This window comes from Copadichromis virginalis, linkage group LG7 (genome assembly GCF_057382275.1).
Source record: "Copadichromis virginalis isolate Kocher_CV1m ecotype Utaka linkage group LG7, C_Virginalis_male_GT1.1, whole genome shotgun sequence".
In the NCBI taxonomy this organism is placed as follows: domain Eukaryota; kingdom Metazoa; phylum Chordata; class Actinopteri; order Cichliformes; family Cichlidae; genus Copadichromis; species Copadichromis virginalis.
The window spans coordinates 53,991,214-54,135,392 of NC_140624.1; the positions used below are offsets into that span (position 1 = coordinate 53,991,214).

Consider the following 144,179-nt stretch of genomic DNA (forward strand, 5'->3'; position numbering starts at 1 on the left):
TGCAGGGCACACACAGATAACATGTTTCCCTGTGCTGGATAACAGCCGTCTGCTTGCTGTTTTTCTTAACAATCACAATCACAAAAACAGAAACACGTGATGTGTGCTAGGTGTGTTTTTGGAACCCTCAGAGGCACAGAGGCTGGATTGGATTTCCATACCTTGTTTTGGTATAATGCAGATCCTCTTTGTGCCCCAGAAAAGATAGCTTCCCTAGCATTCAGCTGCAGGATTATCACATACAGCATGATGTTCGTGCATAACTGAGTTGTCTCAGCCGAGACAGCCGAACAACATTTGACACAAATTATAAGTAGCGGGACACAAGTGACATATTTGTGGCTCTGAAGAAAGACATTTTCATGTTATTTTTTTCAGTCTGTCAGCGTAGATCAGGGGTGGGCAATTAAATTTCCCAAGGGGCAACATGAGAAACTGGGACTGTTGCGAAGTGCCAATAACACTATAAAGCATTACAGTTAATACTGAGCTGAATTGAGTTCAGCTCATTGGTGTGGCCCACCACAACAGACCCAGTTTTTCATTAGGGCCCCTTGGAAAAATTAATTGCGCACCCCTGGTCTACCTGGTCACATATGTGAAACATGAAGTACTCTGAGATCACTCTCTGGGCAGTATTTATTTCTAAGGAAATAGTATTTTATTTTATATAGATTCTTTTTTTTTCTTTGCTCTTTTTAAACACCCCTTAAGAAGTCAGATAAGGGTAGCATGAAAGATGTTTACTTTGACTACACTAACATTATGTTATGAAGGTAATTAAAGCTAACTATAATGTGAGATTTAGAATCCCCAATATACCAGCAGCATTTCCTAAATCCTGACAATACAAACAGAGGCAGTAGAATTTGAGCCATGATTTACGGACGATCGTGGCTCAAGAGTTGGGAGTTCGCCTTGTAATTGGAAGGTTGCCGGTTCGAGCCCCGGCTTGGACAGTCTCGTCGTTGTGTCCTTGGGCAAGACACTTCACCCGTTGCCTACTGGTGGTGGTCAGAGGGCCCGGTGGCGCCAGTGTCTGGCAGCCTCGCCTCTGTCAGTGCGCCCCAGGGTGGCTGTGGCTACAATGTAGCTCGCCATCACCAGTGTCTGAATGGGTGGATGACTGGATATGTAAAGAGCTTTGGGGTCCTTAGGGACTAGTAAAGTGCTATATAAATACAGGCCATTTACCATTTTAAAGATAAGAGACAGTTTATTAAAGTTTGAACTTATTTATCCATGAAGATAAGGTCGGAGGTCAAAGTAACATGATATTTTGAATCCCCATACAACATTCCCTATATGCCCATATGTTGACAATCAAAGGAATGCTTGAAGGAAACTTAGTTTAGCCCTATACATGCATTATTATCACTTTAACATTCAGATCAATCAATTGACCTTCAAGGTGGGGTCAGAGATCATGTGATGTGGTATTTTAAAGCTTATACAGTACTTTCTATATGTTGACAATACACCCCACACTTGTAATGATCATAGTTTCTAAGTTATAAGTTTTGTTTTTCACCAATAAATCATTAAGCTGACCTTTAAGGCCTTGGTGGATGTAAGCCACATTTTAATGGATCGCTAACATGAGCCCATCTAACCCTAACCTGATAAACCTAAAGGTTTAATCAGAATTCATTCAAAGCTTTTTGAGCTATTGGATTTACACACAGAATGACATGCACATAAACACTACCAAAGAACATAAGTTCCTTGGTTATTACATCCAGTACATTAACATACATTTTTCTACTTACTGTAACTGCTCGGGCTAAATAGCCTCACTTTCTTTCTTTCCTGCTTTTATTCTTGGGTGACAAGTAGCTAAATTGCCCTTTTAAAAAGTAGTACAGCCACTAACACCAATTCATCCATGACCAACTGGGTGGCCACTTGTTATTTAATGAGGATTTCCTTATATTAAGGAAACTTTAACAGGCTACAACTTTGCACATCAAAGTTTCCTCCATAGCCATTTAAGAGGATCCAGTAAGTGTAAAATCCTTTTCCCTCATTAAATGTCACTAAGTTAAGAACACACAAGTCATGCTTGGAGGGTTTCCATCACGTGTGCGTCAAGTGTGTGTCAGGCCTCCTCGTGGCAAACGTGTATTTATATAAATAGACTCTTAACTCATTGCTTATAAAAATTCATATTAAGTCCTGACTTCACTTTTATGAGACAAATGGAGCAGCAGAGCAAACATTTTTTTCTGTATCACATCATTTTAAAATGTCAGATTAATTATCCAAATAGGGTCTATTGCAAGCTTTCACCTTTGTCACACGCTACTTGTTAGCATAGAGAAAGCCAAAAAGGATATTCTTCTCCTGGTCTTTCCGCTACTAATTGGGCCCCTGAAACTGCTGCTGGTAATTGTGGCATTGTATCTTATTCACTTCACCACTTTAAGCTTTTGGAATGAAAATTCATACAGGGCTCAGGGGTTTGTGGTTGTGCCATGTGTTCATATGAGTGTGGATAAATATGGGAGAGGTGTGGTGAACCAGTGGAGTTGATGAGAAAACCCTCCTTCTTTTTGCTTTTAAAATTTAATTGACAGTTGTTGTCTGGGTTCTGGATTAATGCTTCCATGGGAAGGCTTCCTTTGGGCATTTGAAAGGAGCCATGTGTAAGGCATTTTTTTTAACATTAGGAAAAATTAAAAACAAACTTTTAAGAGAATTTGATGAGTGTTGACATTATGGCTGGCACTTTGATATATTGTGTTGCAGAGATTTTTACTGAAGTATGGGTGCTAACCAGCTTGCCCAAAGGCTCTGCCATCTCCTATTGCCACTTTGTACCCCAAGAGTGAGTCACCATGGTGTCAACTTCAGTTCAACATATGAGGAAAAAGAAATGGAGCTGCCAGAGTGTATTTTTACTCTGTAAAGACTGTCTTGTCAAGCAAACTGTGAGGATAGGTGGATGATAAACAAAACAATATATCCAAAGGAGAAGACAAGGGGAATTAATAATAAATAATAAACTAATAAAATGTATTAGACAGTAGGTGCACTATTTTCAGAATTACAGCCAGATGTGTCAACTAGCAGACCTGGGGAATAGAACTGGGCAGGCACTGCTCCAAATTGGCTCTCAGGATGACATGAATTTTATGGCCTTCCTTCCTGATGAAGACCACTCACATTCATACTACAACAAAGTCATTAAATAATAGAAACAACTACATGACAGGAAAGAGGACTGCCTGGGCAATAAGCTATCAATTTTAAACATTTCTTTCCTGCAAGTTAAGGCCATAGAGTAGTGGTGACCAGTGTTGGGCAAGTTACTTTGAAAAATTAATTAATTATAGTTAGTTATAGAACCCCCATGCTAAAAACCAAGCCCTTGAATGGTGCAGCTATTTCTGCCAGCTGTCTGCAGACATGATACAATACAATGTACTGTGTATATGACAAATAAAGCTTGTTTGTTTGAAGGTATCTCAGGGATTAACTGTGTTAAACTTCTTTACAATGACAGAAGGGTAAGTTTCACAAGTATGGCCCACTGGGCTGCATGATGATCCATAATGTAAAATGAGTTTAACATTCCAAAAGCAACCTCTTCTGAATAGCAAACACCAGCTGTAGGCAAAAGTGATATTGCTTACTTTCTGTTAACCAGGTGTTAAGAAAGAGATTGGACACAAAAGTCTCTGTAACAGTAATTTTCGATAATGGTTTTATCTCTTTAACTTTGGATGCTTTGTCTCAGAAGCACAAGGTCCAGATGAACAAAATGCCCATGCAGAGGTAGCAATGATTCATTCAGCGTATGTTCTGATATATCAGGGTGAAATTTAGCAGGCTTGTTCATAAAAGCTAAGAGAACCCAAGATGTCCAGGGGCTATCTTCACAAAGATCCAACCAAACATCCATGACACTGTGAAAAAGGAACTCTTTACAAACTAGTAAAATGATGAACTTATATGTATGAACTAACTAGCAACTTTGGTGTAGAGATGAATATTTAAACATGTTCTTAATCTACCTTTTAAAATTTTGCTTTTGCTTTTCAAATTCCATAGTTCGGGGTGCTATTGATCTAACCTCAGTTCATGCTTTCCAACTTTCAGCTTGCTATCTCTGTACTTTTTAGCAACACTACAACAGTATCGGCCACTGAATAAATTCCCTCAGCCACAGTAAACTGAAGGTGAATTCTCACAGTCCTTGGGTCGTTTTAATATCACGCATATCCTGTTTGTTCTTTGGCAATCAAGTTGTTAAGCCAAAGCTCAGGTTGACTGTTTATCTGGCATCCCCACTCGCTGGGAAACAAAGCCAAGCATTGTAAAAAATTCTACTTCCTCTTTTCACCTTCTTTTCTGTTCCAAGGCAGATTTGGGAGAGGCTGATTTACAGGGCTGTAACGCAGCATTTAGGAAACATTTTGTTTTGATTAAAGACAAAGTTTTCAGTTAAACTGTTGCAGGCATTTATAGCACTGGTCCTGTGCGTTCACTGGAAAATGCATTTCCATTCCTTGCAAGAGGGAAAACACTGTAATCACTTGGAAAGAAATATTGCTTTTTTCCCCCTAAAACTTCTAAAGTTGATAAACATTATTTATCTTTTTTACTTTTTAAGAAATGAGCTGTGTCATAATGTCTCACATGGATATCGTGTCTTTTTTTCTTAGTTATTACTACCACACACAGTATTTACTGTTATGGAAGTATTAACTTGGCATGATGTATCAGCTAAATGACTTCACACAGCAGACACCAGACATCTGTTGCAATTTTCTTGGCAAAGTTTCTACACCGGGTTACAGGACCATCTTTCACTCTCACCTAAACCACTGTCAGAATAAGATGTTCCATGTGTTTTTTGTACAAATAAAATCCAGCTGAAAATGAACTGCGGTCTGTCCGACAGCCTTGAGACACTCCATTTTTTTCAGTGTAATTTTACCTTAAATGGGCTTGATTTGGGTTTCTGACTGCTATCCACCGATGAAGCTCTAACAGCTGCTTCTCTAAGCACTAACTGCAAACATTTAAAATAGTGCTAAAACTCATTTGTCCTGAATTAATAATCATTAAAAGACTTGTGCCCAGTGTTTCCTGAGTTGCTGTTCATGCCCGTTTATGAGAAATTACCTTTTTACATACCGTCTAATGTATTTAGCCCTGTGAGACCAGAGAGCACAAAATATAAACACAGAGAAATGTCAAACATGATCATCTGACAGCTTCTTCATTAATGGGGCTTTGCTAAGGATTTGAATATTTCAGGGTTGTTGCTATACCAATAGCAGCACCATTTGTCTGGGTGTTCATCAGTAATTTGGTAGTCTGGGACTGGAAGTACAAATATTAACCACTTGGGCAATGCAGGCAAAAGTCAAAGACAGCCTAAAATCGGACATTGTGTACCCAGAAAGGTGACCCTCACGTCTGTAGGTTCGATGCTATACATTTGATGTGTTAGACACATGATTAAGTGAATTTATAAATATAGCACACATCATCTGCATCACAATGTGAGGTCATTTTTGACCCACTCTTCCAACAACCTGTGTCCCTAAAAATGCAACGAAACAATTAAATATAGTTATTAGATTTATTTCAATCGCCTAGTGCAAATAATCAAAATAATTACAATATCAGTGTGAATCCAAACAACTGCTGCTCTCTGACAGATAAAGAAATGAAACAAAAATTGATTCAGAGCTATAAAGCTTTGAAATGTGCTTTAAATTTCTGTGAAATAACATTTGATTATGGCTTCACAGTGCAACACACCAACATCAATCATAAATAGCAGTGTGAACAACAAACACGCAGAGTGCCTCAGTAATTCAGCTGAGAGCAGAGGGAAACCAAACACAGAAAGAGGCTGTGATTTTAAAGCAATTGTTCTGTGATTGAAGTACTCTGCTCCCCAGCCCCAGGCTCTCAAATAAAGCCTGATCCCTCTTCCCCCATATCCTCCAAAATGTTTTAATGAGACCAAATCCTTTTAACTCATGCCCGAACTGCCAGAGTTATGGATATAACTGTGTTTGGTTGTGTGCGCGTGTGTGTGTGCGTTTGTATATGAGAGTTCTGAACACTTTCTCCTTCTCCTGGAGTGAAAAGGGAAGAGCAGCAGTTTCCTCTGGAGGGGAAATCACATCAAAGACATCAAAAGATCCAAAAAGGTGATCCAAAGATCCAATTTCAGATCAAATGAGCATTATCTCGCACGACCAACCGTCCGTGACCACCGCCTAGCTTAACCCAAATACACCGAAATGTGTCCGAACTCTGAATAAAATGTTACCAAAATATTACTTCCTGACAGACTTTAAGCTTATCCTGAGCAGCAGTCCTGATCTGAGTGCAAAACTATCACCAAACTGTGGTCGGGATAGAAAAAATCTGAATGACTCTTAGATGTCATATAGTCAGCAGGCGTTTATCATCAACAGGAAATTTAATTTCAGTGTAGCAACTAAGTATTAAAATAATAATAATTAGCCTCAGCACAAACAAACACATACGGGTGGTACTAGTCTGTGCTCGGCTGTATAAGGAGGAAACGTTTTCTTTTTCTACACTTTCAGAGTAATGTGGAATTTTCTGAGGAACTGTTGCTTAGCACTGATGGTTATCATTCACAACAAAGAAACAACACACTGAAAGGGGATGTTCTAGAGGCTAGAAGTGAAGTAATGTTGATAATACATAGCTTAGCTATTTGCAATGATAGCGCCACAAATATATAAACCTCCATAGTTATTATTATAATAATAACTATAATTATAGTAATTATAATATAATTATTATAATTATAATAATAGCTTGATCGAAATAGCACATTAGCTGAATTATTCTGGAAAAAATAGGTTGTGTGTGTTTTTTTCTTTTCTTATTTAAATATATATTTAGATATATATTTTCCACGGGGAGGGGCGAGGAACACAGGCGCAACGACAGTCTTTGTCTTTTTCCCGCCGAGTGTGGTGCATTGTCCTCCTGCGCTTCTGTTCTATGACTATTGAGAAGCTGGCCACGCTAACAGTGGGACATTTAGCTTCAGCTAAAGCAGCAGGTAAAAATACACATTTAATGAGAATAAAGTAAGACAACTTTTTTTTTTGGAAATTTAGAGACTGCTAAAACAATCTTATCCAGTTTTGAGCTTGCTCATGTAGGTTAGCCTGCTTTATTTAATTTTGTGTGAGCTGCAGTACACAACAACAAAAAGTTAATATAACGTTAGGTTGGTGGCGCGAGGAACTCCAACCTAAGTTTAATATTTATTATTTTTTTAAGTGGGAAGGGGAGCATGTTTTTTTTCCTTTAATACAACGTCATCCAGGGTCTTTTTCATATGAAAACCATGTAACGTCTGTGTTAGGTTGGTCAAAAGGGAATTAGTTGAATTATTCTGGAAAAGATGGGTTGTGTGTTTTTTTTCTTTTATTTACTTATGTAAATATATTTTTCAAGGGTTAAATAAATGCAACGTTAAATTAACAGTTTTCTCTCTGTCTTTTCCCGCCCAGTGTGGTGCATTGCTGTCCTCCTGCCCTTGCTGGCCGCGCTGACAGTGGGATGTAGCCTCAGTTCTTTGACAGACAAGACAAAACAGCAGGTAAAAAGACATATTTAGTGAGAATAAAGGTAGACAACATTTTTTTGGAAATTCAAATTCAGACACATGCAGCCATGTACAGGTGTAAATTTTGTGGTGTTTTTTGTTCAGAATTAAGACAATTTTGTTATCATACGAAGAAACATCAGCACACAGCTAATTATCGATTCACATGTGGAATAGAGCAATGTCCTTCTTCCTATCGAACATTTTCTGCATTCAGATCCCATATGCACAGGAACCACCGCTATCGCAGGGCTCAGACTAAACACACCCATTTTAAAGGAAATCTTGCTTGTGGAGTTGAGGCATGTTTCTATGTGGCAGAGAATTTTTCAGCATTATGCACTCATTTGAGATTTCATATTAAAGATGGCAAGAAAGTTGTCTGTCCTTATGATGACTGCCACAAACATTTCAGAGTGCGCTCATCTTTTGCCACACATTTATCCAGGAAACATAAGCCGGTGATAACAACTCAGGTGTCAACTCTCCCCGAAAATATAGACTGTACTCAGCCTTCTGAGGAGAATCTGACTCCAACTCCATGTGATCATCTAGAGGAGTGTGATAATCAACAAGAGACATTTTTACATAATTTGGCTCTTTTCTACCTGAAAATGCAAGTCAAGATGCTGTTGCCAGCGAGCACAATACAATGTATTCTTGATGGATTTCTGCATGTCCATAGCACTTCTATGGCAGATGTTTTTGACAAGTTGAAGGGCAAGCTTTCTGAGCTAGACATACCACAAACTGAGATAGAAATGATTATTCAAAATCTCTCTAAAGAGGATGTCTTCACAATATACAACAAAGGAATACTCAGATCTGACAAAACAATGGGAAAATTTTACAAGCAGTATTTTGACTATGTTGAACCCACCCAGATTTATCTGGGAAGTGATGCTGCTGGAAAGGAATGCTTTTGCCAGTACATTTCCATCAAAGAGACATTAAAATCACTCCTTAGACAGTCAAGTGTTAAAGAGCAATATCACCAATCCAAAACTCATACCTCTTCCAACATGGTTGTAGAGGATGTGGCAGATGGAAGAAATGTAAAAGAAAATGCTCTGTTAAAAGACAATCCTTCTTCATTGTCCATCATCCTTTACCAGGATGGATTTGAGGTTGTGAATCCTCTTGGGTCAGGGAAGAAAAAACATAAAGTTTTGGGGGTTTACATGAGTCTAGGTGAGGTCCAGCCACACAATCGCTCTTCAGTTGATCCCATGCAGTTGGTGATGCTGTGCAGAGAAAGGGACTTCAAGACATTTGGTCAGGAGAAAGTTTTCTCAAGTATTATCACAGACCTTAAAGATCTAGAAGATACAGGGATTGAGACAGATGATGGAAATACCCTCAAAGCGGCCTTGATTTCCATTTGTGGAGATAATCTTGGTTCACACTGCTTAGGTGGTTTCACTGAAAACTTCAGTTGTAGTACGCATTTTTGTAGATACTGCTTGATTGAAAGGACAGACTTTGAAAAGACACCACTAAAGCTTGGTCCAAAAAGAACCATCACTGGTCACAAGGAGAGTGTACAACAGCTATCCACCACTGACCAAGACATGGTACAGGGGGTAAAGTTTGACTCACCTTTCAATTCTCTGAAATGTTTTCATGTCTGTACTGGGCTTCCCCCATGTTTGGGTCATGATTTATTTGAAGGTGTAGTCTCTAATGACATTTCAGCACAGGCCAAAATGCAAAGACATAAGGCAGTTTTTTCCTGTAATTGATCATAATTTTCATTAGATAATAAATAATAAGAGAAATAGCAGCAAACCGTGTGGATTCTATTTTTGTACAGTGTGAGGCCTGCTATCCAGCATTCTTGTGGAAACCTTATTTGTAAGGGTGAGCACATTGTCTTATTGGACTCTTGTCTGTTTTTAGGGAATAATTTCATGTCTGCAAGCCGCTGGATGATCAGTTTGGGGGGCAAGGTATTTTATGAGCCTGAGCAGATGCATGACTTTGCCAGCACCCTTGCTGTCTTCTTTGCGTCATACTACGTTTTCAACCTTGAGTATCAGGAGTCAGCGTCCATCACACTGGAGATGATACAGAGGTAAATACTTTACACCATTTAAGAATGAAATATATGTGATAGCTTGACTACAGTTGCAGAAACATATAGGTGATTGCTGTAACGTATGTTTTAATTTTGAAATTAAAGCAGCCTTTTTTCCGTTAAAAGGTTCTTTGTGAGGATCAATCCAGACATGGGAACAAAATGCCCTGCAAAACTTGGTACAAGCCGCAAGACAGGTCGTGTCGTAAAGAGGAAGGTTACAAGCATCAGCCCTCGGATCACCACCTTCCTCCAGCGGCTCTCTGAGTTTGAATGGAGGACTTCCAACTAGGTAAGAACAGAGATGATAATATCTTTTACATAGCTGATAATTATATACATACTGTACACACATCCATACAACAGTATGAATGATCTCAGACAGATGTGAACAAGTGAATAACCTGAGCAAACATGAATATTGATGATGTGTCTTTGACAGGTGGTGATGAAGACTACGCTGAACCCGACCATCCTGGTAACGGAAATCTAAATCCCATGTCACATTCTATTTCCTGGGACCCACTGATAATTATTACATTTTGTAAATGATTTTTGTTTTACAATTGTAATAGTTTATTTAATGTTCATGCTGGTGGGTTTGTCCTGTTTTTAGTGGAATGAAAAACTGTTTTCCTTAAAAAAAATCAGACACAGAAAGGTGAAGGACTGTGTAGTTTTCATGTACGCTTCTATTTATTTTGGTTATTGGCATTGTTTTTATTCAGTTGAAAAATGTTTTTCTTGTTAAAAAAATATCAACAATAAATGTTGGTTTAATTCACTATTCTGAGACTACTTTATTGAATTATATTGTTTTTTGTAAATGTTCTAATATTGAATATGAATGTTAATATTATTTTATATGCTGTAAAACACAATTACAGTCTAAACAAATTATACTGTACACAATTACAGTGTTATACCATAAACCACATTTGCAGTACAGTGATACTATAAAACTTAATCACGGTAAGTCTTTCTAACTGTAAACCACGTTTACAGTAAAGCTGTTATACTGTAATATATGTTTACAGTAAAGTGGTTGAACTGTAAAACATCACAACAGTAAAGATACTGTAGATCAGTAATTACAGTAACTTACTGGCAATAGTGTTGCCAGTAAGTTAATGTAAAAATACAATAAAATGTCTAACAGTGTAGCCATACCATTAATATGTGAGTTGGACAGTCCAGTATTTCAGTCTGTATTAAATATTTCAAATAGTATTGAACAGCCTGCCACAAAACTTTCCTCCAGCACCACTTTGAGGTTGACATGTGGTTCAGAGTACAAAATACTTAAAAGTTTGAAATAGTTTAAATCATGAGGTGTATTTAAAACTATTTTTACATAACTAAACCTCTCAACGTCCTTTAGAATACCACAAAGTTGTGTTTAAATACTCATTTATCCAAGAGTTGTGTGACCTCCATAAATTCATCATCTTGTTTTAATGAAATATCTTGCTGAATCGTACAGATAGTGTCAAATCAGACTCCTACATGCAATAACAAGTTCTTATAAGTTATCATTCAGTCTTCAAGCATTCCTTCACAATCATATGATTTGTGAATGAGTATTTCATGGGAGAGTGAGAGAGAGGTGAGATAAAATGCCATTTCCTAAGAGAATAACATAATAACATATTCCAATTGCTCTGTAACACAAACAATATGCAAGCTGTGTACCATTGTAATTAAGAATATAGCTTTTAATTCAACTAGGATTGTTTTGAATACCATTTTTTGGGCTCCAGAGATTCACTGGTAATTAGCAGCGAATGTTCAAATGTTCATCCAGCAGAGCCAATGGGGTTTGTTCATGTTAATGGAGAGTCCTCTTCACGCACTAAGGTTAATTATGGAGTTCCACAGGATTCCCTGCTAGGACCAATTCTGTTTACATTATGGATGCCTTACCTTGGCAGTATAATTAAAAGCATAGCATGCAGTTTCTCTGCTAAGCAGATTATGCCCAACTTTATCTATCCATCAAGCTAGATTACACACACCAATTAGTTAAACTGCAGGAATGTCTTAAAGATATAAAAATGTGGATGACCTCTAATGACCTCCTGCTTCTACATATTACAGTGAATATGTAGATCTGCTACCCTCCATTTGCGCAATATCTCTAAAATGAGAAACATCCTGTCTCAGAGTGATGCTGAAAACTAGTTCATTAGTTTACCTTACAATATAAAGCACCTTGAGGCAACTGTTGTATGATTTGGCGCTATATAAATAAAAATCAATTGAAATGAATTAAATTAAAAATTGAAACAATCAGTTTGCAAAATTTGTACCCATGTTAATGACCACAAAATCACTGCAATTTTTAATTTTACAATTAGTTAAAACAACAAAATGGACCTTTCAGCTTTTCATATACTTTGAAAGTGTTTTTTTTGGAGACCCTTTGAATGTGCCTGTCTCTAAATCACTTTGGGTCAACTTTTTTTTTTTTTTTCATTTTTAATGTGCTATAGCTATAAAATGAAGACGTTATAGTCAACGCCAGGAGGTTCAGACATTTTTTATAGATTATGTTTGAGCTATATTTTTTTTTATTTCCCAAAAAATAAATTCTTTGTGATGACCGACAGCCACCAGTGATGGATGACCCAAACATTTGACCAACAAATTCAGCCTTCTCTCAGGCAGCTGTGTCTGCAACTAGTGGTAAATGACCCCTCATAGCTATAATTGCCAGTTCCCCATAGTGAACAGGCAGAAGTGACTGACCTTTTTTTCACCTAGTTTAATGACCAAGGAGGGCCAACTCACTATCTGTTACCTGCTGCCTCTGCTAATGCCAAGGAGAATGTTATCAAAGGAATGAGCCTGTCAGACTGTGGCAGGAAGTTCATGGTCCAGTGGAAAAAAGGGATAGATGAAACTGAAAATATGCATGTGAATTCAAATTAACCATGTTAAAGGATAGAAGATGGAGAACCAGCTTCAACAAAACAACGTTGGTGAAGTCTGGAGAGGCCTCAGAACCATCTCGGGCCACAAACAGCAGAACTCTCTGCCTGGGAGGGATGTGAGATGGGCAAATGAACTGAATCATTTCTTCAACAGATTTGACTCAGCCATGAGGCAGTCTGCAACATCGGCTGCAGACTCACCCACCCCCACTGCTGCTGTTCCACCTCAGACACTTCACACCTCCTCTATTCACCGTGCTCACTCCTCACCACCCCCAACAACAGCATCCAATACACACTCAACACAAGGCTCCAGCCTGTCTCTCTCAACCACCCAGGTTAGGAGGGAACTGAGGAGGATTAATGGCAAGAAGGCAGCGGGTCCAGATGGCATCAGCTCGAGGGTCGTCAGGTCCTGCGCGGACCAACTGTGTGGGGTGATGGAGCACCTCTTCAACCTGAGCCTGAGGTTGGGAAGAGTCCCACAGCTCTGGAAAACCTCCTGTGTTGTACCAGTGCCAAAGACTTCACGCCCCAAGGACCTCAACAGCTACAGGCCGGTGGCTCTGACATCCCACCTGATGAAGACCCTGGAGCGGTTGGTCCTGGCTCAGCTTCGGCGCCTAATAAGCTCATCACTGGACCCACTTCAGTTTGCCTACCAGCCTGGCATTGGAGCGGATGATGCCGTCATTCACCTCCTACATCGTTCCCTCGCTCACCTGGAGACCGCTGGAAGCACTGTGAGAATCATGTTCTTTGATTTCTCCAGTGCCTTCAACACCATTCTTCCCTCGGTTCTAAAGGACAAGCTGGTGAACTCTGGAGTGGACCATCACCTCACTACCTGGATCCTGGACTACCTCACCGACCGACCACAGTATGTGAGGACTCAGGGCTGTGTGTCGGACAGGGTCGTCTGCAGTACGGGGGCCCCACAGGGAACGGTTCTGGCTCCGTTCCTCTTCACCATCTACACTGCAGACTTCTCCCACAATTCCACCCAGTGCTTCCTGCAGAAGTTCTCTGATGACTCTGCAATAGTCGGCCTCATCACTGATGGGAACGACAAGGAGTACAGAGGTCTGACCCAAGACTTTGTGGACTGGTGCCAGCTGAACTACCTCCAGATCAATGCCAGTAAAACCAAGGAGCTGGTGGTAGACTTCCGCAGGCACAAGCATTCTCCACTGCAACCACTGAACATCCAAGGTATGGACATTGAGGCTGTGGACAGCTACAGGTACCTTGGTGTTCATCTGAACAACAGACTGGACTGGACTCATAACTCAGACGCCCTCTACAGGAAAGGGCAGAGCAGGCTGTACCTGCTGCGGAGACTCAGGTCGTTTGGAGTGGAGGGCCCACTCCTGAAGACCTTCTATGACTCTGTTGTGGCTTCTGCTATCTTTTATGGCGTGGTCTGCTGGGGCGGCAGCATCTCTGCTGAGGACAGGAAGAGACTGAACAGGGTGATCCGAAGGGCCAGCTCTGTTCTAGGATGCCCTCTGGACCCAGTGGAGGTGGTGAGTGACAGGAGAACGGCGGCTAAGCTGTCATCCCTGTTGGACAACGTCTCCCACCCCATGCAGCAGACTGTGACAGCACTGAGCAGCTCCTTCAGTGGGAGACTGCGGCACCCACGGTGTGGGACGGAGAGATTTCGCAGGTCTTTCCTCCCCACTGCTGTCAGACTCCATAATAAAGACTTTAACTGATCAAGCACACACATCCATACATATGCAATAATACTAAGTGCAATAATCCTTTCTGTCATCGTTGTATTTTTACTCAGTTGTATATAGTATTTGTATTTGTATTCTATTTTTATCTTATTGTATATTTATTTTATTTTATTCTACTGTATATAGTATTTTATTTTATTCTATTCTGTACAGTTGTGTACTGTATTTATTCTTATTGTATTCTAATTTTTGCCTCATAACTTTTGCACTGTCCACTTCCTGCTGTGACAAAACAAATTTCCCACGTGTGGGACTAATAAAGGTTATCTTATCTTATCTTATCTTATTTCCAGTTAGTTTTAACTTGGGTCTAATTTTGTCATTTGGCTATCATTCTTCCTACTTATAAAGATGTTGCACCAGTATGGTTGATCGCATTTGCAAATGATTAAAACAAGATTCCCCATTTGGTTTTATAATATTTTTCCTGTAAGACTACAGCAAACCAATAGCACCCGTATGCCATCGTGAAATTGTTATTTAACAGTATACTGATGGTAAATTTCATACTATGAGAACTTTTGCCATAATGTGCTGTACAGAATATAAACATGACACTGTTATAGACTGGTTCTTGTATTTTCTACTGTACTTAAGCACTCAAAGTACTTCATACCACATGTCTCATTCATACAAAAATTCATACAGCTATTTTTTCCTACTAATATTCTAGCTAATATTCACATGATTGACACATTGGGAGCAGCTTTTGCCCTTATCTGATTGCCATTACATCATTATTTTAGTTTTTCTATTGTAATGTCTTTGAAGCATTTATCAGTGTCAAATATATTAAAGTGTTCTAGAGTTATAGCAATAAAATGATTTATACTGCTCAGTTCTCAACTTGCATATCCTCTTTCATATAACTCAAATTGATGTTCTGTTATGTTTTGTTCTTTTCTGGACTATGGAAAGATATCAATCAGTCGCCCCCTACAAAAAAGCACTAGGCATCAGTGGGAAGAAAAAAACTCCCCTTTAACAGGAAGAAACATACTTATTATCTGCTACTACTACTGTAATATGAAAATGTTTGCTTGCTGTTAATATTTGGTCCTTAAGGACATCAGCATATAGTAAGCAATATTCCAGGGGGTCTTATCTTTAGCTGGGATAGGCTCCAACCACTGGATGGATGGATGACAACTTGTTATGTTTTTATGTTTCTGTTAAGTCAACACTTTATAATAACTACACACTATCAAGCATTAGTTAATCATCTGTTAAGCATTAGTTAATGGTTACTTAATTATCTCTACAGCATCTACAAAGTATTTCACATCATCAATTAATAGTTTACAAGCACTGCTTTAAACTCTTTGTTCATGATGAATAAGCTAATGTATAACACTTTTTATTAATCATGTTGTCATGTTTTAATGTCATGATTAATCATTTATAAACACTACTCTGCATCAGTTACAAACCAGTCATTTCAGGATGTTCAGTGGTATACAAAATCATTGGTAAAAGGTAAGTAGATGGTTAACATACCCTATATAATACTATAAACTCTGCATGTACTACACATACTAGTTTCATACGTTTTATAAACACTGAATATCAGGGTTACACGAGCCACTCAATAACTATAAGGTGTTCTGACAGTAGTATATCATTTCTGTTACCCCCGAGTCTCCAGATTTGCTCCTTGTAAGACCTCCAGGCTCTCTCCAGATGTTGGGTATGGGCACCTGTATGAGGGTCAACATACCACCTGGTGTGGTTAACAGTATGGTGTTCATACCCTAAATTTGGGAGTACACGATAGGCCCGCCATTCATCACTTATCACTGAGGAACCAATCCAGACATGAAGGGTAATCACAGGAACAAGATGTCTTCGAGATCTTTTCTCCACAAGTCGCAAGATAGGCCTTGTGTCTGACGGAGGTTTGTTTGACTTGTCCACCATGTGCTGCTCCACGACAGATCCTATTTTCAAAATAGTAACATGAAACATGTATGTTTAAATATATGTAATAAGTATTTGTTTAAACTAAACTTAATGTGCACTTGCATACAAATTTTGTCATTCCTTGTTTTGTTATAAATTTATCCTTCAATTTACCATTGAGTCTTTTTATCAAATAAGAAAATATTTGTTATGTTAGATAATAAGAAAATAAGAAATATAAAAATAATAGGAAAATGTGATAAAAGGGACTCTGTGTAGTTGTAATGTTAATGACAAGTCTTTAAGGTGATAATCTAACTGACTTCACTTACTTTAATTTGCCAGACAATTACATGTTATGTTAATTGACTTTAATATACTTAAAATGGGCTACTGATTTTTCTTTATTTTATGACAGAAGTATGTATGTACAAGTCATTGTAAATGAGACCACACACAGGGGCTTAGTGCCCTGTTACTGCTGCTTTTATCCCCCTTGTCCAAGGTGCTCCATGCACCTCTGCATGGACAGAGGAGCGAAGACACGCACTAACATGACAGGAGGGTAAGGTCAGGTTTAGCAGGGATAGAACATGTTAAAGAGGTTCCCTGTTAGCTCGTTTTAAGGAGAATTTTTGTGTGAAAACAAATAATAATAATAATAATAATAATAATAATAATAATGAATTTTACACGAAGTGTGTCACTTTGTATGGAGTTGAGTCTAAAAACATAATATGAAAATTAAAATAGATATCTTACCAAGCATATTGGTCTCCGTTGTTCATCCTTTTCTTCAGTTCCATTCCATCCAGTCTGCTAGCAGACTTTGCATTTTATTTTTCTTTTAAGTAGCTTTTTTCTTTGAAGATATTTTATAAGATTCAGTGCGCCTCTTTTCGACATCTCCTCGTTAATTAGATTTTTCAGTTGCGTGAGATTTCGTATTTTTTAGCCAGTTTGTTGTTAAGCCCACAGAGGAAGCCGCGCTTTTGCTACTTCCTGCTTCCTACATGACCAATAGGAGACCGCGATGCTGTGCCCTCTCACCTCTAGGTCATAATCAAGCTGGATTAATGGCTTCTCTATGAATACGAAATAAATAATAATGATTATTTATTAACGAAGGAAATACAAACAACAAAGGCACTGGGAACATGAACTGGAACCTAAACTGGGTAAAACTAACAAAACAAACCAGAAACGAAGATGCAGGGAGGTCCGGGGAAATACACATGGAGAAATGCAGGGAGACCGAGGGGAAACAACACAGACGAACCAGCAACTACTAGGACAGAAGACACAACTTAAATACACTCAGAGAACACAGGGAGATTACACACAGGTGGGGAACACAGCTGGGAGTGATTAACGTGACGAGACTAGGGAGGCAAACTGAAAACACATAAGACGCAGACCTTCACAATAAAACAGGAACTCACACATGAAAGGACACAAACTAAGAAACGCGGACTAGATACAGGAACACACGAGCAGAACAGAGTAAACACTAAACAGAAGAACAGAACCAAAATCGCAAGAAGAGAAAACACAAAACGCTGGGTCAAAAGGACCCAGGATCATGACACTGTTCAGTTTATTTTATTAGTCGTTTCTTGTGGCTTGGCTCAAGGATTAAATGAGGATTATCGCCTTTGGTGTTACTCTGGGCTGTAACTTATAATTGTGCTTTTTGTAATTTAGTTTGTCAGTCCTTCTCTAGCTATTTTGCTGCATGCAATATGAATTCACAATAAATGCTCTACATTGTACAATTCTAATGCACTATGTTTGAAATACGTTAATATATAATTATAGTCAAATTGGCCAGTTTTTAAATACATAACTAAATATAGTTTGTAATGTTACCATTGTAGGCTATTTATCAATCACTGTAATGCTTTTACTGTTATTTAAAGTCTACAAAGTGTACATTATTATTATTATTATTGTATTTGTTTTATTAATTTTATTTGTAGCCAAGTCTCATTTTGTTTTTAATTTTCTCTAGGTGTGACTGTTGCCCCAACTGCACAGCTAGCAGACAGAAGAAAATCACAAGAGTTGTCTGTGTTGTCTTTTTAACTGTTATACTAGCTCTCTCAAAGGAACCCACAAGTTCTGTCCAGGATTCCAGTAAGGTATTGAGCATATCTTCACTTTCCTCTGATGGGTCTTTTAGTGAGAGTTCTGACTCCTCCATGAGCACAACTTTATCAGATAAAGACAGGAAGAAGAGGAAGAAGGGCAAAGAAACATGACCAAAAACAAAGAACAAGAGGTAAAGTGATTAACTCAACAGTTTGATTTTTCATGCGGTGTGGTACGTTACTACACTATTACATTACATTAATGATTATGTTCTCTCAATTGCAGTCCACAATCCTAAGCAAGTGGTCACCCAGTATAACAAGATTTTGAGGCTGTTCAAACAAGGAGGCACCATGTCTGCTGCCTTTAAACATCCGGGAGTGGACTGGAACACGATTGTGGCAACTGCTCCAATTGCTGAGCTATTCTTTGTTGCACCTGAGAGGTATAAAGAAACAGAAAAAAACAAGCAGGGACAGAAACTTTCATTGTTTGCTACACAGTGTGCTACAGCAATCAGTGCAGATCCAGAAATAGGGGAAAAATTCAAAGCGCATAAAACATTAAAACAAAGAAGGATTAGATTTTTGGGGGTTTTTTTTACATGGTGAAATGTGGTGAGAGTCCACCATTGTTAACAGCTTAAAAAAACTTTTAAAAAAAAGTTATATATTCCAGTTGATTGGTCAGTTGTTTGTAAAAAAAAAAAAAAAAAATGACACACTTGATTTTTGGTTTGTATGTTTTTTATTATTATTTTACTGTTATAAATTCTGTAGTTTTATTTTGAAGGCTATGGGAGTTTGAATTAGAGGAATCTGAAGAAGAGGAAGCCAAACCTCTTCTAAGGCTGGTAAGACTAGAAAACTCACAAGACTTGTATTCATTTGGAAATTTCTTTTTTTCATTATGTTCACATAACCTTTAAACATAACTGCACTGTAAATGTGTTTTCTGTTTCAGGTATGGGCGGTGAACGTCATCAATAAAATGAGGGACGTTGAATTTCAAGCTAGAATGCTTCTTCAGTTCCCAGAGGCCATAAATTTCAGTAATATACAGTTATTAACCCATCAAAAAAATAACCAGAAAATTCTGATTTTTTGGAACTGAGATGTTTATTAACCCTTTAAACAAAATCCACAAATTTGTTTTTTTGCTATGTCATGTTGTGTATGATATACTTTTATTATGTATTTATTATATTTTTTTATATAGCATTTGATACATTGGGTGTTTTTGGCAACTTCCTGTTAACAACAATGTTAACTTTAGACAAAAAAAAGAGTTTTGTCCCTAACATTTTGAAATTATGGCAAGTATTGATCATGTTGATGAGATTGAGGTCTCAGAAACTCATGTATATATGATACAAAGTATGATACAAGTGATGTAAGTATGATACAAAGGGCATTATAGGGTTAACAGTCCAGCTACAGTGTTTCAATATTTAAGTGATGCTTTGACTATGTTTAAAAGATCATTCTTATAATGTTTTTCTACAGAACACCTAAACTCCTCAGCATGGTGAAGGACTACATTAAAGTCCTGAAAAAGACGCAGCAAGAACAGCGTAACACCAAAATGCTCACCGTGCAGGAGGTAGTGATCGAGGTAGTTCTCCAGGGCTTCTGGGAGCTTCCTCCTCGTCCGCTCCTAAACATGGCCTCCCAGACTCTAAGCATCCTATCCACAAGTGTCATCAAGGCCACTTTGGATCATGTCTCCAAGAGCCTCACGGCGATTGAAACACAGGCCATCTTCACCCGCTCCATCCGAGACAATATGGTCGACAGCATCCTGACGGAGATCAGACACAAATTTCCTCAAGAAATTCTGTCGATCAAAATTGCAAACTTTGCACCAGTGTTGCTTAAGACCATTGCTGATGTAGCAATGATCCGGATATCTGAAATGTTTGAGCCCCCTTCAACTCTTCCTGATGTGAAGAACACAAATGAAGAACGCTCCTCTGACGGTCTTTCAATGGCAGATGTTCCACTAGCCGAAGGATCTTTTTCAGAAAGTGTTCCAGCGCCTGACGTTCTCTGTGACGAAGTTCTTGCTGAAAGGGCATCCAGTCGGAGTTATCAAGACCTTAAGAGCGAAGGACCTCTTTCAGAAAGTGTGCCAGAGCCTGATGTTCCCGGTAAGGAACTTCTTGCTGAAAGTTTATCTAGTCTGAGGGCTGAAGACCTTACGATCAAAGGGCCTATTTCAGAAAGTGTTGCAGTGGCTGACGTTCCCTGTGAGGAACCCTTTGCAGAGTCCAAATCCAGTCTTAACGGCGAAGATCTTGAGATCAAAGGATCTCTTTCGGAAATTGGGTCAGTTCCTGATGTTCCCTGTGAGGAACCTTTTCCTGAACCCAGTATGAAGTCCAAAGACCTTCAGCTCAATAAGAAGAAGAAAAATGGCTTCTTCAAAAGACTTAAAACTCTGTTCTGCTGTTGTTGCAGACCAAAAGACACTGACTTACACTGAAACTGTCACTGTACTGGGTCTGCGACTCAGTATTGGTGTCCCAGTAACTGTAAATATGTAAATATAAATGGTAAATGGCCTGTATTTGTATAGCGCTTTACTAGTCCCTAAGAACCCCAAAGCGCTTTACACATCCAGTCATCCACCCATTCACACACACATTCACACACTGTTGATGGCAAGCTACATTGTAGCCACAGCCACCCTGGGGCGCACTGACAGAGGCGAGGCTGCCGGACACTGGCACTAGGGCTAAGTATCGTCACTGATTTCTAGAATCGATTCAATTCCGATTCGATTTAATTCGATTCTATTCAATTTGAATCTGGGAAATTTTGACAGAAATATTATAATTCAGATCAGTACATTTACATATTTTTGTATCTATAAAAAGGAAGCTGACACACGCAAGACTTTATCAAAGGTGTGAGCATCACAGCAGATGCCTTTGTGTCAAAGTAGCTGAAGATAAAACACAGAAAAACATGAAGGTGATTTTCCTGGCCTGGGATTTTATAAAAATATTCTGCAGTACATCAAAAACGAAAGAAAACCATTAATCAACACATGATTGTAATCTGAAGTTACAGCGGTTTTATTAGAGACACAGCTAAGCATTTTGCATAATTTTAAAAAGTTTAAATTTGGTCAGTATTGAACGGCAGAAATTAGGTTTTCTTTTCGGAAGTATATAAAACGAAAAGAAAAAAAAAAAAGTCGGCCGACAGCGCTGTAAACAACGGTAGACTTGTGCATAACAAGTAAGCGAATAATGAAGAAAACAGATTTTTAGACGGGAAACTGTTCTTGAAGTACAGAGAGAGAGAGAGAGAGAGCTGTGCATCGTGGTCGAAGCAAAACAGTAAAAGTCAGAGTGAATACATGACAATGTTTATGTGAAGCAGTTTGGATCTTCTTTTGCTGCTGGTTCGGTCAATATTGTTTGGAGAGACATCAAACTAACAGCTTTAGAATCAGCGCATAAAGGGCGTAAACACAAAGCGCGGACCCGCCGACAGATCAGAATCAGCAAGCTGTCGGCTTTCAGCCCCGACCGTGAGAAAGCCGACAGCTAACTGATTCTAATCCGCGGGTCGCACTGTGTGTTTAAGTCTTTGTGCAGAATCCGTGTTCCTGCTCTCATTTACTGTCTTAGCTGTTTGGTGGTGGTTGAAATTTTGTGAGATTTCACCTGAGATTCTGGCATTTCGGGCAAAATAAATTTATATTAAAAAATCAATTCAGGATTTTAATGAATCGATTTTACGTTATCCAAGCCAGAATTGATTTTAATCGATAAATCGATTATAAAAACCCACCCCTAACTGGCACCACCGGGCCCTCTGGCCACCACCAGTAGGCAACGGGTGAAGTATCTTGTCCAAGGACACAACAACCGAGACTGTCCAAATATGTTGCTTGATGATTGTTGTTCATGTTTTTAGGGTTTCTTTAGTTTTCAGTGGGCTGGGTGTGTTTTTTTCCCCTTAGTGTTCTTTACTTAATTCTTGTTCATAGTTCCTGATTTGTTTTCCTAGTTCTTGTTTCTTAGTTTTTAGTTTCTTGAGTCTTGAGGTTTTGGTTTGTTTTTTGTGACGTTTATCTCTAATGAAAATGTTTTCCAGCAATAAAAGCTGCCGATTTAAGTTTCATTCCACGTAAGAGTCCTGTGTTTGGGTCCTACAACCTGCCTGTCACAGCACACCATGACAGAAATCAAATTTTATAAACTCATTCATATTTCTACACGAGTCTCCCATCTATATTAAATAATTTTTTTTCTTTCAAACATTTGTAAGAGTCTTATGGTTCTCAAAATGCTTCCACAAGTCCAGTAAGTGTAGTGCAGTAACATAACATATTGATTGTATTATTTTTTAATACAGTTTGAACTTATTCTGTTAACATATGAACAACAGTAACTGAAACTGGTATATAAAATGCATTTCCTGTAGAAAATGCAGTGTGAAAGCTAATAGCTGAATAGTTTGAGTTGAATTTTTATAATTGCTGAAATCTCTGGTGAAAAACATGTTTAATGGGCTGAAATACAACGAAATATTCACCTGACAGCCAATGCGCAGAACTGAAATTCACACAGAAGAACTTGGAAACTAGCTGAACAGCTTGAAAATGTACATAAGAAAAAGTGTCTAATGGCAAAAGAAAATTTAGAGCTAAAACACATCTGAATGAATATTAGTAGCTCATATTCTTTAAACCACTGGGAGAGAGGAATTATGTATTTTAAATGTCTAAACTCAAGAATCTCAAATGAAAAAAAATGGAACATTTTCTTAATATCTGCTGTTTTTTTCCTTACCCTTGTGCAGTGGTTCCCAAACTTTTTTTGCTAGGCCCCCCTTTGTTTTACAAGAAAAATGTTCGCGCCCCCCCTTCTCACGCGTGCACGTTCAAAACAACACTAAAAGCCTATTAAGAGAGATATGAATTTATTTAGAACTCACCGGAAAGAAAATGCCGCGAGCAAACCAACAAAAAATTGGGGATGGCAGGGAACTTGATATCCGCTCATCTGACCGCTGCAATCCAAGGTCTTCGTTTAGTAATATCGGATACATCCCTCCCGTTGCCTCCAGGAGGGGAAACAATGAAAAGAGAGCCCATTTTCCAGCTTCTTGCCTTCTCTATCGTGTGATCTAACGTTGCAACCGACGTACAACCATAGCTGATGCTTCTGCGTGCTTTGTTTGGCCTACTGTCATGGTGGGAGGGGTCGTGCCCCTCCAAAGCCCTATATGTGGAGGGATAGTAATTGTGCGTGTATATGTAAGCATTTAAACACTGCAGAGAGTAGTAACCGTATTTTGTCCCCCATTGCAGAAATCCATTTCACCGAAACAATAATGTGGCGCACAGTGTGACGTCAAAAAAGGCGCACACCTTTCACGCTGCGTTTTCCCCGTTTTCCTCGTCCACACGTAAATGCAAAAACTGAGTTTTTGAAAATATCCACCCTGGCAGGCGTTTTTAAAAATCAATTCAGTGACCGAAAACGTTGTTTATGTGTGGACGAAAGGTGCAAACATATAGAAAAATCTCATTTTTCAAAAATACCCAGGTACGTGTGGATGTAGCCTTTGTCTGTGTGAGTGTAACGGCTGCTGCAGGTGCAGCTGTTTGGGCGGGAAAAAGTACACAGCCTCTCTGATTGGTGGATTCAAATTGAGTTCAGACTCATTGACTGGCATAGATCCACACAGGCCCCTCCGTGCTCCATGTCTGTGTGTTTGTGTGAGTCTCTGTGTGCATGTGTGTGTTCATATGTGTCCATATTTGTAATTTTGTGTATCTGCTGGCTGTTCTTCCTTTTCTAAGGTTTCTGCCAATTTTTCACAGTTGAAAAGCAAGTAGTTTTGAGAAAACTTCAGCTTTTTTCAGATGGCCATTTTGCTTTTCCAATATTCTGCTTAAGTTATTACTTTTCTACTAAATTATACTATTTCTGCTACTATTATACTACTGTATATTAAGTTATACTGTTACACCACTTCTTTCAAACTGTTATGTTTGTGCTAAATATTAACATTTATGCTGAATTACAATACTTATGCTGTGTTTTACCATTTCTGCCAAGTTATTACATTTTTGCCAAGTTGAGCAAAATGATTACAAGTTCAACTACTTTTAAAATACTGACTTCAGCTTCTTCAGCTATTTTCAGCAGACAGCTTCAGCTTTACAGCATTCACACAGCATTTTTGCAGGAAATGCTAATTTTTCTAGTATTATGTTAATAACAGATTTGAGAAAAATCATATCTACATTATATCTTACTGTTATTATATTATTATGATCTGCTGCAAGCTGGTTAGAATCATATATGAAAACTAAAAAAAAGTAATTCCAAAATTTTGTCCTAACATTCAAACATTGAAACTACAAAAAGTGATGGCAAGAAGAAGAAGGTAATGTGATATCAATATAGTACCTGATAAAAGAAAAAAAAAAGTTCTTTTCTGATTTGTTCATTGTAAGTTTGATCATATATCACTCGTACATCAGTTTTACAATTCCAAAAGAAAAATAAAGGTCAGACGATACAAAGTTGGGAATGCTTTGTGGTAAATGCTTTAGGATTACACTACATCTGTTAGCATTCCGTGACAGTAACCTATCCTATAGGTTGCACAACACCCTAGTAATACATTATTATCTAGTAATTACGCCACCTCTTGTTAAACGTCATGACACATGGCTACCTGACAGTCCTCTATAATTTAAAAGGACAAAGAAGCAAAATGAGGGTCCCATTGAAAACCTGGTGGTTGGGTTGATCAAATGAGTGAACCTATTGTGAGGGATTACCTCAGTGTCACGGTGCAGGATCACAGTGAACAGCTCATCCACACGGTCTCACGAACAGCATCACATGAGTGTCCGACACTCCTCAAGTGCTGACAGATATGAACCTTTGATGTGTATTAGTATGCCTAAGAGATGATTCACCTCCACCCTGTGCATAAACACCAAGACTGCAATTAAAAGGAGCACTAACAATATGGGCCGTAGATCGCCGACGACCGCAGCACGTACACATCCAGTTAAAACGATTTTCATCCCTTGCATACAAACACATGCGTGCATGCACACGCCTTACTAATACTGTTGTGCCAACAATATTGCAGGAACGACTGATGACACTGATGACAGAAAGATGAGAGCGCTGACAGGGCGACAGGCGGTGAATACACTTTCATGGAAATAGCTCACGATGAAAAATGATACACTATTCATAGCAGAAAAGTACCCAATTGGTGGCAGATGTTAGATGCAGTATTTTTATGTTATTCCTCTCCTCTCAATTTGAAAAAAGCAATATACAGTATAGCTGGAAACTATTATACAAGTGGACATTTTACCAAATCAATGTAGAAAAAAACTGCCATGAAATGCACATAGACGCACGTAGATCATACTTGTATTGATTTGTGCTCGCCCTCTGGCAGTGTGAGGTATTTGAACACTACTAGAAGGCCATGGTTATCAATTCAGATGCTTTTTTGATACATGATAGCCATTAATAGAAAGTATTTCTTTGCCTTTAGCAAATAAGAAAATCATTTAGTCGTGCCTTTTCTGCTATGAGGACATATGAGTTTCTGTTTTGTCCCTCTCCTCTGTTTTAATTTATTTTAACTTTATCTGTTGTGATGCCTTCAACCATAAGTCTGGGAAACTAGATTCAGATGTACTGTACAGGGATGGGCTTGGATAGACACGAAAAAGAATAGAAACTGATTTTAAAAAATAATAAAAAACAAAAGAGGTTTCAGTTACCCTTATTGAATTCCCTTCCTGTCCTCTCCCAATATTCTGATAAAATATAAATGTCTTTTAAAACAGTTTTTGTCGCCCAGAATGCAGGAATGAGCACAGACTTCTGTCAAATGAGGTAACGCGTGCTCATTTTCTCTACTGTGCACAGCATTTATGTTTCCAGCTGCGGATATTCGACCCCCCCAAAGGCCTTTTCCGAGCCAGGAAAAACTCTGATGTAGGCCCCAAAGCACTTTGCAAAGCAGTCCCGTGATAACAGTCCTGGAGAGCCTGTTAATGCTGCATTTACGTCAAAGGGAAACAACATATTTGTATTTTTTCCAGCTTATAAAACAAACATAGAAGTCCTGGAAGGTAACTCTTACGAGCTGTTTGATGTTTTTTTTCCCCCCTAAACCTCTGATTTATCCACCTGTGTTTCACACAAAATTGAAAGGACTGAAAAGCAGCTCAATGCAGTCATGCACATATCCCTACTTAAGTTCAAACTGAGCATCAAAATGGGGAAGAAAGGTGATGTACGTGACTTTGAATATGAAATGGTTGCTCATGCCAGAAGGGTATGGCGTTATTTTTGTGCCACTATTCTGAGCGCACGTTAAAAAAAATTTGCTCTCAAGGTTCTTTCTGTGAAGTTCTAGCTGTTTAGCAGTGAACAGGACTCCTGCATGACTAAGAAGTCCTTCACAAGCTCCAGATGCAGGAAGAGCTGTACTGATTTTGATCGACAGCTTCCTGATGTGAGAAACGCTATGCAATGGTAAGTTTTCTCTAAATCTCTTTTTAGTTGTGATGGGATTTCCGGCTCTTTTTAGAGAACCGGCTCTTTCGGTTCAGCTCACTAAAAAGAGCTGGCTCTTTCGGCTCCGAACTGGCTCTTCAGGTTGTTTTGTTGCTTTAATTAATTTATTATTAACAATAATACAAAATTATGCACAAAAGGAATTACTAATGTAAAAAAAAGTGGTTTTATTTATATATTTATATATGTTTATATATAAATATATGCGGTGGCCCCTAGAGACATGTGTTGCTTGGGATGAATTGGTTTCTTCTAAACCCAATTCATCCCTCCCACCTACTTCCCTCTCAAACTGTCTTATTGAGATTAGATCCTGGTTCTCCTCCAATTTTCTCAAACTTAACAAAGTTTTACTTGTTGGTACACCATCTATCTTAACCAAATCCCACAGTTTTTCCATTAACATTGAAAATTCTCCCACCCTTCCCTCCCCTCAGGTTAAGAGTTTGGGTGTCATGCTTGATAATACTCTTTCATTCCAGTCTCACATTAATTACATAACCCGGTCTGCTTACTTCCACTTACGTAATATTAACCGACTCCGTCCCTTCCTTACCCCCCATGCTGCTGCCATCTTTGTCCATAGTCTTATTACTGCAATTCCCTCCTATTTGGTCTCCCTAAAAGGTCCCTTCATAAACTCCAACTTCTTCAAAATTCTGCAGCTCGGGTCATAACTTGCACTCCGTCAAGAGCTCATATTACCCCAGTTCTTCAGCAGCTTCACTGGTTGCCCGTAGAAGACAGGATAAATTTTAAAATCGTACTTCTTACATACAAGTGTATCCATAAATCTGCTCCTTCATATTTGTGTGACCTGCTCCATATCACCACTGTTTCCCGCCTTTTCAGATCATCATCTGCTATTCATCTTACTGTTCCATCCTCACACCTTATCACTATGGGGAACAGAGCTTTCAGTCGCTCTGCTCCTCGGCTCTGGAACTCTCTTCCTCCTGCACTAAGAAATATTGACTCCCTTTCCGTATTTAAGACACAGCTCAAAACACATCTGTTTAAACTGGCTCATTCGCTTTAATGCCGATTTTATCTGTTGTCAAGCTCTGTTTTGTAATTTTAACTTATTTTATGTATTTTATGACTACTGTTTCTTTTATTAATTTAATTTTTTGTAAGGTGACCTTGGGTTTCTGAAAGGCACTCTCAAATAAAATGCATTATTATTATTATTATTATTCATTATTATTATTATTTCCTCAGGCTGAGTTTTTTCACGCTGAAAAGTTGATTTGTTTTGGGTCACACTGAAGACACCGACGCTGAAGACATAGCTGTTCTTTTGTACTGCTTTTAAGCGAAACATTCTTTGTTTGATGAACACCCTTGGCCTCATATGGCCAAGGGTGTTCATCCTCTTCAGCTCTAGCGTAGACAATTGGCTCTGCCATGTTTTCATGTGTTTCTTCTTTCCGTGTGTCCGCCACTTTGAAATGCTTGGGCGGCTCTGCCCGCCACAGTTTCAGACTGGTCATGTGACTGCATGGTCACATCTGATTGCTAAAAAAGTTACCGGAAACCCCACTGGCGGCATGTTATGTAATGTGTTAAACTAATTATTTTTTTAAAAAAAGTAACGAGTAGAATTTTGCAAATGTAACGGAGTAAAAGTACCGTTTCTTCTTCACAAATGTACTCAAGTAAAAGTAAAAAGTACATTTTTTTCAAAAACGTACTTAAATAAATGTAACGGAGTAAATGTAACTTGTTACTACCCACCTCTGTTATCCACACACACACACAATAGCAGCCCCTCCTGCTCAGTTTTTGCATTTGCGCTCGCTCGCAATGTGTTGCTCGTGCTCTCAACATTTCTGCCCGTGCGTGTTCAACTCTTTCTGTACACCGTTATATTTGTACCTCAAAATCACACATTGCGAGCGAGCACAAATGCAAAAACTGAGCGAGAGGGGCTATTGTGTGTGTGTGTGGATAATAGCAAACACTGAAATACATTTTTTGCACGCAGCAATGAATTTTGTTCACTCAAATTGAGCTTTTCTTCGCTCAAAATAAATTTTTCCTCAAAATGCAACACTTGCACCTGCAAACCTTTTTTACGTGCGCTCAGAATAGTGGCACAAAAATATCGCCATAGAAGGGCTGGTCTGAGTATTTAAGAAACTGTTGATCTGCTAGGATTTTGCCACACAATCATCCCCACAGTTTACAGAACATGTCCAGTGAGCATCAGTTCTCTCTCTCTTTGCTGATGTCAAAGGTCAGATGATAATGGACAGACTAACAACGAAAGATTAACAGGCATTTAAGTAATCACTTGTTATAACTGAGGTATCCTGAAGAGCGCAAATCACTGAACACCGAACCGAGTGCCACTCCTGTCAGCTAAGAACAGAAAACGGTGGTTAAAACTTGCACAGGCTTATCAAAGTTGGTCAACCGAAAACTGGAAAAACATCTGGCCTGATGACTCTCGATCGCTGCTACAGCATTCAAATGGTAGGGTCAGAATTGGTGTAAACATGAAAGCATGGATCCTTCCTGCCTGGTATCAATGGTTCACGCTTGTGTTACCGATGTAATATTGCAGAGAATCATTTCTTAGCATGAAATGAGCATCTTTTAACTGCCGCAGCCTACCTGAATACTGACGCTGACCATGTCTATCTTTTTATGGCCACGGTGTGCCCATCTGCTGATGGCTGCCTCCATGAGGATAGTGCTCTATTTTACAAAGCTTAGATCATCTCACATTGGTTTCTTTAACATTACAATGAGTTCACCTTACTCCATATGATTGTGCAGCTGACAAATCTGCAGCAACTGTGTGATCATGTCTGTATGAACCAAACTCTCTGAGGAATGTTTCTGGCAGGCTTTTGAAAACATGTCAAAAAGAATTAAGTTAAAGAGTGGTTCAACCCAGCACTAGAAAGTGTCTGATAATTGTACTGTATGTTATTAACAGTGATAATCTTAGCTAGAAAAGAACATTTTGTAAAAGAGTGCCGTACCTGACCTGCCTTTGCTTTGAAGCTCAGACCCGTGGCAATGACACTGAAGCTGCACAGTGTGTAAGTGTTGTAATTAGCACTTATTTTGGATTAAACAGCATCACACTTGGCTTTGACACAGCTGGAGGAGATGATCATGACGTGATGAGTGAGACCAATTAAAACGGGGGTCAGACATAAAGATCAGAGGATGTGTCAGTTAAAAATGTCTCTTCAAAAGAAGCAACTTTTTGCAAATGCTGCAAAGGCGTGTCATAAGCAAATCTGAACGGAAATGTTTGCTTGCACCAAATACAGTAAAAAAGAGGGAGCAGAAAACACTGAAAAGTACTGAAAGTCAAACAAACATGAATCACGTTGTTATGGTCATTATAGCTGTAGATTTCCCTCTCTGGGTATGGTTTTGAACAGTCTGTATATATACTGAGTCTATCCTGTAACTATAATTCACCCCTAAGAGAAATCTAATAACCTGTATATGTGTTGTATATTGTGCAGGTTTCTCATAAAAGCATCACTCACTGGGATAAGCTTTAATAGCTGTTATTTATATTTGGACTGAGCAGGTTTATTCTGTGTGCCTACAGAAATCATTACACCTCCTCTTGGGAGAGCCTGTAGCAACGTGTGGTTCGACCTGCCAGATGACTCAGCGATAATATGTTTCCCCTTTATCGGTTTTTCCGTCGGTGTTATTGGTCACCTTCCACAGAGGTCATTAAAAAACAACTAGGGAAGAAGGGACAGAAGCCTCGTGCCGTAATAAGGAACAAGCTTTAATTATTGATCCCAGACAAAGAAAAGCTAAACGGATGAAATGCTAAAGAGCTATTACTTTCAGCTCGAGTGTGTTTATGCTTTAAATTATGACACTTTTTGCTCCACTCCTCAGGTAGCCGCAAATGAAAAGTGTTTGTGATGATATCGGGGAACTTTCAGCTGAACTGGAAAAATCTAGATGGTTGATTGACATCCTACTGCTATAGCTCGAGTTAGAGCGTATTTCTCTGTCAAGCGCCTCCCGATTCCGCAGTTCCAAACATGCACCACACCGTAGATCCTCTGCATGGCCACATCACAGCAAGAACATTCCAGTTTTTGACCTCGCTGAGCCGGGAATTTCTGTGGCAAGTTTAAGGGCGAAAACACAACTTTACACTCAGTTACTTTTCTAATAGTTCAGAACCGTTTAACTCTTTGTGATGTACATTGAACAACGTGCTGGAAACATTCCGAATTCCTGATCCATGTTGAAATCTACAACAGTGCAGATGATTTCAGTTTATTCATAGTTTTCACAGGACTTCAAATCATTATGGAAAGGACCACCTGAAGAGCTTGACAATTATTTATAAGCATGTAAAAAATTGGGCAGTCTGCCTCACACCTTAGTGGAGCTTAGAAGAAGATAAATGATACCACCCTTCACTTGCATCTAGTTTAAAGGAGCCAAAAGTTCAAACGGAACAGGAGAAAAATAAAGCAGAAGAGCAGGAGGAAAATTAACATCAAGAAGAATGAAAGAGAAGAGGTAAAACAATAAAAAGGTGGAGTTCACACAAGGCGTTAACGGGAAGAAATGAAGGAGAATATGAGTTAGCTCCACAAGGCCATCATTTCTCTTAAAACTTACAACGCCACCCCCGAACTTATTCACTGCCTCTTACTTCAAACCTTTACACCAACACACCCCCTAACTCATGCACCTGCCTATTTAACCCTTATAACATACACATTTACCCCAACCCATGTTTCCCAAATGTAGATAGACAGATATAGCCCAATAAAATCAAAGGAAATAGCTCAGAACAACAGCACAAAAATTGCTCAGAATGTGTAACAAAGAACAAAGACGACCAACAAACCAGGTCTGTTGAAGTGAACTGACCCTGTCTGTAAGGTCCTTTTTAACTAAAGCTCTTAAGCACTGTATTCTAGTGCTTGTTTATATAACATGTGGCTGTGCGAACAATGACACCTGTCACATATACACGCACACACACAGGCACCTCTATGACATGCATACAAAAGCTTGCAATATCATAAAAGGCTGTTTCTTTCTCTTCCCACACCTTTGTCCTAGACAAAAACACAAAAGATTCCTTTTCAAACAGCTGTTTGGTTTTCCTTCAAAACTGATGAGGTAAGGTACACCCTATTCCACTGAAAGCTCCAGAAGGCCTGAGGGAAATGGGCGTAATCTCAATTTTAAAGCAAAGGTAATACATACAATGGATCCTTGATAAGGTCTGACTAAAATGAATTCTTTTTAAATGATTTTTAAAAAAAATGCTAATAGTGTTTTACCCAAAAGGCACAAAGTTATCGTACAGTCTCAGTGTCAAAGTAGCCCCTAATTTAATAAAGCAGTGGTAAATAGAAAACCATCAATTTTGCAGCAGTTAACATTTGAAAAAGCTCAGATCTCTCAGCAGCTTGTTTCAGATCTGTACCACAGAGAAGCTAAAGGCGTCATCACTATATTTTATTTCAAAAGTTGAAGGAGAAGCAGTTCCCAGATGACCTGAAAGGCCTCGAGGGTTTATAAGAGCGCAGATCAGAGTATTCAGAATGTCAGAACTGTTTTGGTCTTAAAACATTTAGTGTTTTATAGGACTGAAGTATATATATATTCACACACAAAGGAAAAAATAAACAATCAAGCTCTATGATCAATGACATTACTAGCAGAAAAATTACTTTCTGCTAAATATACTTAAATATATATATATATAGACTCTATATATCATTGCCATAATGATTGTGAAGTATGTGCAGTATGCATGTTTGCTCCTTAACTCCTTTCTGTGCATTTACACATAAAAACTGCACGATCGAGGAAAGGGTCATGAATGTACGCCATATTTATGCACATAAATCCAACGTCACATTTGCACATTCATATACACGCATTTATATTTAACACTCACTGCAGGGGTTCAATTTTAAGAATTTTAATAATGGTTCTACACCATTAATAGAGGGTTAAAGATAATCATAGAAGATGGCAGACAGAGGGGAATCTTTGCTAGCTATGTCCAAAACACCATGATCAGCGTACAGGCCACAGGTAATGGCTGTTTATTCCTTTAAGGTCAAGTACTGATTTCCAAATTTCTACATTTCCAATTAAAAGCTCTTATTATTAATATAATGTGACAGCTAAAGTGTCTGTCCTGCAGCAATATGTTGAAAAGGTGACACTTTATAATACTTTTATGCTATTAAGCATTAATAAAGTATTAGTGGGCGCTTAATTCATCATTTGTATATCATTACTCCTCCTTTGTCATTTTTAAATACAGATATTTTTATACAGCTGTTACTTTTTACACCATGTACAGCTACCACTGTGCAGTCACAGCTATCACTGCTAATACAGCACTGCTAGTAATAATCATAATAGTTGTAAAAATCTTAATAATATTAATCATAATATTAATAATTCTTTTACTAAGCCCAGTTTGATCACCTAGGCTACCACATGCAACCCTAACTCTGAGTCCAAAAAGTGATGAATTACACTGCAGGTCTTTAAACAAACAAACAAAAAATCATACTTATTAAATGCAAAATGTACTAAGCCAGAAAAAAGACCGGGGCGTGCAGCTGACATGGAATGAAGTGGGCGTTTACAAAATATGCAATAGTCTGTGAAATAATAAGATGCAAATTGGGGGCAGAGCTGGGACCCTGTTGCTATCACAGACATCTGCTCTTCTTAAACCGCGACAGACGCAGAGACACAGGTGGAGCACATGAAATACATTACTTTTATTGTCAGGAAAAAAACCTGGAAGCTCTGTTTTTGTTTTTGGCCTCTCGTGAAAAGATCGATTTTGGTTCGCAGGAATCCGTATTTGAAAATAGCAAATAATGAAATGCCCAAGAAACGTATGGTTTGTTGCAAAACAACATATTGCATTCATCTGATACTGGAGCGGATTTTATGATTGCAATTCAGCAGTGCGCTCACATAGGAAATCATTGACTTTCACGCACCTGGTCTGCCACCTGTCACTGCTGGCAGCTGAACGGGAAGCTCAATCACACATCTGTTTACACTGTTGGAGACACTGCACAAGGAGACCAAGGACATAAAAACTGAAGTGTTATTGTCACCTATGCTGAGCTCTCTGTTTATGATTCAGCTATTTTGCTGTTTCAGTGTAATAAACCCCATCATGTAGCCCCATCAAACAGACCTCAAGAAAAACAAAGCACCGCGGGAAATTCTTTTTAAATGCAATTTTATCAGTAAAGTCAAGAATGTACAAAACATGAGCTCAAAACAAGAAAATAGACCTGGTTACACACTTTCACGTCTTTGTGCAATAGAACCCTTCACACCGCACAGTAAAACATGACTTTTTTTTAATAAATAAATAAAAGCACATAAGTTATGTACATGGTATTAAGTCAAAACTTCAAAATACTCCACTGCCTTGTGGTCTGATTACACTACAACAGAAACCAAACAAGATTCATGTTATAGTGCCTGTACAAACACTAGGAGACACCTAAAGCATTGGCACATTTGATACAAAAAAAAATAAAAAATCGTCAGGAGAAGCAATATGTAAATGCTAGCTGCATTGTAATAGTTCAGCACAGAGCACAAGAGCATCAATAAGGCAACTTCTTATTGTTCTGGGCACTTGGGAGGATATTTATATTAGGACATTTTTCACCCTATGAAGCAAGCAAAGAAAGACAGCTAAACTGAGCAAACATATTTATGATGCTGAGCTTTAAGCACTGTAGTTCAATGGTTCCTCAGTCTTAGTTTAGGGTCTTAGCACACTAATATTACTAAATCAGCACTAAGTACAAAGAGAGACCCGTTAGGTCATTTTGTTTACAGGAACTGTTCAAAACTGTAGCATTTGCAAAATTAAAGGGACATTTGGTTTTATGAAAGAAGCACATTGTAATGGCTATGAAATGACAGTGTTTAGGCTTGCTGCCAAAAAATATCACTGTAACTATGCAGTTCTTCCTGCCACTGGTACTAAATCTGGACTAAAAAGCAGTAAGCACTTTCCCCATTACAATGCACTAATCAGGCAAGGAATAACTGTGGTCGGACATAGTTGCGTGACTGAAATTATTCGAATATGTGCAATGAACATTAGCTACTTACATTCAGAGTGCAGCCATAGATTTAAAACAGGAATGTAGTAGTTACTACATGACAGCAATTTCACTGAAAAGGACACAGGCACTTAAAATCAACCTTGCTTTTATGTAGACATATAACTAGACTACAACCAGTTGGCAACCAGTTCGAGTACATATTGCAAAAGACAAGACGAATTTCACTTATTGGCACAGACTGACTCGGACTGATTCCAATTTGTTGGCAACTTGTCTGTGTTTATAAATTAGGTGCCAGTTATTTGCAACCCTTGACAAACCCTTGATTTCAATCCAAGCTTGTGACTGTTTGGAGACAGGTATGCCTTACCAGGTGACATGTGCAATCTTCTTGCAATAAAAAGTCGTCACCCAGAGGTTGAAGGTGTTGCACCAGTTGGTCAAGCTAACTACTTCCAATTAGTCGCTGAATGCACACAAAAAAAAGGAAAGAAATCAATCCAATTATCACTTTAGTCACAAGTAGGATGCAATTTTATTTTTACTAGAGCAGTTTCTTTACTCTAGTGTGACTGAGCCATTAGTGAGTGGTTCCTCTCCCCAGTTAGATGATGTGATGGGTGTGACAGCGGGTGCTGAAGTCTGTTGCCACTTTTAAATGTTTGACCTGAACATGACACTAGACGAAATGCTAAAGGCTCAATTACGGTGACATTTTTTCCTGTGGAGATCATTAACGTTTGTACCAAAGGTCATGACAATCCCATCAATATATGTCAAGACGTTCCAGCCAAGTGTCAAGCAGGATCACAAATGTCTTTAGAAAATGTTATGGAAATATATCCAACAGCTTTTAGGACATTTCATTTCATTTCTGATGGACAGTTGGACAATCCAAAGAGCCAGGCTAAATTTTGACTTCAGGACTTAAGGCGGTTTGAGCGAGTGTGCTTTTGTGTATTGCAGGAAATAATACTCAAGTGCTCGAAAGCTTATTTCTCATTTCTACTCCCTGATAAAACTGACAGATTAGCCCAGCTGCAACATCCCCACTAAGACCATAACTGGGCTTATTTTTTAAACAAGAAAAACATGCTTCAGATAAAAGGAAATAAATGAGACGGCAAGACTGCAAAACGTGGGACTGATGTTGTCGGCTCTCATCTCTCATTTCTAATGATCTGTGCTCCCCATTGCTCTTTAGCTGGTAAATAAACAGGACCTGTCTGATGAATGAAACAGGGACAGTTTACTCCAAGGGAAAACAATCGCCCACCTGAGAGATCCAGGCTGATGTTTCACTGATATGGAGTATATGCTTTTCTCTCACTCAGTGGGAACAATAATAAATATAGCGCTGGAGGGGTGAGATATGCAGGACCTGAGAAAAGGGAGAGACGGTAAAAAGCAGAGAAGGGGAAAAAGGCTGCAGGGGATTTGACAGTCAATATATGGCCAGATATATACACAGACACACAGACACAGAAGAAGAAGACAGAAAACAAGGAACACTGAACACTCAGTGGTGTTTTGAGCTAAGGTGCATGACAAGTGAGACAGAGTCTGTTTCTCTCTCAATGTTGCCAGAAACTGTTTACAAAAAAAGACCAAAATAACCTTTCAATGGTAGAAAACAAGCATGCCGAAAAACAAATGTAAAAAAACAGAAATGCTTTCTTAAGGCGGCACAGTCCAGTACTGATGCTGATCGTGAATGTCTTTCACCGGGTGTTTTTTTAGAGTTTGAAATGCACCAACGTTCATAGGTACACAATAGTTTCCTCCCTGCCCTCCTCCCCTCCACTGTCGGTCTCCAGGGAAACCAGCTGAGGGTCACCGGGATGCCGGCGCACCGGATACGGGTCAGTTCCACTTGCTGTTAGTGACCAGGTCTCCCCATTGTAGCTGTGATCTGAGTGGGCACAAAAAAAACACACCATTTGTAGGAGAAATACAATTACTGAAATTGAACAATGAGACATTATTTATTCACCACTGATCAAGTATCCGACAGTATGGGACACGTAGCCACGTGTTTAATGAGCTCGGTCTAATTGCTTAGCCCCCTTATGTAATCACTAACAGCATACAGACTAGGCGCTGCTGAGCCTGCTGCTCCCTCCTGCACCGTGTCTGAAAATGGGGAAAGAAGAGAATTTCAAGCTATGCATCACACCCCCTCAGCTCAGGCGTGTCACTTTTATCAGCAGCTTTCTCAACACGATCAATTGTCAGGCTTCGATGACATCAGCCTCCTCGCAAGCGATGGCGGACAAAAAGAGAGGAGGAGACAAGGGACCAGAAATGACAAATGAAACTGCTAACACCTACGAGTTGGCAAGCATATGGTTATGCTGAAGTACTCTCACAGCAAAATACTATAACCCTGACCAGCCTGTAGTTGCTGTTCTCATAATCTTTTTCAAGGATTAGTATCATTATTATTCAGATGCAATTAGCTCTTAAAGAGGCTATGCTTTTGTAGGTGGTAACTATCACTTGTCTCTGCTACGCTTGCATTCTTTTTTCCCTCCATGTGCTGTCTAGCATTAGGGCAGGTGTGCTGTCATGGTAACAGATGGCGTGAACTATAAATTGCCTCATTGTGTCCCTGTAGGAAAGTGTCTGTTTGATTAATTATATAAGAGTCTGTCAGAGTAGCTCTGTTAGCCAACACACAGGCCAGGCCTCCACTAGATGAGATGTAAAGATAAAAATACCAAATCTCTTTCTTTGAGTTTCATCCATGAAATATTAAGATTGAGTGATAATGTGACATGCATGCTGTTAAATATTTAAATTGCAATAAACACAAGGCTGTTAAAGCGTGGCACAGGGTTGTTTTATTTTCTGTCTACAGCAGTGAAAGGTAAATACTACACTACTGCTGTGTGTCATACTTAAACTCACTATTTTGAGTGCAGAAGTGTGTACTTTAAGAGTTGGTGTACTCGTAATGGTCAGAAAGCCCAAAATTCCTGATGTTTGACTCGTCAAAAATCAAACACTACAGAAACAAGTGCTCGCTCTGCAGAAAGTAGTGTACAAAAGAGAAGTATCCACTTTAACAACTTAGCATCGCATTTTAGTTCACAGCATGAAATAAAATGCAGCACAACAAGAGATGAATCTATTTTTGAAGTGTATGTATTTTTTTGATTTGCATACATAAACCAAATGCAAAATTGGTGCTGACAGTTTAACCAGATGATTTACAATCAGGGAAGAGCTCGCACTCTCCCAAGTTCCTGATCAAATTCAAATCAGCAATGATTTTCTAACACCAGCCACCCGGTGATTGTCACCGTTTTATTTTTAATTTAACGATGCTCCCAGTGTCTGGCATAATTATTGTTTGGAAGCAGCCACGACCAAGAGAGTATGTGCTGTAATAAATCCTTTATTGACCAATTATGGCTCAGTCACACTAGAGTAAAAACAGCACGCTGACCTCCTTGTGTCTACGAAAAGTCGATGGTTGACTGAGAATTGCAACGAACTTTGTTGCTTTCAGAAACTGATTGCGGGTACTTGCATCCCAAACAATCACCATCCAACTCAGACTGACTGCAGACAGGTTGCTGAAGGTTGCCGTTCAAATCATAAATGCAGGCAGACTGCCAACACAATAGTGGACTTGACTTGATTACTAACAGGTTGTATTCTGGTTACATTCGTATATAAAATCAAGTATGTCTGATTTTACAGTTTAATCAATGTCCTGCAGCAAATACGTCGTTATTGGTGGAGGCAATTCTGAATTCCTGATTGAAATCTACGAGGTTCTGGTTGGACTCTGAATTTTGCTGAATGCTTTTCGGTTGTCTGTTGTATTAAGAGTGTGCATGTGAGGATGGATGACTGACGTCTGCAGATCAAATCTACCTACAAATACAAATAAAGTAACCTCAAAGTGACCAGTTGTTAATATGATTTTTTGTGCAGAAGACAACAGATAAACTGCAGTTTTCAAGAAATTGTTCACACATAATCGACATATTATCACAAAGAGATTTCATTTAATTGCCAACCTGACCCAATTCGGTTGCACACTCATAGCAGACTAACTGCAGACTGACTCCATCAAGCATAGCTTGTTGTTCTATTGCCGTATTGTTGCAGTTGCTTTAAATATATGTCTCCAACTACTGTTTTCCCCGTGTGACTGAAGCATTTACAGATTTCTAGCTTTCTGTAGGGGATATCATGTTCTATGTATAAAAAACGAGCAAAAAAACAAAAACAATAGAATGTTACTTTTTCATTTAAATTCTGACAATAAATAAAAGCAAACTTAAACAGAATTAGGGCTCAGATTAACTTTAGCTGGCTTCAGCACAATGAAATAAAAGGAAGTGAACGGGCTCTCTGTAGATGGGCTCGATGGGTTTGATTGAAGAAGTGGCTGCGTTAAGCTAGTTAAATCTAACCAGCCTGGAGCTGCTGGCCTTAAGCAGAGACAACTCAATTCATTCTTTTTATTTCAGTCTTTTAGTTTTGTGAGCACTTGGACTGACAACAACACGCTGGTGTCAAAAAAACGATACCGTTTATTAGGGAACTAATGATGAATGAATAATGTGCCGTGATCGTTGTGTTATATAGGCTCACAGTGTACAAAGAAGCTTTTTTATTGAATGCCAAGGAATTTTTAATGATACACAACACTTGGACACCTTTCCACAAATAAATTGTACACAACCAGTGTTATAAAGGAAGCAGTAAAATGTCTTGATGAAGGGAGGTTTTATTAAGTTTGCACCTTTGCAAGAAAAAAAAACATTCCTAAGTTATGTGTTGCATTATTATTTGTATTGTGTTATGTCCACTGTTTTCTAAGTGTGTGGCAGATTCACAGAAAAATGATCTATTCAAAAGCTACTGTCCACTGCGATGCTTGAGCACAAAGTCACAAAGCAGGTTTTTTGCCTCCTGCAGCACTTTGCGCAGGGTTTGAATTCGTCAGCGTGCCGTAAAGTGAAGCGGCTTCACCTTTCTTTTCTTCCTCAACCTCCTCACAGAGCTCTCGTCTTTTGTGTAAAAAGGTGAACAACAAAAACCTGATACGACTCATCAGATGAAGCGTCAGCGTAAAAAATTCCATCCAACTGGTTCTCCAAGATTACACTGAACCAGAACGAATTATTGAAATCCACTGAATTAAAAAAGGGGTGTGTGTGTGTGTGTGTGTGTGTGTGTGTCGTATGCACAAGAAGAAATAGTCACATGCACAGGTGAGGATGAGAAGAGAGATCATATTTTGATCCCTGTGACTGACAGCACAATGGATCATTTGCATCTGAAAGAGATTCCTTTTCTTTTCACACGAAAAAAAGAAGAATGGAGATACCAGGTTCCTCCACATACCAGGCAGCTTGTGACCCGGAATGAGATCGAGCTCTTAAAATATAAGACTGCACCTAAGACACAAAAACATGTGTGGCGATTTGGTCTTTTATTAACTGTTGAGAAGACCCTCAAGGGACCCACTGAAGAGCCTTGTGGTTACACATCAGCTGGAGCACACCCTGCACTGTAGACTGCAGGCAGACATCCACCCCGGGCTTGTTAACAAGTGACTCAGGTTTCACTGGGGCATTGCGTGTGCTCAATAATGAGGAAAGGTTAATAAGCTGATCAATGGCAAAGAGATTGTGCTGCCTGCTGTAAGCTGGTAAACAATAGCGGGAACACCACATTAGGCTGCGCTGACCCGGTTTTTACGAGGGCTCAGGGAGACAGGCCGAATGTAAACTGTAATTTTCCCCGCCTGCTGAGAGCATCGGGGCGAGCACGCTGATGAATGGATTAGAAATGGAGACGGGCAAACATGGGATTGTAGCCGACACCTCCAGAGCGCAACCTGATTAATCTGTGACTGCATCTCTCATTCCTCCCCACCCCCCGCACGCTCACGCCGCCCCCTTTTCACCTGATGCGATGACAAGCCATGCTGTAATGAGTTTTGCAAAGATTTCTTTCAGATCGATGCCCCAATCAGTCAGCCATCGCCTGCAGACTGTGATTCACACGCTGTTGTCTCCCCGGCCACTCGATAGATAGAGAAAGCATTGATTTTCTTTTTCCTTTGGCAGGCTCGAGCATTGTGGGGTGGGGTGGAGTTTGGGGGACTCAATACTGCTGCAGGTGGAGGTGGTGGGAGGTCAGGCAAGGCCTCACCGTGGATACGGCCTTGAGAGCGCGGCGTGTTTGTGTGTACAGTAGGCTCTCGCATGCATGGGTGAAACCAGTGCAAGCAGAAGGTTTGTTGACATTCTCACAGGGCGCAGATTTCTAATTTATGTTGACAGGGTGATAACACAGTACGCTACTGTTCAAATACATGAGGTAAATGCAATGTGTAGCACTGTGCTAAAATGCATGTTCTTATTACATGTAGTAGAAATGGAAATAAGAAATTGAGCTATTTGGTGCTATAAAAAATACGATCCTCTTTTGAGAGAATTGTCAAAATATATCCCAGCCTCAACTTTGAGAGGTCTGTTTGAGCAAAACAAAAGCTCTGAAACCAGCACTGTTACAAGTGTACCAGAGACTCAGATGGAGGCCAGCTGAGGGCTCAGTATCATTAGGTCTTCCTCAAAGAGGAAGGTCCCATCTTATCTTAAAGGCTTCATAGTACCATATCCCCTTTGCTCTCAGACTAAAGGCTTACTTGTGGTTCCTAGGATATTTAAGAAGTAGAATGGGAGGGAGAGCCTTCAGCTTTCAGGCCCTTTTTCTGTGGAAGCAGCTCCCAGTTTGGATTCAGGTGATAGGCAACCTGTCTAATTTTAAGACAAGCCTTTAAACTTTCCTTTCTAAAAAGCTTATAGCTAAGGTTGGTTGACCCTGCACTTTCCATTTGTTGTGCTGCAATAGGTCTAGGCTGCTGGGGGCTTCCTGTGAGGCACCGAGTGTTTTTCCTTCCCACTGTTGCAAACTATTTGCTCATAGAAGGTTGTCTGAATCGTGTGGTTTTCTCCCCACTATTGTAGTATCTTTAGCTTTGAATATAACAGTGACTGTTGTGATTTTTTTTGCTAAATAAATGAAATTGAATTGAACGGACAGAGGAGAGTAAGTACACCAGTGTACAGAAAAGAGACGCAATCCCATGAAACTAAAACCAAATCGAGACCATCAGTATATCTCAATTAGAACCACTGAAAGCCAAAATGTGAATGCAAATAACATTCAGTGTATCATACAGTCCAATTACTTCATTAGTTTTTGATCTGTTTGGAAATTAATATAGTAGCAAGTAAGTGACTGGAAAAGTTTAAAAAACATATGAGGCCCAAGCTGGATTTGCATTTGTGTCTTCTCTTTCTAACTTTGAAACTGAACTTTGTGGTAATTCCTACCATGCCTTCCTGCAGGGCTGTAGAGGTATCCAGTCCCCATCATCCATCCCTGGGAGTCTGAGTGTTGGCCGTGGGGAGTCTTAGCTCCAGAAGGCTGTCTGCCGTTGGATTGGGCCAGCAGGGAGTTGAGACAATTGTGTGTGCTAGCATCATTTCTTCTGTGGTGCACATGGCGGTTGTTGACGCTGGTACTGGCTAACGCGGCCTCGTTCACAAACACAGAGCCATTACCGGTATGGGCTCTGGACGGACTTGATGCCGAGTCCTGAGGGAGAGGGAGGAAATGTCAGGGCTCGATCCAGACTAGCAAGATCATCTTCGAGAACCGTGAGAACAGAAAGAGGAAACCCATTTTCGTTCCAGGATAAGGTCATTAACAAATCATGAATGCTGACAGCTGGATGGCATTCACACCTGTGAAATCTGTCAACAATCCACCTTTGAAATACCCTCACGCATTTACATAAAAAGACCAGGAAACACATTTGACATACCTGCCAACAACTAGAAAAGCCTCCATTTCAAGATCTCTACTTTCCTCAAGCTTTAATTACAAAAAGACAAAAAGTGAGTCACTCGAAATGACATTTTCTCACTTCATGCAATAAACGGATCTCTTTCTCTGTCTCTCTCTCCAATACAAAGAAAGCGAATGAAATTTTATTTTTTGATGCTCGCAGTACTGAAACATTTCTTTCTGTGGATAATATAAAGACTTCACTGTGAAGTTTCTGCAGAGGCAATTTCTTCCAGAGAAAGCCATTTCCAAGAAAAGTGCTCACAGTATGTTCTGTGGATTTATGTGAATAATGGAGAAGCTGTTTCTGGAAAGACACTCTCGCTGACATTTTTTTCTCCCTCACAAATGATTCACTTATTGTTGCAAAGGCAAAAACTCTTAAGAGAAAATGAAAATAAAAGTATATCAACTAAAGGTAAGTGAGGGAACATGTTGTCATTTGGGTGAAGCGACCCTTTAATGTTTGGCTAAGGGCAGATTAGGACTCATCTTCACATAAACATGGCCTTTCCCTCTGCTGAGTGCAGGCAGCACAGCTAATTAGATGCAACCAGAGAGTCAAAGTGTGTGTGTGTCATTTGATCTGTCTCTGACCCTATGAACCATTGCCTCTGGCTGAAGCATTAGTGTGTGTGGGGGGGAAACATTAGGACCTGCACTGTCTCGGCACGCTTTTGTTGGACCGACTAAAATAGATGAATGGAAATAAATAAAGACTGCAAAAAGCCAGGAGAGCCTCATCACGTCTAGCCTGGAAAAGACCAAGGTGGGGGTGGCGGTTGTGTGTAAATTAATGAGGGACAGAGGGAATATCGAAACCCGAGCCTGCTCATTTGTCCGTCCATTCTGTGCTCTCTGTGTGTCTTCTGAACAAGTCACACCTGCTGCCGAACAGAGCGACACAAGCCCCATAAGCCAGCGGAGGTTCAGATAGATGTATGTGCTAAATTAGTTTCACCACTGCTGCAGTTCCACATGAGGTATATTGGGACTTAAAGGGCAGGGGGAACAGCACACCCTTTATCCTCCATGCCTTCCAGCTGTGTGGGACATTTTGCTGGAGTGCTTTTCAAACAAAGTGTCGATAATCTAAGCCCCTTTGGGTCACAATTGATTGGTTTCTTAGGCCGTGTGCCTTTGGTTTTAATTATTTTTGTCAGAGCTTTTATTTGCAGTGGTTTAATTATCATCAATCATTAAGATGTTTACTGGTGAGCAGAGCTGCCGGAGCACTAAGACAAATGGTGCTGAAATTGCTCTCATTATCGCGGGTCATATGTCAAGAGGGGATTGGACTGCTAGGTGTGAATGTGTGAGCCAGCGTAACCCTGGCTGATGGCTGTATGAGAAAAGCTTCTTATTAATGATTTTAGCACAAGAAATACTCCATAGATGCTGTATATCTGCTCCCACTGAGGTCACGAGCGTCAGTGAGGGGCATTACTGGCTCATAGATTCACTGGTAAAAGAAAGGGCTATCACTTCTGGTTCCCCCAATACCTGCTGTCCATCAAGAGGGATGAACATGTGAGGATTCGCAGTTGGAGGGCTGTCCTGCGGCCCGTGCTTCCAGCACTGCAGCAGCTTTTGCTGCTCATCCAGGCGCTCTCGTTCCCTCTCCACGCTCCTCTGGCCCTCCCTGAGTCTCTCCAGGTTCTGCTGGTACTCCTCGAGCTGCTCGTCCAGCTCTACACGTTCACGTCTCAACCTCTCCGCTGCCACCTGGCACTGCCTCTCCCTCTCTTCCAGCATGCTCTCCTGCGCCCCCTGCTGACTCTTCCTAGCCTGGCACTCTCGCTCCCAGCGTTCCTTCTCCTGGCGCAGGCGGTCATGGAGCCGCTGGGCCACCGCCGCCTCCTCCTTCTGCTTCTCCAGGTTACGTTGCTTCTCCTGATCCTGGAGGGCGCTGCCCCGGACACTTGGGAGATGCAGCCGTTGGGCACGAGGGGAAGGGCGGCCGCTCTCTTGGAGAAGGAGCCTCTGGACCTCATAGCAGCTGTCCTGGATGGTCACCGCAGCCTAGCACAGAGAGGGGAAAGTCAAAAGCGACATGGTTCATCAAAATGCAAATGATCAACTGCCATTTTTACCACCGTGTTGCCTCCTCGCAACGTATTTGAATGGCAAAATGTGACGGAGATCATGATCAAGGCTAAAGTGATGACTTTTAATTTTTATGCATTAAGGTCACAGCAACTAGTGACAGGAAGCCACAGCTGCTCATACCCAAAATGAAACTTTGTATATGGAAATCACATCGTGATCAAATCCTCGAGCCTAAGTAGATAGGCAAGAGCGCGCAAACACGTCATTTGCAAATACACCCACATTCTCGTCCTCACACAAATTTTAATTTTACACCAAAGAAGGAGCGTGTGTACAGTGAAACAAAAGATCCTGCTACGTCTCCTGACTGAAAAAACAAAACAAAAAACAGATCAGTGAGATGAGCTCCTGGAGCTCCAGCAGAGTGATGCTTCTGTTTAAAGTGCGCAGGCGAATGAGAGCCTGCTTATGATACAGAACGTATCTGTTCATACTGAGATCACAGGAGGTGTGTTTCTTTTTCTTTTAATTTCTTTGTTGGCCTAATATAGATGAGGGCTGTGAGGAGGGTAAATAAAAATAGCTCACCTGCAGACTGTACAGCAACTGAGTCAGGTTTTGGACACTCTGAGCCACCTGTTAATAGACAGAGTCAGATACAAAATGCAGATTAATGGGTCTTCCGCAGTTTTCATGTGTGAACATCAAGATTTCACTTCCTATTAGTTAGCTACACAAGTAACTACAAGCTGCATTCCTCTTTAAGCTTGAAGTTGCATTGACAGAACACCTGTGCCCCCTGGAGGCCACGCGTGAAATGTCACCACATTGTTTAGGGTTAAATTATCACTCTCTCTTATCAGAGTAATTTACCTCACAGGCCACAGAAAGCTGCAAAGAGCAGCAAGGCTGTTGCATGGTTTTTGGAATAAGTCCCTATATCAATATTTAATGCTGCAATACCTCAGGAAACTAAATGGACTTCCTTTATTATGAACTTATCAATGATTCATTAGATTAAGGCCAAAATGTAATTCTAATAGACTGCACTGAATTATTAAAGCAACAATCTTGAGCCACACATCTGTAAAGACGTCGAAAGAAGCCGTGCTCAGATGCAGGGAACACGTTACCTCTGCAGTACAGCAGCGAGGGAGGCATTGCCTCCTGATATCTGCATCAATATTTAACTCAAAAAGCAATTTAATTTATCTTCTCTGTTTATATGGTGAAGTCACAGCACACATTTTAAACAGCAGGTTGCGTACCTTCAAGTCAACGTCGCCTCGATTGTCTTTTTGAAAGTCAGTTGTGGACTGAAATACAAAGGTCTCAGGCCAGCTCCCCTCGCTGCCCCGAGGGTCTTCAGGCGAGACCTCCAAAGAGTCTGAGGGCTCGACGGGTACGGCAGGGCTGACAGGAAACACGGAGTCTGTGTCAGAGTTCTGGCTGTGACTCGACGGTGAACGAGCCTTGGACGATAACATGGCCTTTAGGTTCTCAGCTGGAAAAAAAACAGACGGGACAAGTGTAAAACTCAAACTAGTAAGGTCAGTAACAACATTACTGAATCAACTGAAGCCATCAACAGTTCAATTTTGTTGTAAGAACATAATCCAAGTTTTCTCGCCGGAGCCATTGGCCTTTTAAAAATCATGTAACTCTGTTAAATTAAAGCGCCAGCATCTCATACTTTATGAATTTTCCTAAAATGGGTTTATTCATCATGTAGTGCAGCGGTCCCCAACCTTTTTTGCACCATGGCCCGACAATATTTTCATGGACCGGCCTTTAAGGTGTCGCGGATCAATACAACAAAATAAAACTAGCACCGGTACTGAAAAAAAGAAGATTTATTCATAACACACGTGAAAAGACCCAGGAAAACAGAGTTAACGATAAAAACGATAACAAAATAACGCTGAAAACCGATAAAAACCCTGAAAACCATACATTTCACACCTGAGCCTCAACTCCCGCGGCCTGGTACCAAATGACTCACGGCCCGGTACCGGTCTGAGGCCCGGGGGTTGGGGACCGCTGATGTAGTGGATTACAGGGTGTGTGGAACAAAAAGAAAAAAAATCCCTTTCAACCTAGCACCAAAGACGTTACTTTGATCCCATGGAAATTAAGCTAAAACAACAGATGCTGCCTGCCGTGCTGTTTAGCATCATGCATTTTTTGCACCCCTTTAAATATATATACCAAGAGCTAGAGCTAGCTTGCTAAGATTATTTATATCTCTTACTTATATTTGTGATTTTTTTGATTTATTCTTACAGTGTAAATATGTTTCTTCTTTTTGCATGTATTGCTCTTTATGTTTATAAAACACAAAAATAAAGGAATTAGGAACATATGTTTTTGGATATTTTTCCTCTGTACTGTATTGCTACAGTAGATTTTTTAATTAAATGATCAAGATATGATCAAGTGCAAACTCTCAGCTTCAATTTAAGGGGTTTTACAAAAGCTTTTCAATAACTGTTTAGGATTTTTACAAGTATTATAAGGAGTACTGTAAGTTGAGAACACTGTGGATATGAAAATATGTTTGCTGAAGTGTGCAGTGCATGTGAAGGTTTCACCTTCTTGCAGCGCAGCGGTCAGCAGCGCAGCAGCCTGGAGAAGCTCCTCTGAGTGTGGCTGCACCAGCAGTCGCGGTTCAGCTAGCGAAGCCTCCATCCTCCCACTCAGAACAGAGAGCTGTGTGTAGATCTGCAGCTTCTCCGCCAGGCTAGAGCAGATCTGCTGGTCCTGGCTCGTCAGGCTCTCTGGTACAAGAGTTCATGTAGTTCAAAGAGCGGAAAATGTTAACAGCTACTATGTTTACAGTTTTTCTCAGTTGCTTTGGCTCATTTCTTAAATGAAAGCTGAACGTAGCCAAATCATGTGTGAAACTCTTCAGAACAGTCTGTTACTTTAGCACTTCAGAACAAGCTTTAATTGTTATTAGTGTTTGCAAATATTTTAGAACATTTAGGCAAGAGACGACACTCAGTGTGGTGTAATTGAAACCATTCAGAGATGCTTCAGTCTTTAATAATGCTTCTATACGCTCAATATTTTTACTCTTGATAATATGTGAGCATCAGTTCATTTGCAGCTCAATGAACAGTGAATAGTCCATCTAACAGTCACAAATATGCTGAGCCAACATGTGCAAGTCATCAGACTCTAAAGCATCTTTTAGAGCTTCAGTGCAACAAAGTTACAACAATGTAACATTTTTCCATTACAATAGATGCAAAACATCATTTTGACAAATGCATAAAAGCGGGCAAGTTAAGAACCTTTGGCAGTTCATCTGCAGTGTTTTAACATTTTAAGAGAAATGCATCTGCAAAGCCAAAACAACAGCACTGAAAAAAAACCCCAACCCTGTAATAAATCTACATTTAAAATAATTACGGTCAATAGGAAAAACACCCCAAACAAAATGGTTAAAAATACCTTGTAGCTTTTGGATCTTCTGAAAACGAGCCTCGGCAGCTCGCTTCTCCTCGTCTGATTCACTTGTGTATTCCTCTTCGTCCTCCGGACAGCTGAACAGAAGCGACAGTTAAATCAGGTCAGGCAGGCAAATGTGTACACATCATAAAATCTGTGTATTCAGTTCTCAAAATCCTCCTTTTCCCCACAATTTAAACTGTAATTTAATTCAGTTTAGTTTTATTTATATAGCACCAAATTACAACAACAGACACCTCAAGGTGCTTTATATTGTAAGGTAGAGACCCTACAATAATACAGAGAAAACCCCAACAATCAAACAAACCCGAATGAGCAAGAATCTGGTGACGGTGGGAAGGAAAAACTGGCAGAACCAGGTTCAGGCAAGGGCCTCATACACACCTCTCTACGGCCTCTCTAATGAGCCTCATCCATGTGTTTCGCTCCTCTTTGGACGACGTGTGGACCTCATACATTTCTGGTCCAGCCGCTGAGGCGCTGATCAGAAACATCCCTCTCTCTTCATTCGCTACTTCCCGAACTATTAACTTCTGTAGTGGAATCACTGGAGGCTTCTGGTCCTTTAACACATTTAAAGCATGGAGAAAAAAAAAACAAAACAAAACATCAATCATCCTTACACGGTGCAGTGTTTATTACTGATTTCTTTACTGAATGCGTACCACAGTTGCAAATGTGTACTTCTGGTCTTTTTCTTGGAGGAAGATGAGGGTGTCTGTGAGTAGCAGCGCCAGGACGTCTGGGCAAAATAACGACGGGTGGAAAAACAGTTAGATCAGATAGGATGCAAAAATGACACATGAACTTCTGAGTATCATGTATCACCTTTGAGTCGCCCGGTGGCAGTCTTCCACAGGAGCACCCCCTGGTGTTTGAGCACTTGTCCGGGCCCCATCATATCCTGCTTGCGGAAGGTGTGTCCGCTCTTCAGCTTAGCTGCGCTGCGGTTCTCCATGCGATTAAAGACTTCCTGTAACCTCTGGTGCCGTTCGTATTCGCTGACCCTCATGTCCACGGCTGCTATCGCCTCTCGAATGTGAGCCAGGGCTTTCGAAAGGTCTGCGTGCTCCTCTGTTTCCTCTGATGGTCAGAGCAAAGGAAAAACAAAAAGAAAAAAAGAGGGTTTTCTTGTTTTTTTTAACTAAAGTAAGGTTTTATTTTTTGTCCCCCCAACACGTAGGTTTAGCAATCATAAGAGCCTGTAGCCAGCAGAGGGCAGTAGATGACTGACCTTGAGTATAGCGTAGGATCCTCTCTAGCAGCACTGGGTACTTTGTAATCCTTTGGGTTACCAGCAAGATGCACTCTGGGATTTCCCTCCGTCGCACCAAAGAATTATTCCCTTGTTGCTTTAAAAATGAAGTATAGCAATTATGAAAGATCTAGTGAGGTGAAAGGGAGTGAGTCTATTTTAATTTAATGATTTTTGAAAGCATGACACAAACGTTAAATACCCTGATGAAGGTCTGAAATCTTTTGTTATGTTGTTGGAGCTCTTTGAAAAAGCTGACAGCTTCATTATGGCGGCTGCAGAATTCCCCGTATACCTGCTTCATCTTCTCCCCGTTCTCATCCGTGAACTGCAAAAAGTAGAACCAGGCGACTCAAACATGACCGGTCTAACCACACCTGAGACAAAGGTATACCCATGAACACCAGCTAACCTGCTGGAGCAAGATGTCTCCTATTCTCTGGATGAGGTAGTTCCTGTGGCCCTGAGGCTGGGTCGAGCTGTGTCGCCGTTCCTTCATGGCGGCAAAGAAGGCGTGGTGAAAGAGGAGCAGCTGGTCCAGACAGGGGAAGACTCGCTCCACCGCTTCGGTGTCCAGCTGCACTTCTTGTCTCATGCCTCGCCGGAAAATCTCGGCCATGATGTGCAGAGTTTGCAGGTGATGAAGCTCGGTCTGCATCAACTCTGGATCAGGGTGGGGGAGGTGTTAGATTTGGGACATGTGCTAAATTATGCCAATAAAAAGCTGAATCTCTTACTCAGTCTTAAAACGGTTTTCTGTGGTTTGACACTTTTACATATGAAATCCTGACACATGCAGAAAGTAAAGCATTCCAGGAGACGCCTTTCACAACAGCAACATCTGCTTACCATAGATTACATCCTGCCTCTTGACAGCTCGTTTGTCTTGCTTCTTGCAGAACTTGTGCTCAACCGTCAGGCTCCATGATTCAGCTTCATATTCCACAGAATCAGCTGATATGTCACTGTGGATGTATGAGTCTGTGCAGTCTGCAGATGGAAAGAGCCATACGAATCACTTTAATTTCTTTCAGTCAGTTTTGTTTATTTTCTGTAACATTTTATTTAGTAAAAAGAGACTCCCTAGCTTCTTTCCCCACAAGTTTGACAAAATGACACCTGCAAGCTCTAACAAGGTGTTCAACTTTTTAACTGTTCAGCATTTTAATTGAGTGATAAAAGAAAGTTTGGACGCTTCTTATCTCACATAATGTTTCTGTACGATTTAATAGCGTAACCTTGAACTACAAAATGTTATGAGAATGTCAACAAAGTGCAGGTTATAATGTTCTCACTACAAGATGATAACAGTGAAAAAAAGCTTCACAGTACAGTGTTCTGAAACCACCTGCAGGATATCAGTGAGGCCTGAGATTTAGAGGGAATCACAGAGAAGTTGTTGGAGACAGATTATACAACAATCCACACTTAAAGTCTTCACAGGCGAAAGTCTGGGATCACATTTTTGATCTTCAGTTGATCCTAGCAGCACTGGGTACCTCGTGATCCTTCGTGTAAACGATCCTTAGATGCCATCAGACCAAAACAAGTCAAGTTTAGTGACTATATGTTACTTTCGGCTGCTCTGGACACACACACACACACACACACACACACACACACACACACACACACACACACACACACACACACACACACACACACACACACAAATACACTGATACACACTCATCCCCCCTCCCTTTCCAAACGCCTTCGATGCTTGTCCCCTCCCGGGGAAGATGGCGGTCGACTGGACCAGCGCAGACATGCTGCAGGACCAGATGCGCTGTCTACACCGGCTCTCTCTCACCCTTTTACCCGCTCCTGTTGCTTGTCTTGTGTTTCTGTGGTGTATTGATAGTCATGTGCTTTTTGTGCCGGGGTGTTTTTTTCTGTTATCAAACTGTTCTCCCATTAGGAGCTCAGTCTGAGTGGAGGTTTTTTTTCCTCCTCTCACTTCATGTTATGTATTTTTGTTGTCTTTTCCTGTCAGCCTACCTCTCTGACATGTCTTCCCAATGTGTTGTTTGTGTAAAGTTTGGTCAGAAGGTTCCTTTATAAGTGCGCCATTAGCGTGCTGCCTGCTGTAACCCATAATTTCCTTCGGGATTAATATTAGTATTAGTATTCTGATTCTGATTCTAACTTGTTACAAAGGATCAGCAGGTACTTAAATGTTTAAGCAAGAAAAATCCTCTAAAGTCAGATGTTGGAACTCTGAGCTTAGTGCATTTCATTAGCAAAGACAGAAAATTAAGGGCTGCTCTAACTTTACAAATCCAAGTTGAGGGGGGCATTACAGATTAAAATCCTCACTTAAATATTAGTTTAACTGGTGTGCATAAATTGGCTAGCTGTCTGTCCCTCTGTGTTAGCCCTTTGATGGACTGGCACACCCTCCAGGGTGTCACTAGTCCCTCTGTGACCCTGCACTAGTTAAGTGGTTAAAAAAAAGGATAGATGCATTTCAAATACTGGACAAATTGCTATGATATTCTGCAAAACAGAAAAAATAGTGCAACCACCATTTCCACTAATGGTTTGGCTGAAAGTTGGAATGCACAAAAGATTTTACAAATGCTTCGATAAACACTGAACGTTAAACATAAATAACACAAAAAAATCTGGCACAAAATCTTGCCCCTATCATATAGTCTCCATGAAATAATAATTCAAAAGATTAAAACTAACACTGAAACTAATAGAAACGAAATTAAAACTCAACATTTTTAAACAATAAAGACTGAAATTTAACAAGAAATTCCATTCTGGACTAAAGTGGATTCAAAACAAAAAGTCAAAATGGAAAAAAAACATCAACTAATACAAAACTATAATACTTCTGGTTAGGCAATAACATTTTAAAATATTATTTGTATTGTTACAAGGTTATAAAAAACTAGGAATAGTTTTGGAGAATGTTTTCCCAAGTTTAAGAAGAAAGTTTTGGGAAAAAATTAAAAGCGCCACTCAAAACTTTACTAGATCTCTTAATCATAATCATTGGGGGTCCTACGCTATAAGTGTGTCTCAGAGTTGGTAAGGATAACTGCCCTGTGAATATAAAAGTCTAAAAACAGTGGAAGACCCCTGATTTATTTACAGACTGTGGAATGCATGTTAATGGTTCACTAAAGCTGTGTAAATCTGAGACTTGTCTGACACACGCTACATTTCAGTACATTTTCTTCCCCAAAGCATCTTCTCTCGGATGGTTTAAAAAAAAAACCCTTAAAAAACCTTAAAGTTAGTATTTAAATATGCATTTCACTGTTACATACAATTTTTTTGTATTTGGGGATCCTGAACGCGCCTTTATCACACCTTTCCTACAACTATTCTATTTGAATAGAATTTCTATTCATTGTTTCTATTTAAAAGTCAAATATAATGATCAAAAATGGGTGGAAAGCTACTTTTTACAGTAATATTATAATATAATACTTTAGAAAATAGGAATGTTTTGCAATTATTCTTTGAACACCCATCTGCTTCCAAACATTTCCTGTTTTAATCTACAGTAATGGGAGGAACTGTGATGCCTACTTATATGCCTTTGTCCCCCATAAAAAAAATACTTTCAGTTTCTGAAAAATATTCTTACAGTTTGACCTTTTAAACTGCACTGATCAGCTTTTTCTTGCAGCAGCAAACAATGAAACAGAAACTGATCTGTTTCTTTTTGGGTCTTTTAAACAACAAGCCCTATTCATACCTTACCCTCTCCAAAGGACGACTCGGTGGAGGTGGAAGACACTGGAGTTGGCAGGAGCTCTTCGGATTGGTTGCTCAGCTTCAGGGTATCCGACTCTGTCTCTGAACTCTCAATGAGTTGGCTGTACCAAGAGGAAAAACACAAACAATCGCTACTTCTCGCTATTTATTTCTTTTTAACACAACAAATTGTGTAAACGATAAAGATTAATAACCTTTCCACGTTGGGGAAACTTCGTGAGAGAGACTGCGACACGGCGTCCTTCTTCTCCTTGGGAGTCATGACGGGTAGAGAGGTAGAAGTGGGGATCACTGAGTGAGGAGGGCTGTCTCTCACTGTGAAGTCTGAGGGGGGTGACGGGATAGCAAAGCAAATTAGCCAAGATAACAATAATCATCCCAAGTTTTATAAACAGGAAACTCTTGCATGACATGGTTAAAATCACTGGCGACCAAGTGTTGTAAACTCACTCTGTGGAAGGGATGCTGTCCTGTTCTTCACCATGGACACGGCATATTTTTCCTGATGTTTCTAAGTAATACAAATGAGGGAGTCTGCTTACAGCACATAAACAACCGACAAAGGGACGATCTGCTTTAGGCTAAGACTCACCTTTAAACACGGGGGGACAGATTCCTTACAGCCCTTATGGACAATCGCAGTGCAAGCTGTGATGGAAAAAAACACAATTTTAACGTTTTTATACATGAAGAGAAATTAATATAAATGCTGGTTGGAATTTAAGTTTTACCAACTTGAGCAATGTAGTAGGTCCTTTCCAGAAGCTGGTTTGTCACACACCACACACACCGTGGGGCCTAAACAGGACCCTGTCGCAAAGCGATGTCCATTCGGCTGCCTGTCCTTGCCTTCTCTGTCCTTCCCTTTCCCCTTTGAAAGCCACGCCAGAGACATTGGAGTCAACAAAGAGGCCATACATACGCGAGGCGAAACGTGACTGACTGTTACACCTATAAACTCAAGCCCATGCAGGACTTAATACAAAAGACGATAAACATCTTTGTGAAAGTTTCTATTTGCAGGGTAAACTCTCCAGCATGCGAGCGGATAAACGAGGCCACCAGGAGGACCCGCCTTTTTCCAAACCGTAAGAAAGTCCACTGACACGGAAACGAAGCGTGGTGTAAACAACAGACACAAGCAGGGAGGGCTTCCACTCTCTGTGCTGACTCAACAACAGGGGATTAATCATTAAAAAGGAAAGAAGCTGGACATGTTTGGTCTGTCCCTCTGACCTTGAGTGCTTCCCAGAAACATTTCCTGGTTCGTGTCTCTCAGAAAGCAAAGACTTGAGTCTAGACGTGGGAATCACCCAATGACAGAAATAGGCTCACAAGAACAAAACACGAATGATCCTTTAATCTACGGATTTCATCACACCAAGGTCTACAGAGCAAACACCTGAAAATACTGCATGCCCTTTTAAGGTATTAGACTGAGAGTTTCATGTTGTAGCTAAAGCCAGCTTTAATCTACAACAAGGTGAAGTTATGCGAGTTATTCTTTACATTGTTGTTGTAAGTAAAACGTTTATAGGTGTAACAGCAGGACTCTTTGTGGCTGGGGTTTACCTTGCTTTTGTTACGTGTACTGGACATCCTGCTCTTGAGAAAACTGAATGTGCGGATGACTTTGTACTTCTCCGACTCCGTTTTGGCTGGAATGTTGTATTTATCCAACTCCTCCTCTTCAATTCTGTAGACAGGTTGATGTAAGTAATGCAGTTATTATTATTTTTTTGTGTGTGTTTGTGTGTGTGTTCTGCTTACTAACTGGATTGAAGACATAAATTAGTCACCGTGATCTGATTTCCTTATTCCTGAGTCAACAAAAGTAAACCAAGCATGACAGGTTTGTTGAGGTGCACACACTCTTACATGCAAAAAGTCTGCAAACCTAACGGATACATGACGTGACAAAATAGCGTTTCAGCTGATACTGTGCAGCATGTTGTTTCTGTTAGGGACAGGAACTGAAATAAAAGGCTGTACAAACATTTCTGTTATCTACAGTGGGGGAAATAATTATTTGATCCCTTGTTGAATTTGTCAAATAAACATTCTCTAACTTTTACGGTGGTTTCCTTTTAAAGCAAAGAGACAGAATATTGAACACAAATTTAGGAAATATGTCAAGAGTTATACACTGATCTGGATGTTATTGGGTGAAATAAGTATTTGATCTCCCTATAGCCAGAATTCTCTCTGTGAATTACAATCACTCAGTCAATTACACATTTTTTTTGTTGTCAACCAGTTTTTTCATTCTAACTTCTCCACCACCATGGGCCTGGCCAGTGAGCTGTCAAAGGACGTCATGGAGAAGATTGTAGACCTGCACAAGACTGAAATGGGTCATCAAGAACACCACACACTACAATGCAATGACTGCAACGATCTCCTGCTTAAAAAGTCACATTTAAAACCCTCTCCTAAGTTTGCCAATGACCTTATAAATGAAGGCTTGGTAGAAAGTGCTGTGATCAGATGAAACTAAAATCGAGCTCCTTGGCATCAGCTTGACAGAGAAATGCTGGGTATGATCCAAGTAACACCATCTCCACAGTAAAGCATGGAGGTGGAAACATTATGCTTTGGGGCTATTTTTCTGCTAAGGTTACAGGACACAAGTGCACTAAGAAACCAATGAATGAATCTATATTGTACCAAGCCATGTTTTGCTTGGGGATCAAATACTTATGACAAGCAAATCATTTTTTTGGTTGATATTCAAAAAAATGATTGAGACTGTTGCCAGTTAGAAAACTTCAAATTCAGTAAGAGATTAAATAATTACTTCCCCCACTCTACAAGCACAGACCAAATAACAAGTTCTCCATTTCTGCAACACTTTGCTGTGAAAGCAGGTAAAAAAAAACAACTAAGAACTGTTAGAAGTTAGAGACATGCATGACAAAGAAAGACATTCGGTGCATATTGTTAAAAGATCCTAATTCTGTTCCTGTTCTGCTGTTAGAGGAAATGTGGTTTGTTGACAGGAGGTACACGTGCTGTAGGTTTTGTTACGTTTTTTAACGGTTAGTCTTTTATGTCAGATGGTTAATGACGCGGGACCAGGCAAACAGAGGTGGATCCCCCACATACTCTTTGAGAAACTCAGACAGGGTGAGATGTTGTAGGGACTCTGCCAGCTCCATGCTGCCTTCATCATCAGCAGACTGGGCACGCTTACGAAACTTGATCTCCCTGTAAAGAACAGCGCCATAACACACCATGTTTATAAATTCTCTGCCACTAGAGTAGCTTTGTATGAGTCACAGTTCAAAATAATCCTTATTTATCCAACACCGGGCTTTGGTAAAACAAAAAAACAAAAAAAACCAAGAGTTTTCTTCTGTAAACAGGAGAGCTGAACATCAGATTGGCCCTCTCTGCTCCTGAGATGATCACATTAAGGATATCTACTCTCTTTGACATCATAGAGATCCTAGAGTAAGGAAAGCTGTGCGAGTGAGTGTTTAGGGCAGTCAGAATCCCAGGAATTTGTCTCACAGGGATTACTTTTGCATAGTTTGTCATCATTATACAAAACTATGAGCATCTGCCATTGTTATAAAACATCCACATAACCAGAAAGTTGAAGCGCAAAGTAGGTCCACTTAAAAGTGATTGATAAGTAATATCAATTGGCTTTTCTTCTTTAATGGAAGAACTGGAAACTGTGCTTTCATATTTAAATCATAAACATTTCAACTCAGTGATGAAAAACACAGAGCAGCCTTGTGACACTGACAAAAAAATCAGGTTGGGTGTAGAGCAGGGTCACATTGATATCTCTGCGTCACTACTGCTTTTGTCCCTAGAAAAAAAAAATAGATCAAACACCAGTAATGCCAAAGAAAAGGCTCTGAGTCATCAGGACAAAAGAGCTTCACAAAAACCAGCAGCCAAGTTCACAGAGCGCCTGCTGTCACCAAGCAACCTGGTCATGATAGTTACCTACATATGCTGCGCTTGGGATTGCAAATTTATTGACGCATACGGCACTTTCAATTAAGAGCTCCAAAAGGTCACATCAGTTAGTGCTAGGAAACAAAAGGAGACAGAAAAGAGACCCTGGAACACAAAATGATCCTAATAACGTTGAGTAAATTAAATGCAAAGTATAAATACCTTTTCTCATGAGACTGATCTGATATACTGGAGGCTCTTGGCTCTGTGAACACAAAAAAGGGGAAGATGTTGCTAAAGTTGAAAACAATAAAAAATAGATTATTGATAACCCAAAGAAAAACAGCAGGTAAAGTAATATTTAGACTAGGCAACAAGTTTTGTTGTCAGATTTATCAGATTTTATTTCCATTCTAGAGAAGCTGTTCAGTTTCATATGACAACATTTGAATACAGACACAATTGTTATGCAAAGCAACAAAGATGGTCCTCAGGTATCAAATCAGGACAGGATGATAATATGAAAAGCAGTAGCACAGACAGACAATCACAAGTGCTGACCCGCCAGAGACCCACAAGCAGTCATCGCTGCTGCGAAGCGAAGCTGTGTCGTGATTACGAAAGCCATACACAGACACAAAGACAAGCCAAGGTTATTACAGTTTGGTGATTCTAATTGAATTCTCTTTTTTAACTTTCTTTCTAATTTCTTGTTTCATGTGTTTTGATTGAAGAGCATTCGAGTATATTTTTACATTTTGCTGGTTTTTTAGGTTAATATGTGTTTTTTCTAAAGTCCGTATAAAACAAGAATAAATGTTTTCTGAATTTGTCACATCGCATAAAGTTGTGTTATTAAGTGTTTAATGTATATGATTAAAATATGATGAACAAATGAAGAAACTCAAGCATTGAGGGCATTTGCAAAGACGACAAAACTACGCCCATCTGTGGGAAAGGTGCAGCCTCTCAAAAGTTGAAATACCAGTTGTGATTTGGTGAATGCATAACAGAAAATAAATGCATCCTAGCGGCAGTTTTAGAGTTTAAGCCAAAAAAGAAATTCCAGGCAACAATGCCCTACCCAAGAATCAACTTTTCCAGCAGACTGGTGTGTGGCCAAGTAGAGTAAGGCTGTCAGTAACAAAGACCCAAACATTATTTGGTAGTATTTCTTTGTCTCTCTAGAGTTAGATTAAATTGACAGATATGCTCCAAGCCATCTAAGTTGAAGTGGCAGTCATTGTGTAAACTATTCTCAAATTTCAGGTTCATGTTTCTTTTGTAGTAGTTTATATTTGCACACGAATAAAGACTGTACTTTTGTGCTTCGTGGGGGAAAAAAGAATTTAAATATGATACGCATCCAGCAGGCAATGTAATATTACTATAGGTTACTGTTACTAATTGGTTTTCCCTCATTGACAATTTGCATTTTTTGCTCAATATCAGCCCTAATTACCCCATTATATAGATTTTAGGCTAACATTGAACCTTAGTTGATAGTAAATAGCAAGCTATCATAGTACCGTATCATCCCAATGGAGCACTTTGCTCCCAGACTTCTAGTGTACTTGTGGTAGAATGGGAGGCAGAGCCTTCAGCTTTCAGGCCCCTCTTCTGAGCTCCCAGTTGAATTTAAGAGACAGACACCCGCTTTACTTCAAGATTAGGATTAAAAGTTAAGAGCTGGGTCAGGTGTCCCTGAATCCTTGCTTAGTTACGCTGCAATAGGCCAGGCTGCTGGGGGCTTCCAGTGATGTATTGAGTGTTTTTCCTTCACACTTGTTTTTATACACCAATCTGAATTTAATCATTAATTATTATGGACCTCTTTCACAGTGTGTCTTTTGTGCTGTCTCCCTCTACTCACAGGCTCAGAGAGGGGCAGCCGTCTGCTGCCATCTGGTTCCACAGGAAGTTTCTTCCATGCAAATGGGACTATTTCCCTTCCCACTGTCGCAAAGTGCTTACGGATAGTGGGTCAACCGATTGTTGGGGTTGTCTCTGTATTATTGTAGGGTCTTTACCTTACAATATAAAGTGACTTGAAGCAACTATTGTTGTGATTTGGCTCTATATAAATAAAATTGAATTTAAAATTAAATTGAATTATATGACTATTACTGCTTTTTCTCCACATTATTACCAAACTATTACCATGTTGTCACCAAGTTTCAATATAAAATTCTATCAAATTATGACTCAAGCCATTTTTCTTTTTTTTTAAGAGTTGAATCAGTTTACAATAATAACCTTGACTCGCCCCTCCCACACATATGCAAGCATTAACAGTGACAGTGGCATGCAGGCTTTGCTGGGCCTTAGCACAATGTGACGGCTGCAGGTGTCCAGTACTTACTACCAGGGTGGAGCAAAGACAGAGATTTAGACAGAGAGAGGGCCTGAAGAAGAGATCGGCTGTGGCTGACACTGTGGTGCACGGCATCTACAGGGCACAGTGGATAGAGGAGTGCTCATAGATCAACTAAAGACACTTGAGACTATCAGCATGTACAGTCAACTCTAAGCTAAAAGCTGTTAAACAGTACTTAAACTTTAATTTCATTCAGTTTCGTAAACTTGTTTTGAATAAAAACTACTAATAACAACTATGTAAAGAAAAACCTTAAACTTTGATTGACATTTGGGGAAAAAAGTGTTTGCTTGTTTTTGTTTTTTAAATGGTTGCCACTGTTATGTCTACGCATTTCATATGAAGCTGGAGGCAGCAGCCAGTTACCAGCTGGCTCACCATTTTAACAGGAAACAGCTAGCCTGGCTCTGCTGGAAGCTAGCAAAATCCATCTAATTTGTTTAGTCCGCACAAAGAACACTGTTTAAAAATGATAAATTGTGTTTTTCCAGGAGAAGTTTTCTGCCAGACTATTTCTTGTCTAGGTCTGGTACACTCATTGTGATGTCAGGACTCCAGAAATAACTGACTCCAGCCAAGAATTTGTCTGTCACATATAAGCTCCCCTTTTATTAAATGCATAACGTACTAATTTGTGAACTATAACTGTTGCAGGTAGATTAGCTTACACCCGCTGTTTCCACCTTTAGATAAAGATAGATATTTTTTCTCTGTACATTTATTTACTATACAGACAAGAGGCTGAATGTTCTCAAATGCAGGAACGTGAACAAGCATATTTCCCATTCAAACCACTAATTTACTTAGAGTTGACTGTACATTATATTAGTTGTAAGGCTATCTAGTTCAGCTGATCTGTCACTTGAAAGCTAATTTAAAATTAGCTAAATAGAATTCTCACCAACCAACGATGTGAGACTACCCCATCAGTGACAGACAAAAAAAGCAAAATAAAAAGGTTAATTGGAAATGTTATTAGTCATGTGTTAAACTTTTATCATGCTCAACGATCTGAGCGTTACTAACCGGGGCTGATATCTGAGGCTTGGTTATCTCGAGTAAAACGAGCCGGACGTAAGCTGATTTTGGAGGAGTAGGAATATGATCGCAATCGAAGGCCCTCGTCAACCAGTTCCTACATGAGAAACAAGTAATGTTTGAAAGCATGAGTATAAAACTTGTAGAGCACTTCATGTACGGATAAGCCGAAGTACTTAATGAGAGGATGGTATATTACTTGTGAAGTGGGTTCATATGCTGATGCAGACTGGCTGCGGGTGCAAGTGAGATCAGGAGAGGGAAGAGGGAAAGTTTCCTCTTTGTCTTCACTTCTCTCCACATCGGATGAGAGTGGGGAAAGTGGAGACTTTGGCCCGACGCTTTCTTCTTCACTGTCCACTTCCAGAGCCACCAGACTGGGACTGGAGTTATAAATGACAAATTAGTTAGACACTATCGGTACACACAACGCACCGGAGAAGACATCTGATTAATACCTGAGGTCACAGGTCTCCATTGGTGGACTGCCTCTCTGATCGGCCTGCTCGGAGGAGGCGGGACGGATCAGCCTTGTGAGGGCCAGATCGACAGGTGAAAGCAGGGGAGAGCCGGATGCAGAGGATGGGTAGAAGTCTTCTGAAAAGGGCGGAGGGGTATCGGTGGCTAAAAGAATTTCCTCCGAGTTGATGGTATCCCATAAACTGCCATCTGTCCCTGTACTGTACCTCGTCACTCCGCTGACATTGTATTTAATGTCAACATCATTCGCCTGAGGTGAAAACATAAGGCGGGACAGGAAAGAGCAAAAAGAAAGAAATTTATTAAGCAGCAAAGCAAAAACTGAAATTTTATAACTAAAAAGAAAGAGAATGACGTATGACCTGTGCGATGGTGTGGCCGCTGCTGTGGATCGCAGAGAGCAGAGGGTGGGCAGCTTCCTGAGTGAACTGGCTCTGTACTTCACTGGACGGCATGCGATCTCCATTTACTATGACAAGCATAAGAGATTCACTTTGGTTTAGAATAATTCAAACAGACTACTTCTTCTTGTCACACACACACACACACACACACACACCACTTTCTTAGTAAAGATCAACTACTGCACACTCTTGATTACAATAATTCCTCCCAGCATCAGCCCCATCAGCCAGAAACTAGAGAGAGACGGCTCTCAAGGGCAGGATAAAATAATCAGGCGACTTATCCACACAAACAAATCAAGGAAACTTCACCATGACGTGGTCAAAAAAGCATGTCATCAAAATAGACCTTTGAATCATTTTTGCTTCTCTCTCCTGCTTTTTTCTGTTATTTGAAGTCTTTTTTTAACCATAATTCAGTCATCCTATTGCTTAAATGTCATGGCTTAACACGCATAAAGCAAAAACGTGATGACCTTTAAGGGGTTTTTTTTTATAGAAACTTCCACATATGATCCTTTCAGGCAGCCTGTTTGTTTTCTGAGGGGGGAAAAAAAGCAGATTACTGATTTGCACTGAGTCATGCTCACTATCACTCTCTCTCTCTTTCCTTCAAGTGCTAGGTCAACACAGTGTTTATGAACACTCATTCTTAGCAATATTCAGAAATACAGGCAGTGACCTTGGTTAGATTTTAGATTTGAGCTCATAAAAATCCAATGATGAAAAATAAAAGAAACAATGTTGCCAAAGTTTTATATCCATGTGCATGGGGGTTTTTTCCCCAAAATTGAAGAGGTCATAAATACTTGAAATCAGAGTTGAAGTTGTTAGACTTGCTTGGCACTGAAGAGAGGCACGCATCTCTGTCTTAATCTCACCTTTCAAATCTGATCTGTTTTCCTTTTAAGATAAGAGAGATAAGATAGAACTTTATTAATCCCTCGGGTGGGTTCCTCTGGGAAATTCGATTTCCAAAAAAGCACAGCACCGACAGAAGTTACAGAGTTATACACACACACATATATATAAATACAGAGACAATATAAATAAAATATACGAAGGGGATAAATAGAATAAATAGGAATAAAAATAAAAATACAAGTGAATTGCACATTTCAAGTATTGAGTCTATTGCACCGTTGACTATTTACAAAAGTATTGCACAAAAGGTATTGCACAGTGAGGTGCAGAGGCACTACAGCTTAGTTGTTCCCTCCTTTGTCCTCCTGTTTCCCCTCCCTCTCCCCTCCAGAGAGGAGTTAAACAGTTTGATGGCGTGTGGGACAAAGGAGTTTTTAAGTCTGTTAGTTCTTGTCTTTGGGAGAAGCAACCTGTCACTGAACAGACTCTTCTGGTTGTTAATGGCCGTGTGCAGAGGATGCCTGGCATTGTCCATAATGTCCATCAGTTTCTTTAATGTCCTTTTCTCTGCCACTGTCACCAGAGTGTCCAGCTTCATGCCGACCACAGAGCTAGCCCTCCTGATCAGTTTCTCCAGCCTGGATGAGTCCTTCTTTGCTGTGCTGCTCCCCCAGCACACCACAGCATAGAAAAGTACTCCAGCAACCACCGACTGGTAAAACATTTTGTCGCCATATTAATTTTTTGTGACATTTTCTGGTCACTGAGCCTATTATACATGGTTAGGATCTGTTTGCGTGTGCTGCCTCTGGCATTCGGGAGTTATTTTGCCAATTAATAATCTCTTTTTAGGGCGACATAACATTAATATCTACTTTGTCTTAAAGTTTCTAAACACTACATACTTTGGTATTTAGACAGAAGTGAGGTTTTAGGACTGGTCAGAGTTTGTGTAGAAAGGAACAGTTAGTTCCAGGAGGCTGACGCAGGGAACTGGCAGTTACATCAAGGTTCCGATCTTGGAGTTAATGACCAGCAGGGGACGACACCTTTTCCTGCATACAGACTTTTGCTTGTATAGAAGTCTACGGCAGTGTTTCCCAACTACAGTGCCGCGGCACATAGGTGTGCCATGAGAAATGGTTAGGTGTGTCATGGAAGATTATCTGGTTCCACCTGATTTGTACTCTAAGCGATCGGCGTAACGGGCAGAACAATTACATTCTCTTCCACTAGAGGGCAGTACAACCAGTACTACAACTACAACTGCTCTAATTAAATGGGTTGATAACTGCCAATAAAACAGAAGAAGACAAAGAAGAAATTATATAATAGTCATGCTGTGAGTGAGAAAACACAACGCGTAATAGCAATAGATAAATATTTGAAAAGAAAAAGTAGTCAATCTGACCTGGGTCCTGGGAAAAATTCCAACCCAGATGAAGTCCCTAGCATGAGTAGTGGCCAGAAGAAAGCAAAAACGGTATAATGGGGACAAACGGAGCCAATTCTGCTTTACCTGGTGCGCAGGGGGAAATGATCAATATGCTTTTTGTGACATTTTTGTTTGGTGGTGTGCCGTGTGATTTTTCTAATGTGAAATATGTGCAGTGGCTCCAAAAGGTTGGGAAACACTGGTCTACGGTCCTGTGCTCCCTCACTACGTGACCTCAATCGACATTTTTGTGATGACTCCCAGAGGACAATCACTAGTTTCAGACTATAGTGACTAAAACATGAATTTTATAATGTGAATCAGTCATTAACCGATGAGCATGCGGTGCTCTTTCACAGTCAGAATCATACCATATTCATCAGCTTGGGTTTCAAAACACTAAAATCACAAAAAAAGCTCAGTTTAAGTCTTCATAACAAGATGAACCAGTGGGTAACATACCATTAGGTACTTTTTTATAGTGTCTATGGTCCCAGCAGCTCCCTTATTTTGCAAGGGGTCGCCTTAGATACATTCAGTGACTCCCTGAAGAGTTTGTGGGTGATAACAAGCTATTATACTGACCAGAGGTCTGAGGTAATGAAGTACAAATACTTGGTTACTGTACTTAAGTAGAACAGCACAATTCACCATTACTCCACACTTTAAAACATTAAACCAATATGAGTCTAGATGGAGGTAACAATAGCTCATGAAAAACTGTCTCATTGGTGTATCCATTACAAGGGCTTTCTGCCTACACAGAGATGAAAAAGGCAAATATCTAAAAAATTTATGCATCGTTTATATCACTATGCTCGAGTTAAAATGGGTCGGAATGATCTGGAATGGCGTTTTTAGTCCAGATGTACATAAGTTGCGGTCACTGTACTTCAGCGTCTAGCTAGCACTACAATAGGAGGAGCAAGCATTTTAAGCATTTTAAGTAATTTAAAATGCAGTGTCACTAACAGTTCAACACACATCAGCAAACACACAAACTGTTTGTGTGCAGTTTGTCACACAGTGTGTTGCTAGCTAAAGGTGCAGCTGTTGCATTTCACAGGAAGAAAAGATAACTTCACTCAGACATGGAGAAAGATGTAAGAAAGAAAAAGATGTAGAAAGACGGGCCGGACAAAGGATGTAATGTCCTCATTTTTAAAAATATGACACTGGATCCGTATATGATGTGAATACAGTAAAGCACTGTACTGGGCTGGTGCACAGCCGGTGACGTGTTCCTGGTCAGAGTTGGTTTACATAAAGGGTAGCAGAGATTAAATTGAATTTAAGATGATGATGCTTTGGTTCATTCAACTTTTATAATACTGTCTAGTATAATGATAGTATAAACAGTACACTGCCAGTGTAGGGAACGGAAATCAGAGAAGCTAGCTCATGAAAAATTTGCTTACAGCTTGTTCAATTCAGTTGTGTAAATCCACAAAGACCAGCAGCAACATAGGTCAGCTGATCACAGCATGTACACAAAGAACACAGCTCACAATAATAAACAGGAGTAGAGCTCAGAATAGAAATGACTGAGTTCCCTCCAGTGAAATCCCACTTTAATGTTGGACTGTACTCATTTCCCTGTTCAAAAAAAGTTTGTATTCTCATGTGTTAATATCATTTAATTATTTAATTACTTTATTAATATAGCACAAGGTTCAGTTTACTTTTTTACAAAAATAGCTGCCCTCCAAAAAGCTACTTTTAACTTTTTTAATCTGAGCACATCCAGAGCTTGTAATTTTTCACTTTTACTTGGGTAAAGAATTTGAATCAGTGCTTTGACTTTTACCAAAGTAATTTCAACACAAGTATGTGTACTAGTAAAAAATGCTTTTACTTTTGACACCCCTGTCTATGACACTGTCAGATATTTTAATCTATATTTTATTGGTGTTCAGATATTTTTTTTTCTCTTGCTTTTTTCTGAATCTTATTTTTTCTTCTTTTCTAATCTGCATTAGTGGTTTCCAGTTAACTTCAGATGAATCTTGTCTTTAGTGCCTATTAGAAAATGTGAGCGTTTGGTTTAGATTAAAGGTAAGGCAGATTAAGCTTCTTTGTATAACTCTGCATGTATTTATACAAAAATACACACTATAATGCCTGCCACATGATCTGTATATTGTGCAGAACAAAAAAAACACAACAGTAATGTGACCGTTGACTATGAAATGTAGTAATTTAAAGTAGCCTGAACAATGTCTCAAAGTAAAGTCCTGTTGAACGTGTACAGTGTACATAATTACTTGGGCAACTGTGAGGGAGTGGTGGTTGGCATTTTTATTTTAAACACGTGGAAAATTGCCTTCCTTGATGAGTGCACTTTCCACCCAGACTTTGATGTCTGGACCTGCCATGGCTGCACTAATGTAAAGGAAATCCTGGGCATCACAGAGGCATTTCCTCTTTGCTGCTCTCACACAGTGAAGACATACAAGTAGCGCACATGGAGCTCAAATATACAAGGCAGACTTCTCATATAGTTCCATGACTTTTATCTTGTTTTTATGTATCTGCTGTGACCTTTAAGTAGAACCTTTCACACAGGCAAAAACAAAGAACCACGATTCCAGTACTGGATCTAATGGTGACAGACACAAGCAGCACAAGTCTCGGCTGGTAGACTAATCGTAACACAAGCTAGCTCCAACAATAACTGCCACCGCTGAGTGAAACATGAGAAACTGTTATGATCATTTCAACAGATCTGGAAAAAACAATAACTCCAAATGACACTTTTTCACCACAGTAGCCCCAAGACACTGTCATCCCATCTAAAGCACTCAGGCCAAAAGAGTTTAAGAACTTGAGGAATATAAGGAGAAATCTGCAATCTGTGGAAAACAATGGGATCGATGCCTCGTGTTTTTCACGCGACACTACTTGACGCTGACACTTTATCGTAAACGCACACACATAATTTCATTTATACAGCATTTACAAGCGCCATTGAGTAGCACCAGAGCCTCTCCAAAGTTTACAACAAACTCTTCATTCTTCCACAGCATCACACAGGAAAATTAGCATTCGCAGTAACCGTGGTGACACCCGAAACACTTTAGCATCCTTTTCAACTTTTTTTTACTAGCCAATGAGCTTCAGCTTATATAGTCTTGAGCAGATGTTGGATTTAAAAGGGAATCAGTGTAAATGCATGTGTCTTATCTGAAATGTCAGCTTTTGTAAGCCGAGGACACTTTAGCTTGTTAACATTCCACCTCTTGCTTCGAGTACACAGCTCTACTGTTTGATCCAGGAGAGAATCGGGGGAGGGGATGGCAGGGCGACAAACCAGAGGGGGGGGGGCATCTCATAGCTCAGACAAAGTCTGAGTGGGACAAGCCTGACCCCATTCCTGTCTTTGTCCCACTGACAGGGCAGATTCCTGGACCCCTGGATTGAGTCATTATGGAGCCAGTGCGGGTAAAGACACAACCAGCATCATCCAAAGACTCCCGGAGGACAATATGTCCATTTAATAAACGAATACCACCTCTGTGCCTAATACAGAAGCCCATCCCTGTCTGTGCCTGTGAAGCAGCAACCGCATCGATTTCCAATGATGTGATTCAAAACAGAGCTTCGCATATTGTGCTAAGACCACGAGAGAAACAGTTCCTCCCCAGGCTTCTGTGCTAGCTTAATATGTTCTGTTCCCACACCCCGCTGTTCAGTGCAGCCACAAATATGTTGTTGTATTTTTTATGGATTACCCATTCATCATTTAATCCAGATGCTGAAGAGTTACTGCCGTAATATTAAAACGGAAAATAAAAAGTTGTGATTGCTGGGCCAAAACGTTGGACCAGTGAATAAATCATCTGAAAATACTTGAAGCAGAGGTCGAAGAGAAGAGAAGAGAAGAGAAGAGAAGAGAGTTACCAGATAATGAGGATGAGTACTCTTCTTCATCATCATCGTCATCTAAAGACAGGACGAGCTGCTCTTCAAAAACCTTTAAGCAAACACAAAAAGCATGCACACCATTTCACTAAATTTACATATAGTTTACTTGAAAAAGTCATAAATGCATATGGCTGCATTCAAAAATCTGCAAACATCTACAACGTATGTATGTATACTCACACTGTCCACGAGCACATGCTCTTTCACATGTTGTTCCTTGTTGATGCCTGTGCAAAAGAAAAACACTTAACCAAAAGCTGAAGCCTGACACACAAACACCCTCATCTTCCTCCTCCTCCTCCTCTTGCTGCTGCTGCTGCTGCTACTCTAAAAAAGAGAGTTATGTGGAAGGCACAACATCAGGTTCTCTGGATGTGACTCTGCTATCCAGGAATGGAAAACTAACCAATCAGACTTTGCGCTCGTCCAAACCAGCAGGTCCAGAGAAAGAGCACAAGCTCCCTACTGTGGAGCTGTTATTTCAAGAGGATTAATGGACGGCTGCTAGAGTCGCGACGGGGTTAAGGTCAATACCGTGGTACACTTCCTGCTTCCCTTTATGAGTCGATGCTGCCACCTGCCATCTCTATGGTTACCAAAAAGAGTAGCCACAGGTTGAAGAAACACAAAATGTGTGTGTGTGTGTGAGACACAGATATAGAATGATAGAAAATAATTCGCGGCTGGCATCGAAGATTAGCAAAGATTACTCTCTGCATGTCTGCATGCCAGCCTGAACATGTCACCGCAGGGAAAGAGAAACAATGTGCTTCTTCGGTTTTCTCTGAAGGCTCAGATGTGCTGTGGCTGTGCCTTTTATGGTGTCTGTTGAAAGTGTTTTTCTAGTCTCTTTAGGTCCTAAGTGATGGATGTCTGATCATACCACTGTTTGCTCAAGTGAATCTGTGGCTGTTCATTTTTCCACTGCTCCAGAGTAAAGTCTCCAAACTTGCATGCCACCGCAGGCAGACAACACGCATGAGCTGTTTGCGCACGCGCAGATCAGTGTGATGACAATAGCAGGGTTGTAAGTAATTATTATTTTCATTATTGCAAAATCCTTTGATTGTTATTTTTGACAAATCAAACACTTTGTTTCGGCTACAAAGCATCAGAAAGCAGTTTAGAAATGACCGCTACAGGTTCTCAGAGCCTGGGATGAAGTCTTTATACTGCTAGACTGAGGGCCTTCAACATCTGCCAGAAAATGCTGAGGATTTTCTATGAGTCTGTTGTGGCCAGTGCGATCCTCTATGCTGTTGCATGCTGGGGGAGCAGGCTGAGGGTCGCAGATGCCAACAGACTTAATAAACTGATCCGTAAGGCCAGCAATGTTGTGGGGATGGAGCTGGACTCCCTCAAGGTGGTGTCGGAGAGGCGGATGCTGTCCAAGATAAAGACAATGTTGGATAACACCTCCCACCCACTCCATGACATGCTGGTCAGTCACAGGAGCACGTTCAGTGAGAGACTGAGATTACCGAAAAGCACCACTGAACGACACAGGAAATCATTCCTGCCTGTGGCCATCTCCCTGTACAACACATCCACTTAACACACTGTTTGCTGCTACAGCTACACATGTTTCTTTTCCAACTATTTATTTATAAGTGACTTATGTATGTATGTATATATATGTATATATTGTACTATTCTTAGTTAGTGTATTGTCTGTCTTGTCTTAATGTTGGTTTAAAATGGAGCACTGTAACAAAAAATAATTTCCCCCAGGGATCAATAAAGTATTCTGATTCTGATTCTGATTTTGTCTGACTAAACAGTCCAAAGTCCAAATATGAGAGTAAGTGATCTGAAATATTGAAAAATGCAATGATCAGTTTATTATCTGTCAATCAAGAATTTGGATCATGACTAAGTTCATGGAAGAAACAGTACTGACATGTGTGTTTATGAACCTTTGTGTGTGTGTGTGTGTGTGTGTGTGTGGGGGGGGGGGGGGGGGGGGGGGTTATACAGCCGGAAAGTCCATGTAATATGGGACAAGACACTGCTTTGGTGTGGACTGAGCTCAACCACTGCTTCTGTAGTAATAACATGGGTAAGGACAAACTTGATTAAAGCTATTTCTTATATTTACTGTCAATTAGTACGGTCGAAGACCATTCTTTATTCTAAAATCCATGATTCTAATCCAACATTTTTGGTGAAGACTTCCATTAAAGGTACAATCAGCTGCATTTTGAGGTTATTTAATAGAAGAAATACTGCTGTGCTCATAAATATAGACTGATTAGTGTGTAATTACATCTTCTAACGTACAAATTTGGAATTAATCCATAAAAATACACAGGAACAGACACCGGTTTGTGGATGCTGCCATGTTATCCCACCATCTTGGATACAGTGATAAATTGGACATGTGGTTAGAGACCGGCCCCATACAAAGTACACGAAAGGCTGGATAAACATTGGCCTAATATTTTTCAGATAAAAGCCTGAAAGTAATCAATTTCTCTGATATTATGAACACAAATTGACCACAATGCTACACATTAGTTTAATTCAGAACTTACCTTTGTTAGTCTGAACACCTTCATCTGTATCCCTCTTGCCCACCACAGTATCAGCTCTGAGCACATTGATCTTGGACAGAAACAGATGTTTGAGTAAATTAAAACTGCCATGAACTGTACAAAGAAACATGACATTATGATAAAGTACAATTATTTAGTCACTACTGCAGTCTTACTATAATATGTGTATATACAAACTATGTATGGATGTATGTCCATATGTACTCACATACAGATGGGCCAATCTGAACCAAACTTTGCATGAACAACATCACACATCCATTATTAACATCACTATGTTTTTTATTTGCGTATTCATCATCCAGGAATGTCAAATGTCTCTGTTTGCGTTTGCTTCAGATGTGAAGTTCAGTGTAGGTCAGCCTTTGCTTTGTTTTTGCTAGTATATCAATATCAATGTCAATTTTGTTTATAGAGCGCATTTCATTGCATTTAAACTCAATGTGCTTAACACTATGGGTGGGTTTTGATTATCGATTTATCAATTAAAATCGATTCTAGCTTAGATAACGTGTTATCGATCCTGAATTGATTTTTTAACATAAATTTATTTTGCCCGAAACACCAGAATCTCAGGTGAAACCTCACAAAATTTCAACAACCACCAAACAGCTAAAACAGTAAAAGAGAGCAGGAACACGGATTCTGCACAAAGACGTAAACACAACGCGCGGACCTGCCGACGGATCAGAATCAGTGAGATGTGGCTTTCTCACCCGACGGCACGGACTCTAAACAAACCTCTGTAACTTTGCTCTGCTTCACTTCAGCAGCATCAGGTAATGTTCATATGTTGTTTGATGACTTTCTTTCGTTTTTGATCTACTGCAGAATATTTTTAAGGTTATCTGCTATAAAATCCCAGGCAAGGAAAGTCGCCTTCATGTTTTTCTGTGTTTTATCCTCAGCTACTTTGACACAAAGGCATCTGCTGTGATGCTCACACTTTTGATAAAGTCTCAAGTGTCGGCTTTGTTTTTATAGCTATAAAAATATGGAAATGTACTGATACGTGATGAGAATTATAATATTTCTGACTGAGTCAAAATTTCCCAGATTCAAATCAAATCGAATCGAATCGATTCGGGACCTTGTGAATCAGAATCGAAACGATTCTAGAAATCAGTGACGACACCCAGTCCTACTTAACACACAGACACACACGTCCACACATAGATATTAATTATAAGCCTGTGAGAACAGAAACTCAAAATCTTTCTATTGGTTTTTCTGAGTGTAGACCCATTTGTAACTGACCTCAGGTCAGCAGGCATTATGTTCCAAAGAACAGGACCACATTGACTGAAAGCTCCCTCAGCTCACTTAGATCTAATTCTGGGAATAGTTAAGAGCTGCACCTGATGACCTGAGTGGTCTGATTGGGTTATCAACAGGAAGCAGGTCACAGAGTTATTGGAGAGGTCGAACCATTGTTTGCTTTATTAGCTCACAAAAGGATTTTCAAGCGTGTCCAAACATTAAAGGTGGACTCATTATATTGATTTCTAACTCCATATTTAAACTCGTGGACACTGCTATTGTAGTTTCACATGATCCACAGTTCAAAATAATCCTTACTTGATGCGACCCCTCAGCTTATCCTCTGCCTGAAACAATTTGCTTTGGCTTCTCGCTCTTTAAGGTAATCCCCTTAAGCCTGTTATCATCAGCTAACGTCATCCATTTTCTTCCCTCGTGCCCTTCGTTTTACTGTACTGCAGAGGTAATGTATTTACTGCTTCACTCTTATCAAAACCTATGATTGTTAAAGAGCATGAGTGTTTACACAAGGGTTTACTAAACTTATGATATGGCCTTAACTTAACAACATAACTTTACATCAAGCACAGACAGGCATTGGAACAGTCTTTTGCATTTTCTTCCCTAAATTTTTTAACAGACATCCCCTGTGGTTTATTCTCACCATTTTAGAAACACTGAAGTCTTCTAGTCTTTCTCGCAGGACCATGATGCTATCCTGAGGGGAGCTTCCCGGGGTATGCCTCACAGAGAGGGCTAGAGAGTTGGTCCCAGGACAGAACCTCAGCATGTAAGAACTGTTGGACCACAAGCACCACACACCAGGAAGAGGGCTGACTGCAGGACCTGGAGACCTGATGAGGAAAAGATTTACTACAATAATCCCCAATATATCAGCTATTGTACATACTTCTCAAGCTCAGTCTTTACAATGTTATTACTGCATGTGGAAATGTTAGAGGTTTATCATATTTAAAATAAATTTTATGCATGTGCATTTTGTGTATATTTCCATCTTAATTTCTTTCATCATTACTCATCATTTACTTCATAAAGCAATTATTTACGATATTACAGTAATACCTTCAAAAGGAAAATACTACTACCTTTCAATAGTCGAAAAGAGACAACAGTAAAATAATAAGAGTCTTACGCTGCTAGCAGCATGAACATGGCATGCTGTCCAGACTTTTGAGCTAATTGGAGGGGTGTGTCTCCATCCTGATTGGGTAAGGTCAATGCCCTTTGACCTCTTGGTTGCTGAATTAAGAATCGGGCAAGGTGAACCAAACCCAAACGCACCGCAACGTGGAGAAGGGTTTCTCTGGGATGATGTTTGACAGCTGGAGAAAAAGAAAAGAAAAGAAAGAATTATCTGGAGGGAGAAAGATGCTGAATAATCTTTCAATCGAGGAGATGTTTAAAAAGCGCTGACACATGTAAAACAGCCTTCTTAGCATGTGTCTTCTGAGTAATCAATGTCAGAATTGTTTGTGTGATTTGTTCATGTAAACAAAAATGACTTTTAGTCAATATGAATGTATTTGGAAATCCCAAATATCAAAAGCGGTATTAGCTTCAAGAATCCAGAACTTTTCCTGCTATTTCAAATAGACTTCCAGTGCATCAACACAGCAGCAGGGCACTGTGCATATAAGGAATGAGTGACTCTGCGTTCTGCCTGTATGCACTATATGAATATTATCATTGCCAACTAAAACCAAATGCTTTCCTAAGCAAACACCTGCTGTGACACAGTTGCTAGATCTAGCCTCCTGCTCACTGGAGTATAAGGGAACATAAACAATGAGTATGAGGACATGTCAGCAGTCGTTATTCCCTATGACTGACTGATCTTTTAACAGTCTGTAGTCTAATGTAGGGCAGCAGGAAAGAGCAAGCGAAAAACCACCAGTAAAATCCTTCTCTCTACATCGTTGTCGTCTTGTAAGCTCAGGAAGAAACTTTAAAAAAGACTATCTTCTGGGTCTTCCCCCCGTCTGTGGGTGAGAGTTACCATGGTACCATCTTTCCAGTGCAGAAACAATGTGCAGAACAATTCAACTATTTCTCTTCTCCTTTCCAAGTCTTGTTGAAACCCCAAAATGAACTGAAATGTCCTGCCGCCTCAACAATGGTGCCATTAAATTGTGACCCAGTTTGGAGAGGGCTGCGAATGCTGCACATGCTCTTTATGCAAAGTTCAACAAACAAGCACGTCATTGTCAAATTGTTGCCATTGCAAATAGTGCACCGCATGGCTATGGGGGCCAAGAGCTACTTTGAATTTGCACCACACCCAAGCTTTGCATCAGCATTTGCTTTTTTTTTTTTAAGCAAACCATGACCATACATGCATTGTCAAATACAAGGACACACACACACACACACAGTCTGAATGCAGCCTTTAGCACTACATGTGAATATGCTGCTTTAGGCTGCCTATAGTCTCATTTGCTTTTTCTTCTTATGATGAATACAAACAGTCTGGAATTGTAAAGGCATAATGAAACAGCTGGACCAGTATATGTAATTCCTAATTTCTTATTTTCATTAAAATTTTGTTATACTGTTGAGCATTTTAATCCTTTTCATTACAAAGGATAGCACAAAACATAATAAATAACTCAATCTAAGGCTAGATGCCAGAAACTCTAGCAATGGGAGTGTAGTGCAAAGGGTTGTGGAAGTTGATTTAGCAGCCACGGAGGTCTGCAGGACAACTCTAATCTGACCAAGAAAGAATAATGGCAATAATTACTTTGTCTTTGGAGCAAACCAGCCTCTGCCTGACTGGCTGCCTGGTCCTCTGAATCATGTGATGACTGAGGTGAGCCGCACAGTCAGATCTCATTGGGTTTGAAACCACTGAACACCAGAGCACCGGAGCAATAATGACCTGAAGGATTAATACGTTCCTTTCCTCAAAACTACAAAAAAAATGTTTTCCAAATGATTCAATAACTTTACTTTTGTGATATCAACGTGTGAAGATAGTAGGCACCTTGTGTGCTCCTTTCTAGCACAATGTTTTATTTATTGTTTTATATTATCTAATACCAGACCTTGCTGCAACCACTCAGTTTCATCTCTGTCTGAAACCAACAGTTTCCCCATATTTCCCTTTAAGGTCAACTTTTCTGATTGGCTGCCCCTTTTTAACAGTGTTGACTAGCAAGTAGGTGGGGTTTCTCTACTCACAGCCAGAGCTGTGTGGCTGAAGTCATGATATTAGGCATATCCACTCTCAGTGGCATCGTTAGACAGCCAAGAGACTGTCCTTATTATATTAAACTTGACCAAGTTTCCATACACTCATCATGCTAATTTGCAGCTTTTAATAATTTTTTTGAAAATTTCTTTTTCCAGGGTGGAATATTTTTACAGCATAGATCTTACTTTTTTTTTTTAAAAATCTATGCACAAGTTTACATTTATTTTGGATTTTCTCTAAAGCACAAAGGCACAACAGTATTTGGTTAAATTTCCCGATAACAATTGCACATTGACCAGACACTTTAACTAGCTTGTAGCATAATTTTGGATGGATATTTGACCACTCTTCTTAGCAGTATTGGTAAAAGCCTTTCTGATGTGTATTTGGGATTGTGTATCACTCTCCTGTTGTAACACTCAGTTGGTATCAGTACCACAGCAGCAAAACAGCCCCAAAGCATGATGCTGCCACCACTGTGCTTAACAGTTAGTGCAGTCTTCTTGGGTTTAAAAACCTTACCTTTACCTTACCTGCCTCCAAACAAACTCTTGTCAATGTGACAAAAGAGCTCAATCTTTCTGTCTTATGCCCATAAAACTTTTCTCCAGAAGCGATTTGACTTGTCCATGTGGGCAGCTACAAATTTTAGTTGATTCCCTTTATCAGCGCCCTCTCATTTGTTCATCCATCCATCCATTCGCTTCCGCTTATCCTTTTCAGGGTCGCGGGGGGCGCTGGAGCCTATCCCAGCTGTCATAGGGCGAAAGGCGGGGTACACCCTGGACAGGTCGCCAGTCTGTCGCAGGGCTAACACATAGGGACAGACAACCATTCACACTCACATTCACTCGCACATTCACACCTAGTGGCAATTTGGATTAACCAATTAACCTATCCCCACAAGCTGCATGTCTTTGGACGGTGGGAGGAAGCCTCTCATTTGTTGATGACGCAAAACACGTTCCACTGAGAACAGCGACTGGTATTCCTGCAGTTTACAGGTCATGTCAGGCTTGAGTTGGTGGTTCCTGGGTTGTTCTTGAACATTCTAACCAAGTTCCTCTCATCTGAGGCTGGCAGGTTGGGTTTTCTTCCAGACCTTGGCAAGTGCCAACATATCCAAAAAACTTGTGATTGCTTACAGTTGTTTGATCTAATGATCTTGCAATCTCTGATTATTTAGAAATGGCTTCAAGAGACCTCAACTTGTGTAAATCTACCGTTATTACTTGGACATTCCCATTTTTCAGAGTACTGGTCAATCTAATGAGTGCTGTCAAAAAATTTGTTTTATTGCTGGCAAAAAAAACAGTTAATCATGATTGAATCATGATTGAATCATGATTATTAACGAGATGTTAATAGGCCTTCACCTTGTCACATTAAAAGACATAAAAGAATCTTCAGCACCACGTAAAAGTTTAAAGTCAAAGCATGTATATATTTGAGCCTGTGTGGATGAAAGCTTCAAAATAAATTCAAAGTTGTGTACCCACAATTGTACTTTTTAAAGTCATTAAAGATGTGTGGTGTACAATTATTCTACCATGGAAAAAGAACATGAAGCAAAAATAATACGAAAACACATTTGGGCTTTAGAGATAGAAACCTGAGATGCAAGTGGTTACTGAAGTCTCCAGAAACTAACCTCCGACTTAAAGTTGGACGTTTCATTTCATTACCTTCTTTAGGTTGGCCATCTGTTTTCCACTGCTGAGGGTAATCCATGTTAGCCAAAGCATGTGTGATCTTCTCATCCAGCAGCCGAAGATCAGCTGAACTTTTATTGATCTCCACCTCCTGCTCAAGGTGAGCTAACTGTTCAACAAAGAGCTCATCATCCTCTCCCTGTGCGCAACAAGGAAACTTCTTCAGGATCTCTAAGAAGCTCTGGGGGTCAAGCTGGTCTCTGTTTTCACTTAGGTATTCTGCTACTTCCTGGGCATCATCCCTGACGTACTTAAAGGACGCTTCCCCCTCACAAGGTTTGACTTTGTTCTCAATGTGAAAGTAGGATGTGACAAAAACAACTTCCTCAAGGTTGTGGCCTGTGGAATATAGAGAAAATCATTTTAAAAAATCAAAGCAGGAAGTGATGACAACGTGAGAGCCAAAGTGGTTGACTAAAGGACATACCTGGAACTGTGAAGCAGAGACTCAAGCCATCATTGGCTCTTTTTGCTCTAATAACGTGTGCAAGTCTAGAGCCTTGTACAACAATGTAGAAATCTGCATGTTCAGAAACTCTGGTTTGCAGCCTTACATGAGCCTCCACTTGTCCCTGGTTTGAGAAACAGAAAGTCAGGCAATATTATCACCCTTGAGCATGATTTCTAGTAGAACTGAAGAATATTCTATCACTTTGGCTAGAAATCACCAACTTATGCGATTGAGTCCAATGATGATGTTTCAAAGATGTGTACCAAGTTTGCAAGAACTTGCAATCAGTTGCAATTCAGAGCAACTTTTGTGCATCAAGACAGTGATAAAACAGTAATAAGACAGAGCCACTCTGCTGTCAGTGTGCAAGAGAATGTGATAACAAAGCAATTAACTCTGATACATCGATGATAATCATGAACTTATTGCGAATCTATTGCCATCAACATGCACAGAATTTCTCACTAAACATTAATTTGCATTAACTACTTACATTCAGAGTCCAGCCAGAACCTCATGTATTTGAAATATATATTCAGAAATTCCTTCACAAAATTAGAGACAAAATGGCACAGATGCTCAGCAACCTTGATTGTATAGTCAGTTGGCAACCGGTTGAATCAAGCCCACATATGCAAAGAAACTTGTCCCAGGTGACTTGTGCTCATCTTGACAATCCATCTGCGTTTTTAAGTCAGACAGCAATTATCTGCAAATCTTTACCAATCTGTCACAGTGTGGTTGTAGTCAGTCCAAGTCAGACTGTGACTGTTTGGAGACAAGTTGCCTCCCACCAGGCAACCTGTGGCTTATCATTCAACTTCTTGGTGACCAAATGATCACTGCAACTACTTACAATCTGTCAATTCAATTCAATTTTATTTATATAGCGCCAAATCACAACAACAGTCGCCTCAAGCCGCTTCATATTGTAAGGCAGACCCTACAATAATACCACCAAACATAAAAAAAGTTTATGCAATTACTGGGAAACCACCAGTTGTTCCTAGGATGCAAAATGTAAAAACAGGCCATCCTATTTTAAATCTAGTGTGACCGAGCCACTAAGTGTGACCTATACTGTAAGAAACCCGAACTTAAAAAGGCAAAAAATGGGCGATTTAGTTTCACAACTTTTACTGCACTCCTTGTACTTAACCCTCCTGTTGTGTTTTCCCAGGAAGAAAACAGGGGCTCTTATGTTCTCACAATCTATCCTATGAAGAGATTCTACTTTTTAACCCACTCTAGCCTTTTTTCCTGCATTATCCGACTATACGACTGTCATAACTTTACCATCTTTTATGGATATCAGCAGGAAACATGAAGGCACTGACTTATTCTGTTTGTACACAAACACCAGCAACAACCACCAAGGTTTTCTTGCATTCCAGCTCATACATTGCAAAGAAAACACAATGACATCGAATCAGGAATATGCTGGAAGGACAACTGTCCTCTGTAAACACTGTCCTCGTGCCAGTATAGATAGCTCAACACTGGAATTCATCTACTTGGTATTATGTTCATCCATAAGAGAGTCGGCAAACAGTTTGTCCGGACTCTGACGTTCCAGATACATTGTGTGCAATACTCTTATCTAAAACATGTCACTTTCTAATGGATTGGAAGTGCCTGCAGTGATTTCACTTTCAAGGAATTTTTTTCTCAGGACAACTTATGTCTTCAAACATGTTTTGACCTATATTATACATGCGAGTATAGGTCAATCTTTCCCATGGAAACAAAAACAAAACAAAACAAAAAGTCTATAATCATTTCAACTGCACTTAAAATCTGGTTCCAGTCAAATTTCTAACCTTTACCCCTGTTCTTTGGAAACCCTTGGGGGTTTCAAGAGTTGCTATCTTCCTGTTGTTTGCGAGGCTGCTATTTGAAAGTGATAAACAGGTCTGACTCAAGCTGCAGTTTCTCCGTTTTCAGCGGTTAGCTGCAGTACCACTTAGTGCACACTTATCTCTGATTGTTTTTCCGCATAACAGAAGATAAGATTTCATCCTGCTGCTTGTGTAGCCTTCGTTATTTCCTGTAAGTCTAACTCCACATGAAGAGTCATTCATAAAAGTACATTTACAAAAAAAATATAATAGAATTTATTTAGATATTAATGCTATGTGCAGTTTTCTGTATTTTTTATACTGTATTCCTTTGTAAATGTCTATAAAAGACACATCACACAATATTGTTTGATTGCATTTTGAATCCTGCACAGAGGATATAGTTTCCACTCAATTGTCTCAACATTGTCCCATAGCCTCAGACAATATTACTTTAAGAGGGGCAAAATTTGATCAGACAAATCTGTACCTCCTGAGTCTTGGAGATTAGAACAGAGGTTGGCTGGGGTTGCGATATGACAACACACCGATGTGATCTATGGCCTTTTTTCCAGGGCACCGTCATGACACAACCTGATCCAGTAACAATGAAATATTCAACACCTTGTGGTTTTTTACTTCATGCCTTCCACGTGGCAAGGTTGAAGGTCGGGGAGTATATTTAGTTATGAATACAAGGTTTTTCATATATGCCTGCTATGAATCCACAAGGTGCTTTTGCTGTTGTGTGACATAACAACTGGGCTGCTTTGTTTTTAATGTTTATTTTTATTAAAACACTAACACTAAACACAAATTAAAACACTAAATGATACACCAGAGAGATGGTCTTCTAACCTCCGCATGTTATTGTCCATTCAGTGTGGGGGGTGGGAGGAAAAACAACATCAAATCTGCTGCCCGGTCTCCAGGAAACCTGTAGTTGTCAGCTCTACAGCTCTTTGCCATGATCTCCTGAGTGTATCACACGGGTGATGTCAGGGGAGTAAGATCAGTGCCACCGCAAAAACAAAAACAGCTCCAATAACAGTTAGCTCCCCTCAGTGCAAAGACCTACTGATGTCAGCTCTCAAGCATAGTTATTTCAGTTTAATAACCAATACAAATAACATTTGGTATCATTAAGAAAAACTGCACTGTGCAATGGAGTCTGCTATAATCATAGAGTCACTATAAACCCTCATAGCCTATTTAATTTGATCAAAGAACAACAGAGGCCACCGTTCCACTTACTTCCACATGCTCTAAGATGATATGCTCATGAACGTTCACACACAAAGGCATTACATTAAGCAAAACAATTGTCCAACCACAAGTATGTGACAGTACGTCACACACTACCATAGCGACACTATGGGCTGTTCACATCTGAACTAACATAAACTCCAGAGTCTTGAGAGTGACAACCAGCTAGTGCTGAAGGCCTTTTCTCATGCTCAGCTGAGACACATACCTCTGATTTAATCTGCTGTGCAAATGGGATACTAATAACTAGTCTACATGTCAAAAGGGGCTGGTGCAGTGCCACAACCATTCATCTCAAAGAAAAGTCCTGTCAGTAGACTAGCTGTTACATAATATTCTCAAGAAGTAGTGAAATGAATAATTACGACATCTGAGAAAGCAGCTGTAATAGGAGAGCGTGTCTATTTGGTGAAGTAATGTTGTTTTATCCTTTATGGACAACTTTCTTGTTCCGCATCAATAAATATTTGGAAACGTGAGTCTTTCTGTTGGTTTGACATGTGAAAAGCAAACACAATCATCACAGCACTTAAAGGGGAAAAAACCCCATAAACCATTACACACACACATACCTGCTATAGTTTAAAGGAAACCACCATTACACTACACAAACCACACTCGCAATCTAACAAACATTGTAATAAGGGGACACCCAATCTATCTTCATTTGTCAAAATGTGGCAGTACTGCGCTGAGATAAAAGCTGCTGTTAAGGGGAAAAAAAGAGCCTTGCAAGCAGATGTGTACTGGTTTAAGTGGAGCCCAACAATGCATTCACCAGCCACTTTACTTAGTACACCTTCCTATTAAGTTGGACCCCTTTTGCCTTCAGAAAAGCTTTAATTCTTCATGTTGTAGGTTAAACTAGCGGTCCCCAACCTTTTTTGGGCCACGGACCGTTTTTTTGTCCGACAATATTTTCACAGACCGCCCTTTAAGGTGTCGCGAATAAAAACAACAAAATAAAATCAGTACCCGTACCAAAAAAGGAGGATGTATTCATAACACACGGGGAAAGACCCAGGGAACGATAAAAACGATTTAAAAAAAAAAAAAAAACGATAACTGAAAAAAAAAAAACCCTGAAAACCATAAGTTTAACAACCGAGCCTTAACTCTCGTGGCCCGGGGGTTGGGGGCCGCTGGGTTACAACCAAACAACCAGTCTGATCACCTGCCTCCCCAGTTCTGATGCTCAAACCGAGCAGGTCATCTTAACCATGTTTACATGTCCTGAGTTGCTTTTTGGATTAATGAGCAGTTGACCAAGTGTACCTAGCGTACTGTAGCCCCAGTGACCTAATCCCTAAATTAGGGATTGTGAGTCCCAAGCAGAGTGGCTCAGTAGAAGTGTTCTGGGCCCATAACCCAAAGGTCGATGGCTCAAAACCATCCTCTGCTCGAAAAATATTTAACCACAATTTTGTTGTACAATGACAAAAGGCTATTCTATTCTAATAAAGTGTATGTGCGAGCATATGCTGATATTGTTACGACCCGGCTCAAAAGCCGCAACATAAAAAAAAAAGGAGATGAATAACAGAGTGTGGGTGAGAAGAGGTTTCATCCTAAAATGGAAAACCAGGTTGGCTAAAATGGCTGGTGCCACCAAGGCAAAGACTAGTGCACTGCCAGAAAGCTTGCCTCAGGTATGCTTTTATCCACACCTGACTAGGTGTGGCCAATTAGCACCAGCTGAAAACACTGAGACGATTAAAAGCTGCAGAGGGACGTAACACCTCCTCCCTTAAAAGGGTTCCTCTAGGACCCTTAAATTTATTAAAAGCCCCTCTGAAGCCTTCAGTTCCTTGACCCACAAACCTGGAATAAAAGTTAAAGCTAACAGAAGCACAGTGTTCACGTTATAGTTGGCATCTCTAAGCATGGATGGGCATGAGGATTTGAAGTTGCCACACTGAACAGACAAAAAGTAACATGTGACCAACACAAAGGAGCACAACAGTCACAAACCCAAAATGATTACCTGATCTGCTACAACACAAAACCAAAAGTAGCAACAAATAATCACAACTAAGTGATCTGTTGTCTCCACCACACAAACAGTCACATACAAGTGGCCCTATACCACAACAAGTTACTTTAATCCAAAAAGTTCAGTAAATCAAGCACACTAGTGACCAACCACAAAATGGAGAGCTATGGCCACACAATGATCACATCAAGGGTGGCTCAGCACCCCACAGTGTTATTGCCATCACCTGGCCAACAACACTCACAAGTGATCCAACAAAATAGCCATATTCCCCACAACACTAAAGGTCACAGCACAAAACACTCACCTCACAAGGATCTCATTAGCATCCATCCACACTGACATATGCACACTTAAAAACAGCCTACCTGCCTCAGCTACAGACCATAATCAAGAATGGTCTCAAACCTCCTACCAAGTTTGGTGCCACTGATTTACTATGTGCAACTCCCAGCCTAAAACACTAAAAACAACAAAACCCTTACTTTTCCTACCCTAGTCTTCAGTGGTGTACCAGGCTCGAGGCAACTTTAAACGCGAACTCGAGAGCAGGCAGCAGACCAGAGATATAGTCTCCTACCAAACTCTGAAGCGTACCCCCACCCAGGATAGCCACCAAACACAATAAACTAAAACAATAAAGCAAAACAACAAACAAGTGCTTCGATGGAAGGGCAGCACAGCCACCCAGCTGAAACACACTAACTAAAGGGAGTTTGCACAATTACAGTGACCACCATCACTCACCCACTTAAAAGCAAAACAAACTGACATTCAGTCTCCACTAAAATGTCCAAATATCCCGGACGAGCCCCCACTTATGTTACGACCCGGCTCAAAAGCCACAACATAAAAAAAGGAGATGAATAACAGAGTGTGTGTGAGAAGAGGTTTCATCCTAAAATGGAAAACCAGGTTGGCTAAAATGGCTTGTGCCACCAAGGCAAAGACTAGTGCACTGCCGGAAAGCTTGCCTCAGGTATGCTTTTATCCACACCTGACTAGGTGTGGCCAATTAGCACCAGCTGAAAACACTGAGACGATTAAAAGCTGCAGAGGGACGTAACAGATATTAACAACTGATACTGGCCTATAACAGATGTATCGTCCTGCCAGGTATGTTGACATGTGCCAATACAAAAGCGTTTTCACAGAAAATAATCCAGATTACAAAAATGGAGCCAATTTTAAAGAATTGTTTTTCAACAAAATGTACCATAATTGTATCAGGATCAACCTGGGTTATTCTTATTATCATCTGTCAATATTAGCTATTTGCCAATCAATTGGTATCTGCATTTATAATAGCCAGTAAATTCAAGTTTAAAATACAAAGGGAACCAGGTGAAAACACCCTTCAGCTATGTTATGAATGTTAACATTGCATAGTTTGTCCAGCAGAGGCACTTTGCAACTTCCTTGTTGGAACCACATATGTTTGGAAGACCACAAACATAACAACCACGTGATCCAAGCAGAGTCAGACACAGCATAAATGTGTAAATAAATAACTTCACATAATAAATGTTAGGGAAATTTATTTATGTTTCATTTCTGAAAGCCAAAAACTATTGGCCGGCATATTGAGTTGGCCGGAATATTGAATATTTATGCTGACTTGCTCACAACAGCACTGCTAACATCCTGATGTTAAGCAGTTGTTATGGTTACCCTATTTACCACCTTATTTGGCAATCCACAGATTTAGATCAACTAAAATGACCTGAAAAATATAAAATAATGTACAAAAAATGTTAAAATTACTATTTACCCCTCCAGAACACAAATATGTCAGGCAGATTTCTATATAATAGCAGTAACAGCAGAATTTTGGGGGTTTTTTTTAAATCTGCTGTCTAGTTTATCACATTTAAGCCTCATTAATAGTTTCAGATCCTTAAGCATGAACGAATGTGGTGGCAAACCAAGAAAGAAGCAAGCTGCTGGTGTTGCTACAACTGGAAATGCAGTTAGTTCAGCCTCTGTTGTGGTAAAATTGCACTTTCCATTTCACCAACATGGCCACACATTCTTCTTTCAGGGGCATAAGTTTGATTCAATCATGCACCTGGACAAACAAAATGACTTTCGCATGAACCTGAAGCTAAACTACAGCTCAATAAAATCTCCTTCCACACAGGAACTCCCAACGCTTTTTCCATCCAACTCATGGCAGCCACTTCTCCATTGATCTCGTTCATCAGTATTTGCTATGGGCATGACACTGTGTTGCGTGCGTGGAGGTGCGCCATAAAACTTTACTAGGCATGCTACAATAGTAGTCTTTATATCACAGCAGTGTGCCACAGCTTGTCTACACAAAGCCCAGCATTGAAATCTGGATCTCATTCAGTCCTGAGAGTTGCTCCTGTTCAGCTGTGTCCTCTGAGGGTGGAGACACCACTTCCTCTTAGTATGTGTAAGTTCTAGCGCCCATAATGATTCACATGTCTGGGCCTCGAGACCGGCCCTCCATCAGATTCTGTGAGCGAATGGAGGCAACGATTTCGAAGCGACCCCCACCCCCATCACCATCCCTCTCTCAAACTGGTGACACAGCAAAACAAGCAGGCACTCCGCTTACCAGAAATCTGGCAACGCTTCAGTGACTGGCCCACCCAGGCTTCCACATTTACAGGAGAATAGGCAGAGAGAGAGTGAAAGAGGAAAAGAGAGAAAGAGATGGCGAAACAAAACTAAAACGTCCAAAAGTTAAAACAAAAAAAGTTGAAAAGACAACAATTTGACAATTTTAGAAAAGAAAATCCACTTTTCTTTTTTTTTTAAACTTGTGTAACCAGTAGTTTTTAAAGAGCCAAGAATACTCTATTATTCTTAGTCCCATGTTCACTATGGGAGCCATGCTTTCAGAAGCCCTTGTCATGTGGTGGGCGGCATAGAGCCTGGCTTCCCCAGGGACTGAAACCCTGCTGGGTTGGGTTTCACCTGCGACACAAGGCTCACTAGTCAACCAGTGCACACAGAGAGAGTCAGGACTGAGAGAGGAGGAGGATAGCTGGAGGGAAACACTTCTGCTGAGGTAAAAAAAAAATCATGCCTGAAACATAAGGCTTTGGGGTCAGTATCAGCCTGGCAAAGACCTCAATCTGGGCCACTTGATGGCTTTGGAGTATATGAAAGAGGGCATAGATTTTGCACTTTCAACTGTGTTTTCTTAAGGTTCACAGCTTTTCTTACTGATAAAGATACCACCCCCCCCCCCACCCACCCACCCACACACACCCCACCCCACATTGCCATTGTTGTTCATATTACACCAGAGTAATTAATAGATAAACTTGAACAGAAAATCTTCTGTTTTTAATTGTTACTATCGCCTGTAGAAATTTCTGTTTTTACAATGGGTCCACAGAAAAATAAATAAAACCTTTTCTGTATATTAATGAAGACTTTCAGTTTTGCAGTTGCAAGAGAGTCTGGGCAATGACCAATGACAATTTCTTTGATTTACTACAGCATGTCTGTGAAGGTTCTCAGTCATCCAGGTCATCGTAGTCAAAGGAGCTTGCAAAGAAAAGCATCTGGACTTCTTTAAGTTACTTGAAGACGTTTCACCTCTCATCCGAGAAGCTTCTTCAGTTCTAAGGTCAAATGGTGGAGAGTCCCAGATATAAACCTAGTGGGAGTGACCCCCCACAGAGGGACAAAAGGACCCCCTGATGATCCTCTAATCGCCTGAGCCAAGGTGTGAAACTGGGTGTGGGTCCCAATCAGCCAGAGTTTCTACAGCAACTTTTCCATATAGAATAGAATTCAGAATAAGCATGTAAAAAATAAACACCTGCTGTTCAAATTGCACTTCTTGTTCTTCTTCTATGAATTGGAATTAAATGTGTCTTTGACAGTAATGGAAACTGTGGACCATCATGCAGAATAAGTTTGACAACCCTGCATTATGCAAACACCTCAGACACACACAAGCTAAGGAGGTAGTCACTTACAAATAAAGGCAGCTCCCTCTGGTTCACGTCCATTTTCTCTCCATCCACCAAAGACCTGGAGACAAAACAGAGGTGTTACTATGACATCGGGTTAATAACAGCACCGCCTAATGTAACCTATAGCCATGCTACAACTGAAGCATTGAATGTTGCACCAAATTTATTGCACTTATGTTATTGTTTGGCGTGAAACTTTAACCTCCAAGATCTGACCCTCCTCTTAGCCCCACTGTCTCCCAAAGTCAGGACCAAGAGATCGCTTGCTATTTTTGTGTGCCACGTTTCAAAACATTTCCTGAGGTGAGTAAGATGAAGACTCTTATAGGGCTTAGTTCGCTGCCTGCATGAATGGAAAAACAATAGCCTTCAGACAGGATACAGCAGTGGTAGAAAGGGTAACTGTATCATCAGCACACACCTGATCCACTGTGACTTCAGTCTCAGCTGTGAATAGTGCATGACTTCAAAGCTGCACAGCAGGTCTGCAGGCTGCTCTTTGTCTAGACACTCATCTGCATCAGCTGGGGCACATCCAGCAGGCCTTGTGGCTCTGCAGACTTTTTGCATGTCCCAAACAGGCAAAAGTTCCATTAAATGAGCCGAATGTTAATGTAATCCTAACCCATAAATGGCTCCCTTGCATGAATAAACTGTAGCCATGATTTTATTTTAGGAAAATTTTCATTTAATTGTAGAAAGTAAGCCACGTGAATGTCCTGGCTAAAATATCGAGGATTTTTTTTTATGGTAACCATAATGAAAAAACAGCTATAGTTTTGGGTAGATTAAGTACTTCCTGCTTTTAAAAGATGAACCTTTAAAAAAAAATCTACCAGTATGCAAGTTTTCACACTTTTGAAGAAATTATGGTTAAAATTGTGTTGTTGGTTTTTTTTAACCAACCAAAATCAGGAATCATGCTTTCATGTTTATTAATTTATTAACTGAATACTCTTCTCGGCTTTGATTTCAATACACATATTTTAATGATTGTTGAATATTTTTTGATTATGCCACTTCTTCCATATAAAAGTACGTAAAGGAAAGGTGGGCAGGTCAATTCATTTACAGTGGTGGAAATGATTATTTTAATTTCTAGCTAAATTTTTAAGAATAGAGCAGGATCTAATTCTGATGGTAGTTTAAATTTAATGGAGAAAGACAGGATATCAAAAAGAAAAAAAGACTACATAGAAATTATAAATCGATTTGCACATCAATGGGTGAAATAAGTTTTTTTACTTATATCTATAGGATTACACTACTGTGATGTACAACTAATGATGGTTAATCTATCCTATTACAGATTTTTTTTTAAAATGCCCACAAATGCGATTGTTCTGCTCATCTTCCCTTTATAGAAAGTTCAAAACAAGATTCACGTCCAAACACAGAAGGAAGACCTCACCTGAGCTTCACGAGCTCAAAAACAACTTTTGAATAGACTGCAGGTGAAAACAAAGATTGGATGACCAGGAAACCAAAGTAAGGCACACCACCATCTACGGATTAACTTTAAACCCAACGTTTATTGTCTATTTTTTTCTAATACTATGCAAAGCATTAGTGTCATTCATTGTCCTCAGTCTGACTATTCAGTATGAAGGAGAAACCTGATATGAGTCGTGGCCAGGCACGCCAGAACAGAGCGTGAGAAAACAGAAAAAAGATTACACATAACCGCACGCTGTCAAAAAGCATTTGGAAAGCATTTTGACATACATAGATGGGAGTATGTAAACCCTGTCTTCATCAGCCCTTTTTCAGATGACGCACGGTTAAACTATTTAATTTCCGTTCACATGGCAAGCTGCAAAAACAGGCTGTCGAAAGCATTTTTATGCACACAGTGAATGACAACTGCATAACTCCACAATTTTCAACATGACGTATTTAAACTTAATAAAAGAGCTCACAAATTCATGAATGATGTATGGCGACTTATGAGCGTCTCCGTAAATTAGAGTTATCGGACTCAGAATGTAAGGTATTACTTAGAGGAAAACCACCTCGCTTTCACACTAATGCATGGAGCAGCCACACAAAGAAGTGAAAACGGGGGACCGCACACATTGTGAGCACTCCTATGAACAATAAATGATCTCCACTGCTACTGTCAGTAGGAAGCGAAACCCCTGCACTTAACAGTCAAATACAGTCAGTAAACGAATCATTTATCTCTCTCCGGGATCACAACAGCGGGTTTGAATAGACGACATAGACAGGGGAAAACGCGCGTTTTGCCTTTTACCTGTGAACGCACCAGCATTTCACTCCATCCACGCCTCACGTGAACAATTAACAAGTAAAAAAAATATATATACAAAAATTAAAAAGTACATGAAAACAGTTTCGCTGTCTGCACACTGCTCCTTCCTTTAAGTTTTAATGAAAATCTGCGTGAAACGAAACTTTTCCGAGTGAGGATGAATCAGCTTCCCATTACCTGCTGCGCTTTCCTCCCTCCCTCCGCTTTCTCGCTCCGGGAGTCTATTTGGAAAGTGTTTGAGCCGCTCGCTTCTGCTCCGCGTAGTAGTTGTGACGAATAAACATACTTTATTAATGCACCTTTTATTCCGAATGAGTTGTTTCTTTCCGCTTCTTTCAGGTTTCCATGTTTTTGCTCCGAGAGAGAGCAGGTTAGGAGTCTGCAGGTGTCGCCAATGTTTTTCCTTTTCCTTTGCTGCCTGTCCTTTTTTTTTTTTTTTTTTTTGGTCCACCCCTTCAAGGACCGGGCAGCATGAGTGAAACCTCTCCGGGAGGCAGGGCCAAACGTGGCGACATGTGCTTAATTCCGTCTCTATAAATGTAACGTCCCCAGCATAGGGAACTCATAATGACATTTAATGCTTCATTTGACATTTCCTTTAACTGAGCTCCTGTGTTTAGTGTTCATCATTTTAATTTTCTCCAATCAGAGATCAGCCTGAGTGATGTCACTGTGATCGAGTACAAAGAAACCACAGCAGCAGCGGTGAAAAGACTATAAGTACAAAGTCAATTCAATTCACTTCAGTTCAGTTACATTTTCTCACACAATAGTCGCCTCAAGGGACTTTATATTGTAAGGTAAAGACCCTACAGTAATACAAAGCCCCAACCATCAGATGACCTTGTTCAAGCAAGCACTTGGCAACAGTGAGAAGGAAAAACTCCCTTTTAATTGGAAGAAACCTCATCCAGAATTAGGCTCAGGGAAGGACAGCCATCTGCTGCTACCTGCTGGGGGTAAGGGGAGGGAGACAGATGGAAGAGAGCTAGAGATTAATAATAACTGGAAAGAATGCAAAGTGATTAAAGCACATTTTTATTCTACTACACTTCTTCCACACTTTAATTATTATTAACCTTAGAAAAAAATTGCTCCACTTTATCAGCCCCAATGTTAAAATGCACCTTACACATTAATACAACATCAACATGCCACATCACTATTCTTTGAACTTCTTCTTGAGTTGGATAGTTGTAGAGTGTACGTCCTTGGTAGGGATAATGGATCTTTTAAATACCAGGCAGGCTGTTACAGTAAAGTCCAGAAATTTACTGACAACTGTTTTGGATACATTAACTACATTTTTTTGTTGTACTTTTACTTTGTATTTGTAATACAGTCTCTCACTGAGTATTTTAGCACTTTGGTGTGTGGCTACTTTTGGCATTAGCTAACATGGTAATAAATATAGTATAAATACACACACGATAAGTGTGTTTCACAGAATTCTAATGTATTATTAATATTATAAGCTAGACTGCATGTATGAATGGTCATGACCTTACACTGATAAATTCCATGTTGTTGCCAATAGCCAACTTCAGACAACATGGCCAATATCAGCTGAAACAAATCTTATATACTGATGTATCCTCATCAATCAAGGCTAGCTTTCAGTTCAGTTCAGTTTAATTTCATTTATGTAGTGCCAAATCACAACCACAAACCCCATTTATATTGTAAGGTAAAGATCCTACAATAATAGAGAGGAAACTTCAGCAATCAGATTACCTCCTATAAGTAAGCACTTGGCAACAATGGGAAGGAAAACCTCCTTTCCACTGTTGCCAAGGAAGAAACCAGGAAGAAAACTCGAGCAAAACTAGGCTCAATGCAAAGTGATGTATAAACATACTGACAGTGAAAAAAGGTGAATAAAGAAGAAATACGTGGGAAACCCAAGTAAGCTAGATCTATTGCAGCATTACTAAGGGAGGGTTTAGGGTCACCTGATCCGGCCCTAACTATATGCTTTATCAAAAAGGAAAGTTTTATGCCAAATCTTAAAAGTAGAGATGTGCCTGTCTCCCAAATCCAAACTGGGAGCTGGTTCCACAGAAGAGGGGCCTGAAAGCTGAAGGCTCTGCCTCCCATTCTTCTTTTAAATACTCTAAAACCACAAGTAAGCTCACAGGCTGAGTGCTCTACAGAGGTGATGTGCTACTTTGAGGTCTTTACGATAACATGAGGCCTGATTATTCAAGACTTTTTACATCGGCAGGTGCATGAGGGAAAAGTACAAATGAAAGGGCCTTTCTGGACTTTGAGATGATTCTTCTTCTTTTTAGTATTTTAGCATGAACTATTGACTCAATAAACGTGGCTGTACAGCTGTTTTATGTAGTGACATCAGGTGTATCAAGCATAACTCACATTTAATATGTAAGCTGATTGGTGATTTTTGCACAATCTACTTTAGGAGTTATTTTTTCTTTTTTATGAAAATGAACTCAAGTGGAGTTAATTGCACACTGATAGCAGAAGGACAGAGCTGTCTCAAAATAGTGCTTAATTTGTGTGGGACTCTATACTTACTTTTTAACTGGCTCGGGGGGAAAAAAGACCTCTTTCATTTTCAGCTGGATTCTCATCTTAGTTGCACACAGAGGAGGGCAATTTATCCTGACATTTTACATTAATAAGAAACACAAAAAGAAGACAACTTTCCCACAATTCCTGCTCCCTGGTCACTCATAAACCCTGTTCCCCCAATAACTAATAATGAGCAGCAGATGAACTAAAACGATGGTCCAGCTTTCACACAGTTGGCAATATCAGTTAATTTCACCCTGTCCACCAAAAAGTGCTGTCTTGCTTAATTGGGTGATCAAAGGATTATAGAAAGCTTGAAAGAAGAACAAAGCCTCCCTCAAGTTCAAGCTCCGATTTCAGAATTCATAAGACTATGGTGCCATCTGCTGGTGTAACCAAGAAGTGACTAAAATAAACAACACTTGTGCAGGAGGCTTTTCCATACCACATTCCACTTGCATCCTCGGTAATGTCATACACTAAATTCCAAAGTAGTTAAGGTGCAGTAATCTGCTGTATTTTCTGCATGCAATTCCTGTTTCCTGTAGATGGCGAGAGCGGTACACAAAAAGACACACTGAGGTTCACTGAGTCACATTTAACAAGGCACAGCTTCCTCAGTGCAACTGACCTGGAAGGGGTTTTTTTTCCATCAAGACCCCCTGGTGTTGTTGGAGCAGCTTCATGGACATCCCAGGACCCTTGACCTCCTCATTAGAAGCTTGAAAAAACAAAAACAACAGAACAAAAAGGCCTCGGGTGAAGCATCGCCATCACTTTTTTACTTCAAAACAACAGGAAACAAAGGCGCTAATATTTGAGATACAAAAGCACTTTCCTAAAACAATTAAAACAACAAAACAAGAAGAGTTTCTGTCCCAGCGCAGCTGCCATCGCACTGTTTCAATGAAGCCTTTTTTTCCCCAGCTGAAAAAACATTTCAGTTACAGTCCAATAAAAACTGATTTTGAATCATAACTTCAATCTCCAAATCCTCCTCTGATTTCTTAAATATGTAAAGCATTTCAAAAAATCATCCAGGGGTTTCAAAGGCAATAATTCAAATAATTCAAATAATTCATTTGTTTTCTCTCACAGAATTTGTAACGTCTGTGTCTTTGCAGTTTAACACGGTGATAGATTACCAAGTTTAACTCAAACACTGCATAATCATGAGTGAGGAATTAGCCATCAACCAGCAGTAAACATTGCTCACAGAAGCATTAGAGGAAGGCTGCTGGCATGGATACCAGGCAGTTAGTCTGATTTTTTTTAAAGAAATTATACAGTAAAAACACTATTAAACCTTCTATTTAGGACTGCAGGGATAAATACTGCAGGGACTTAAATACTGTTTATCCTCCAAAGCCTAATCACACCATTAAGAAATCTCTACTTTGCAAAACAAACAGAGAAAGTCAAAGAACACAAACGCTTTCAGAACATCGACAGCGAGCAGGGAAGCGAGATATGGAAATACACAGATTGTGAAACAAACAACATAACACGAGAAAGGGGGGACGGGGGGGGAAGGATCATTCCACATTTATTTCTGAATAAAAGGATTTCACTGAGGAAATAGTTGTCACGGCCTTTAAATCTGATTATTGTGTTGTAAGGTTGACCTTGCCATGAAAATAACCACGATTGGCAGGACGTTTGAATTCCCTGTCATTAGTGTGGCAAACTGTTTAAAAGGAATAAGTAAACAAGCTCAAATTCTTCAGCTTTTGTAGCTTTTCTCACATAAGCCCCTACTTAATTATATAATTTGAATATTATTTAGAACACACGTCCACACAAGGTGGGATTCATTTCTCTCAGACTTTAGCTTGAACCAAAGACATATGCAAACTAAGCATTTTATTAGGTGCACCTTGCTAGTACTGGGTTGGATCCCCTTCTGCCTTTAGAACTGATTTAATTTTCATGGCATAGAGTCAAAAAAGTGCTGGAACCAGTCCTCAGAGAATTTGGTCCATATTAACATGACATCAGCACACATGTTGCTGCAGATTTGTGGGCTGCACATCCACGACACCAATCTTCCATTTCAACACATCCCAAAGGTGCTGTACTGTGTGCTAAGAGGTGCTGACTGTGGAAGCCGTCTGAGTACAGTGAACTCAGTGGTGTATTTAAAGACCAAATTTGAGATGATCTGAGTTTTGGGATTTTGCGTGTTATTCTGATGGCAGCAGGCATCAGCAGATGGGTTACACTGTCTTTATAAATGGGCTGAGATGTTCAGCAACAATACTCAGGTAGGCTGTGGTGTTTAAATGATGCTCAAGTGTGCCAAGAAAATATCCCCCGACACCATTACTCCATCACCATCAGCAGCCTGAACCGTTGCTCCAAGGCAGGACGAATGCGATCCATACTCTTTTATGCCAAATTCTGACCCTACCCTCCAAAATTCACAGAATGACATCGAGACTCATCAGATGAGGCAGCACTTTTTCAATTTTCTGTTGTTCAATTTTGATGAGCCTGTGCAAATTGTTGTCATGGTATTGGGGGATTTGACCCAGTGGTTCAGAGTTTTTGGACTTTCTAGTGTTTACTTGAATATTCTGTTCTGATTCCTGGTTTGTTTAATGTTTATATTTCAGGTATTCATGTATGTTTCATGTATTCTTGGTGTACTTGCTCTAGCTTGCACCTCCTAGTGACTTTAAAGTGTAAAGTAGCTGTCTCCGCTTCCCTTAACTGCCCTTCTGCACATATACAGTGAGTGCCCCCCATTGTCCTGTGTCAGACCATGTGTTTCTGTTCCTGTCTCTCTTGCCCCTAGTGGTTTTCAGCATGAGTGTGTTTCCTAGTGGTTATACTGTAGTTTTCAGTTTCCCCTTTTTGGATTTATGTTTCACTTTTTGGATTATGGCCACTTTGCTCTTTTGTGAACAGAAAAGGGGCTCACTTTTTGTTTTATTCTGGCTACCTCCACACGAGTGCATGTGGGTCCTTTTCTCTACGTCCAGTCTCTATAATCCACAGGCTGTGACAACTGCAGCCTTTGATTCCTGGTCTTAGCTGATAGGAGCAGCGCCAATTGTGGTCTTGTGACCATCTGCTTCAGTGTTTGTGTTCAATGTATGTTTTTCTGCATACATTTGTTCTAACAAGTAGTTGTTTGAGTGGCTGTTGTCTACAGCTCAAAGCAATCTGGCCATTCTCCTCTGACCTCTAGGATCAAGATGGCATTTCTGCCCAGAAACCTGCTGCACACTGGATATTTTGTTTGAGTGAACAGGATAGACGGTGAATATATTTGAAGCATTAGATAAATAACCTTTTTTTTTCAGACTTCACTAAATGATTTTGTGAACTTGGAAAACCAAATAAAACCAAATAAAACAAAAATATAGAGGAAATATCCTCACTTTTAATATATGATAGTTTGTTAAATAAACTCAAACATTCAACATAAATTCAAACATTAAAAAGGAAAATAAGAAAATTCACTCTGTAAACTAACTAAAACTAAACTGAGTTAAAAAAATTTTTTAAATGAAATAAAAAGAAAAAATAAATAGAAGATACAAAACTATGGTAACTTTGCTTCAAACTGTAACAGACCGTCGATTAAATGGCCTACCATTAAATAACAGCTTTGGTATTTTGTTTGTGTGATGTAGTTTCCGGTCGGAACTTACTAGGGGGAGTTTAAAAGATGATGCACCGACGTTTAAAAGACGTCCAATTGCGCATGTGCAAATCTATCAAAACACCGACGCTTGCATGGAATTTATCTAGAAAAAAATGTCTAAAAATGCTTATGGACTTAGATTAATTGATTTTATAAAATAAATATTTCTTTCTTGATAGTTACGGTTAATTTGTATGAAGGTTAGCAATCCGTTCTCCATACACAGCGTACCGGGCCGAAGGTTACATTAACAGTAGCTAGCATGCTAAGTACTGGTTAACCACCATCTGTTGTTTGCTAGTTAATATGTTTCACACGCTGTTGTTTGCAAGGCTTTTCTGTGTCCCTTTAGTACGCAGGCGAGGATAAATGAAAATGACTCTGACGCAGAGTGCTGATTTCCATCGATTTTTAGCATAAATTTCCTCCGTGTTTCAAGCGTGCATAGTACACCGTTTAACCTCAGTGTGAAAGCTCAGTGAGTGATCCGGGGATGGACAACGTTACGGTGTCAGCGTCAGATGGGACCGCAGAGTGCCCTCTGGTCTCCGAGGACATGGAGGGGATCTGTGTAATGCCTGACTTGAGTGCCATAAAGACTGAGCAGTCGGTGGGTGCAAGCCCAGACGACACAAACACCCAAAATGTCGCTATGGGCATCAAATTCATCTTACCCAACCGCTTCGACATGAATGTTTGCTCAAGATTTGTAAAGTCGCTCAATGAGGAGGACAGTAAGAACATCCAGGATCAGGTGAACTCTGATCTGGAGGTGGCTTCCGTTTTGTTTAAAGGTAAGAAAAAAGCAAAACCCTGTTTCTTCGTCTTAGATTAACTTGTGATTGTGTCGAATACACGATACTAATAAACGTGTTTTACTTCTGTCAGCCGAGTGCAACATCCAAACCTCACCTTCCCCGGGTATACAAGTGCGTCATGTTTACACACCATCCACCACCAAACATTTCTCGCCGATCAAACAGTCCACCACTCTCACCAATAAACATCGAGGCAATGAGGTGTCTTCCACACCTCTTTTGGTGCACTGTAAGTACCATCATTTCTTTCAACTTCAGTTTCTTTCGTTGTTTTTATGTGAGCGGAATTGTTAAAATGTAATTGTTACACATGCATTTGTTTCCTTTCAGCTTTATCTATTCATCAGCTGGCAGCCCAAGGGGAGATGGTGTTTTTGGCCAGCAGGATTGAACAAGGTAGGCTGTCAAAGGATTACAGTTTTTGTTGTCATGGAGTGCAAGCCATCCAAAATTAGTTAAATGAAAAATTGCACCACGGTAACAACCAAAAACATCACTGTCATACATGCACCGTTAAGCATGCATAAATTATATACCAATGAAGTTCAACACTTTAAAATAGAAACATAAATTAATATAAATGATTCCACATTTTTACAGACTAGGTCTACTTTCAATCTTCTATAATGTTTAGTTCGCAGAGGTGTGAACTGTATATGAACCAACCATATGAACAAACTTCTTCCATTTTCCTTTAACAATGTTATTCTTTCCAGACTGATACATTCTGAAAGTTCCTTTATCCCATGTTTCATAGAAGGAGCATCCATACTCTTCCAGCATAGTGCTTTTGTGTTTGTCAGAAGCCCACTGGGTAAATTCCCAGCAGGCACAGTTTAACATTTAGAGGGATGTAGAAGTTGAACACCTCTGACAGACAGTTGATGACATCTTTCCAGATTTTATGAATGTTTGGGTATTCCCATGAAAAGTGAAGAATGATTCCTTTTTCATTTAAACATGTTTAGGTTTAACAGAAGTTATAAGTCCACATCAGCTACTTGTATTGAAGATGCTTTATTTATATTTATGCCTTTAGACAAGCCTCATTCCAGTTTGTTTCATATATGTCCTGTTATCTGCTGCTTCTCGGGGCATTTAACTTGTTCGCTGCTGAGACTTTAAAAGTAGATATTAGTAGGTTATAGCAAATAGAAACTCGACCTTTTTCTTCCAAATCTCCAAAAGAGACTAATTCTATTTTTCATTGCTGTTGGATAAGCGTGTATTTTTTTTTTAACTGTAAATGTTTAAAGATTCTGCTTTTTTAGAATTTTTAAATCCTTCTTTCTCAGACATTGAATTCACCTTCACATAAAAGAGAAAAACAACAGTTCTTCATCAGTTTACCAGCAGATATTGAATCTTGATAATTACTTGTGTATGCAAAATATAAAGTTTAAAAATGTAATTAGACCAGTAGATGGAGATTAAATACAGTGTTATGTTTTATTTTCCATATTTATTTTAACAGAGACTGTAATCAATCTCCAAGATGAGGAGGGCTTCACCCCGCTGATGTGGGCAGCTGCACACGGACAAATCGCTGTGGTGGAGTTTCTGCTCCAAAATGTACGGAATATTCATTGAAAACTTTTTATTCTGTTTATATGTTTATTATATCTGAGCAAGACTTCTTCACTTACTGTCTTTTTGTCATCCTGTGACACTTTTCGCTGTAGGGTGCTGACCCTAACCTCCTAGCCAAAGGGAGAGAGAGTGCATTGTCCTTGGCTTGCAGTAAGGGATACACAGATATTGTGAAGATGCTCATTGACTGTGGCGTCGATGTCAATGAATATGACTGGGTATGTTATTATAAAAAAGTTAGTTTAAAGTAGCGCCTCCGCTCAGTTTGTGATCTTGGTATTAAATGTTATTATCTCTGTGGGTTTTTAGAATGGAGGAGCCCCTCTGCTGTACGCTGTCCATGGCAACCATGTGCGCTGTGTTGAAATCTTGTTAGGTGAGCAGAAATCTTTGACTTGCAGGAACATCTGTGTTCATATTTGTTAAAGGGTAAGCAAAGCAGTTGTGTTGAGTTCTAACAGAAAATGATGTACAGTGATTGAAATTTTGTATGTTTGCATGTCTTTCAGAGAGCGGTGCTGATCCTACCATAGAGTCAGATTCGGGTTTCAATGCAATGGACATGGCTGTAGCCATGGGCCACCGAAATGGTATGTGAGAAAAAGAGCAAAACACAGCTGAGAAACATGCTGGAACAGTCTCAGTAATCAAGTTGTCTCTGGAGTAACCCTGACTGTATTCTAATATGTATTAACTTTAGAGTTTGCTGCACAAACCCCAGAACTATACTTTTATTTATAAAAAATGAGAGAGAGTGTGTGTGTTTCTTTAAAGGAATAAACAACCAGGCACTGTTATGACTTCATTTCATTTTACCTGTTCAGCTAATATCTTTAGAGAGAGTAGGGTTTGGACATGCAGAGGGGAGGTAGTGGATCAATTGAACAAAGGATGTTTAATATAGAGCAGCCAGGCAGGAGGAAAAGAGGAAGACCACAGAGAAGATTCATGGATGTAGTGGAGGAGGCCATCTTCCATTCACCGCATGTGCTGGAACTGGTCAGCACAGCGCTGTTGTTCCATATCTGCCACATAGTTTGTGGTGGATTTTTTCTGAGGGGGATGCTTGAAATATATACAGGCATATTCCCCCTGTAAAAATCTGACACCTTATGGGTTGAGGACAGCGAAATTAGATTTGAGATTTCTTTTTTTTCCTATAATGAATCATTCGGTCATGGCATGAACTTACCAAAAAAAAAATTAGATTTTGTCCTGCTGCCAAAGCCTAAAATTAGTAATTGTCCTGGCGTTTGTCCTGTAAAACTTGATTTGAGTCGATAAGAATTTGTTGACAGTGCTGCTGTTTCCAAAAAAGTAAAAGTCTGCTAAGATAAACACAAAGTCGCCTTTTCCTGCCAGATCCACACTTTCTCCTTTCTCAGAGTGAAGAATGGTCACATGGAAATGTGAATATTGTTCTTAATTTTCACTTTTAATGCTTATAAACTATCGCAGTAATCAGGATTTGTTTCCACAAAGCCCACAGTTCAGTTAAATGACCTCAGTGTATGTTTCTCTGTTTAGTTCAACAGGTGATGGAGGCACACTTGCTAAAGTTATTGATGGGGATCAGAGAGTGAACTGCTGCACTTGAGGGAGAACAAATACTGAAGAGATGCTGCTGTGCACTGGATAATCATGTAGCATGGCCAGTCTGTCAGCCTGCAGGAGTATTTTGTTCCCTTAAGAGATATTTCATAAGCTTCATATTATTCATGATGCAAGTGAAGGTTTGTGGTGTGTGAAACATCAGTTTTAACCCTCTTAAAAGCTGTTAAGCTCTGCACTTTCTTCCTTTTTTCAACATTGACTGTGGAGTTGCATATCCAATCACTATACACTGACTGGTTGTCAAAGAGCATGCTGAGTTCTTCAGTACAGCCCACCACGCACTCCCCTCCACCTGTAGTATGTTGCCAAATGAGCAGTGCAGACTGGAATTGACTTTGCTCTAAAGTTGCAAAGAGCTTACTTTTTACGTTGTTGTAATTTAATACCTTTTGCCCATCTTTGTGTTCTAAGACTAACCTATTATCTTCTATTACATTATTTTATTGTAATATTTTCACGTTCGCACTCTCTGAACTCGGGATATTTCTGAGGCACGAGATTTTATGACTCTGTCAAGCTGTTTGTGGTCAGTTTACTGAAGATCTTTGTGTTTCATGTATTGAATTTATTTATTTTAATAATTTAAACTGTTATGTCAGTTTGTTTCTTTGTGTAGTGATACAAAATGTTCAGATGTGTTGTGAATTTTAAAAGACCTCACACAAAAATGCTGTGGTGCTGTTTGTATGAAAATAGTAATACTGTTTATTATAGATATTTATCTGATGTGCAAGAGTCAATGAAGTTAAGCAGTTTAACTTAAATGTCAAACTTTTGAAAGTACAACCAACAGCATCACATTCTGTGAAGCTTTTCCTTTTTATATTGTTCATAAGATGGGAAGAAAAGCCTGTGTTGAACAATTTTACCCTGAAAAGCACTAGAAAATTTGAGTTTCATGCTTCAGTGGCCATAATGCTCTGAAAAAAAACAAGCAAATAAAATGTAATGGGGGAAAAATAAAAACATACTCATTACAAATGAAAGGTACAGTCGTGAAAATAGGTTTTAACAGGACTTTGTGGAGTCTTGTGAAAAACAGAACACCCCATGTTCAGAAGCTTGTAGATCCACTGTTTGCAACAATAACGTGAGGTGCTTGTTTTCTGTATCACTGTATTCTTACATCACTGTGGAGGAATTTTGGCCCACTCTTCTTTTAGTAGTTCTCTTTTACTTCAGTTATTGGGATTTGCAGGCATTCGTTTATGAATGGTTCTTTTAAGCTCCTGCCACAGCGTTTCAGTCAGATTGAGGTCTGGATGTGACTGAGCCATTGTAACCGGAGGGGGGGGGATTTGCTGGGATGCCCCCTCCCTGGATCATTTTAACGCACACCTTAATGGCTGGTAAAATTGTTATTTTGCCAAGTTTAATTAATTTGACACATTGTTTCATTTAGCTGCTGTTTCTTTGTATCCAAAATGCTGTATTTCCAAAATTGCTCATGCAGATTGCAGCATCAGCTACTCACAAAACTGGAAAATGGCTTTTTAAAAATAAAATTGTGAAATCAGCATTGCCTCTCTGACCTAAGTTTTAGCTAAAAGAGTCCTTGAAGCAAATCTTGACTCTTCAGCAGCCATCTTCAAAGGCCGTCAGTCTTTTATTTAAAGCATTGTCTAAATTATCTTTAACCATCTTTGTTGTTGTGGCATTTCAAAACAGTTTTCTATTCAACATGCTTTGTGCTTAGCCTGAACTCTCTTAGGGGAGCTTCTGTTTTTTTAAGTAATCTTCAGAAATAGTTCTCCAGCTTCTTGAAAGGCACCCAAAGCTCCTTGGATGTTTTGCTGATGATCCCAGACTGCTGACCCCTGTTGCGGTCTGGACTTTGGGGAGGCCTATCCATGATTATGACCGTGTTTCCAGATGTGTTCTTTATGGTGAAATCAAAATCCCGATCTCCTCCGTATATAGTGATCATGTTTAAGTATGGCTTGTCAAGTCAACCTTCCATACTGACCATGTCTGATGAGGCATCAGTGAAAAGTAGATGGATGACACAAAGGACCAGATGAATATCTTTGATCTTGTATTGGGACTGGATACTGCTCATGTGTTAAGCATGCCATTTCTTTTGTCCTCCACTTGTCCAGATTCCCTGATTCCTTTAGGGGCACACTACACTTCATCCAAGGTCTCTGGGAATCATAGTGATGCTGGAAAAATACAATTTTCTGTCTGTTAAATTGTTATTTTTGGCATTTTCCATAGAGACAACTAAACAAATGGAGGGGGAAAAGTGTTTGCAACAGGCTGCTAGTAAAGTACTTAAAAACAGTGCGCTACACTGTTTTGTCACTCAACCAAAATTAAAGTATGGTTCCTTAGAAGCAAAATATAATGATTCAAGACTTTTTCATATTTTTGTCATCATAGATAATTCTGTAGTTGTTATAACTGTATTCTAATATACACTTACGGTCACACTCACCCTCTCCATTTTCTTGACCATAAAGTAAAACTGAGGGATTGACAGCCATGGTTACTCGCCCAGCAAAAACACGCCTCTTACCCTCATTTTCATAAGTGTAAATTGTGGAACATACTAAAGTTTACTGAATACTTTACCTCCCTGTTACTATCTGCAGACAAAGAATGTCTGCAACTGCCCTGACCTTACAGGAACTAAACGATGTTACAAGTTCAACCTGCAGTTCATGGTTTCTCACCAAATCTACAGAAGAGCATCATCTTGATGCATTCTCAATCATCCAGGTAAGTAAATCTCCAAAAGTTGAATCTGTTCATCTGGACGTAGCGTTTTGTGGGAGAAATGTTTCGTCACTCATCCAAGTGACTTCTTCAGTCTCAGCTGACTGCAGGTTTCCCCAATCTTATAAACAGTACATTTGCATAATGACTGAAACCAGCCCAGTGAAGGAACAATGGGCTGGGAGGTCAGTTCCTTAATCATAATTATGCAAATTCTCATGACCACTGATCAACAACCACTGATCAAAGACCACGAGTACCATTCACAGAGAGTTTGGGAATGGCTACAGAAGAGCAGTTGCAGTGTTTCAATTGTAGAACTGTACTTGACCAAGAACACAAAAAACAAAAACTGAATTTTTAGCTATTTATTGACAGTAGCAAAGGTTTATTCCAGATATGGTGTTTTTAGGGAGGCCACAGATTCAGGGGGTCAGTAACATGGAGGAAACAGAAGGACAACGTGAGCCTTTAACGCCACATTTTTACAAACACTCTCTCACTCTGACCACACAGCACAAGCATTAAGGAAGTCTGGTGGCAAAGAGGAGGTGACACACGGAAATACTGCTACTCGAGATTTAATACAGAGTACTATTCTAAAAAAAAGTTACTCAAAAATAATCCACTTAAGAGTATGCAAGTACTTTCAGGTGTTGCACATGTTACAGAATGCTCACAAGCCAAAAAGAATTTGACGTGTTTTTCCATCTTGTCAGGTACTTTAACTGTTACATTTTCCACCCCTTGAAAAAGGACATTACAACATCTTGTGCCCCACATGGTCCTGTCAAGTTTCAACACTCTGGAGTCCCAGCCCCTCTAGTTGGCCTCATCTTTGGATGCTTCATCGAAATTCTCCACCAGATCTGAAACAAAAGATTAGACATTAAATTGATTGATTGGGGAAGAAAGTAAATGCGTATCCCATCTGCACAAGTGACTCAAAGGTGCTGGAGAACAATTCAGGAAGTGTGTGTTTATGTGAAACAGGATACTTGGTGTAATGCAATTCTTTGCTCATCTCTCCCACTCCTACACACAGACGGCAATGTGCTCGACATATGAGGCCCTTATAACTACTGAAAGCAGCTGTAAAAATGACAGCAAAGGGCATCAAAAAGTTGGCTCCAATTACCCCGTGAAATGTGAGAAACCCACCTATCCAACTCAAAGCTCAGAGGGTCGGGGGTTCAAATGGAAACAATTCAAAAGGTCTGAGCAAACATGTTCCTTCAGTGAGAGAACAAAAAGAAATCCTTAACTCCAAAAACAATGTGATGGCAATGGATGTTAACCCCTGAGCCATCGGGCTTCAACTGCTGAGTACATATGTAATCGTTTGTTACGTTAGTGAGAGAAAAAAAAAAAGAAGCTGAGATTATTGTAATGGCAACCTCATGTGCTCGGTCCATTTTCTTCACAAAGAAAAGCAAACTGAATCTTACAATCCTATAAACAAAGAACATGAGATTCAAACAAAACCCAGCACTGCACCATTGTCAAAAGTAACTGATGAGTCCCCTTCACATGACCCCTTTTTATGAGCCAGAAAGAAAAGCAAACCCACCATGATTTTTTTCTTTTTTTAGCTAACAGAAAAAAGAAGAAAAATCCCGCAGCAATAAATGACAAGTGTAAAGCAGGATTTCCAAACAGAACCGCAAAAAAATCTGTAATGTGAGGCAAACAGATTTTTCTCGAGAAATGTCGGGATGGTCTTTGATTCTGAGTGGTGGAGCAAACTGCTCAGACACTTTGATTCAACATATGAAAATTGCTCACCTGGAACATCATCTTCTTCTTCTACTGCAGCAATTGGCGCTTTTCCATCTGCAGCTGTAAGAAGAGAACAGATCTGTGAGAAGCCTTAGAGTAGCCACAAACTAAACCAAAGCCTTTTTCAGACACAGCTGGCTTCATCACTCCATCACACTGATGGCATTCTTCATGGCTTCACTGAGACTTTACCAGGACACGGACCAAACTATCCACCGTGCTAGTTCAATATGGTACAAGAAAAATATAACGCATGAGGCCGTGGGTTTTCTCTCTTGCAGATTACATTTTAAAAGTTACTTAAACAGAGCACTGCTGCTTCACAGCAAGAAGGTTCTAAATTTGAATCCACCATCTGGCCGGGGTTGTTCTATGTGGAGCTCTGTGTGTTCTCTCCAGGTACTCCGGCTTCCTCCCACAGTCCAAAGACATGAAATTATTTGGGTTAGATTATTGGATGAGTTTAATTTGCCCATAGGTGTGAATTTGAATGAGAACAGTTGTCTGTCTCTCCGTTAGCCCTGTGATAAGAGTATCAACCCGCCTAGGGTCTTCCCTTCCTCTCGCCCTATAACAGCTGGGATGGCCTCCAGCCCCCCGCGTAACCCTGATAAGGATAAGCGGAAGAGAATGGATGGATGAATTTAATTAGATGCAGTGAATCAATCCCACAGCTGTAACAGCTCATCAGTCTGAAGTACACAATGTTGCATGTAGTTACCCTGATCTATCCTGTCTTCATGTTCTATGATATTACAAATAAATTAAATTACTGTTGTTGTGCAATATGTAAATATAAGGAAATCTCAATTGACTAATGGATGGATTGTGTTGCCGTCTGCTGCAGCAGGTTTAAAAAAAAAAAAAAAATCATACAGGACTTCTAGGAGCAGCTAGCAGCAACAAAAAAAGCTTCGCCTGCTGTGGAAACTCTGTCAAAACACAGATTAAAAACATTCACAGCTAGTCTTCTTATTCTGTTGTCACTGATGTGGTCTTCACTGCAGTCAGATTTTAGAACTATTGCATTTTCACTCTGCAACAGACCTGAAACTGCAGTACAAGCTGCAGGAGAGACGTGAACCTGTAATCTCAGATATGCATTCAGACTTTAGTTTGCTAAGTATTGTTGTATTTAATTTGATGGGAGGTATGTTTTATTTGGTATACTGGTGTCACCAGATGTAAGTGGTGGTGTTAAAAACTGTAAATTATTGTTCTGGGGTTAAAGTACAGTACCATCAGATCTAACCACACTGTATGATTGACAGCTTACAAGCAGTCAGACGTTGACGACTGACTCAGCGTCTGACTGCTAGTAAGGATTCTTCCTCCATTTCTTTGATTTACTGTAGGTTGGCTGACAGTTTCTATGCATTAGAAACGCTGACTCTTACAAAAAATAGCTGTGCAAGCAGACATGAAGCTGATACCATAAAATGTGTCAGATTAACAGAAACAAGTGGATATCTGAAAACCGCTAAAAGTCTGACTAAACATGCTCAGAGTATAAAGTGTGGTCAACCACACGCTACATTATAACTTGAGGCTACCGACCTTGCTTGGGCAGAGCCTCGGCGAGTCTCCTGAGGCTCGTCAAGCTGTCTGCTCCCAGCTGGTTCAAGATGCCTGGCAGCATCTCAGTCAGCTGTTTGGTCTCAGCGTGGCCGGTGATGGTGAAGGTGTTGGCTGCGAGGGAGGCCTGCACTTTGGGATTGTTGAAATGGATGACTGTTCCTTGATTTGTAAACATGTTGACCTGGAACCGATCAAAACAGATTTCCCATTCTTAGTGATAAAAATGACAATCTGTACTGGTGCATGTAAGAAAAATCACAAGCAAAGGAATAACTCAAGAGTGATTTATGCCCCACCTCCTCAATGCCGGAGATGTTGTTCACACCGAGTTTCTTTAAGGAGAACTGTAGCTTCTTGTCATCTGCGGTTGCTGTTCTGTGGACCACCTTCTTCTTTCTGCGAGCTGTTCCCTGAATGTGGGCATTCGCACAAACATGTTTCTTAGTCAACATAACCTGAGTGATGTTTTATGCTCAAATGAGGGAGGATGTTTTTATTCTATTTATATACTGTACGCAACGCTGCCTAAAATTACTGCTGCCATGCAACAAAACTATAGATCAAACTGTTGGTTGTCATAGAAACTAACTATAGAAAATTCAGCTGCTTGAGCTCAGGTTTCATGTCCCTAGATTCACATTTAAAGGGAAAAAAAGACAGCAGCAGATTTACACTCAGAAAATACTTTGCAATAAAAAATCTACCCATTTTCATGTAATGCCAGATTCACTTTGCGTGCATTACCTTTCCACCGATGCGGACTTGTGCTTGTAACTTTGCAAGTTTTTCTTGATTCATTATTGCTTCTTTCATCTGAAAGGCAGGAAAGTTGCATATTATTATGTCAGTATGTAAATGTAATTATCTGAAAACTAAGTAAGCAAAACAAGTTAATCCACCCCAAAGGAGGCACCAAAATAAAGTGCAACATGCAGATAAGAAAGCAGCACCCTGAGTCAGCAGTGCAGTTAAAATGACACCTTTATACTCATCTACACCAGTAAAAAGATTAATAATGGTTTGCCCCATTATTAAGGCAGAGCGTTATCTGGCTGGACACCGACTTGAAACATTTTTGTCTTAACATTTGACCAGATTTAATAAAAGCCAGCTGGCAAAATACAGTCACTTCCCAGTCTGCTGTTTAGAAATTAACTCTAGCTAGTGCAGTCACTGACTGGCTCACACAGACTGTATTTTTGGTCCTTCCATGTGTTGATCAGAGGCCGTCTTACCTACATGACAAAAGCTAACCAAGCACTTACAACAGGGGTGTGGAACTCCAGGCCTTGAGGGCCGGTGTCCTGGAGGTTTTAGATGCGTCCATGATCCAAAACAGCTGATCTAAACGGCCAAATTACCTCCTCAACATGTCTTAAGGTTCTACACAGGCCTGGTAATGAACTAATTCAGGTGTGTTGACCCAGAGTGATATATAAAACCTCCAGGACAGCGAGGCCTGGAGTTTGACAACCCTGACTTACAAACTCCTGTGTATGTGACCACGTGAATTACAGGAGGTCAAACACACACAGTGGTGTTATTCTAAATAATCTACAAAACAAAATATTTGGTTTGTATTTGTTCTTATTTTTCATTTCCAGCTATTTTCTCTGTTTTGTTTGTTTTTTGTATGCCTTTGTAAACTTAAATGTTTAATAAACCGAGCTGCGTACACGCATCCATTTGTGTTTAAAAAGCACAAATTTGCGTATTAAGAAACTGTCATATTAAATACGGGTTCTGTTGATTACGTTCACACCTGCTGATGGCCTCTAATTAACCACGTGACCATAACTTCGTTTCCCCCCCACTATACAATTTGGCTAATGACTCACAAAAAAAAAAAAAAAAAAAAAACATACTGTGCCGCGAAAATTCACAACAACAATGCTGGGCAAGATATCCCTGTGAGGAAATTAGATGAAAACAAACAAACAAAAGTAAGGCGGGTGTGGCTGTGGTAATGGGCGGTAAAATAAGATATTAAAAACAGCAAGCAGACATTTTAAAAAGCCAGAAAGGAGCCGTGAGCGTCACAGCAAGCGCTGCTCGCTTCACAGGTTAATTAGCAAACGCCTTTTCCCTGTAGTGTGAACTACCGAAGGTAGACCAATATTAAGTTATTGTTGCTCAAATAAATTGAGGCGAAAGCACCACCGCTAACAGCAGGTCTGGTTTAGCTGATGAACACTGAACCGAAATGAGGTGTGGTTTAGCTTTTGTGCCAGAACTTGCAGGCTAACTTCTGCTAGCTTCTAAGCTAACTGGGGAAATTATCGGCCTGTCAGTCACAGCCTCTCACAACCCCGTCAGTACGGTTAGCTTCACACCGCGGCAGATTTCAGCCATCTAGTCAGAAAAGGCTTTCGTTTACCTCTTGCCGTCAGATCAGTGGAAAAAAGAGGAGAGAAGAAGGTATTTAAAGCTCCTGACTGACCTGTAAACTAACAGCAAACACATGCGGGGAGCAAGATGGAAGCGAGAGAGGAGGGAGGAAGTGACGTAGTAGAAGAAGAGCGAACTAGCTCGAGTTGGGTTTCCTGCCCTGAGGTTTGCTTTCCAGGCAACACTTTCGAGATTCTTGCAGATTGCCAACCATGCCTGAAAGTTCTTTATTAGGGTAAATTTAGGGATTTGTTATTTATGAGAGTTTAAGGCCTAAAGCCTCTTAGACAATACAGAATCATTTTGTAACTACACAGGCTATTTTATGCCATAGAAAAGTGGGATAATTTTGATATAATTCCAGGTTTGCAACAAACAAGTCTTCTGGAATAAGGTCCTTTAAAGAGATGCAGCCACACAACACAACATATCAGCACAAACACATTATACAAACTGTCGAGCATGATGGTGGAGGGGTGACTATTTGTTTTTGGGGTTTTTTCCAACTACAGGGCTTGGGCACCTTGCAGCAAAGCACACCAGCAAATCTACAGCAGAATGGCTGAGAAAGAAAAGAATTAAGGTGTTGCTATGCTTGAGCCGAAGTCCAAACCCTAACCCAATTGAAATGCTTGTAGGAGGAACCTTAAGAGAGCTGTGCATAAATGAATGCCTGCAAACTTCAATGAACTGAAGCAACGCTGTAATGGAGAGGGGGGCAAAATTCCTTCACAATGATTTGAAAGACTGAGAGTCATTCAGAAAGCAATTACTTCACGTTATTGCTGCTAAAGGTGGTTCTACAAGCTACTGAATAATAGGGTGTGCTTTTATGGGACTCTTTTTCACAGAGTCCCATGAAAACTTTGTTTCATTATCTGCATGTTTAAGAATGACTCTAATTTGAGAAAGATTGAGAGCTCCTATCAACACACATGTCAGTTTTGCTTGCTCTTTCTGCTTATATCTTATTTTTATACCTGCGGATTATATGCAATTATATTTGGTGATCATCACACCATACTGTTTATTTATTGTTGGAAACTTTGGCTAGCTTTTGTTATGGATTTCCTGATGTCTGTCTCTATGCTAGATTACTAATGAATGAAAGTTTATTATTTATTCTGTCATCTCTTAAGTAGTTGCTATGGTAGTTGAACAACTGTATGCACTTGGATTGCAATGAAAATGAGATATCTCAAAGGGGTTTGTACTAATAGATACATTTTTAAACATGACCACAATGTGGCAATGCTTAAAACAAATGAATAGTCCGATTAGACTAACACTATCAGGTAACAAGCATGCCATCCCAACTCAGCTAACTGTGTGAAAGTAATCGGGACTGATTGCTGATTTATAGAGATAGACAGATTATTACACTCTTAAATCTAAACCGACAGTCAGCTTAAATCACCAATTTATTTACCAAGCACTCCAAGGATGTCTTTTAATTGTGCGATGATACACAAAGGCAGAAGCAGAATATGCAAACAGCACAAGGAAAGTCCCCAGCTAACCAGGCAGTTCAAACCCAGCACCTTCTTGCTTTGAGGTGACAGTGCTAACCACTGCACCCCAACCCTGAACAATGTGAAATGGGATAGCCTGTAAAGTGAGCTGATTGCTTGCTGAAGTATGTCTTATAATTAGGTTATTTTCTGTTTTCAGGTCTTTGTAATGAACCGAAAAAGATGAGGGATTATATCCAAATCCTACTTAGAGCCACAAGATTATAATTGGTTTGGGATTAGCTACAACCTCGAAGGTGAAATTCCTCAAAGTGGCTGATGTTTATAAAAGTAACCAAGCCTCAATAGATCTATTCTTAATTATTTAAGTTTAGTTTTTTAATGTTGCAAAAATTTTGGAAAAGTGGTGTATCCTATCCAGCTCATATTCACTTTAATGTATTATAATAGAATATGTGATATATCAGTCAGGCTTTAGAACACAGAAACTATTCAAACTATTTAGTCCTCAGGTTAACCACCAGAGGTGGGACCAAGTCATTGTTTTGCAAGTCTCAAGTAAGTCTCAAGTCTTTATCCTCAAGTCTCAAGTCAAGTCTCAAGTAATGTCAGGCAAGTCAGAGTCGAGTCTCAAGTCACTGGTGTAAAAGTCCGAGTCAAGTCACAAGTCTGAAACTTTGAATTTCAAGTCCTTTCGAGTCTTTAAAAAAAAAACAAACGAAAAAATAATGTTGCAGTTATATGCTAAATGTAAATATTAGACCATGTAATTTTAAAATCTGTGTTTTTCTCAACACATACAAAATAGTGAACTTAGAAAATATACACAAATTGTGAAATTGCACCTCTTTAAAATGCAGCTCAATTAAACCTAGCTCCAAGAATAATTTTCACCGACAGTTCTGAGATACGCTGCATGTTATTCTTGGATGCGGTTGTAGGACCAGCTTTAAAATCGCATGACAAAAATATCATACACATTAAAAAAAACTGCATCACCAACGTAGCCTGGAAAACATTTGCTAGTTAGATGAAGTCAGCTATCTCATCTTAGCATATTTATATGCATATTTATAATTATACGGTTCTTGGAGTGAGTGCATACACTCATGAAGTTTAGTAACTTCCGGTCACTGCAACAAGCCCAGGTACAGTTTACCGACGGATGGGTGCACGACCTTGAAATGCACCGTGTAGAACGAAAGACCATCGTACCTATCATAAGTTTACCAGTCTCACAAATCGTCTTCATAAATACACATTCGTTAACCGTTTATTAATAGGACCTTTGAGCTCAACGATAATTAATTAGTAGTGGAAATAATTTCTGGTACCCATCACAGAAATGTAGCAGTGACAACAATATTGTATGCTGTAATCGTACTGGGCAATTAGTGATACAAAAAACCTGTTTTATCCTGTGAATAAAAGTATGTGTTTTTGTCAATGTACCATAATAACAGAAGCGAAACGCAATATTGTGTCAGGATAATTTACTATTTATGCACAATAAACACAATAAATAAAGGAGCATAGCGCGACAATTTCTGTTCAGCGCCAGACTTGCTTGTAACTAGTGATGGGACGTTCTGTATCGAGGCTTCGGAGCGTGTGTCGAGTAATGGAGGGGGCGTTTCCGCGAAGCGCGTATCGAGGCTTGCTTCATTTATGGGAGGAGCTGAAAATGATGACGTCCGAAGCCTCGCTGCCCGGCTGTACCACGTGACTGGTTCATGAAGCGGTTCGAACTTTGCCGCAAATAATCATTTTCCATACTGCCAGCATAAATATACACAGTATACTGCCATCACTACACTATAGGTGTTTTACACACTCCTTTTGTTGTTGACATTTACAGGCTGTGTGCAAAATGCCACACTCTTCAAATTCATGCCAGCTATTATTTTTACGTCCAGTAGGTGTCCTGCTAGAGCAAATGAAGCTTCATGAAGCTTCGCGTTGGGGTGAACCAATTGGATGAAAAGCTTCAGTGCTTCATGGGGCTTCATCTGCCCATCACTACTTGTAACCTATATCAACAATTATGTTAAGAAAAATGACGCATTAACTACAACAGCAGACTGACCTTTGTGTAAATGCTTGGAGCAGACTAACCTGTGAGCTGGAGTGTTCTAGGACGTTATATTTGATCTTTGAATGGCTGCAATCCAGTCGCCTCTTTGTTACTTCGGAAACATGGCTCGAACAATTTCTCTTCCACGACGTAATCCGATAACAACCGATCTCTTTACCCGTCGGCTTCCCGTGGCTGTCATGCGACCGGCTATTGCAGTTAATAATACAACAGCTTCTTGACATTTTTGTGTTTCTTTTTATCGCTGTGTGACTGATTTTAATTGAAAGCCTGCGTGCGCTAGTACCGCTTGCCACGAGTTCCCAGAATCCTTTGCGGTTCTACCCGTGAATGACGTCACATTTTCAATCTCTATATAATATGCATGTTAAATTTTATATTTGGGGTGAAATATCAAGTCTTTTCAAGTAAACCGGTTCAAGTCCAATTCAAGTCCCAAGTCATTGGTGTAAAAGTCCAAGTCAAGTCACAAGTCTTAGAACATTTTTTCAAGTCAAGTCTAAAGTCATAAAATTAATGACTCGAGTCTGACTCGAGTCCAAGTCATGTGACTCGAGTCCACACCTCTGTTAACCACTGATGTCCTTTTAGCAGATGATAGGGAAAAGGGTGTAATTTTGATTCTTTAAGGCATAAATGCAGCCTTTGACATGGTAGATAAGTCATTCTGAATACCAGGTTGGCATTGAGGATACTGGAGTTAGTTGGTTTATAGAAACAAACTGCTGGCTCACCTTAGGACAACTATTCACCAGCAGCAGCTTACCTGTGGTGTCCCACAAAGTTAATTTCTAGGTCCCCCTCTACAGTGGGGCAAAAAAGTATTTAGTCAGCCACCGATTGTGCAAGTTCCCCCACTTAAAATGATGACAGACGTCAGTAATTTGCACCAGAGGTACACTTCAACTGTGAGAGACAGAATGTGAAAAAAAAATCCATGAATTCACATGGTAGGATTTGTAAAGAATTTATTCGTAAATTAGGGTGGAAAATAAGTATTTGGTCACCTCAAACATGGAAAATCTCTGGCTCTCACAGACCTGTAACGTCTTCTGTAAGAAGCTTTTCTGTCCCCCACTCGTTACCTGTATGAATGGCACCTGTTTGAACTCATCATCTGTATAAAAGACACCTGTCCACAGCCTCAAACAGTCAGACGCCAAACGCCACCATGGCCAAGACCAAAGAGCTTTCGAAGGACACCAGGAAAAGTATTGTAGACCTGCACCAGACTGGGAAGAGTGAATCTACAAGAGGCAAGCAGCTTGGTGTGAAAAAATCAACTGTGGGAGCAATCATCAGAAAATGGAAGACATACAAGACCACTGATAATCTCCCTCGATCTGGGGCTCCACGCAAGATCTCATCCCGTGGGGTCAAAATGATCATGAGAACGGTGAGCAAAGATCCCAGAACCACACGGGGGGACCTGGTGAATGACCTGCAGAGAGCTGGGACCAAAGTAACAAAGGTCACCATCAGTAACACACTACAACGGCAGGGAATCAAATCCCGCAGTGCCAGACCTGTTCCGCTGCTGAAGCCAGTGCATGTCCAGGCCCGTCTGAAGTTTGCCAGAGAGCACATGGATGATACAGCAGAGGATTGGGAGAATGTCATGTGGTCAGATGAAACCAAAGTAGAACTTTTTGGTATAAACTCAACTCGTCGTGTTTGGAGGAAGAAGAATACTGAGTTGCATCCCAAGAACACCATACCTACTGTGAAGCATGGGGGTGGAAACATCATGCTATGGGGCTGTTTTTCTGCCAAGGGGACAGGACGACTGATCCGTGTTAAGGACAGAATGAATGGGGCCATGTATCGTGAGATTTTGAGCCAAAACCTCCTTCCATCAGTGAGAACTTTGAAGATGAAACGAGGCTGGGTCTTCCAACATGACAATGATCCAAAACACACCGCCCGGGCAACAAAGGAGTGGCTCCGTAAGAAGCATTTGGAAGTCCTGGAGTGGCCTAGCCAGTCTCCAGACCTCAACCCCATAGAAAATCTGTGGCGGGAGTTGAAAGTCCGTGTTGCTCGGCGACAGCCCCAAAACATCACTGCTCTCGAGAAGATCTGCATGGAGGAATGGGCCAAAATACCAGCTACTGTGTGTGCAAACCTGGTAAAGACCTATAGTAAACGTTTGACCTCTGTTATTGCCAACAAAGGTTATGTTACAAAGTATTGAGTTGTATTTTTGTTATTGACCAAATACTTATTTTCCACCCTGATTTACGAATAAATTCTTTACAAATCCTACCATGTGGATTCATGGATTTTTTTTCACATTCTGTCTCTCACAGTTGAAGTGTACCTCTGGTGCAAATTACTGACCTCTGTCATCATTTTAGGTGGGGGAACTTGCACAATCGGTGGCTGACTAAATACTTTTTTGCCCCACTGTATGTATATGTTTCCACTGGGCAAATTAGACAAAGTCACAACATCTCTTTTCATTGCTGTACAGATGACAGCAGGTGAGTGAAAAGGGCTCGCTGATGTAAGCTGTTGGATGGCACAAATGTTTCTTAACTCAATTTATTTTAACAAAAACACTTAAAGCACATTTGAATGAGTCTCCAAGCTTCATAGCCAAAATGTTGACCCCCCATATGAACCCTTTCACAGTCCAACTGTGAAGCGTAAATCTAAGTCCTGTTTTTGCCAACATGAAGCCTTAGCTCTGCCCAATAAGACAAGGCTCACAGAATCGGTGACTTTATTAAAATCCCTTCCAAAAACACATTCCTAACGACTTTCTTATATGTTTTTCATGTGATGTTGTCTCTTTCAGTCTTCTCGATGTCTGTCATCCTTTACTTGTCTTGCTTGTCATTTCTGTTATTGCTTCATATGCATGGTATTCATTCATATTCACAAATGTCTGCATCGCATTCTATTAATGGTGCTTAGATTGTGTGCCAAAGCTAGTTACTCTTGCTTTCAAAAGAGAACAGTAAGTCAAAGCAAGTCAAGTCAATTGCAAGGAAATATTTATTTGTTTCTGTTATTGTTTCATGCTTATGGTATTCATTAATATTTGTTATTGTTCTTTGTATTTTGTTCTAGTTTCAGCTCAGTTTTATGTCTTTTTTGTTTGGTCTTAATTTGGGGGTTTCTCTTTGAATATATTTATGCTTTCTGTTATTACAAATAGCAAACACTCAAACCAATCAGTTAAAGTTACATATAGTGTGCCACTGGGGAATGTGTCCATATTCATCTAAACATATTCTGCGAAAACAAAGAATGAACAAATTACATTATACACCTGTTTTAAGCCAATTATCGTTATTATTATTATAATACTTCGCACCTTGTTTTGTTTTGTATATTTGTATATCTACTACACCGATCACTGTGTAGTGATCATATACCACTGACGTTTATCATGTATTCTTCAGATGAGTCTACATCTGGTCATTTGTCCTCGTGTAACCATATAAAGTAAAAAGCGTGATTTTGTAACAAGAGTCGCGCTGAAGTGGTCCCAGGACCCGAGAGGGACAGAAAGAGCGAGAGAAAAACCCCACAAACTTGGGAAATTATGCGAACTTCCCGAGACTGAAGAAATCACTTGGATGAGTGATTGAAGGTTTCTCCCACTGAGAACTACGTCCAGATGAACAGAATCAACTTTTTGAGATTTCCTTACCCGGATGATTGGGCATGCATCAAGACATACGCACTGTAACGCTTCCAAAGCCTCAGACGTTGAGATCGATATTTTCCCACTAAGTCTTACAAATGAAGGCACTTAGTCGACTAATTTTCACTAAGTCGACACATTTGGTTTGATGACTGATCAGGAGGGAAAGTCGAACGATTTTGTGTCAGGACTGCACGGAAAGTGTGCGCAAAACCAAAAACATCAGCATAAAATGTCCGCAGTTAATCTTAAAATATGGCAAATGGACTCGACTAAGTATTCTATCAGGTGTCCTCTCAGGGCAAAAACTCTCTCTTGAATTCAATTTATTGAGTGTTTTTATTTTTATTTTTTTAGCTTATTAATTATTTGTCTATGACGGCTCTTAGACATACATTCCGGGCAACACATCATTGCCCTTTTCTGCATGTGATACACATTAATCACATGCTCCACTCAGACGGAGCGTTTTGGTGACATTAGGAGTTTTAATCAGAGCAAGATCGAGGCAGGCAGGGTTGCCTTGAAACAGCTACTGAAAGTGCTTTCTTGGTTGAACTTAAAGACACTTTAGAGGTGCTTTACCACCCATGCATTTTATAATAATAATACTACTACTACTACTACTACTACTACTAATAATAATAATAATAATAATAATAATAAATTATTTATTTATTTATTTATTTATTATTATTATTATTATTATTATTTTTTTTTAATGATAGTGGATGGTTGGATACGACCATTAATGAATCCACTCTTCCGTCTTGACTCTGTTGGGTCACTTACATTCCGAGTACATTACAGAAAAGAGAGGACTCATAAACTCATCACACAAATTAACAACTCGTAGCGTCAAAGGAGTCCAGGAACTTTGCTAATAAAACGTCACATCTGATGTCAAGTTTCAGGATTTCCAAATGTCGGTGACTCGTGAGTCATCATCTTCTGCGCATATGGTTTCAAAACTGGGGGATAAGCTATGAAAGACTAAAATGCAAAGAGTAAAATGTAATTATTTAATGAACACAAATTCCTCTTCAGTTCATTGAAACTGATTGTGTTTGCTTGTTTGTTTTGAATTCTCTTATACGAAAGATTGGATGTTTCGAGTGTTACCTTATCATTCTTGATGAGAACAGAAATATGATCGTTACAGACCGATAATTGGTTATTAATGTAGGTAAACTGGGCATACATTTAAAACCTATAATCGTTTTAGAAGCATCAGTCTTAGCTGTTGCAGTAATTCCTCTCATAGGCCTATTTTGCACCGATAAATAGCACAGATGAATTTATTTGAAATCTCTAATTTTAAAAAGTTCATTTAATCATAGCGAACTTTATCTGTTGGTACAATAACAGTACACATCATTTCAAAGAGGAAAGTGGCAAAAGTGGTAAGCAGGACCACGATCACTGGCGTAAGCAGAGATATCAGAAATACAGTTTGATCCATCCATGACAGTAAATCATTATAAATAATGAATAATCTAAACGGGCTGGTTGGAACCTAAAGCTTTATGCGAGGATGCTAAACTGTTCAAAAATGTTGTTTCCCATATTTAAAAAATGCCACACGCCATATTTCTGTCTGTCTGCACAGTTAAAGGAGCTTGAATCCTTGGAGGAGGTAGACGGGTAGTGTTTTGTTAATTGTGAAACAAGTTCACCACTAGATGGCGTTAGACAAATGGGAACGTCTAAAAGGTTCGAGAGGTCCTACACAGGACCTAAGCATCTGTCAGACTTAATGAAGCACACGTTTATACCCCAAGTGGAAATTGCATTTAAAAGTCAGCTGCCTTTATTAAAACCTGAGTGATGACTTCCTTTTTTTAATTTAGAAAAATATTTAAAAATCAAATTAAATTAACTAAATAATTTAAAAGGCTGTTTTGTTAAATGTGCGTGCTTTGTTTTTAGTTATTTGTCACGTCTGCTGTTGTTTCCTATAAAAATGGGTAAGTGTGGCAGGGTGACAACTTGTAAACTGTCACATATGGCGGTAAAGTCGGGTAAAACACAGTCCTTCGATATTCATATTTTAATAAGCCAGACATATTCATCTTGACTTGGTTTACTGCAGCTCCCCCGAAGTAAGAAACAAATAATATAAACTAAACTATATGCTGGTAGAGTCAAACTGTATCTGCAAGGAGAACAATTAGGTTGGAAGTATAATATATATTACTGTGGGTTTTAATTGGCTTACACAAATTCTGCAGCTTCTGAAAATTTTAACTTTATTGACACCATTTTTATCACGTGTTTATACTGCTTCCTAAAACGCAGGCCGATTGATAATTTTGATCTAATAAAGAGTATAAAAAATAAATACATTAAAATAAATTTTGATTTAAAAAACACCTAATTGCCGCAATTCAGTGAAAATGTTGAAAATTCCAAATAATGTCCAAACACAGGCACAGATACACGTACACACACAGTGCAACGTGCTCCAGACGCACGGCACGGCCTTCTTTCTGTGCCTTGCATGCGTGACCCGTGACTGATTCGAGTTAACAGCTGACTCTTTTCCATTGCAAATGGCTCGCGGATAATCTAGATAACTACCGGATCACGCAAACCGAGCTGCCTGAGTATGGTGCAGCAGACTCTGACAAAGGCTGTCTGATAAGAAATGTAAATATCGTGGGTGGGGGGCGTGTATTTCACGCCTTTATGATTTTATATATACATCGCTGCGTAGTTTGTTTGGAAATTAAAAATCCAGATGTTGCCTCCAATAATTTATGTCATTCGGTAACTTAACAAAGTTCAACAAAGAAAAAAAAATGCTTGTCAAAATATCCTCTCGGATCCTTCAACGACCACACCACCGATTACACTTTTCTAAAGATTTTTTAAAAAAATGTTGAAAACATTGCGTGGAATAAAAGCTTTAGATTAGTTATGTGTGGAGTGTAGGCCACCGTGAATGGCCACTAAAAAGGATGCAGGCCACACCAAACTTTTTTTTTCCATAAAAACACTCATAGCTCATTTTCAGTCCCTTTTTTGTGATTGAATTTGTTCCTCTCTTTTCATTCGCCGTGCTGACGTTTCCTCGCCATGTGATCAGAGCAGTAGTATAAATACCGCGAGAAGGTCCGCCCCTTGTTTGATTCAGGTTTGGCCCTTTTGCAGGTTTCACAGCACAGTTTCTCAGCCTGCCATCGACGGGGGTCGCTCCTCATAGTTGTTGATTTTTTTTTTTTGGAAAAAGGAAACAGCCTGTAAACATATGGAAATAGCGACAAAGCGGAGGGACAATTCTCACCGGTGGCGAAGCGTGCTCCTCTCATCTCCCCCTCCTCATACGAGTTGCTGAAGAGGGAGGAAAGGGACAGCTTGTGCATCTCACGGTCTTCCTCATCTGGCGTCGGAGGGGCACGGCCGTGCGTGAGCCATGACTCTGAGCTCAGAGATGTCGGATGCCTCCATCCTTTCGGAAGAGACCGACATAGACGTGGTCGGAGAAGGCGAGGATGGAGACAGCCAGACGCGCTCCTACGTGGATGAAGTAGCGCAGATGCACGACGGTATCCTCCTGGCCGGCTCTCCACCTCCGTGCCTGGACAGCTCCACCTCTTCAAGGGATACCTACAAGCCGGCGGGCAAGAACACCCTGGTGAAGCCACCTTACTCCTACATCGCCTTAATCACCATGGCCATTCTTCAGAGTCCCAAAAAGAGGCTCACTCTCAGCGAGATCTGCGACTTCATCAGCAACCGCTTCCCGTACTACAGGGAGAAGTTCCCGGCCTGGCAGAACTCCATCAGGCACAACCTATCCCTCAATGACTGCTTCGTTAAGATACCGAGGGAGCCCGGGAACCCAGGGAAAGGCAACTACTGGACTTTGGACCCGGAGTCGGCTGATATGTTTGACAACGGAAGCTTTCTGAGGCGGAGGAAACGCTTCAAGCGGCAGCAGACTCAAGACCTGCTGCGCGAGCACAACACTTTTCTGCCCGCGGCCGCTGCCTATGGCTACGGACCGTACGGCTGCGGGGGATACGGCATCCAGCTCCAGTCCTACCACGCACACTCTGCGCTTTTTGCTTTCCAGCAGCAGCAGCAGCAGCACCCGAGGCATTCACACTCACACTCGGGGACCATTATCCCTGCACCGTCCCTGATGCCCACCAGCACTACCACGGACTTAACCAGAAGTAGATTTTATCCCCAGCTCAGCTCCAGTCTGGGCTCAGCCGGCGTGCAGGCAACATCACCGGTCCAGAAATCGAGCTCCCCGGTGCAGCGGTCCCCCTTCTCCATAGAGAGCATCATCGGAGGGTCTCTTAGCCCCTCCAGGACTTCTCCTGTCGTTGTCCCAGTCTTACCGTCCTCTCTGGGGCCTGCAGTGACCAGCCAGTCGCAGACCATACATCCTGGAGCTGTTTTACATCCGGTTGAAAACTTTCCGAGCAGAGTTGTCAGCGGCACTAGCGCCTGTTAAATGTCTTAACTCCAAACTTTTCAAGACACTTAAAAAAAGAGACAGCAACCTAAACAAAAACGCCCCTCTTTGAAGGTAGGATTATTTTTGTATGTTTGTTTTGCTAGCACGCAGCTGAATGATGGACATGCAGAACACTATTTGTGCCTATATATTCATGCTGTTCATGAAGATATATTTATGTTCATTATTTTTGTTTGTTTATTTCGGTGTGAATCAGACTTTCGACCACGAATTTAACTTTCCAGCCTTTTTTTTTTTCCCTACCATGAAGTGATTCGTTTTCAGTCACTGTATAAAGGCGTCTCAGGATAACGGACAGGTTACAAACGATCACGTGTCTGAAACAGGCTTATAATGTATTTGTGTCAAACACATCAATGTTTTCTATCAGCCAATCAAAGCGACCTTTTTTGAAGGTTTTGATTTGATGTTTGTATTAAAGAGAAACGCAGAGCAAAGTCATACATTTATAATAATATGCAGTGTTTATTTCAGTAATTAAACCTTGTACATTTTTGGCAAGTATTGTGTAATTCAAGTGTGATATTTTTACACAGTTTATTGTTTTGTTTTTTTTCCAACAAGAATAAATTTCGTTTTGCAAAAAAAGAAGAAAAAAAGCAATTTGTTTGGAAATAAATTTATGAATTGATGTTGAGCTTTCTTGGCGGTTACTGTTGAAACAGACGTGTTGCTGATGTTGTTGTGTCTTTACACTGCGGATGTGTTAACTATAACTGTATGATCCAAATATAGTAACCACTGAATGGCTTTAAGAAACACACACAACTCTTTATAACACACACACACATGTGCGTGCCAGTCAGATAATATTTACAAATGCATTAAATCTGACTGCACTCTAAAGTCATTGCTGTGCCCTTTGGAACATGCGCACACAGGGCCTGCGTGTCCATCTGACCTCTTTCGCACTCATCCTCGTAATTACAGTGAGCGGACAGGAGTGTGTCGTAGGGGTGAGACAGGGGCTGTATTTCTGCCTGCTTCAGCTCAGCGATTATCCCGGTGCTGGTGTCGACAGGCGGCCTGGGCTCTTGAGCAAACACTACTCATCCAGAATTTCATTATCTGCTCGTATTAGACCCGAGAGAAAAATGAAATGTTGCTCCTGAAGTCAACAGCGCTCACGATGTTTCGGAGGTTAGAATCACCTTTAATCCACTCACCGTTTTCAGTGTTTGACAGTCTTAATGCAACTTTATTTGCCCCACACGCAAGAACCCACTAACACATGGATCCAAGCAGACTGTGTTGTTTTTAAATACACAGGTAATTTAATTTGACACTTGAAAGAAAAGAAGAAAAAGCCTTCCCAAGCACCTGCGCTGTCGTGATGCTGTGTCTGTCGGAGCTGTGCTTTTTAAAATTTTTATAAGCTTTCATAATGTTGCCTGTACTGTACAGCCCTGCTGCTTCCGTGACTGTAAGTGCGTTTGCCTCCCTTTATTCAAAGCAACGTGTGTGTGCGTGTGTGTAGTAGAATGGCTAAATTGGTGCAGCGCTTAGAGCCAGTTCACTAGGCCACGAGAGAACAGCTATTGCGTGATGATGTAACACGCAATGAGAGAAAAAGCTACACGCACGCGCTTACACTCTGGAGAGTGAGAGTGACTATAGCAGGGAAGGAGGTCAATTGTACTGTGTGGGCTTGTTTACAAATACAGGAGGTTAAACAGCGAAAATGAAGAGATGAGCATGATGTAAAACATTATAATAACGCATGTACTCGAGATTGTGTCTGCTGAGCAGTGGCTTGTAATTAAGGCCTAGCCTACAGGGTTTAAATAGCATCTGTCTATACGGCCTGTAATATATATATAATATCCGGGTATTCAAAGCAGATTTTTACACCAAATGTGTGTTTGAGTTTCCTTCTCATGGGTCTGCACGCCGTGTTTGACATTAGACATCTCTATTCTACAGGATTTTATTTGAATAATACTAAACTCACTACAGTTAAGCTGCTGTTCTTTTTTAACATAGTTTCTCTGCACATTTGCTCTGCCGATTAACGTTAAGAGTTCTTCTTTTAGAGACTAAGAGTGAATCCAAACTATGCAACAGGGCTCCGTTATAATTTAGAAATTGCATTCATGGGAAGAATTTATCCTTGTATTCAGGGCACTATACTTGAAAAATGACACTGTTTTAATTACGATAATATTACAGATATACACACATATATATGGTAATATATACATGAGTATAATTTTGCCAGTTATGTCAAAAATACAGTGATTCTCAAGAGAAGCTGCTACATAAAGACGCCAGATGGTAATTTATCTATTTATCTAATAGTAAAGTGTGCACTGATTTTCCTGGTTAAGGTAGTTCATGAAAAATTAATATCTACGCGTTAAATTGAAAATTAAATTTTACGATGTTAAGCAGAATAATGATTTTTTTTTTTTAAACACTAGAAACTTCTGTTGCTAACTCACTACTTTGGCTCCAGTGCCGCCATAATAATAAAAATGCCAAATAATATATAAAAGAAAGCGTAAGAGACTGATCAGAAAGTTTGCTGTCTATGTAAAATAAAATAAAAAGAAAAAAGAAAAGTAATTGACAGTGATACTCTTCGGGAGAAAAAGAATAGTTGAATCGCTTAAGAGAGAGAGAGAGAGAAACGTTTTCTAAAGCTTATTTTGTGGATCAAGTAGCCGAACTCAGAAATGATCTCAGTCATGGCAACAGCAGCACACAGTCCTGCAGTTGTGTTAAAGAAGGGTCTTTTCACGAAATGTCACGGATCATGTGGTCATCAGCCTCCGTGAGCATGACTGAAGCTCAGTTTAGCAGCCGATACTTGGGGGTCACAGGTCATGAGGAGAGGGGATAAAGCAAAAACACTCAGCCCATAAAAGACACTAAAACTTTGGGAACATACGTAAAAGCCATTCAGCGCAGTGATAATAATCTATAATTCAAAGGAAGTAAGGACACTTAACGACTTCTGTTTAAGATGACCAATAAGTTGTTTCGCTCACTCTCAACCTCGACATTTCAGACAGCAGACTAAGCACACACACACACACACACACACACACACACACACACACACACACACACACACACACACACACACACACACACACACACACACACACACAAGGGAGTGCAGCACAGCTACTCTGAAAGGTCATATCGAATGGATTTGAGGTGAAAACCTGATGTAAAATAGGATTCATAGTCAGTTGTATTGGGATAAAATGTGTTTTGCAACCGTACAAAATAAAACAGACACGACAGAACAGTTGGAAAGAGAAAAATATAAGCGTTTGATAATATTCAAGAGGCCTTTATTAATTATTATTGATTATCTAAACGGAATGTAAGAAGCATTTTGTCCTTTGATTAAAAATAATAACAAAGTTTATATCAAAAAATAAAAAAATAAGTTCAAACTGTATACATACATACATATATATATATATATATATATATATATATATATATATATATATATATATATATATATATATATATATATGAGTCATGTTTTTCATGTTTTAATTTGTAAAATGTGAAATTATTTATATCCCATCTGCGTGAAGCCTTGCCAGAAGTCTTTTGTTGTCAATGAGGGAAAGAACGTTGTTAACGCGTGTATGTGTGTGTTTCCATATAGTAAAAATCACCTCTATCACTATTTTGTAATTATGTTTTTAAAAAAAAAAGTTTAAAAAAGACGTTGTTAACCTCTATAACACAATATATTAGAAAGACTGTCTTCTACCAGTTTCTATTTATGTTAAATGCCAAAAAATAAAGAAAGAAATAAGGAAAATATGCTGATTAAAAGAATCATTAAAGATTCTGAATTAAAAGCACATAAAACATTTTTTTTAAGTTTTTCAGATATTAAATTAAGTATTTACAAGATTTCATTAGATTTTTATTTAGCATCTGATATAAATGAAGGAAAATGAACAAACCATTTATTAGAAAATGTGGAAAAAGGACACACTTTGTGATCAAAATCACAGTAAATGTGAAAGTGTGAAACTCAATTTCGACTCTTGATCGTTAAATTATGTTTTCGAAATTCTAAGAACAACTTGCCTGAAGCTTGTGGTATCTGCAGATGTGAAGACAGATGTGTATAAAAAAAAAACTAAGTAAAATACAAAAAAAAAATTTAAAAATAAGATTGCTTGGAAAAGTGGGGAGTTTAAGGAGCAATGTAAAAAAAAGTGAATACCTCCCAGGAGGTGCAGAATCTCTCCATCTGCTATTCAGTGTATGGCACAGTGGCTACACTTATCCACTCTCTCTAAAAGGAGCTCCGCTTTCCACCCCATTAAAAAGTTTGGGAACTAATGCCACCCCTGAATACTACCCTAATTAGAGGCTGCTCAGAATTGCAAGGACCTGCTACACAAGAGTGGCTTTGGGAGAAATTCTGCTTTTCCCCTTTTGTAATGACATCGTTTCTTTCTTTCTTTCTTTCTTTCTTTCTTTCTTTCTTTCTTTCTTTCTTTCTTTCTTTCTTTCTTTCTTTCTTTCTTTCTTTCTTTCTTTCTTTCAGCAGAACAAAGCTTTTTATAATTTTTTAAGCTCTTTTGATGCCATCCTACAGATCCAAATTGGTGGTGAAAATCCAGTGATGAGCACACACGATGAGACTTTCAGTTACAGTAACAGCTATAGAGATGCATGAGGTGCTGTTTGACAGAGGAATTAAAGACTCTGGCTCCAGGCCACGTCGCTCCAGACAGGCCAGGGAGGAACTCTGAGCTTTCACCACTTCATGAAGTGCAAGCTTACAAGTCCTTGCACATAATTTATTTAGCTGAAGACTTTTCAGGGGTGTTTTTATTTGTTCTACATCTTGCCTGTCTCACCTCAGTGTGAACCCACCGATCCGGGATCTGCTGCAGAATTATGTTGCCTGCCTCTCACCGCATTTTTCACTTTCTTTTCTTTTTTCTTTTTTAAGTACTGCACGTGTTTGCTTTGGCATGTTATCCACTCGTGCAAACAACTAGGATCCGTAGCTTATCCATCACGCTTGTGCAGAATGTGATGATAAAACAACAGGCGGCTTGAAACAAACCATTTGTTGCAGCAGGATTTATTATTCTGTCCACTTGAAATAAAGTACAGAGGTTACCTAGACTTCTCCTACTTAGGTTACAACAATAAATAGAACAAAAATTGGCTACCCCCAGCATCTCCGCCAAGTCTCCAATCTTGGTCATTCCAAATACCTCTGAGTCCAGCAGCTGTGTGATGTCACTGCAACATCCGCTGACGGTTTGCATCCTACACATCATTAAGCATCGTTGCATTGCCTTTCAAAGGGTACTTCCAAAGAAGCATTGCTCGCCTACCAGCGTCAGGCCTGATTAGTTACATGCAACAACGCCTTTTGGTCATAAACACTTCACCGAGCTCCAGAAGCCCGTTCATCATCATGACGCCCACAGGTAATCCACACCAATGGCTGCAGCTGACACAAGGCAGACCCCAAACATTTCCTCTGAGCAGAACCTGCCTCTAAACACAGTCTGCCGCTGCACACAGCAAAATATCCCAACATTTTTTGTTCATGTACATCCTGCACTTTTGTATATGCATGTGTGTAAATTGGTGGAAGGGGTAAATTTAGCAGGTGGGGTGTAATTCAAACTTTGAGTTTGAACTTTCAGTCCTCGTTTTCTGCATCATGTCATTGATTTTGCAGCTATGATGGCCTTGTCACTCAAAAGAAAGAAAGAAAAGAAAAGACACATTAAAACTGGAAGCCACACATGTAGGACCATTTGCTACTTAGCTTCTTGTCTAAATCTCCTCCCCAGATCATTTTCCTCAGTTTCTACATATCTTTTCCTTCCATCCTCCTTTCTAGCTCTAGCTTCATTGACTCAACCACAAAGTGTCTATAAGGCAGATGCCTTAGATCTCTAAGAGGAACAGGGAGACGCTGGAGCTGAATATTTAAGTGGTTGATTCAAGTCACCGCACCCCTCTCTGTGTCGCCGTATCTTCTCAAGCTTTTGGAGGTCTGCCCAAATCTGCCTAAGCATTTGACAGACGTGCTATTCTCACACAGCAATGGATCAACCCCACAATTAGATCCAGAGATGTTAGGGTACAAACACACAAGCCCTGCAACTCATGGATACGGTCCTTGCTGAAATGTATGCCACATTAAACTATCATTCCCTGCAACATATTAAGAGTCTGAGCTCTGATTCCCCGATCACACACTTCATGGTTTTATGGTTGGAAGTTCCCTTAAAAAAGGCATATTCTTTATTTGTTAAAGGTCTTCAAAATCACAACTCGGTAAGAGCAAAAGATTGAGCATCAACACAGCTTATGCATGGGTGCGCAAACAGCTTTCAGGTGTCTCCTATCAATGAAATATAATCATCTTAGAGAACTTTTCCGAAATCTTTATGAAATTCAAGAAAAGTTTTAACCAAATCTTTTTCCTTTGCCTTCTTTTTCTTCCACAGGTTTGATTCTCTAAAACAGGGGAATGAAAGTGCATAAATGCCGTATTCGGTTCTGATCTTTGCGCCAGTGTTAAAACTCCCATGAATTTTTTTGAACGGCAAGATCACACCAAAGTAGAAAAAAAATTTCTGTTTTATTTGATATTTCCTCCCAAGGCAGCAGGAACTTCCTGTGCTCCGTCACAACATTTTCAGGAGCCTCTATCAAAGTATAGCTTCACCGTCGGGGGTGTCCAGCAACCCCTGTGCTTCAGGGTGGTCAATTCAACCATTTCTGGTGGCTCCACTGGCTGGTAACTGAATACATATTCAGAGCTCAGCAGACTTACTGACATCTAGACTACCGACATCTACTTCTTGTGTTAGTGCAGGCTAAATTTACCATCTGAATCCTAATGTAGTTTTGCCGCTAATGTAAGCTAAATACACTCGATCAGGGCAAAAAAATTAAATAAAAAATCTGCACTGCTACTCAATTCACACAAAGTGCAACAGTTCACAAAGCAGTGAGAGAGGTCCATCTTGTGTGTTTACTGAATTATCATAATCTCAACTTGCTTTCTGTATCCCATTTGAATCTACAGTTACTCTGGGGGAGGGAGGGGTCCACATGTTTTATCTCCAATGCTTAGAGTGCCTCACTTATGATTCCATTTTGCCCTCTCGTACATGGCTAAGCTGGAAAAGTGGCTTTTACACTCCCACATACCCTCTGTGCACACGCACTCCTAAATGCGAAAACCAAGACTAATTACCACCATCAAATAATGGTAATTCAGTGCGATCATTATACAAGCGGTCTTCTCCAAACAGCAAAATATCTCTTTTACCAGGAATCACTTAAGTTACTCTGTCAGTAACATGCTGATGGCATGGCCACTGGTCAAAGGCACTAATTACCAGCTACTAATTACTTTCATTTGTATGAATTTGTATTTCTAAGCTGTACACACAACAGGTTATAAACAATGACACAGAGGATATACAGTAATCATACACAATATTAAAACCACCTCATGTTGTGTTGGTCACCGGTTCTGACCTTTTGGGACATGGAAATTGGGTCACTGAGGTATTGTTTGGCATCGTGATGTTTGGAGCCGATCCTCTGGGTTCTGTAGGTCCCTCCTTGTAACTAGCTTGTTCGGGTACATCCCATGGATAGATAATTGGATTTGAATCCAAGGAGTTTGGAGGGCTTTTAAAGGGCTTGTGTGCGTCCTTGTGCTCCTTGAACTGTTTGTGAGTGTAGTTGGACACATTGTCCTGCTGGAGAAATCATTGCTAACATTTTGCCTGGTCTGGGAGTTATGTGGTGATTTCCAACAACATTCAGTTTGTTATATAGTAACATCCATGTGCACAGTATTACCAAAAGACCTTCCATTAGAATTAATCATAAGCACTTCAAGAAGGTGTCAGTGTTTTAAATGTGGCTGAGTAGTGTATTCTAGTGGCATTCAGAGCACTGAAGACACAGAGGTCATGCTCTTATCGTGTTTTGGAATTTGGTTGATTTAACACCCTGAAAGAGTTTACAAATTAATATTTGAACTCAAAATGTATTTTGAGGGAAATGGAAGAATGGATATCCATCCATGCATTGTTTTAACAGCTTGTCCAACCTGGACCACATACACTCGGAGCCCGACGCTGATATTATGGAGTAGGAGGCGGGGTGAACACCGGACAAGCCATCTGTCTCACAAAGAGACACATGCAGGTGCATATATGAATATTTCTAGAATATTTCTCATCTGAACTGTGGACTTCACTTGTGATATTATTGCTTGTCAAATATATGAAAACTACATATGAAAAAATACACTTTTAATTAACACATGGAATGTATAAGTTCAGTGAAAGATTTTTGTGTATTTTGTCAGGTATTCTTACATACTCGTATTATATGCAGCTCTCTGCATATGCCTCATTTCTTTTCTATTAAAAAAAAGAATTACTACAATCTATATCAGGGGTGTCAAACTCAAATACACAGTGGGCCAAAATTCAAAACTGGAACAAAGTCGCGGGCTAACGTTAATATTTATTGAAATATATTTATTCCTCCAGATATGAGAATGAATCTTTTCTTATGGACTCAAACACGTTTTGCTGAAAAACTGAATATGGAACAAGCAAAGCTTAATACTAAACAATATATATATTAGCTGTATAATACCAGTAGGCCAGCTCTGATAGTAATTTGGTATGGCTTCGCGGGCCAAATCTAAGTAGGCTGCGGGCCAAATTTGGCCCGCGGGCCAGAGTTTGACACTTATGATCTATATCTATGCATAATATAAACACTGTGACATGTCCTCATCTTCCTCTAATAATATTTCGGGTGGGCTTTGCTGAACATATGCAACGTTTCACTAATTATGGTCTATTGTATGTGAAGCCTAAGAAAACAACATCTGACGTCTGTATTTGTTTCTTTGGCCTGAGGCAGTTCCTCAAACGATGCCCTGGATGGTCTTCAGTGACTGTTTATTTTTTACTGATTCATGTACAGCTCTGCAGCTCGTGTAGCCAACTCAAACATCTAACAATAATATATGTGGAAACTTTAAACAAAACTGGATTACATGGTGAGCTCTTGCTGTAAAAGCAAAGAAACCAGGTGACAGATAAAAATAGTTTGGAAATGTGATTAGAAGTGAGACAGAAAAATGGCTTTAAAAAGAATAAAAGCATCTTATTTCATGTCCTGAAGGTCATCTGAAGGAACCCATGATGCATTAAGTAATAAAAAGTGCAGCTTTATTCTAGTTTTAAAGGTATCAAAGAGCCCAGAATGACACTGAAGCATACGGCATGGAGGCGAGATTCAGCAGTAGCAGCAGCTCTAACAGCTGTGGCCTCTCTTGCCGTTTTCACAGTAGCCTAATTGATTCATTGGCTGCTCCGGTCTCCTCTTTTTGATCTCTCCATCCTCTCTCGTCACTCTGCACTCAGGTGGAACAAGGCAGTAGGGGGTCCAGGACGGGGTCTCCACCCAGCACGAGCACATATGTTACACAGATCAGCATGCTTCCATTTCTCTGCCCGTCACCAGAAGGGATAGAGTTACTGTGTACTGATGAGAGGGGGTGAAATACAGCGCTGGTTGGATGGCAGTAGGACGTCACATAACAAGCATATATAAATCTTTGCATCTAAACGCTGGTCATTATTCAGCCGTGGGGCTCCTTCTCCTCAACATACTTCATCAGTTCTCTCACACCGTCTTTGGCCACCCTTAAACTGGGTAGTTTTAGACTGGAGTTTACATTTCAGGCTATTAAAATGCATAAATGGCTTTCTTATGCAGAAATCAGAAAGTTGTATTAACAATCAGCCATGAGGTAAAGATAGAGCTGGAACTGGTTCTTTAAAATATAGAAAAGGCCATTTCTCTGTTAAGTTAGTGAAATTTTGGGCAGTCTACTTGTTGTCAAAATGTGACATCATGCTCATCGTCACGTGTTAAGCAGCTGCAGCAAACTTTGTGCATCTATGACCTACAGTGCCACGAAAAAAGTATTTGCCCTCTTCTTGATTTTTTTAGTCTTTTTTATATTTGTCACACTTAAATGTTTAAGACCGTCAAGCAAATTTCAACATTAGGCAAAGATTACCAGAGTAAATACAAAATGTTGTATTTAAAAGGCAATTTTATTTATTAATGGAAAGAAGTTTTCCCAACCGATCTGGGCAAATGTGAAAAAGTAATTGCTTGCCAAACTTAATAACTGGTTGTGTCACCCTTGGCAGCAAGAACTGCAATTGAACATTTGCGATAACTGGTAATGAGGCTTTCACATCACTGGCGAGGAATTTTGTTCCACTGTTCTTTGCAGAACTCAATTCAGTTGCATTGGAGGGTTTCAAATGGTTTTGAATGGCCTGTTTAAGGTTATGACAAAGCATCTTAACCTAATTGAAGTTTGGACTTGAGCAGGTCACTCCAAAACCTTAATTTTGTTTTTTGAATCCATTCAGAGGTGGATTTGTTGGTGTGTCTGGATCATTATCCTGCTGCATAAGCCAAGCGGCTTTGAGCTTGAAGGCACCTATACCAGACATTCTCTTTCAGGATTTTTTTTAGAGAGCACAATTCATGGTTCCATCAATTACTGCAAATCGTCCAGGTCCTGAAACACCACTATCACCACTGTGTTTAACTGTTGGTATGATGTTCTTTTTATAGTTTTATGTCAGATATAACAGGACACAAACCTTCCCAAAAGTTCAACTTTTGTCTCATCAGTCCATAGAATACTTTCCTTAAAGTCTTGGGGATCATCAAGATGTTTTTTGGCAAATGTGAGACGAGCCTTTGTGTTCTTTTTTATTTCCTTGAACTCTCCTGATGGATGCCATTTTTGCCCAGTCTCTTTCCTATCGTTGAATCATGAACACTGACCATAACTGAGACAAGAGAAGCCTGAAGCTCTTTAGATGTTGTTTTGGGTTCTTTTGTGACCTCCTGAATGAATCACTAATGTGCTCTGGGAGGAGTTTTGGTAGGTCAGCCACTCCTGTGAAGTTTCACCACTGTTCCCTCTATTTGCAGATAATGTCTGCAAAAAAGACATTTTGCTGTCCACCGGGCTCTCAAAGCCTAGAGAAATGCCTTTCTAAACACATTTTCCATCCAAACAGGTTATCTTTGAATAATGTTATAATGATTTGAATATGCAAAATCAGCATCAGGAAGAGGGCAAATAGTTTTTCATGGCACCATACTAAAAATTCTAATAAAACATTTGGGCTTTTTAGTCATTACCCAAGTTGTGATGTTGCATTCAGTGGCCTATAAAACAGTGTTATATAGACTTTTAGAACATCTCAAATTATTATATAGTGTCTGGCTGTTTGAAGCTTTAACTGAATTTAACTTAATTCACATGAGACAGAAACTCTATGAGAAGCGGGGGAAACAGCTAGCCTAAAAAGAGAAATCCTGTCAGCACCTCTGGAGCTAATATAATTCTTTACGCTCCCGTGTCCATACAGATTTGAGAGTGCACGGTATCAGTCAAGCAGCACAAAAACTTGAGCGGCAGTTCTGCCCAGGCTAAAACAGGAAGTATGGGAACGCAAACAAAATAAGCCTGAAGTTTCAGTTGTCAAACACATTCATCTTCTCCTGCCACATTACCTCCATGTTAGCAGCTGACTATAAACTGCACGTTTGTTCTTGATCTCGCTGAAGAAAGCAATTCATCATTTAATCACAATCCACTTTATTTAGCGACACATAGGAGAATCTTCATTGTTTTTAGCTCAGTTCTCTTTCAGTGTAGCACAAGCTGGCTGTTAAACAGCCTGACAGATTGATACTCTGTCGTTAATACTTAATGACTTTCCCAGTCTAAACAAATAATCAGTCTCTCAGTAGCAGAGCTGGGGGATTCGTATGGCTATCAATTCTCTCTTTAGGGATGCAGGAGGGAGGGCTGGAGGGAACCAGGCTTGATGGCATTGGAGGTGTTCACCAAAGAATTTATCCTCCTGGTTTTTGGCTTTCTGCGTGGTGGTGCTATGAGGGCGGTCAGTGTGGTGACCTCTCCCCAGTAGGAGGGGTCCTCTTGTGACCTCTATATTCCCCTGCATCTCCTTCCAGCCCTGGCTCAATGCAGGCCATTCATGAGTGTGTGTTTATCCTAGTGATGCTCCGCAGGGACAGACTGCTATCCACTGCCATTTTATGGAGCCTGAGGGGCAGGAGGAGCGAGAAAGCGAGAGCAATGGAAGCGTTTAACTGCTCCGCTCACACTCATACACAATAGCATTTCTATTCAACTCTTCTCTATGTGTTTGTTTTTCTTCTTCTTTCCCTAAAATGGTGTTACCATGCACCTGATTCTGGGTTTTCTTTCCTTCAACGAGAAACCTTTTGGCCGCATAAATGCAGAAGGATTGATATGCACTGAAGAATAACACAAACTTTCACTCTCTCACACTGCCTTAGAGAAACATACAGTTGAGGCGCACCCACAGAGAGCAAGAGGGAGAAAGCGAGGAAGTGCTGAAGTATGTCTTACGGCGCTTAACCAAGTGAACCTTGAAGTTATTTAGCTTCCTTGGAACCACGCATCTGGATCCCCCCCCACCCTAAAATCCCTGCAAACTCCCCCTCACCAAAACTGGCCTCCAGGGACCCGCTGTAGGACAGGGCAAGGAGGAGGAGATGCGTACGTGTTCTGTTTTTACAGCTGAGATCATTAAAGTTGTACGTGCAGGATTAGACAAAGAGAGGAACAAGGTGGGTGATGTCTTAAGGGAAAGAATCTTCAAATTCATGATGGTCTTTAGGCTGAAAATGTGGAAATATTGCAATAAACAATCGGATCATCCCCCTCTTCTGACCCACCTCTTTTTTTAGCCTGTGAGCTTCTGTCCACAATTTGCACTGTGTTTGTTTCTTGGTTCTTCAATATAATGTTGACTAGAGTTTTGCATAATTAATAGAAATACTTTGTGTAAGAAAGATGTGAGAAGGGGCATGTCCATGAGTAAATAATAGCAGCATATAAATGGTATGAGAGGTACAAACATTTACTGTAAGTTGTTTCAGTTCCTTTTTAACGTGGATGCTTTTAGGCAGCAAGATTGTTAGATTGAGGGGAAGAACATGGTTTGAGTTAAAATAGATCCTTTCACAACATTAAGCACATGTTACAATGCTCCATTTGACATTTCAATATATTTCCAAAGAGTAATGAGTCCCACCCATGGAACACAATGAGACAAAAAGTGTAGGGATCTCATAATTTTACAGCTTTATTGTAAAACAGACTTTATTGTATAAACTGAGGTCCTGAAGACCAAATGCTTTTGAAAACTTTAGTGTTTTAGTCTTGATTCAGCGGGACTTTGGTGACCCAGAGTGCAGTTTAATACTAGCACAAATACCCAGCATCACTGGGGGAATGGAGGGTGTACCTGTTTACAGGTCAACATGCTCACGCTCCTTTAAGAAAAAAGCTAGTCAAAAGTGATCACAAAGCTTGTGTAGTTTTTTCTCACAGTAGCAGACATAGTAAAAGGAAGTGGGTATTACTGAGGAGTTGCTGGTGGGTAATGTGTTGCCTGTAGTTCTTCATTTTACAGCTCAGTGTATCTGCTCCTTCTAAATCTAGAGCACAAGACCCAGACTTCTCCTACCAAGAAACGCTAATCTATGGAGAGGTAATTATATTACTAATGTAAATAAACAGAGTAAAAAAAAAGATTATGATCACTAATGGTATAAAAAAAAATAGGATTTGACGTCATGAAAATTTAAGGGCTACTACTTATAAAGTAGGATGTCTAGTTATGTCGGTAGTTCACTGATGACTATAATATCATTTGCAAGAGCAGCACAGATGGACAAAGTGCAAAAGCTGTGGGTAGAAACAGAAAAGCCTGTCGTGAATGGTAACATCTTACTTTTTTTTCTCCAGTGCTGCACCTCACTGTGCTGCACTGACTGATTTAACTTCACTTTGACAAGAACACTTCTGCCCACACAGAGTAAACACACACTAATTAAAACATATCTACTTCAGCTGTAATGGCTGAAAAAAAAAAAAAGTAAAACTGAAAAACTGTGTTTTTCCATTTAGTGTCAAGCTCATATCAGGTATTGGTCATAGGTCCAGTACAGTGTAAGTGTAAAGGACATGCTGTAATGGATTTTGGGGGTGATCTCTGGGGGAGGTTGCTTGTCCGGTGTGTACTGAAGAGTGTAGCTGCCACTGAAGAGAAGTCTTCTAAAAACTACCAAAAGAGCACGCTCACATTAGTCAGCCTCATTGGCTTCCACTTTGGTTTAAAGTCAATTTTTAAATTATCTTACTTACAATTACCCGGCAAAGCCCCCAAGGACATTTTGTCTGTGGTCTACTGGCTGTTTCTCCAACTAAACTTGAAGTTAAAGAAGACAGATTTTGCAGTTGCCTCTTTAAACTTTCCATCTGCTTATTCGTGGCCTTTTCCCACGTACTTTATTGCACAGTACTGTATTTATTTCACCTGCTGTATGCATATATGCTAACATTTTACACACTAGGTGCATTTGTGCATGTTGCTGTGTTGTAGGCTTATTGCCAGGTTGTCAGAGCAATAAAACAATCTGACCACCCAACAACAAAGCTCTGCTAATCACATAGCAGAAGTTCCTACAATAAATAAAGCAATTAACCCATTGTCCATTGCTTTGTAGCAAAGAGTAGGTTGCATCAAGTTGTTGCCATGAATGTTGGGCTTAGTTTAACTCAGAGTTGTCTCAGGAACTTAATTATTCCGGATGTGCCCCCATTTGTCACAAATAGAATTTCGATGAATATATTAACTTAGGTAAAAGAGAAGTGAGGTGGCTGAAGTAAGACACAAAGTAAACACACTGGCCAGCTCGTATACACTGGGAGACCCAGGCAAGCTACCCTCTGCTACCCTCTCAGCAAATATTGTCAAGGTGTATGTTCAATCTAAAAATTCTGAAGAACTTTTCAGTCAATTAATTTGGAACAGTGGACACCATGCTTTGATATATGTTTTTTTCCTACTGACTAGGTGTGTCAGAACAAAATTCTGTTTATCTGTTAAGATTGCAGTCCTTAGGTAGCAAAAGTTCAGCTCAGCTCCTACAAGCTGTCTAATGAATTTGAGCATCCTGGATGAGCCCCCAGTTGTCACAATTTCACAATTAGAATTCTGCTCAATACATGAAGTTAGACAGATTAGAAATTAAGGGGACTGAAGAAAGAGACCAGCTAAACACAATGGGCAGGTTTTATAGACTGGAATAACCAGGTAAGTTGAATTTGCTGTTATCATCTTAGCATGTGTAATCAAAGTGCATGTTCAACTTGAAAATGCTGAAGTTGGGTAAAAAGACAGAATCACATATTTACAACAAGTAAATTCAAACATAGCTTTCCTGTGAGAAACAGAAATAGATATTTCATTCACAGTTCAATGCTAAAGCCAGTGGAACAGCTATCCTCATTTAAATACATCTCAATCCAAGTAAAAGTGGTGGTTGCTGATACAAACAGGAGATTTGTCAATGTGTACACCAAAACTGATGACTGTAACTTTTTCAACAAGCTGTTTGACTCCCATCGATAATAGTTAAAACTTGATAATAGGTGGTGACTTTAACTGTGTGCTTAACATCATGCTAGAAGGATCATGGTGTAAACTTGAAGCCCTTATCCAATATGCTAGAATTATAAATATTTTCATTGCACATAATTGTACAAAAAGTCCAGTCTTCTCATTTATTCCTAAAATTTATAGCCAAACAGGCGTTCCTCTCATAAACCCAGTGGAAATTAACAAAACTTTCAAACAATATTACAACACGTTATGCAGCTCTGAATCTGATGACTCTCTCTCAGCTGCACCATTCCTTTGATAACTTTAGCCTTCCTCGTCTTCCATCTGAATATAATAATCCATTGGGAGGTGAGATTTCTAACTCAGAGACTATTAAATCCCTAAAATGAAGCAAAACTCCTGGTCCAGACAGTTATACATCAGATTTCTTCAAGAAATTTGGATGAGAATTATGCCCACTGTTACAAGCCATGTTCAATGAATTTCTGTCATAAGGACATCTTCTCACCTACCTTACAACAGGCTGCTATTACACGCCTACCAAAAGCAGGTATAAAACCAGTCCAGTGTGCTTCCTATCAGCCAGTTTCACTACTGAACATAGATTATAAAATCTTATTCAAGATTTTGAAACAGGTTTTATTTTCAAATCTAGTTCAAATCTTAGAAATCTTTTTAATATTGTTTACTCATCTCCATCCTATTCCCCAGAAATAGTTATATTACTAGATGCTGAAAATGTGTTTCATCATGTCAAGTGGTAATATTTAATTTTTACCCTGAAAGTGTTGGGCTTTAAAGATTCTTTTAACTCCTGGATAAAGCTGCTCTATACCCAGCCTGTCGCCACAGTAATTATCAATGGGCAACAATCTAAATATTTCTCTTTACAAGAGGTGCATGTCAGGGGTTTAGCCTATCTCCTTTACTTTTTGAAAATGCCATCGAACCTTTTGCCACTGCCTTTCGACAATCAAAGGACTACCTGGGTATAGAATGTGGGGGCCTCTTGCATAAATTATCTCCTTAGGCAGATAAAATCATCTTAGATGTTGCAGACCCATTGAAGTCATACCCAGCAATTCTCAACACATTAGCCCAATTAAGGAAACTCTCTGGAGACAAAATAAATTTTGAGAAAAGTGAAATGTTCCCCCTCAATCAAAGCATGTCTCAAATTACTATTTCCGCTTTAGAACTGTTAGGAAGGGCTTCAGATATCTTGGAGTTGAGATCACACCTGGCTTCGCTTCCCTCTTCACAAAACAATTTGGCATCTTATTTGAAAAATGTAAAAAAGATATGAGTAGATGGGCCAAGCTTCCTCAATCCAAGGCCGAATTGATCTAATCAAAATGATAGTGTTACCAAAATTCATTTATTTATTTCAAAGCATCCCAACTCTGATATTATTAATATTATCGACCACACCCTCACACCCTCATATCACAAGGGTTTGATTTCCATTCTTTATAACAGTATATGCACTATCACTCATGATTCCTTACAGGATGTTAGGAGATTGTGGGAGATCAACGTTGGAAGGGAAATAACAGATGATATTTGGGAGACAGTAATAAAGTTAGTACGCTCATCATCCCTGTGCGCCAGGTTGATACAACTTAAAATTGTAATGAGACCACATTTAACCAATGCAGGTCTGGCAAAAATCTTTCTTTAGATGGGCTCTTCATGCCCTTGCTGCAAAGGCCAACCAGTAGACTATATACCAGACCCGTCAAACTCCAGCTCTCGAGGTCCGCCAGGTTTTACATATCACCCTGGGTCAACACACCTGAATCAAATGATTAGTTCATTACCAGGCCTGTGGAGAACCTTAAGACATGTTAAGGAGGTAATTTGGCCATTTAAATCAGCTGTTTTGGATCATGGGCACATCTAAAACCTGCAAGACACCGGCCATCGAGGCCTGGAGTTTGTTTGTTTGTTTATTTACTTATTTTTTTCTATTTGTTTAATTATTTTGTATTTCATTGATGTTCTTTTTTTCTTTCAACCCAAATGGACAGGAATAGGGTACCTCTGGGCTGGGCTAGAGTGGGTGGAGTAGATCGGTATGGTGGGCACGCCATTTCTTGTTTGTTTTTTGTGATTGACACTTTCACTGTCATGCTGCAAAAAAAAAAAAGAAAGTTAAAAAAAAAGTAAGGGCTTTTTTTGTTGGTTTTGTTGTTGTTGTTTTTCTTGTTCTTTTCCCCACCCCATACTGTTATTAAAGTGATCAATAAAAATGTTTTAAAAACATTTAAAAACATTTTTTTTAAATGCCAAAGAACCTGTTCATGAATTAATTTGCAACAATGGACTATAGGCTTTTATGTATACTTGTTCGATGTAATTAATAAATCTGTTAACATTGCAATGTTCAGGTAACAAAAGGCCTAGCTGTTGTTGCTGTTTTAAATTTGAGTTGAATGTAGCCCTGGACTGCCTGAAAGAAAGCAGGAGCAGCGCCACACTTCAACATCCAACACTGGCTCTTAAAAGCCAGTGAAGGACTACATCATCCTCCAGAGAGCCTCCTGCATATGAAGGTGTTGTGGTGAGTGATGCCCCGGGATGTTTATTTTAAAATCCCCATAAGTGAGGCTGTTGGACAAAGGCAAACCACAAGCAAAGTAAAGGAACCTGCACTTAAATGCTTTTAAAACTCAGGCACAGCACAATGAAAAAACACAAGCCTTCCACCATCGTACGCTGCTTTTACACCAATGTGAGAACAGTGATGAATTTTCTTCTCCTCTTTCCTGCCTGCTGCCATCCTCACAATATACTGTTTATGCAAAACCACAATCATTTTGAAGATCACATAATTTAAGGGCCCGTGGCCATCACTGTAAAAACAATGTAACACATCTGATATTTTAGGCACCTATCTGTACAAACTTTAACTCATAAGGCCCTCTGCACGTATGCCTTTGTTGCGCGCAAGCTTTTATGTGTACTTTATGGCCCTGCTATCTTTAGTTCCTTGGGAATATCACAAGAATGCCTAAACTGGCTGCTTCCATAAAATTCCTGCTATAGTCCTCCCACTTTGAGGTTTCTGGCTTTAACATGCTTTGACATACTTCAGTAAATATAATTTTCTTTATTTTTTATGATTAGTTCTATACCAAACCATGCTCTTCAAAGGTTTTTTAAATCTTTTTTTTTTTTTGCTAACCCCCTTTTTTTCCTCAGTTGTTGAGTCCATTGCCAAGGAGCCATGACCTCATGCTGTAATTTTAGTCTAATTCAATTTGGACTAGGGGAACTCAACTGAATAGGCTTTTGATTTGAGACCAAAACGGTTAAGAAACTACCACTGGCTAATAGCAGAGGTGAGGACGCTTAAAAAAAAAAAAATAAAGATCACATTTTGACCTTCTTCACTTCCTCTTTCAATTGTAGCTCTCAATCATTTTGCCTCCAAAGGGCCACAGCGGCATATGTTTTCATCTATGAGACATTATTATGACGCAGATTTTGCTGTTGCTTCGCAGTCCGGTTAATTTTGTACATTGCATTGGTGCTTCCAGCAAGCATTCACTTTAATGTATTAAAATGTACTAACTGGGAAACATGAATATTTGGTTTCTTGCTGAGAACTGAATAAAACATCATGTTTCATCAACAGTAGACAGTAGTAGAAGCGAACACCTGCAGCTTTGGTTAGTACATCATTATCTCACCACAAGACTGGAGAAAAAGAGGGAAAGAGAAAAACCCAGTGTGTGCTGTGTTATTTCTTGGAGTGTCCACAGATTTAGGTCCTGTACAAAAAGTGCAGTAACCTATAACCCAAAACATACACTTTGATATATTTTTTTCAGCATCTGACATAACAGTGATATGTTGATGTCCCTTTTTTTAAGGTGGGTGAATGTGAACTTCTCAAATGACTGTTTAATAAAAGTGACTGACAAGAGCAAAAGCGGGTTAAGCATTTAGGTGTGTTTTTCCTGCATCTGGAGTCACAGGACTGTAAGCTGCCTGATTCATTTAAGCGAGATTTCCAGCCATCTTGGCACACAAAAAGGGGAGGTGTATGAATTGAGGTCTGGGTGTCAGTCTGCTGTAACTGATTCAGCGGTAATGAACCCGCGGCTTGGGAAAAATGCCAGTGAGCACACTGAGCCACCGGCAAATGATCCACTCTGAACTCTTGAGGTTTGCCAAATGATGTGTTTCCTTATTTTTGACAGCTTTTTTCCCCCTAATACATGCTTAATGCTCTTGTTATTCCTCTCATCGGGACTCCATCAGTTATGTTGGTGTACATGCTGTCCTCTGAGCTTTGTTGCCGAGAAGTGTGCAACTCCTCTAGGACGCTCTCTTTGAGAGAGCTCACGAGTCAGCACCGTGCCCCCACCCCTTCTCACTCCAAGACAGACAGGTCTTCCAAGCTCCCATTAGCACAAAATCACATAATACCCATAATGTGTTTTGTCTATTTTCATCTCAAACACCCATACACACACACACCCCATCTCTGTGACACCACCCTACTCTTTTTGAGATAGCGGCTCCTCCTCTCCAAAACCCATTCATCTCAGTCTTTTGTTGCCACTGTTTCTCATGCAGTGTGTGTTCCCTCAGCTAACACACCAGGTGAGTAATTCCAGGGCTTTTATCATGACATGAATAAAGCACGGTACCTTCAGGCCCATTAGGAAGATGTGCAAATGTATCTGGATATCATGAAAGACGTGGCAGAGCTAATACTGAGATGTCAAGATGATAATGTAAAGATAACGTTTCTGGCGAAGGAGCGCAGCTAAGGTGCTGTGTAGACGTGTGTGTGTGTGTGTGTGTGTGTGTGTGTGTGTGTGTGTGTGTGTGTGTGTGTGTGTGTGTGTGCGTGTGTGTGTGTGTGTGTGTGCGTGCGTGCGTGTTATGTTTATTTGACTGTGTGGTTATATAGTGAGTCCCATATGAGACATCTCGTGCATTGAGCACACAGGGACACTGAAGCCACACAGAGCATTTGTGAGAGATTATTAGAGCGAAAGATATCGAGTCTGTTTCTCTGGGAGGAGGTTCCTCGAAAGATTGAACCAGAGGATGGAGATGGAGAGCATGCATGCAAACCATAGGGCGGAAGTGTTTTGGGGGAGGGGGCTTTAGAAAAAATATGACTGACATTTAGATGTATAACAGTAACACACACCGCTCTATTGTGACATTAGTGTGGCAGTGATAGATTCAGTGACATTAGGCTACATAAATATACAGATGATGCACTAATAAATCATTTGGGTGCAGAGCGGTGCCTGCTCAGCTTCATCCTTGAAAACCATCAGAGCACAGTATTGCAGCTGCGTCGCTCGATTCCAAACTTTAACATTATACTAAACAATAAGCACATTACCGGGAAACAAGAAGGCCTATGCACTTTGAAACAGTTTTATACAAATACAGACAAAAATATAACTTAGTGTTGTTTACAAATGGATGCTGTACGTGAGAGCTCAGATTTAATCTCTACAAGAGCACTTTGTGACGTCAACTAGCCTGAAAGCCATTTAAGTACCTTTCACTGAGCAAGTGCAACTTTTATCTGGTATTTATATTTTGAATGTTTTTAACAAATATATTCGTAGATTTTTCAACATTTGTAGTATATAAAACCTTCCCCTTCCCCACATGTTGCGACAGAGAGTAACTTAAGCTTTCACTTCAGAGTCCTTGTTTCCTAGGTTGTTCAAGTCAGTGTTGTATAATCTAAAATGATCATACATATAAGTGTTAACTTTGATGACCATTTGGTGTTAATTTTAACTACTTCATAAAAAGGTAATGGTTTCCAACCTGGGGGTCAGAACTCTTAAATGAGTTGTAAAAAAACCCCCAATGGGAATCTTCTACAGATTACTGAGTAGTCAAGAAAAAAAAATACTATTGCGCTTTAGCACTCTAAAAATCCTTCAAAAATAGCGATCTCACCAGAGAAAAAGCAAGGGCTATAATTCACAACGTTACATCATATTTTATGAGCTCATATTGTGTTTAATATATACAACCCTAATCTTTAAAACGCATTAGAAACTATAGATGTTAAATAATATGGAGTAGTGAAAAGCTGCCATGTTCACGTCTGAAACATGGAGGAATGTGATCGGTGGTGCAATAGTTTTGAAACTGGGTGAACTGGGTTTAAACACAGGGCAATTTTACAGTAAACGTACTCACATGCAGTGTTTTTTAATACCTGTGCGACTGCTGGTCGAGAAAAGAGCCACAGTCAGAGCTTTTAATAAAAAGTGGCTCTGCAGTTAGTTGTTACTCCAGCTGAGAGACTGAAAAAAGCAACACTGGCAAGACCGAGGGAAAAGTACATCAATAACACAGCTAAACATACAAGAAACAGCCCTACTCTAACTCACCTTCCTTTTCTCTCTCTCTCTCTCTCTCTCTCTCTCTCTCTCTCACACACACTTATAAGATAGCACATGCACAGCAATAGTGCCTGTACTCTCCTACATCTCTTAGGTTTTAAAAAAAAGGAAACATCAGAGAGCAGAGTATGCTTAAGCTGGTGGAGAAAAGATGAAGGTGGAGGGTGCCGGGCTGCATGAATGAATGAAGGTAAACGACACTGGAAAACCCAGCCTGAGTCAAAGTGCCCCCGCTCTGAGAAGTTTGCGTGAGGCAGCTCAATGGAACGTCGGGTTGTTTTTCCGCTCCGCTGCTTTCTGGACTGAACCATAAACTAAAGACGACATCCTCTCATTAGTCTGCCCTCTGTAGCAAAGCCAGGCCATTTAGTGTACCCAAAATCCCATTGTTTAATTGTGCGGGTCAAGTCAAAGGTCTAGCAAAATATTGATGAACTTTTTTAAGGAAAAGGAGGAGGAGGACGGTGGGGAGGCGGGCGAGGGCAGAGGTGCGAGGGCCACAAACACAGCTGTACTGAAGCAAAACAGAGCCAGAAGACAGCACGGTCGCAGTTTGCGCAGTAAAATTACAATGCACGGGATCACCAGAGCAGCACAGATACAGTTCACTGGCTCCTCTGTGAAGAGAGAAAGCCCTCTCACTTACAGCAACGCAGTCATAACAGCAAGGGCAGGGGGGAGCATAACGCCAGTGAGACGGCATACAAACGGCTAAGTGTTGTGGATTACACTGTTTGCTCAAATCCATCTTAGGTGGATTACGCTCCTTCACTAAAGAGGGTTGTTTGGGGGTCAAAGGGCAGTGAGGCAAAGACTGCTAAGAAGGTCCTCCAAACACAGCTATCTCTCTAACCTGAGGGGATTCCTGCAGACACCAATCTTTAAATCCAAGTTTGTTCCAATATATTTAATCCTCATTCCTCAATCCTCACCTTGTATATAACAACTAGCTACCCATCCCGTAGTTATTCCATATTTTATACCAAAACATTAGAGCAAAGAAATAGCCTGAGCCCAGTTCCCTGTATGTGTGCACATGCTTTGGTCAATAAAGCTGATCTAAAACGGCCTAAAGAGGTTTCTGAATGCCTAACAAGAAATAATAATGATAATAACACTGTTGTGTTTATGCATATGGGTCTATCTCATTGCTTTCCACCTATCTGAGCTGTCAGCTTGTTGCATTATTACAGTATGTCTCTGATGAGGCAGTGAAGTGATTTTAAGCTGAATTTGTGTGGTTTTAATCAGGGCTGAGAGGAAAGGAAAAGGGTGACCCGTTTGGCCCTTTTGGGTCAAAGTTCAAAGAACTGAAATGCATCTTGACGCTATAACCTAAAAATAACATGAAAAAAAAAACTGCCAAAACTGTGCCAAACTTCTAATAGCAATTCCCACCTTAAGTCAGCCAGTTATTTATTAATGAAATGAGCTACTTTGAGCGCGCTCTGAGTCCCATCAGCCAGCGCAGGAAGCTTCGAGGAGGGATTTGAGCACACAAAACAAAAACAAAGTGGTCACTTTATGCCTCAGGCGCGTTTCTGGTGACATTTAACAGCAAGGAAAGCTATTTCCTTTACCATTCAAAGCCAAACGCCCTTAATTGCTCGAGAAGTCTGCTGCAGTTTGGGAAACACTTTGTGATATTTCTCCAGCTTGATCTTTGCGGTTCACTTGAGTCTGTGTTTATTCCCGTGTGGAGAAAATTGGTTTACTCGAGTTGTAATTTTGATATGACACTAAAATATGCCCTTGAAAGCGCACCATTTGGAAAACCTTTGTAGTCCTAATGGCCATTCATTATGGGGTTTCAAGATACGTTTATGTTGCCATTAAATCTGACTAAACACAGAAACAAACACGTCCCAAACGCACCTTATCTTTTTCAGCGGAGTGGCCCGGCTCGGCCTATCAGATCACTGCTGAAGTCATCTGTTAACCAGGACCGCATCGATGGGATCATTTCACCGATAACAATCTTGGGAACATTTCTACTCGCAAAAAAAACCCTCCAGCAGATCGCTTCTCTGTGAGCGGGCACACGTGGACTCCCACAGGGAAAATGGAATTTCCTTCATGCTTTGTCACAGGCTTTAAAACTTAAAATCAGCATGCATCCACCGAGGGAAAGAGCAAAAAGGGGAAAAAAATCCTCCTCTCTGGACTTCTGTGGGTGTGCGCGCATCGAAAACGTTCACTTTACGAGTTATTTTAACCTCTCACCCACCTCTAAAACTTTATTTAAGACGAAGAGGGCAAATACACCGAGCGAAGGCTGTCGCTGTCACTTTATGTGTTTCAGAAATTGGAAACAAGTGTTTGACAAATCACTGAAAATCACGGCACATCACTGCCTTCTGTCAAGAGACACCTGGTGACACTGGTGATAAAAGTTTTTCTTTTTTCGTTTTTTTCCTTCTCCGCATTACAAACCGTATAATTACGGAACAATTTTAAGACTGTACTCTGAAATGAAAGCATTTAATTCTAAGGATGATTATTTTTTTTCAAATGACACACTCTTAGTTTTAATGTAACGATTCAATGCCTTGATTAGAGTTATTTCAAAAAAAATTCAGTATTTACATAATTTAATTTCTATAAATCCAAATCCTACTATTAAAAGTGTGTAAGTTTTCTACGTAATTCAGTGATGTTTTTCTTAATTTGCTGAATTTACAGAGGTGAAGCGGTCACAGTGCTCTTTTAGTTCAACTGGGGTAAACCTGCTGACTGGAGCTCTTCCAGTTCAAACTCTGCAAACTGGCCTGATTAGAAGGAGTTTAGCAGCTCTTGCCGGACTGGAGCCAAGCTGTGAAGCCTTTTCATGGATTATTTTCGTGGAATTAATCGTAAACGTAGGGTGTTGCCTGTCCTTGCAGGGCTGCAATGTTTTATATCCAAAGGGTCGCTTTAAGAAAGGCTGTGTGTACTTTTAGCATCACAATTGCTATTAAAAAAAAAAAGATTTTATTGTGAAAATTCATATCCTCCCTGTGGACAGTATATGGAAAGGTGAAAAGAGCAGCTGTACCCTGCTCGGGAAATGTTTGATTTGTTGTGTTCTTCAAACAAAAACTGTTTAAATAAAGTTTTAAATCGTCCAAAAATTTAGCAGTAATACTTTATTTTACATTATTTTAAAACAAGTGAACATATTTTCCTTGATTTGACCACACGACATCATACATGTCTCTGCTACTTTTCAAAGCGGAGAAAGTAGCTTTGAGTTTAGGCCCTACTTGTAACTTCACTCATTTGATTCTGGGGCACAATGAATGTAGCTGAATAGAATATTTTGATATATTGATAATGAGAAACTGTAGAATAACAGTACACAGCTATTTTAAGCACTTCTTTCTTTTGCCTTTTTACGTGAAACAACAAAATAATACAACAGGCTATCGCTATTATTTGATTGACACTGGGTTT

The 144,179-nt window shown here is 39.9% G+C and overlaps 5 protein-coding genes, 1 long non-coding RNA gene and 1 pseudogene across 7 annotated transcripts; 4 read left to right on the forward strand and 3 right to left on the reverse strand.

Moving 5' to 3' along the window:
- Positions 1-9,400: 9,400 nt before the first annotated feature.
- LOC146706144 (uncharacterized) lies at positions 9,401-10,480 on the forward strand. Its single transcript, XR_014921740.1, has 3 exons — positions 9,401-9,692; positions 9,822-9,987; positions 10,138-10,480. It is a non-coding gene; the product is annotated as an uncharacterized LOC146706144 (long non-coding RNA).
- A 5,465-nt stretch (positions 10,481-15,945) lies between these two features.
- On the reverse strand, positions 15,946-17,220 carry LOC146706145 (uncharacterized; annotated as a pseudogene).
- A 1,496-nt stretch (positions 17,221-18,716) lies between these two features.
- On the forward strand, positions 18,717-20,847 carry LOC146706146 (uncharacterized). The gene is made up of 4 exons (XM_085461037.1): positions 18,717-18,808; positions 19,156-19,216; positions 19,327-19,424; positions 19,869-20,847. The coding sequence occupies exons 1-4, from the start codon at positions 18,717-18,719 to the stop codon at positions 20,845-20,847; spliced, it is 1,230 nt and encodes a 409-aa protein (XP_085317163.1).
- A 13,529-nt stretch (positions 20,848-34,376) lies between these two features.
- arhgef28a (Rho guanine nucleotide exchange factor (GEF) 28a) lies at positions 34,377-88,813 on the reverse strand. Its single transcript, XM_085464194.1, has 36 exons — positions 88,572-88,813; positions 86,126-86,180; positions 77,043-77,187; positions 76,589-76,954; positions 72,843-73,032; positions 72,354-72,543; positions 70,409-70,478; positions 68,055-68,101; positions 67,851-67,923; positions 61,610-61,716; positions 61,226-61,497; positions 60,967-61,150; positions 60,756-60,864; positions 59,715-59,801; positions 57,575-57,617; positions 56,546-56,647; positions 55,013-55,136; positions 54,176-54,311; positions 54,033-54,088; positions 53,891-53,951; positions 53,635-53,764; positions 53,426-53,541; positions 50,552-50,692; positions 50,115-50,365; positions 49,905-50,030; positions 49,682-49,799; positions 49,276-49,530; positions 49,113-49,189; positions 48,832-49,010; positions 48,430-48,521; positions 47,565-47,750; positions 46,242-46,477; positions 45,562-45,609; positions 44,428-44,946; positions 42,408-42,672; positions 34,377-36,952 (listed from the first exon to the last, which is right to left on the reverse strand). Exons 2-36 carry the CDS (start codon positions 86,156-86,158, stop codon positions 36,801-36,803), a joined length of 5,286 nt encoding a protein of 1,761 aa, XP_085320320.1. The 5' UTR covers positions 86,159-86,180; positions 88,572-88,813; the 3' UTR covers positions 34,377-36,800.
- Positions 88,814-94,604: 5,791 nt separating this feature from the next.
- ankra2 (ankyrin repeat, family A (RFXANK-like), 2) lies at positions 94,605-99,115 on the forward strand. The gene is made up of 8 exons (XM_085464195.1): positions 94,605-95,375; positions 95,470-95,628; positions 95,730-95,795; positions 96,874-96,971; positions 97,082-97,207; positions 97,299-97,365; positions 97,499-97,579; positions 98,517-99,115. Exons 1-8 carry the CDS (start codon positions 95,075-95,077, stop codon positions 98,570-98,572), a joined length of 954 nt encoding a protein of 317 aa, XP_085320321.1. The 5' UTR covers positions 94,605-95,074; the 3' UTR covers positions 98,573-99,115.
- A 2,559-nt stretch (positions 99,116-101,674) lies between these two features.
- On the reverse strand, positions 101,675-107,197 carry btf3 (basic transcription factor 3). 2 transcript variants are annotated; one of them, XM_085464196.1, is made up of 6 exons: positions 107,119-107,197; positions 105,423-105,491; positions 104,975-105,088; positions 104,658-104,859; positions 103,107-103,160; positions 101,675-102,190 (listed from the first exon to the last, which is right to left on the reverse strand). In XM_085464196.1, the coding sequence occupies exons 2-6, from the start codon at positions 105,489-105,491 to the stop codon at positions 102,144-102,146; spliced, it is 486 nt and encodes a 161-aa protein (XP_085320322.1). In that variant the 5' UTR covers positions 107,119-107,197; the 3' UTR covers positions 101,675-102,143. The 2 variants fall into 2 exon arrangements, with proteins under 2 accessions (XP_085320322.1, XP_085320323.1); XM_085464197.1 differs by having other exon boundaries at positions 107,056-107,120.
- Positions 107,198-117,438: 10,241 nt separating this feature from the next.
- foxd1 (forkhead box D1) lies at positions 117,439-119,406 on the forward strand. Its single transcript, XM_085465248.1, has one exon. The coding sequence runs from the start codon at positions 117,704-117,706 to the stop codon at positions 118,754-118,756; it is 1,053 nt and encodes a 350-aa protein (XP_085321374.1). The 5' UTR covers positions 117,439-117,703; the 3' UTR covers positions 118,757-119,406.
- Positions 119,407-144,179: the final 24,773 nt, after the last annotated feature.

Coding starts and splice junctions, on each gene's coding strand:
- LOC146706146 (XM_085461037.1), top strand. CDS start 18,717: ATGTCTGCTGCCTTTAAACATCCGGGAGTGGACTGGAACACGATTGTG. Junction 18,809..19,155: donor TTCTTTGTTGCACCTGAGAG/GTATAAAGAAAC, acceptor TTTATTTTGAAG/GCTATGGGAGTTTGAATTAG. Junction 19,425..19,868: donor ATAAATTTCAGTAATATACA/GTTATTAACCCA, acceptor GTTTTTCTACAG/AACACCTAAACTCCTCAGCA.
- arhgef28a (XM_085464194.1), bottom strand. CDS start 86,158: ATGGACGTGAACCAGAGGGAGCTGCCTTTATTT. Junction 60,865..60,966: donor CATATGAACCCACTTCACAA/GTAATATACCAT, acceptor TTTCTCATGTAG/GAACTGGTTGACGAGGGCCT. Junction 53,952..54,032: donor CTGTCCCCCCGTGTTTAAAG/GTGAGTCTTAGC, acceptor TGTATTACTTAG/AAACATCAGGAAAAATATGC.
- ankra2 (XM_085464195.1), top strand. CDS start 95,075: ATGGACAACGTTACGGTGTCAGCGTCAGATGGGACCGCAGAGTGCCCT. Junction 95,629..95,729: donor CACACCTCTTTTGGTGCACT/GTAAGTACCATC, acceptor GTTTCCTTTCAG/CTTTATCTATTCATCAGCTG. Junction 96,972..97,081: donor TGGAGTTTCTGCTCCAAAAT/GTACGGAATATT, acceptor TTTTCGCTGTAG/GGTGCTGACCCTAACCTCCT.
- btf3 (XM_085464196.1), bottom strand. CDS start 105,491: ATGAAAGAAGCAATAATGAATCAAGAAAAACTTGCAAAGTTACAAGCA. Junction 105,089..105,422: donor AAGTCCGCATCGGTGGAAAG/GTAATGCACGCA, acceptor GCCCACATTCAG/GGAACAGCTCGCAGAAAGAA. Junction 103,161..104,657: donor CGAGGCTCTGCCCAAGCAAG/GTCGGTAGCCTC, acceptor CTCTTCTTACAG/CTGCAGATGGAAAAGCGCCA.
- foxd1 (XM_085465248.1), top strand. CDS start 117,704: ATGACTCTGAGCTCAGAGATGTCGGATGCCTCCATCCTTTCGGAAGAG.